General features: G+C 43.6%; 3 protein-coding genes across 4 annotated transcripts; 1 reads left to right on the top strand and 2 right to left on the bottom strand.

The window, feature by feature from the left end:
• Nucleotides 1–22,142: 22,142 nt before the first annotated feature.
• LOC147607323 (pentatricopeptide repeat-containing protein At4g18520, chloroplastic-like) lies at nt 22,143–26,148 on the top strand. The gene is made up of 3 exons (XM_086790267.1): nt 22,143–22,414; nt 22,505–22,569; nt 22,689–26,148. The coding sequence occupies exons 1-3, from the start codon at nt 22,273–22,275 to the stop codon at nt 25,110–25,112; spliced, it is 2,631 nt and encodes an 876-aa protein (XP_086646393.1). The 5' UTR covers nt 22,143–22,272; the 3' UTR covers nt 25,113–26,148.
• Nucleotides 26,149–33,930: 7,782 nt separating this feature from the next.
• Nucleotides 33,931–40,637, bottom strand: LOC147607322 (pyrimidine d). Its single transcript, XM_086790804.1, has 11 exons — nt 40,221–40,637; nt 39,940–40,022; nt 39,256–39,579; nt 37,013–37,271; nt 36,778–36,858; nt 36,588–36,695; nt 36,467–36,496; nt 34,895–35,032; nt 34,708–34,745; nt 34,530–34,629; nt 33,931–34,377 (listed from the first exon to the last, which is right to left on the bottom strand). Exons 1-11 carry the CDS (start codon nt 40,374–40,376, stop codon nt 34,303–34,305), a joined length of 1,392 nt encoding a protein of 463 aa, XP_086646930.1. The 5' UTR covers nt 40,377–40,637; the 3' UTR covers nt 33,931–34,302.
• Nucleotides 40,638–62,524: 21,887 nt separating this feature from the next.
• Nucleotides 62,525–134,676, bottom strand: LOC147607321 (uncharacterized). Of its 2 annotated transcripts, none has more exons than XM_086790413.1 (2): nt 130,867–134,676; nt 62,525–63,035 (listed from the first exon to the last, which is right to left on the bottom strand). In XM_086790413.1, exons 1-2 carry the CDS (start codon nt 134,462–134,464, stop codon nt 62,713–62,715), a joined length of 3,921 nt encoding a protein of 1,306 aa, XP_086646539.1. In that variant the 5' UTR covers nt 134,465–134,676; the 3' UTR covers nt 62,525–62,712. The 2 variants fall into 2 exon arrangements, with proteins under 2 accessions (XP_086646539.1, XP_086646540.1); XM_086790414.1 differs by lacking the exon at nt 62,525–63,035 and adding an exon at nt 117,706–117,811.
• Between the last annotated feature and the right edge of the window lie 9,503 nt (nt 134,677–144,179).

The raw sequence follows: 144,179 nt of genomic DNA, 5'->3' as shown, positions 1-144,179 counted from the left end.
ATCTTAGTTTTGTTGAATTATGTGTCATTGGGTCTTGCCTTTGAGTTGCAATACAACTCAATGTGGGTGTGCTAGCTCTATTGTTGTGTTCTCACTCTGTTGTCACAGTGGAATGCTCCTTTTCTAAGGGAATGAAGGTAAAGTTTCGCTTGCCTAGATGATAAACACATATAGGAGATAGTCTTCGTAGTGGTTCTCTCTCACAAAAAGTGGAAAGGGAAGAAACTATAGAAGAAAAAACCTATCTAGCATGCATCCATCAAGCAAACAAGATTCAATAGCAGACATGCAAGAGTAGAGAGGAGAGCTCACAAATATTCCATTGCAAGGAAATGTATGTGTATTGTTTATTGTTAAAATTGACTTAGTTACAAGTTATTGATGTTGCTTATTGTCAAAATTAACTTATATATAAGTGTTTCTCTTTCATAATAGGCATGCCAAACTTAAAAATAGTATGACGACTATCTTAAGCAAGTATGCACATGATGTTTTTAGGCTTTTTCCTATTTGACATAAGCTTAAGGTCGCTTTAGATGTTTCAGTGGGTGATTTGGGGTTATCGTGAGCACTGGGAATATAGTTTAGTTGAATCAATGGTTGGTGTGGTTGAAGCAAAGGCCATGTAAAGTTCTTGGTAATTTGAGAAGAGTTCTCATGATGGGTCGTACCATGGGCCAACCTTGCGCCTACCATGGTCTCTCCATCCAAAAATGTACTTGGATGGCTATCGAGATGAAGCTTAGTGTAGGTGCTTAAGATAGTAGTGCTTATTCTTTCTAGATGTGTCTAGTAAATGGAGAGTCCATGTGTATATTGGAGGTGTGGTTATGCATGGGATTGGGGCTAAAAGTGTGCTCGTGTAGAAGCTCTTTTCGATGAAAACTCCCACACATTGCTTTCAAAGTTGATTTTTTTTAAATTTTTGCATGTTGATTTGTAGCATCCCTAAACGAGGACTTTGCATGGACTTTGGGTCCATAAACTATTGGAATTTAGTAGATGGGACTTGGCATGGGGGTAAGAGCATGTGACAATGCTAGTGGTAGGTTGACTTCACTCCTCAACGAATGAGGTCTTCATGGCTACTATGGTTGAGGGAAGTAGATCGTCATTGATGGGGTTGTTGAGGTCGAGTGGCACCATGACTTTAAGGAAATGAAGAGTAGAATTAATGAACAAGTGGCACCATGTGGCTAGGTTGGACACAATTGGGTGGGATTCAATGGAGGACAAAAGTGTGGTGTCCAAGAAGGAGATGGCTTGGTCAAAGATTTGATTTCAAATTCCTTCTCTACCTCAGCCTCAACATTATTGAGCTTGCATGTCACCTCAGCATAGTTTGGCTTGCTCGGAGCTCGTGGGCTCTTCACCATTATTGGCCACTGTCTTGGCTTGTTGAGGGGGAATCTTGTTAAGGTTAGGTTCTCAATGTCTAGTGTAGGTCTCATAAGTGAATCCATGGCCACAACATAGCAAAGCCAATGAAGATCCTTCTCCATGGGGAGAAGCTACTTCTTAGGATTTTTATATGCACATTTCTCCTTCTTGGTTGGGTGATTACAAGTAATGCAAAAGTTGACCCTTCCACGAAGGAGTCCTCATTAGATAAATCAATAGCTACTTTTGGTTCAAAGTTATTGTTAGCTCCCAAAAAGGATGCTGCACTAAGCATAAACAGGGAGGTAATTTCTATTGTATCCAGTTTTACAAACCTTGTTCTAAGCTTTTATGCAAGACTATCCATGATTGCTAAGACACGAATCCAATCCTTAAAGTCGTCAGGCTCTGGAAGAGGCTCAAAGTCTTGGTTCTTCCAAGTGCAAGTTAAATTCTCTAAACTAATTAGATGAATAAGAATTGCTTGAAGTAAACCAAGAAATCTAGATCTAAGTGCAAGTGTAATCAAGTTATGACATAGAGTTTATCCTTAAACAATGCATATGAAATCACTATGATAGTCTATTTGAGGTAGATGAGGTCTTGAACTAATTGGATAAGTAACACTTATATCAAGTTGCTAAGTGTCAGTACCATTAAGTTGTAAATTGTAGATTCAAGCAAATGTTTGCCATGATTTCTTAACCTTTGATTTTAATGCAATTGCATTTACCCTTGTAATTACCTCAATCTCATGTTAGTTATGCTTATGGATAATCAATAAATGATTATGTGAAAATCTTTGTGTTATATCTTGATTGGTAAAAGAAGATATATCTTACTTTCTTGATATCTTTGGGAGTAGAATAGTAAATGAACCAAACCTAAACATAAGCACTAGTTCTCAGATTTAGTGATGAACTTTAGTTCCTTGAGACTATCTCATAACTTAATTAAGAATCTATTTTTAGGAGATTAATATGCATGACTTGGAAGGAATCTAAGGATCCAATAAGGAAACCCCCAATTGAAAAATTCACTCAAGTCCCAAGGGATGGAGCCACATAAACAGACATGTAAAGATGTGGGAAAAAACCTAAGATGTGGTTTGTTGGATTTAAATTATATTCAATTTTTTATTTGATTTGTTGGAGTGGGGATGGCCTCCCATCCGAGGGATAGACACTACACTCCGTGCATGGGACAATCCCACTAACGCATTTAGTAAAGGAATTAATGAGGAGTTGTGGGGCCTTTACCCGGCCCCCTCCTCGGGTCTCCCCACTAGGTAACCAGGACGTGAGGTCTAGTGATGTGGTCCTAGCAGAGGCCATGACCCATGACACTCCTAGAAGAGTCTGGAAGTGGAGTTATCATAAATCCAAGGGATCTTTCATGTATTGGACCCACGGACATACCAAGGTCATAGACCAAGGTATCTAGAGTAGAACTCCAGTGTTGGGAAACTAATGAACTTGCACAATTATGAGGATGGGCCTCAAGTGCAAGCAATCTTATCATGAAGAAGTTTGGATTGAAATTGGAAATTGTTTGTTTGTTGACTCGGATTGAAATTGGAAATCGTTTCTTTGTCGACTCTTGAATGGAAATATATTTTAAAGAAAATTAATTTAAATCTATCTCTAAGGACTAAGGGGTAGGGTGGTTGGTAGGATCATAGGGTTTATGACCAAGGTTAGATCCATGCTCAAATCTCCTCTCTCGTTTCCCTGATAGAAGCAGTAAAATGATAAATTAAAATATATATTGTGATGCTTCTTTAGGAAAGTTTTAAAAAGGGTAAAATATATATTGTGCTGCTTCTTTAGAAAAGTTTTAAAAAGGGTCAATGTTTTTTGGATGATGCTTTGAGGAGCCTGTCCAGATATCTGGATCTTAAGTGGAAGGCACCTAGCTACCTAAGAGGGGGAAGCTGGGCAGGGCCTCACACCACTCCAAGATTAAATGGGGAGAGAGTTATGACTAGTCATGAAAATCTAGAGCCTGTCGATCTTGCTGAGGTCACATCTTTTGTAGCTCAATTCAGGATGTTCAAATAGTCAAAATAAGCTTTCATTTTCGTATGGTTTGAAGCTCTTCTAACGATCATAGTAAAAGTTATAGCATTTCATGATCAATTATTTTCAGTCCAAAAATCCCAGTCTCTGCAACCTTTATCAGGAGGGTACTTTGGCTAATTAAAACTGATGGTTGTCATCATCTGATGGACACTAGATTTGATATTCTTAAAGTACATACTATTAACAAGATGCATGCATGGACTCGTTTGGAGCTAAGCTCATCTAGCCCTCTTTTTTACCAAGCGTGGAAAGCATTGAAAAACTTATAAGGGCACTATATTGGCTCAAGGCATGCAATTCTTGTTATATGTGACATTGAATTGTTGGCATTCGTCACATCTTTTAACAAATTCAGTAGCATCGCCAAATAAAGTAGGCCACCATACTTGAAAATGTCCACTAGCTATGCCTTTATGTGCTTTCTCAAGTAGTGCCACATATTCATCCTTAAGGAGACATCTACAAAGGGACTCCATCCTTTCCTTGTCTATAAAGTTATCCAGAGATGAGTTGAAAAGGGATAGCTAGAGTCGAATCAGGTTTCAGACTTTATCCTTAGACATATCAAGATCAGTGTGGTGGGGGACTGACCATTGGTCAAAAAGTATACAATATCCAAGCTCTATTCAAGAATTAAGTCAACTTGAAAAAAAGGAGCATCATGAAGGTCATCATCAACTTCCACTAGAGGTTCACCATTTATAACTCTTGACAAGTGGTTTGCATGCACGTGGGTAACCCCTTCTTGAATTGTAATAGTGAAATCAATTTCCATGAGGATAAGGAGCCACCTGGTGATGTGTCAAGTTGTGCAAGGTTTGTTAACTAGGTAAACAAGAGCTTGGGGATCAACAAAAAATATAAATTTTTTAACCAACAAATATTGTCTTAGCTTTTTACTAGGTACACCATTCCTAGCCCTTCCTTCTCAATTGTTTGCTCTACTATAAAATTTGATAAGAAAATCCCATGTTGTGCTAGTATACATCTTATAATAAATGCTAATGCGAACATGAACAATCACATAACATTTTGGTGCTTTGAGAATTGTAGCTGACATAAGTGCTCTCTTGACTTTCTCGTAAGACTCTTGGAACTCCAGAGTCCACATAAAGACTATCAAAAGTCGATACAGAGGACATGCAATATTAGCATGCATGAAAATGAATCATGGATAGTAATCGACATGTTACATAAATCTCTATACTCCCTTAGCATTAGTTGGGGATAGTAATTCCATAATTACCTTGATTTTACCATCATCAATTGAAATACCATTCTTTGACACTGTGTCCTAGGATCACACCATGCTTCACCAACCATAAGCTAGCATTTTTCATGATTCAAAGAGATCCTATAGAGTCTACACTAAGAAGTACCATTCTAAGAAAACTGAAATAATCTTTCCAAAGAGATGCAACAGCTAGGTCATCCATAAAGAGATCCTATAGAGCCTACATCTAAGAAATACCTTTCTAAGAAAACTCAAACGCTCTTTCCAAAGAGATGCAATAGCTAGGTCATCCATAAAGAGATCCTATAGAGCCAGCATTCAAGAAATACCTTCAACTAAGACAACTCAAATGCTCTTTCCAAAGAGATGCAATAGCTAGGTCAGATCTTGAGAAATTCTCTAAGAAAGTCCCTGAATGATGTATACATTAATCTTTGTAAGATTATGGGGGCATTAGTAGTCAGACCAAAAGGCATAACTTTGTCTACAAAAGTGTCCCATTTTTTAGTAAAAGCTATCTTATGTTGGCCTGCATGGTCAATCTAAACCTGATTATAGCCAAAGAAGCCATCTAATAAGCTGTAAGCTTCTTTTCCTGTAACCCTTTCTAAAACATGTTTTGTAAATGATAAAGGATAATGGTCCTTTATAGTTGCAACCCTTTCTAAGACATGTTTTGTAAATGACAAAGGATAATGGTCCTTTATAGTTGCAACATTTACTTTCTTGACATCTACACACATTTTGAGTTTTCCATTCTTTTTAGGTATAATCGTAATGGGGGATACCCATTCTATGTGTTCACTCTCATAAATAAACTATGCTTTAATCATTTTGTCAATCTTTTCACTTACAAGTTTTCCATAATTGGGATCCATAGGATGAGCTCTTTGTCTTACATGTCACGTATCATCCATGATGTGAATCATATGTTTCCGTAATGGGGGATACCCATTCTATGTGTTCACTCTCATAAATAAACTATGCTTTACTCATTTTGTCAATCTTTTCACGTACAAGTTTTCCATAATTGGGATCCATAGGATGAGCTCTTTGTCTTACATGTCACGTATCATCCATGATGTGAATCATATGTTTGCAAACTTTAGGTGCAACTCCTTTCATGTCTGAATACTACAATGCAAACATATCCTTGACTTCTTTGAAAAGATCAATGAATTATTTTTCTTCCTTATCTATTAGGTCTATGGTAATATACAATGGCTTAGGGTCCTCACCATGCTAAGCAAGATCAACTAGCTTAACCTCAACAAGTCCTTCATAAGATGGTCTAGAACTTTCATCCTTGGTCCTTCCTAAGATGGTCTGGAACTTTCATCCTTGGTCCTTCCTAAGATGGTCTAGAACTTGTCTTGGTCCTTTATCTTTTGCCTTTTTGCTAAAGATATCAAGCTCACCTACGTTGTAATTTTAAACATACTCGCACATCCTAGAAACATCATGTTCTAGTTTTTTTTCTTTCCAAGTTGTCTTTTTGGTCTCTTTTTCGGCCTCTTTCAAAAGTTTGTTTTTCCATTTATGGGCTGATCTAGATAACTTTTCAGAGGTCTATCCCCTTTGGACGCTTAACTTTTTGAAATGATATATTGTTTAGATAAGAGTTATACTATTCCACTCATCACCTTAAGTTTTGGTGAGCTTGTGAAAGGTTTGATTTCCCCCACATATTGCAAGAAATGTTCCTCACTCTCCAATTCAGGGTGGGGAGTTGAAACTTCCATTTTTAATGGCATGTTCCTTGTTTTTTCCAATTCCTTTTTAGCTTTTCTTATCTTGTCAGAAAGAATATCATTAGAATCACTTCCTTCACATGATTTAGATTGGGCACACCTATAAAAGAAGATGCACTCATCATGTAAAGGGAAATCTCATTTTCATTAGCATTCTTGAATTTAGACCCACTTTTGTGTTGAATCACATCCAAGGTAGCCAATAGCTACATCCAATTCTCAAAATAAGATGGGTCTCTAGAATAGGAGCTATTTCTTTTTCTTCACTCTTAATGTTTGCTCCAATCTTTTTAAGATTCACAGTAAGGCCTTCATTTATAAAATGTTCCTTTTTAGCAAGATTTGACTTTCAAGATCTGAGATCTTACCCTTACACATTAAATAGACACTTGTTTTAGTGGACATCTTTGAATGGGGTGTTGTGTCAGTTTCTAGATCTATAGATGTAGTGGGTGAGTAGTGATGAGTACTATGATTATTAGCCAAGTTGACCTTTATCATTTTCTCATTCTTTTTTGTTGGTTCCCTAGTCATGGATAATCAACAATAATGAATGACCTACCTAGGATAACATCATAGTTTGTAGGCCTACAGAAGTCCATAATAACAAAGGTATGTTAACAAGTAGTTCCACATGTTTCCATGCGCATTTTACTAAATTTATTATATGGTCTTTCTAGCAATCCATCAACCATTTTGAACAGAGACTCCTGTGAGTTCAAGGGAAGGTTTTCCCCACTTCAACCAACAATTTTTAGTTATAATATTCACTCCTGCTTCACCATCAAGGATGTCCAAAATTTTGTATCCCTTGTAAGAGATGGGAATGGTAACATTCATATCCTCTCCCCTTCATAGTATTGGGATTCCCCAAGCTTGTTAATTAGAACTTTCGAAATACTCTCCGCACTGTCTATTTTAGAATCTCCTTCTTCACCATCAAAATCTTCATATTTGGCGTTTAGCTTGCCTCCTAACCAATCTTGTACATTGTTCCACATCACAAGCTTTTCTTATAAAAGTTATCCCAAGGGAATGGTCACTCGAGTAGACTAATGGTTAGGGTTAAACATAAGATGGTTGATGGAGAACCATGCTGGGCATATGTGGTGATAGAGAGAGAGGGATACAATAATCAAGAGAGATGTGTTGCATGACTCAATGATATTTACTAATGTGATAAATGAAAGCTTCACCAGGTACAATGCTTTTATAGCCTTAGAGGCTCATCTGTGTGTGGCGTCATTGCTTATGTCAAACAAGTATAATATCTAGATATTATTCTAACCACTCTAAGAGTGAGTTGACACACACTTACTCACTTACACAAGTGAGTGTTCACATACACATACACATACACATACAAGAACAATAACCCTTTTAGGGATTTTTCACATATAGACACAAGCAAGTACACATATGTGAAGACTACAAAACCCAACAAACCCCCCTTTTAGGGGTTGTTCACACATAGACATAAGCGAGTACAATTGGAAGACTCCAAAATTTAATAAACCTAGTGAGTACACACACGTGAAGACTTCAAAACCTAACAAACAGCCCTTCGTAAGCAAAGGTGGACATCGTCTATCTAAAGGAACAAGGTTTATAGCCACTAGGGCATCCTTATACCACCATCTATCTAAAGGAACATGGTTTATAGCCATTGGGGCATCCTTATAAATCCTATTAGGACACTTGGCCCACCACGTGTTCCAAGACAATGGTGCTCTTCTGGTCAAAATGTTAATGTCCTTCCCATGTGTCAAAGAAGCTACAATTTCTTCTATGTGGCGTGGAGATAAGAGTGGAAGATCTTTGATGAAATTTGAGGCAAACATCCTTAAGCTTACATCTTTTAAAGGAATTCATTTCGTAATTTGTTGTTGGGGCACACCTCAGATCCTTCTACATCACTTTCTCTTCCATGCTTCTTGGATGGTCTTGCTCTGTGGTGATGGTCATTATAGGGGCTTGTACCTGCACTACCACAAGAGTTCCTTGCTCTTCCTTATTCCTTACCTCCTTTGGGATTTTTGCCTCTAGCTTCTCTTGCCTTGGTGGAGATGAGAGCTCTATTTTCTTAGGGATGTTAAGAGACCTCTAAATCTTGACGGATGTCTACTTCCTAAGGAATCTCTATTTTTTAATTCTCCTGCATCGTGGCCTCCATTGTTTCTTTGTGGTTTCGATAGTTAATTGTCTTTGATCTATTCTGACCCTATGGATTGCATTGGCATTGGGAACCTATTGGTAGTAGGCATTACTTTGATCACTAACATAAAGTCTATGCCGATGATGGGATCTATACCTATGACCGTCGTTGGCTGTGTTGGAGATGATGGGATCTATACCTGTGTGACTGCCGTTGGTTATGTTGGAGATGGTGGATCTATACCTGTGTGATGGGATCTATACATGTGTGACTGCCGTTGGTTATGTTGGAGATGGTGGATCTCAAGGTGAAGGCCTTACTTGAGTGTTCTTGAAGCGTTGGCTATGTTGGAGATGATGGGATCTATACCTGTGTGACTGTCGTTGGTTATGTTGGAGATGGTGGATCTCAAGGTGAAGGCCTTACTTGAGTGTTCTTGAAGCGTCGGTCTTTCTTCTTATCCTCCTCCATGCTTGCCAATATTCCTTCATTAATTATGACCTATAATCTTGATTAATTTTTTCCTAATCTTTCCTAGATTTGAGCACCATCTCCCTTGAAGTGAGCTCCACTTGGCGTCTTCCCCACCTTCTTTTTAGGTGCCTACTTTTCGGCTCCACATGGGCTGGCCATTCCACATATTCCTTCATATTTGGTCTTCCTTTGAACCTTTGAACCATAATCTATTACTTATGCAACTCATACAAATGTTTACTCAACATTTGGGTCATATACGACTCCCCCTTACTCCTAATATTTACCCACATTGTTATTTCAACACTCCCCCTCACGTGATGAACTGCTACCACCATATATACACTCGATCTACACTCTTAGTCATTTGCTAGAGTGGTCTATCATAAGTGCCTCATGGGCTACAGCCTCATGGGCTACAGCCTACAATTTTGGCTTAGGGCTTGCAGTTTTATAGAAGGATTGGAATACAATTATTAGGTTTAACACAAAGTGAGAGGGGTGCCCTCTTCAATTTTAGTCTTTAGGAGTCTTTGATTGATGGGTTTATTGACTTGTTCTTTAATTCAAACTCAGAGGCTTTGAGCTTGGTATTATCATTTACAAATGACTCAATGGTTTTATCCCTAGACTTTCTTGAGAGTTCGTCTTTTACCCTCGCATACACAAAAAAGCACCTATACATTTGGACACAGCATTTTACAAAGGTTAACTTTTGCAAAGGAAAAATTGAAATGTTTTTGATAAAGTCTGCTTTGATGAACAATCTCCATTTTAGTGCACTTTTACACCACTTTAATATCAACTAGGATGGAAGAAGCAAGGCCATGAGCCTTCAGACCTAGGGCATACTCTCTTAGTTCAATGGTAGATAGAATAGGGGGAAGAAGACTCCCTCCAGATAGAGGAAGAAGGAAAACTAGGTGGTAAGGGTGACCAAGTAGATTTCAAGGGCATAGGTCCCCTAGCAATCCAAACTATTAAAGTGTGAGAAAAATGGAAATATAAGGGTGGACGAGGAGGAATATAAGGGATAAGGCATGGGCTAAAAGATAAGAACTAAGCTAACCAAGATAGTTGGTAGTCAAGGACCCCTCAAATCGAGAGGCCAATAGATAGATCCATCAACTAAGGGAGATTAAACTAGTTAACCACCATCAATTCCATTCATGCTAACCATATTATTTTCCTCACACAAGGAATGTATCTTGTAGAAAACTATCCATGTGGACACACCACATTTGGATAGAGTTAAGATGACAATTTCAATAAACAAAGAAATATGCATCCTTTTGACAATGACTATAAATCCCCAACTAGTTGTTGCCCTAAATAAATATGTATAATAGATGCACCTCATAATAGAATATGCGTTCTCAACCTGAAAGCCCTTTGCTGTTGAGATGTCAAGCTCAACATGAGCTGACACTCACGAGGCGCCCTTGCATGACCGTTCGACATTTATATCACTGGTAAGTTTGGTAGCTAGCACCGGCATATCCTCGCCAGAGATTCTACAGCGGACTACACCAACTAGTCCACACCTACCCACTCCTCTTAGCTTGTTCACATTATGGACCGCTTGTATATACTCTATTATGTGTGTTAGTCACTTTATCTTCTTTGTAGACCTCTTTTGTTGTGTGAAGAAGAAGAAGAATTTTCAGTCTCTCACCTTGTGTGTTCTCTTCTAAGGTTTGTGTGAGTGTGTGTGTGCTTGCGAGAGCTCAAGCTCTCTTCTCCCCTGCATCTTTTCATGGTATCAGAGCTTGGTTCACGCTAAGGGCTGAGCGGCAAGTAAGAGAACCACAGGAAGCGATACAAGGGTAAGAGCTTCATCTACACTCCCCCTTTGTGTTGGCTACTACACCCTTGTCGGGAGCTCTTCGGGAGACACCAGCAAAAACGAACTCCAATTGAGGACCTTTCTTTTTGCGGGAGTAGAGATACAAGGCAACTATAAAGTTCGTTGGATAGTTTTTCAGGGCAAAATTATGTTTTGGATGTGTCTAGACCTCCGTTTTTTAGTTCGCACGCATTCATGGGCATTCTGGGTAAGTTTCGATTCTTTGCAGAACTCTATCATCATTTCAAGGCAAAATTATGTTTTGGATGCGTCTAGACCTCCGTTTTTTAGTTCGCACGCATTCATGGGCATTCTGGGTAAGTTTCGATTCTTTGCAGAACTCTATCATCAAGAAGGGCGATTGGTTGTGTAGACACTGTGTGTACTACAAAGAGGTCTCAAATTTGCCATTGGGTGTATGTATGTAAATTGAGGTCACTGGTTGTGATAGTTTAGGTGCAATATAGTACCGCTTCTACAGAGAGTACAACAGTTTCTACAAGTCAAACGAGAGTGCTATTTTTTGGTAAATTTATGTTGCAGACAAGATGTCGAATGATGGAATAAACCAGATTGTTGCAGACAAGCTTGAAAAGAATAACTTCCATGCTTGGAGATTTAGATTGACAAATTTACTAATGGAAAAAGGTTATTGGGACTACATTGAAGGTGAACATGAGGAGGCACCATAGATATCAAAGATTAATCCAACTGCTATAGATGTAAAAGAATTTAAGGATTAGAATCAAGGAGCAAGGAAAGTCATGTATTGGATTTCTATCAACATACATGACATTATGATTGGGCATATACAGGATGTTAAGTCACCTAAGGAGGCATGGGATACCTTGGTGAAGCTGTATGAAACTAACACCAAGGTACGAAAGATTCACTTGAAGAATGAGCTTCATACTGTGGAGAAGAAAAATATGCTTGTGAATGATTATGCCTTGAAGATCAAGGACATTCTGGAATCCCTTGCATCAATTGGTGTTTATGTTGATGATGATGATAAGGTGTAAGTGTGTCTACATGGTCTTGGGCCACAATACAAGACATTTAAGACGTCTATTCAAACTCGGGAGAACATTCCCAACTTCACAGATTTGGTGTCAATGCTGATCAATTGAAGATAAGAATTTGGGTGAAGATCAACAATCTTCACAAAACAAAAACAGTTTAGAGAGTAGCAGGCCTTCTACACAAGTGCAGGTAGAGGACGAGGTAGAGGTCGTGGACGTGGCCAAGGTAGAGGTCGAGGTCGAGGACGTGGCCAAGGTAGAGGTAGAGGTCGTGGACGTGGCCAAGGTGGTGGCCGAACAAGTAATCAGAATTATGGTCAGTGTAGCACCAGTCCCAAGATTCACAACAACACACAGGTGTGGAAGAGGCCAGTTTAGAGGCAGGGGAGTCAAAGAGGTCGTGGTAATTGGCAAAGGCAGTATAATGATACATGAGGCTGTTTTTACTGTAGTGGTAAGCCTGGATGTGTATAGGCAGAGTGCTATAAGAAGCAGAGTGATGCGAAATGGAAAAGTGTAGCAAAACAACTATGCATCCTCTAGCAAAAATAATGAGAATAATGAGAGGTTGTTTGTTATGCAACATGTACTTAATGCTATGTTTGGAAATGATGTAGCAGCATATAAGGATGATGTATGATATATTGATTCAGGTACTTTGAACCGTATAACAAATCATGGTGAGTGATTCAAGGAAATGAAGAGTCCTTAAAGACTAGGTTTTGTTGAAACATGGGATGACATTGCTCATCCGATTGCCCATGTTGGAGATGTGTCATTGTCTATGCAGGATGGTAAGGTGAAGTACCTTGCAGATGTACTTCAAGTTCTGAAAATTACAAAGAATCTAGTTTCAGTTGGCCAGATGATTGAGCAGGGTTTGCAGGTTCGGTTTAACCCTGATGGCTGTTATGTAGAAGACTTTAAAGATAAGTGCAGATGGGTTGCAAAAGACAACAAAGTGGGCAGAATGTTTACATTGAATGTAAATATGCCTGAAGTGAGTGCCGCAATGTTTGCAAATGGTTCATGAGTTGTTACAGATACAGACATTTGGCATAAGAGAATTGGGCATGAAAACGTGCAAAGAATGAAGTTTATACAGACTAAAGAAATTGTGACAGAGCTGCCTAAGTTTAAGGTTAAAGGTATGAAGAAAGTATGTGAAGCATGTCAATTTGGAAAGAAAACAAAGCATGTATTTCCACATGATAGAAATGTGCGCAGGAATGTACTAGATGTTGTGCATTCATATGTATAGGGTCCTTCGAGCGAAGACTATGTCTATGGGTGGCTGCACAAGTACTACGTAACATTCATTGATGACCACACAAGGAAAGTGTGGGTGTATTTCATGAAGGAGAAGAGTGTTCACTCATTTTGAAAATTTCAGAGTGATGGTGGCTAAAAAACAAACAAAAAAGCATGTGAAGTGCCTAAGGTCGGATGGAGAGGGAGAATACTTCTCCAATGAGTTCTCTGAATTCTTTTGAAAGAATGGCATTTAGAGACAATTTACATGTAGATACACTCCGTAGCAAAATGGAGTTGCTAATCGAAAAAACAAGCACATTGCAGAGATAGTATGAGCATTGATGGGGCAGAGAAGAATATGCCGCATAGCTATTGGGTTGAGGCTGTGTCTACAGCAGTTTATATCATGAACATGACTCCTACTGTAGCCATACATGATGTAACGCTAGAGGAGAAGTTTACTGGCAGGAAACCTGATTCGTGTCACTTGAAAGTTTTTGGATGTATTGCATATGTGCATGTGCCAGATAAGTTGCATACTAAGCTAGATCCAAAGGTAGAAAAATGTGTGTTTATTGGGTATTCCCTTGAGCAAAAGGGATATAGATGCTATTATCCTACTACACGTGAATTGAGGGTAAGCAGGGATGTTATATTTGATGAGATGAGTAGCTGGTATGCTGCTGAAAAAGATGTTGGGGTTGATGTAAGTGGAAATGTGGTTGCACAGAATGCAAGTCAGCAATCACAGTCATTTAATGGACCAAGAGAGTCCTCATTTAGCGGTTCTATCGATACACCATGGAGTGGAAGGATGCGTCATAATACCAGTCCTAGAAATGTAGTTGGTACATCACATAAAGGAAAAGAGAAAGTGGTTGAGCCCCTTGGTATGCCTTATATTTCTACCGGGCATTCTCTTGTTGATGGAGAGTCTAGTGGCTCCTCGGAGAGATGAGCCTTAATAAGAGCTTGGGATTCCAGCAATGAGGACACCTGGTGTGAAGAAGGCTATGGAATCCATGAATGCGAAGTTACAAAGATTTGGAAGAGTCAAAAACCCTTGCAGAGGTTGACTTATGATGGTTATGTGGCACATCACTATGCTTATATGGCAAGAGTTGTGCAGGTTGTAGAACCCACATGTTTTGATGAGGCTGCCCCTTGGTATGCCTTATATTTCTACTGGGCATTCTCTTGTTGATGGAGAGTCTAGTGGCTCGGAGAGATGAGACTTAATAAGAGCTTGGGATTCTAGCAATGAGAACACCTGGTGTGAAGAAGGCTATGGAATCCATGAATGCAAAGTTACCAAGAGTTAAAAACCCTTGCAGAGGTTGACTTATGATGGTTATGTGGCACATCACTATGCTTATATGGCAAGAGTTGTGCACGTTGTAGAACCCACATGTTTTGATGAGGCTATTAGAAATGTGTGTTGGGAGAAAGCTATGGATGAGGAGATGGATGCATTGTATGGATGGGAATGATACTTGGGATTCGGTGCCATTGCATGAAGGCAAGAAAGCTATTAGTTCTAAGTGGGTGTATAAGGTGAAACATAACAATGATGGTAGCATAAGCAGGTACAAGGCTAGATTGGTAGCCAAAGGATAGGTGCAGACACATGGGATTGATTATGAGGAGACATTTTCCCCGGTTGCAAAGATGGCAACTGTGAGGTTGTGGTTGTTGCGGTGGCTACACAACTAAAGGCTGGTTTTTACATTCTACATAGATGTAAAAAATACGTTCTTGCATGGTGACTTGCAAGAAGAAGTGCAAATGGATCAGCCACCTAGTTTTGAGGATACAGGTCACCCACAGTAAGCTTCGTAAGGCTTTATATGGGCTGAAGCAAGCTCCAGGAGCATGGCATGACAAGATTGTTGAGTATCTTGTCACTATTGGTTTTCATATGGCAGATGCAGGTCACTCCTTATATGTGCGCAAGAGTGATAAGGGTATTGTGATCATCACCATCTATGTAGATAATCTTATTATTGGGGGTGAAAACTTGGATGAGATTGAGCATGTGAAAAGTCTTCTTAAAAAAAAGTTTGAGATGAAGAATTTGGGAGATCTGAGCTACTTTTTGGGAATTAAGGTCATTCGCACACCTGAGGGTATTTGGCTGTCTCACAGAGACAGTATGTATTGGACATGTTGTCCAAGTATAGGATGGCTAATTGTAAGTCAATATCTCATTGCCATTAGATCAAAATGGCAAGCTTAGTGCGGATGCAGGTTGTGTTGGAGGATCGTACTATGTACAGGAAGATTGTGGGGAATTTGAACTATGTCAATCAGCTGGCCAGATTTAAGTTACACTATTGGCTTAGAGAGCCAGTTTATGCAGGTTCCGCGCAAACCACATCTTGACAGTGCGCAACGCATACTTCGATATTTGAGGGCCACTGTTTATTATGCATTGTCTTATGCCGCAGGTGTACCATTGGAGCTCTATGGGTACACAGATGCAGATTAGGCAGGTAGCGTCTCAAACAGGAGATCTACCAGTGGATTTATGTTTTCATTAGGGAGTGCTGCTATGACATGGAGCAGCAAGAAGCAACCCACAATTGCCTTGTCGAGTACAGAGGCAGAGTACAGAGGAGCTGCAGTGGCAGCGTGTGAGGTAGCTTAGTTACACAAGCTGCTTCTGATTTCGGGTTGCATGTGGAGAGAAAGGTTGTCATATATTGTGACAATGTTAGTAGTATATAGTTGGCCAGGAACCCATTTTTCCATGCACGAACGAAACACATTGAGGTACATTATCACTTCATCAGGGAGAGAGTCTTGGCAAGAGACATCGACTTGGCCAATGTCAGCAAACAGAATTAGGTCACTGACATCTCACGAAGGCCTTAGAAGCTAAGAAGCTTCGTAGATTTTGAGATATGCTTGGATTCATGAGCTGGAGTTGAGCTTGAGAGGGAGTGTTGAGATGTCAAGCTCAACATGAGCTGACACTCATGAGGCGCCTGCATGAATGTTCGACATTTACATCACTGATGAGTTTGGTAGCTGGCATCGACATATCTTCACAGATTCTACAGGTGGACTACACCGACTAGTCCACACCTACCCACTCCTCTTAGCATGTTCACATTATGGATCGATTGTATAAACTCTATTATGTGTGTTAGTCACTTTATCTTCTTTGTAGCCCTCTTTTGTTGTGTGAAGAAGAAGAAGAATTTGCAACCTCTCACCTTGTGTGTTCTCTTCTAGGGTTTGTGTAAGTGTGTATGTGTAATTCCACAAAAAAAAAGTAAGTGTGTATGTGTGCTTGCAAGAGCTCAAGCTCTCTTCTCCCCTGCATCTTTTCATGCTATGAGGATAAGGTGAATCCCACCTATGAAAGGAGATAAAATAACCCAGTATACTAGATGTTGCCTCTACTACTCTTACTAATATAATTGTTATCCCACCTATGAAAGGAGATAAAACAACCCAGTATACTAGTTGTTGCCTCTACTACTCTTACTAATAGAATTGTTGTTACTAGTAGAGTTAATATCTTATTTGTTGGCTCCCTTTTATTTTGGTATTAGCTTCATGATTTTTGAGTAGTCCAGTTTGGGTGCTAGTCACTATGTATTCAATTTTTTTTGTTTCATCAATTAGATTTACTAACTAGTAATACAATCTTTTTTTTAACAAATATTTTTAAGTTTTTGTATTGTATGGTTTGCTATATGAAGCTCTAACCTATTTGACAAAATATTTTTAAGTTTTTGTAGTGTATAGTTTGCACCATGAAGCTCTAAGCTATTTGCCAAATATAATGTTTCATCGGTTAGATTTACTAACTAGTAATGCATTTTATTTTGCCAAATATAATGTTTCATTGGTTAGATTTACTAACTAGTAATACACTGTATTTTGCCATATAATATTTTATCAATTAGATTTACTAACTAGTAATACAATGCAACTCTTTTTTTTTATAAATATTTTCTAGTTATCTACTATTTTACCCCCCCCCCTCCTCTCCCCATTTTCAATATGCCAAAAAAGAAAATACATAAATTAGGCTAGACCCCTTCTTCAACTTTGAAAAATTACATAAAGAGAAGCTCATCAACAAAACAACAGCAAAGTGATGACTCCTTCATATGGTCTAAGAATCACATTAAGTTAAGCGAGTTCCTTACAACCCTCGTACATTCATTTTAGGCCCTCAAAGAATGAGCTACTAAAGACTACCATGATATTGATGTGTACATTAGAATGGCTTTAAGATATTTATGAGATCTTGTGAGGATTTATGATTTAGATATATTTCTAATGTGACATTATGGTTACAAAATTTAGGTCTAGGTTTTATTTCATTGAGAATTATTATTAAATAAGTTAAAGAATAATGAGAATTGAAAGAGAAACACAATGATCAATGAATTATGATAGTACTTCCAGTCGGCCAGCCCTCCTCACCTATAAATAGGTGGGGCTGGCCTCTCATCATTCATTCAGTCTTGTACATATTTTGCTCCCTCGCCTATGAGACTTGTAGTGTCTCTTGCTTGGGACTGTTTTGCTTCAATATATTCAGCATAGTTTTCTCCATCTCTCTCTCTCTCTCTCTCTCTCTCTCTCTCTCTCTCTCTCTCTCTCTCTCTCTCTCTTGCACTCTCTATTCAGCACATTCTAGTGCCACTCTGCTTCCGCTCTGTGCACTCTTTCATGGTATCATCGTTCCCGGTTTAGCAACCTCTTTGCTGTCCCAGGTTCAGCACTGTTTTCAGCACCTCCTTCTCTGCGTTTTCCTACATATCTGCAACTCTTTCATGCTGCGTTTTCTGGACTGAACCTACTGGTCGTTTCACCTCTGTGTTTTCTCTCAGATCTGCAGCTTCCTTTGTTGTGTTTTCTGGACTGGACCTGCTGGTTGTTGCGCCTTTCAGTTTGGCTTCATCAACACAACCTTCAGGTACTGTTTGACCAGTGTTTTCTCTTCCACGTGGAGTTTGGGACATAGGCGGCCTGTTTTCTTCAGGACAGCAGCTTCCTTTGCTGCATTTTTCCTCTCCCGTGGGTTTGCTCCTTTTGCAGAGGGGGTCTTTGGTGTTGCAGGCTTTGGTGGCACTCTTGGTACATGTGGAGGACACTTCTTCTTCAGAGATTGTGCGTTTTCTTGAGGAGAGCCCAAGCTACTATCCTTGTTGTTGCCTTTCCCTCTTGCACCCTCTTACAGCATATTCTCGAGTGCTGTCCAGCCTCTTAGGGCTACGTTTTGGTGGGAGGAAAGACCCTATATCAGCGTTTTCTAATTTGGACAGTTTTATCTTATGAGGGTTGGTCCTACTAATTGGATCAATGATGACAACTTCAGATTTAGCTCCCGTACCACTCTCTTGTTATTTCCTTGACGAGGCAGACAAGTTGGATGGTGGTAACTTTCAGTCATGGAAGTTGCAGGTTACTTCTATTCTCAGGGAGTATTGTTTGATGGAGTTTCTCTCGTACAAGAATCGGTGCTTGTCGGACCTTGCCTTTACGGAGGATGTGTGTCGGTGGAGGAAGACTGACAGACAGATCTATGGCTTTCTCCTCCTGAATTGTCAGGATTCGGTTCTTCGACACTTAATCTATGCTCCTGATGATGCTTCTACTTTCTATGTGTGTGGTGGAAGTTGCTTTGTGACTTGTATGGTGATGCCAATGATCAGCAGATGCTTTCTACTTTGGGTGCTCTTCAGCCAGTGATTTTGTGGATACTTCTTTTGGAGATGTTCCTGTAGAAGCAAAGGATATTGGGCCAGTTTTGCTCATTGCATCTCTGAGGAGTTTGTTTCTCCTATTGCCCTGCCTTCAGTTTTTGTGCATACTTCTCCTTGCCAAGATGATATATCTGGTAATGTTTTTGAGGAAGACAGTGGGCTATCTTTGCTCACAGCTTCTGAGGGGGATTTTTCTCCTATTGCTTCGCCTTTGATTCTTTCTTCATCAACCAGTGTGACGACCAGGATGTGTTGCTGGTCCCTTTGCCTTCTATGGAGGAGCCTGCTTCTACGTTGTGTGATGCTATTGAGGAGGCTACTACTACTTCAGTTACCACACTACAGTGAATGTTCCTATTTCCCTTACTCTATGTGAGGATTTTGGATCGTGGTTATGTATGTCTGTGACCGTGCCTGGTACTTCCAGCGATTAAAGGATTGGGATTTGGATTTGGTTGGGCCTATGGAGTCCCGACATCAGTTTTTAGAGGGGGGAGTTGAGTTCTTACATCTGGCATCTGCTGACCTTCGAGGAGGATGCTATTGTACAGCATTTGGCTACTCTTGGTACAGAGTTGGAGCAGATCGACTCTATTTCTTTTGAGGGTATTATCTTCTTGGAGCTATAGGCTTCTAGGGATTCCTATGACACTGTGTTTATATTTGGGTTTGGCACCGATATTTGGAGCAGCACGATGCAACCTTCATGGTTGATTTCTTCTAGAAGAACAGTGTACCTGCCTGCTGCTGCTGGCAGCTTGTTCTGTTACTTTTGTAGCTGAGTTGCTGTGGAGCTGGATATGGATCGAACTGTCTCACGACGTTCTGAACCCAGCTCACGTACCTCTTTAATGGGCGAATAGCCCAACGATTGCTTGTGGAGCTTTCCTGGTACCTGTTGTTGCTGCTTTCTTTTGTCTTTGACAGAGGACGACTTCTTCGGCTTCTCGAAGTTATGTTCAGCATCTGGTGCTGAGAGGGGGTGTTAGCACATTCATCCCCAATTTCTGCCCATTTCTGGTGTCCTTTTGGTCCCATTTGTATGGCCCCTTATTGTGGGTTGGCCACCCCTTTTTTCCATATTTTTTTGGAATTTTTCCCAGCCCTTTTGGTATTCTACCAGTCGGCCAGCTCCTCTGCTCCACTCGGCCAACTTATTGAGCTCCAATCGTCCAGCCCTCCTCACCTATAAATAGGTGGGGCTGGCCTCTTATCATTCATTCAGTCTTGTGCATATTTTTCTCCCTCACTTATGAGACTTGTAGTGTCTCTTGCTTGGGACTGTTTTGCTTCAGTATATTCAGCATAGTTTTCTCCATCTCTCTCTCTCTCTCTCTCTCTCTCTCTTGCACTCTATGTTCAACACATTCTAGTACCACTCTGCTTCCGCTCTATGCACTCTTTCATGGTGGCTGTAGTAAATGAAGGGAAAAACATATCTCATGTATCAAAGAATCAAAGAAAAAATGTAGCTTATGTATGATCTTGTGGTGGCTTATGCATGGAGGTATGGGTAGCAAAACACGTGGCTATGTATGGCAGGTAGAGGCAACAACAGTAGTGAGCAGATGGACATGCAAAAACGTAGCCATGTGTGGTGCACATGGCAAGCAGCAAAGGCATCAAAAACCCATAATAGGACATGCAAAACCCTAAAAAAAATAAAATACAAAAAACTCTTAAAAAACATAGAAACCCTAAAATATAAAAACCTTTAAAAATGTAAAAATCCTTGAAAACACAGAAAAGTAGATGAGCATGATGGCGAGGAGAAAAGGGTTAACTAGGTATGAGCATGGTGGGATGCAAAACACAAGTGAGAGGTGGATAGGGTGGCTCTGATACCATGTTGAGATTACATGGTGCTTCAAAGAGTCAAAGAGAGAGAGAGAGAGAGAGAGAGAGAGAGAGAGAGAGAGAGAGAGAGAGAGAGAGAGGATCACAATGGATAGAGATTACACAACATGATGATGAATGAATTATGATAATACTTCCACCATTAGGCATCAAGCCTCACCTTTTGATCTAGACCTTAGTAGGGGTTCTTCACACCAATGGACACACTACTAGACTCCGAGCATAACTGCATGCTTTTCAAGGCCAACTCTACTGACTAAGGTGAAATTCCTTTGAACTCACAAGCTCTCCTTCCTTCGACAATGTGCATTCATCCAAGCTATATAATGTTGATTATATGATTATCCATGTTGAAAGCATGAGCATCAATTATGATTTGGGGAATGTGATGAGAAGTTTTTGACATTGTAGCTCAAAGCCAATCATCCATGGCAAGAAATGAGCACAAAGGAGCCTTCAAATCATTGCTGCAAGAATGATGTGGAAATCCATTACACCACTAGGAAGGCATATGTAACACCTTGATATGAAGGAAGAAATGGACTGAGCTCATATAAAATCATGAGTCAAAGGTGTGATAAGGACCCACATAAATATCTCATTAAAATTCCTTATACTTGAGATTTATCTTAGCATTAGGACAATCTCTCTCTCTCTCTCTCTCTCTCAAAAGCACCACGTAATCTCAACAAGCCGGTGTCTCATAATCTTGTTCAAATGTGTGTTTATGGCTTTGTTTTCACAAAGATCAATGCATTCATAATGGCAACCATAATTGTATCCAATGCTTACAAATGTTTGAAAATAGTGCCTATAATACTTGCTTTTGGTATGTGCTCTTTTATTAGACGGCTACACAATATGAAATGTGTATCATTGACTAAGAGCAATTATTGCTTAAGAAATAATGATTGATTAAGAGCAATGATTGATTAAGAAACAATGCTCTATTCACAACATGTTTGGAAACCACTTTTTAGTTTTTAAAAAAAGGAGCTCTACATGCACTAAAGTGGCAAATGTATGATAACCCACGTACGATTAGCATGCCCGAAAAATTCGAACGTTTTCATACTTGTCATACTGCGAGACATTTAAAGTGTGAAAGGGACGATTGCAACTATACCTCCCTTAAATTTGAGCACGGACCTAGCGGTGTGTGCCCGCCCACGAGCATTATATGATGCGTGCCCTGCCCACTGGAGTTGGTAGATGATGTCTAGGGTGTGAAAGGCCTAGGTAGTTTCATACAAGATTTCAATTGTGCAAAGGCATTGGGCCACGTGTGAGTGTTATGATAGAATGATGTGCATTGCAATGTGATCCTCATTGAGACATTTATATTCTTCTTGAGGAACAAAAGACCCACAAAGTAGTTATCTTCAACACTGTGGATATGGAGTAGTGACTTCACCATGTTATCGAATCAACGCCTTCGATTGCCAACGACGGAGCAGCAGCAGCAGCTCCTGCAGTAGAAAAACAGAGAATGGCAACTCGCTCCGTGCTTCCTGGCTATGGAGAAACTGGAGTCGGAGCTCGCCAACATGGAAGCTTTCCCATTACCACGCAGCCTCTGCAGAATCACCTCGCCCCCTCTCCCCGCAGCACCTTGAGAAGCTCAAGCTCAGGTTTCATGGCGCCATCATCCCCCTGCACTCATCCCTTTTTAAGTTAAACAATGGCCTGCTAAGACATGCTTTTGATGTCTCGTTTTGCAGAGAGCTTAATCACAGAGCGCCCATGGCAGGATCATCTCACTGATCCTTCCCAGTGGTGTCACAAAGTAAGTGCTTAATCATTTAAATCTATGTATATTAGTGTTCAATCTGAACAATGCAGTGCCAATTTTACGCTAAATTTACTAGAGTTTAATTAGGGTTTTTTATTGGGATCTTTTGGCAGAAACATTTAAGGGATGTAGATGTCAATCGTAGAATTAGTGAGCAGTCTGTGTGGATTAATGGCTGGGAGGACCCAGGTTCACTCAAAGGCATGCTTGAAGACATGGATTCTGGAAGCAAGGAATGCATGGACCTTAACCAGAACACATCATGTTCTGATCACGCCTTGCCAAACACCACAGAACCTTCAGTTGTAGAGGATGTACAAGGATCAGACAGCAAGGTATGTCCCAGCTCTGCAAAGCGGATACGCACTGCCAAGCGAGAGTGCAAATCTGGTCATCATCATGCCCTCCGGGTCCAATGGGAGACACAGACCATAGAGGAGACCCTTGTTTCTTTGGAAAGGATGCCTGATGAGCCCCTCCCTACAGAGATTTTCATCCCTGCCCTGAAAAAGTGCAGAAAACAGAAATACTTAGCCCATGCCAAACGCTTGCATTTGCACATGTGCAACCATGGTTTCGAAGCTCATGGAGTTCTGGAGAACTTCCTTGTCACAATTTTCGTGGAGAGTGGCTGTGTGCCTGAAGCCCAACAGCTGGTCAACCGGTTAGTTCATGTGGATGAACATTCTTGGAACACTCTCATAGAGGGATATATCAAGTGTGGAGAGTCCGAGCATGCCTTCAAACTATATAGGAAAATGCAAGAGCAGTTTGTGTCTCCCAGGAGGTACATTCTCATGGCTCTACTGAAAACCTTTGCTTCACTAGAATGCCTCAATGAAGGGCAAGAATTGCATGTCAAGATTGTCAAGGAAGGGCTGGAGAGGGATCGGTTTTTCTGCAACACATTGGTAGATATGTATTTCAAGTGTGGCTCTCTTACTGAAGCACAGGAAGTTTTCAACGAGCAGCCATTTAAGGATGTAGTTTTGTGGAGCACACTAGTCAGCGGTTATACAGAACTTGGGCTCTTTGAGAATGTGCTGAAGTGTTGGGATCAAATGGTATCAGAGGGCGTAGATCCAGATGCTCCCACATATGTTTGTAGCTTGAAAGCTTGTGCCAGTGTAGGAGATTTAGACAGGGGTTGTAAAATACACACTGCAATTGTCAAACAGATGCTTGAAAGAGATCTTGTTGTGGGCAATGCTTTGGTGGATATGTATGCCAAATGTGGCTCACTGGCAGATTCTCAAGAAGTATTTGACAAGCTGCCAATTCGAGATGTAGTGTCGTGGACCTCATTGATTGCCGGATATGCTGATCATGAGCTTGGTGAGGAAGCATTAAGGCAACTGGATCAAATGCAGCAGGCTGGGATAACCCCAAATGACGTCACATTTCTTTGCAGTTTGAAAGCTTGTGGCAGCATAGGAGCCATATGCAAGGGTGAGGAGATTCATGCAGAGATCGCCAAAGAGGAATATGAAAGATACCCCTTTGTTAACAGTGCTTTGGTGGATATGTACAGTAAATGCGGCTCGTTTGTTGAAGCTCGGTTCATATTCGACAAGATGCCAGTTCGAAATGTGATCTCTTGGACTGCACTTATAGCAGGTTATGCTGAGCATGGGCTCAGTAAGAAAGCGTTCCAGTGTTTCAAACGAATGCAACTACAGGGTGTGCTTCCTAATACTGTGACATTTCTTTGCACTTTGAAGGCATGTTGCAGTGTTGAAGCCATTGGCAGGGGCAGAGAATTACACACTGAGATTGCTAAGAAGGGATTTGAAAGGGATTTACTGGTTAGCAGCACTTTGATGGACATGTATGCTAAATGTGGCTCACCTGCAGAAGCCCAGTTTATGTTTGATAGACTGCCAACTCGAAATATAGTCTCATGGACTGCACTTATTGCAGGGTATGCCAAACATGGGCACGGTGAGGAAGTACTTGACTGTGTTAAGCAGATGCAAGTAGAGGGGGTGTCCCCAGAAGCTGTCACATACGTCTACAGCTTAAAAGCCTGTGGTGATATTGGAGCCATAGACAAGGGACAAAGCATACATTCAGAGGTCTTGAGTAAAGGCTTTGAGAAAAGTAACCATGTTAGCACAGCTGTGGTGGATATGTATGCTAAGAATGGCTCACTTACTGAAGCTCAGGTAGTGTTTGACAGCTTGCAGATTCGAGACATGGCCTTGTGGATTGTGCTGATTGCTGCGTTTGCTGACTATGGACTTTGTGAGCAAGTGCTTTGTAGTTTGAAACAGATGCAACTGGAGGGTGTGTCTCCAGATGTCCCCACATGGGTATGCTGCACAAAAGCTTGTCAGGGGACTGGATTCACAGACATGGCTCGTGAATTACATTTACAGATTGTCAAACAGGGTTTTGAAAGAGATCCTTACATTGGCCGTGCACTATTGGATATGTATGCCCTGCATGGCTGCTTTGCAGATGCATGGGATGTGTTTGACAAGCTCCCTGCCCGTGACTCAAAGTCATGGAGTGCAATTATAGCTAGGCTTTGTTGAACGGGGCTTTGAACTTCTCTTCTAGCAGGCGCAGTCAGAGGGAGTGTCTTATTGCAGCTGAAATCTGGTAACAACATGAGACTCGTACTTGGGCTAGTATTGTCCTCTTGATCCTTGCATTGGTAGTGCTATGCTTCATGCCAAATGTGGCTCACCACAGAACTGTCTAGCCTGATGAGAGTGTAAGATGAAATGTGTGGAACTTCAGCAGGCAGAGGATTCTAGCCTGATAGCTTTCAGTAGAAAACCATTAGCTCCAGATCAAGTCAGCTGAAAGCTATGAATCAGGGTATAGCAGGACACACTGAGGTTACTAACATACCCTGTTGTTTTGCAACACTTTCATTGGTATTTGTGCAGAACATGGCTCAGTGCTTGAATCTTTTGACAAGCTGCTGTGTCTTCATGTACTGCACTCAAAACACATAATGCTATACATGAGCTTGCACTTGGAGGCAGGAAAGGGAGAACATGGCCTTGACAGGAGGCAAGCTGTTTGGATCAAATGTAAACTGGAAAAGTAGCTTCCATAAGCAATCACTTTTTGTCAAAGCTTGTACATACAGGGGCCATAGGCGAGGCGCGTGAGTTTGAGGTTCTCAAAAAGCAACGGGCATAAGACCTCAGGGACAGACTTTGAAGCTTTGCACGCCCAATGATGTCTGGCTGATGATGGTGAAAACACAATAGAATGGGGGGGCAGGATTGTGCCTAGGTTCCCTCAAAGCAAAGGAAGGTACTAATGTCAATTAGGGGAGAGCCTAATGATGCCACATAGGAGATGTAATTTTAGTTGGTTATAGATTTGCTCTCTTACTCTCATTTCAATTGATGAGGAAGAGATGCAAAGTAGTGGCTCCACAATGGGGCCTATCCCTAAGAAAAATGGAAGAGGGAAGGTCAACATTTTTACTGAACAATTTGGCAAAAAAAGTAGATAGTCTTCTTCTGATAATTTCTACGAGTCACATCTTTCTCAAAGAAAGAAATGAAACTAGTTGCAACACGGTTATTTTTAACATGAGTTTGCTATCTAAGTAATGCTCTAAGCTTTGGATTTGTTATTAAAGATATGTGACTAAATTTACAACACTCACCAAGAGGTGAGCATGACTCCATGGATCAAAATTATGCATTTCCATTAGAAATCATAGGGATTAGCATGCATTATTTGAGTTTTTAAACAGTGAAAGTGGAAAAATTATGCGTTTCCATTAGAAATCATAGGGATTAGCGATGCATTTCTGGAGTTGTAAACAGTGAAAATGGAAAAATGATGCATTTCCATTAGGAACCATAGGGATTAGCAATGCATTACTTGAGTTTTAATCATATATCTTTTGAATGCTGAGTATATGTAGACTTCAACCTTTTAATCAATACAAAAACTATGTATTCGAATAAATGCACTATGTAAAAATGGTATATCCTTCTGAAGATCATTCTCCTTGTTTTTGCTCTTCTAATTTAATTCTGTGTGTATTCAATTACAGTTGTTGTAGCCCATTCAATCTAGTTTCTCTCTCTCTTGGTGGTTGCAGAAGAAGATAAAGAAAATAATAAAGAAACTTACTCTCATAACACAACAAAATTCCAAATTACAACTCTTCATGACATAATCTAAACTTGCATCCAATTTATATCAATTCAATGAAGAACTCAACCAAATTTCAAGGAACTCAACACCTTGACAAAAATAAAAAAGAAAAGATCAAAATATCTAATAAATAAGGATTCCACACACATAAGACAATCTCTACTTAGATCTCTCCATCTATATCATGTAGCTTCAACTCACACAAGAAAGCAATCAGAAAAGCCTAAACACAACATAGGACTCGAACCAGGCATGAAAAAATGAAGTGTTCTTACTCTCATTGCCAATAAATAGGCTACAAGTTCATCCAAAGAGCCACCTACCACATGTCACCAACTCCATGATCCCATATATTGCACATGTCACTAACTCCATGATCCCATGGATTGCAGAAAATGAGATAAATCTAATGTGGCCTACATAATACGAATAGATGTATATCCAACAACCGGTCAATGGACTAGGTGTAATAAATACAAATGTACAAGGCTCTAGACCTCTTTATCATGTAGACATGGAAATATATTAAGCCTAGGGCATGGAAAAATGTCAATGAAACTCCAATGGCTGCGAATCTGTATGTATAAGAAAGTGTGGCACTCCAATCTCTAAAGCCGGCTAATGGAGTAGTACTCCCCCTTGATCAAAAAGTTAATTTCAATGTAGCCATCTACTCTTTATTAAACACAACTTGTTCCCTCTCCAGGTAGCTAAACCTAAAAGAGAGGGAGAAAAGGGGCCAAGGAGAAAGGATAATTTTTGGATTTTTGAAGTTTGAAATGAAGGTATAATTTTTCACGCTTGGCGTCACGCCGCAGCAACGCGCAGGTCACCTACTTATCATTTATTAAAAGAGATCCTAATACCTATCAACAAGGAAGGATCTCCGTGGAACATGTCGGTGTCCAAGAGCTGTGCAGAAGTGTCAATGTATCCAACAAATGTTGGGGCAAGTGAACTACGTGAACATGCTAACACAAGTGATGTTGATGTTGACATTGACATTGATTCTGTAGAAGTGCAATGGAAATACATGATCATTTTTGGCATGTGAGCCAAGGTAGAGGACCTACTGTGAGTTGATGCTGCAGAAAGCAAGATAAGGCCAGTGTGCAAACATTTTGTGTGTGTGAATCTCCTCTTAGTTTTGGTGCAAATGAAATGAGGAATACATGTGAACAGTTCTTATGGATCGAGCTGCCCAAGTGCTATGAGTGGTGCTATTGATTGTGCCATAGATTCTTGCTGAAGTACACTAGTTTTGCTGCTCTGTTTGTTGTTTTGGTGCAGCATCAAGCTCCAAGCTCTTGAGTGCTGCCAGTAGTTTTGATGGAAAGCTCAAGGTTGAAAGTGCTTAAGCGACTTCCTTTTGTGTGCAACTAATCTTCCTCTAGATCACTTAATCCCCTGGGCCAGCCTTTTTAGTTGTTGCTTTTGTAATGATGAACCCTGCAAATCACTAATGAGCAATGCCAAGCTTGTCCTGCCAGGGGTGGAAGCTAGTCCTGAGGCAACCCTGTGTGATGAATTATTGTATAGCTTTCAACTAATTTTGTTTTCTCCTTCTTTCTCTCACATTCTGTGTTTGAATCTCACTTCTGTCGAATAGATCGTTGTGGTCTCTTGGGACTGTTCCTACGGCGTTAAAAGCTTCCCTCTATAATAAACCTAATAAAACAAGAACAAAGAGAGAGAGGAGCATAATTTCTACCCTAGCCTAGAGAGAAAAAGATAATTCTTAAACCTAGACCTAAGTAATAATTTTTACCCTAGCGTAGAGAGAAAAAGATAAACCCTAAACCTAGACCTGAGTAATAATCAAGTCACTAATCCTTCTAACATGCTCTGCTACCAACTTGAAAGTTAGATCCTTGTAGTTAATCCAGCTCACACAATGAGCAATGGATTACATCAATTTATAGCTCAACAAGGGAGCTTCTAGATTCACTTTCCTCTCCATAGTTTACTTCATAAAAACTCTACAAATCCCTTATCTCCCCTTAATTCTCCTAATCACATGATTCCCTCCTAAGATATCTTGACAATCACCTAAATTCCCTCTTCCTTTTCACCTTTTACAATCTCACCAGCCAAATCAACCTTTAAATATAACCTTTTCTCAACACACCACACAAATAATATTTGTCCAAGGCCCTTTAGACCTGTACTCATGTGCACACAAATAATAAGTCTCATGGTCACACAAATAATAAGTCTCCCTCAAATACACACCATCCATCACTATAATTTTCAACATGCAAAAGGCATATCAAAAACACTCTTAGAATGCCTAGCTTATGCCACCATCCATACAAATTTTTTTCACTTATTCAAGCAGCGACATACCAATACATTGTCCTCTCACAAAAGAGGAAAAGCATTGCTCTATCCACCTTTCTTATAGAGGTACTTCGGAATCAAGAGGCACTTTACTCCTTGTATCTTTCTCATTTCCTCAACATCATATGGAGCCATCTGTTCCATTCTTTGTATGTGCACGGCATGCCATTGTTTGGTTTTCATAGGCCGTATTTGACCTTAGATAGTAACATGGTCTCTCTCTCTCTCTCTCTCTCTCTCTCTCTCTCTCTCAATTTCTCAATTAAGTCTATTAGTACCTTCTTCTTGTTCTTTTGTAAAGAAGGAAAGATAGAGTTACTTGAGGATATTAATGAAGCCCTAAGCCTCTTAAATCTTACAAAACAATGTTTAGTGATAGTCTATAGAGTTGCATCATTTTGAAATTGTGTTTTCTAACTAGACTTGGAATAAGAAAGCATGCATTGAAAGAGTTCTCTTTGAATTTTGTGAGATGTGGAAAAATGCATGCAAGAGGTTTGCTTTTCTTGAGCTTTCTTTTCATTGCTTCTCTTTGTTGAAGATTCCATTATGATGAAGTTGAGTTGAGTTTGGCTTGTATACAAGTTTCTTTTTCTAATAAGGTGAGTGTGCTCTATTGTGCATAATGGGAAATGATATTATAGAAGAGTTATAAGTAATTAAACTTGATACAAATTTAGGAGCCCAAAATTAATCCTATCCTCCATCATCCTTTTTCTTGCACACATGTAAGTCTAATTTGGCAATGCTAGCTAGTTAACTACAATGAACTGAACTAATGAAATAAGTTTGCAAATGCAAAGCGTGTAGAACTAATGTTTTATTGATAAAGTATTAGGATCAACACTTGCTTAGAAGCAAGCATCTAAAAACAAGGTATGGCCCTCTTTTGGGCTGGAGAGAAGAACAACATATTGGGTTATACTTTGTGCAAATATGAAAAAAGAAGAAGAAGCCCTAGGAAACTTTTATGTTGATTACCAAACTAGTGATAAGGCCATAGTGTCCAAGGAGTCAAAACTATATTCTCAACTTAAAATGAAAAATATCCTCCCAACCACTGCTTGAAAAAAATGTTTTTTTCAACCCTTAAAATTAAAGGCAATGCTTAGGCTTAACCAGGATTTAGGCGTAACAATCACTTAAAATTATACAAATGCCGGGATTTATAACTAAAATGTTCAAATTTCATCCCTTAAAATTAAAGGCAATGTGAGATTCCAACCAGGATTACTGAATTTCAACCGCGGGAAAATTATACTACGACACTACGAACAGGGTTATGTGAGCACTGCTCCCAACAACAACAACAACAACAACAACAACAACAACAACAACAACAACAACAACAAAAAACCTTAAAATAAAAATCATAGAGGTGGGAGAGATAGCCTACCACTAAGGCTGTTACGCGACGGCTAGGGTTCAATACCCGCCCCCTTCTCGGGTGTGCCGTTAAGCATGTGGTCTGTCAAATTCTGTCTCTAAAAAATAACCGTGCAATACAAAAAATAACTAAATAATCATTGTATTACTAAAAATGAGGCCTTGTCGTATCTGAAGGGATGCCAGATTGCCCAGTCTATAGAGGAGCTCCTTTGAACCATACTACTTCTGCAATTTTGCACTCTCACCAGATCTGGGATTGCCTTGAGTTTTCCTGTGCACCATGCTCCTACTATAATTTTGCACACTCTAGATCTACCATCGCCTTGCTAGTAGAAGCAGCTACATAGAAAGAAGCTAGTAGAAGCAGCTACATAGAAAGAGGCTCATGCAGCATTGCAATGATCTTGGCTATTGGAGGAACACCTCTACAGAAGTTGCCATTGCAAAGCCTCAGAAAGACCACCTCCCTCTTGTAGAAGAAAACCTAGCTGCTTCAACACATGCACATAGAAACTCACCACAATTTCTTGTGCGCTTGAGGAGCTTAACTTAAAGCTCACAATAGAAAGGAAGGGATTCTGAGGAAAGACATGAAGCTTTATAGAAGTGAGTAAAAATCTACCTTAATGATTAGTCAAGGCATCCTACTAAACCCTAGCTAAACCTAGCTAGGTGTTTGCATTGCTATAACCAGAAGTGAGTAACAATCTGCCTTATACTAAACCCTAGCTTAATCTAGCTAAACACCCTCCTTGATCATCTAATCAAAGGCCAACATGAGGAGGCTCTAATACGATGCAAAAAACCATGGTGGTTATAATCTTAAGATGAACACATCTAGATTAAGAGTAATAGCATGAATTAAGAAAGTACATAAATGGAGATGAGATGAAATTCAAATCATCAACATCATGCTATTGATCATTGTCTCTTGAAATGGTAGCTTGCAAGTACAAAGCTTTATGGTCCTTCAACACACACATGCATTCTATTTAGATCCACAACAATTCATGTGTAACAATAATCCATGTGACCCCACACAAAGCACATGGAGACCCATGTGATCTATGCTTCTCCCCTTTTACATTCACCATCTACAAACAACCTTTGAGTCAAGAAACATACACACTTTATTTGAATGAGCTATGTTTTCGTTTAATTATCAAATTTCCAATAACTTGGCCTTGTTTAGGGAAACTATTACCTAGATGCTTGCATTACAACATGCAAAGAAGAAAATTGAATTTTATTATTTGTTGGGTGTTGGTGAGCACTTAGTTACGGACATATTCAAATTTTGAAGATGAGCAATTTGCTTGTTGTTGAGCCTTTTAGTTCCCTTAGGGTCCAACAACGAGAGGGGGATGAACAACAAGGACCACTATACATGTAGACTCAGTATTATATTTCTTGTGACTCTTTGACATCCACAGCTATCATTATCACTTCACAAGTATTAAGACCTTCCACGCATCATTGTGGACACTCCTCTACTTGTTGAAAATTCAAGAGAAAGGGGTTTCACATGTGGCAAGTGAAAGTATAATATGAGGAAGGGATTTTAAAATACAATTCTTAGGCCTAAATGGAGTTTAATGAATCAATTGCAAAACACAAACAGCATGAAAAACATAATACAATAGTTAGCATGCGTGGGATCTCCAATTGAGGTTAAAGATGTAATTGTTATCCCATTGAAAACTATGCCATGAGAATTTGTTTCTTTGTGTGACCACTTAAAATTCTACTCAAACCAACACAGAATACAATCTTTGCACAGGAAAGAAGATAAGAAACTTAAGGAAAACTCTACATCGACCTCAAAGCAAGCATCTTTTAATAACTGTCACTATTGTCAAAAAAATATGACACTTTGTTAAAGAACGTTGGAAGAAGAGAAAAGAATCTTATGATGCAAATGTCTATCCATGACTGAGAGAATGGACACCTATTTTAAATGTGTTGTAACTAGCATGGATTTACTCTCATGCTATTACATTAGGTATAAGTGCTTCTATTGTGGAGATATCCAGTGATATATTGTGTCCTCATGGGACCACATACATCACTATGTATGAGCTGTAATTTTTGGCTAGCCCTTACTAGTCCATCCTTTAAGGAATGATGTCGTTTGCATTTTCCCAAAATGCACCCCTTATATACATACCTAACGGTCTCAACTTATGGCAGCTCAAACACCGTATCTTGCCTTTTAAGGCGCAACAAAGTGCCAAAATTCAAGTGACCAAAGTGGGCATGCTATAGCTCCACATGCATCATGTGCCAATCTCTCATAATTGTCCAACCTATAAAGCCCATGGTATATAGTGTACTAGAGACAACAACAATGTCACCATGACTATGGTCACGAACTATACATCTATCATCCACAAATCTAACCTCTAGACCTGCTCTGACAATGAGTGACGTGGAGCATTCCACAAGCTTAGACTAGAGAATCAATATTGATTAGCAAACATGTGAATAAACACGTCTTTTGGATAAGAAAGCATATAGATCTAAAATAGGCTAATTGAGAGAGAAGCTTCACTAGCTTAGAAATCAACCAACTTGTAGCCACATATGGTAGTGATGTGTGAACACACTTCGAACCAATCGGTGTACTTTTTTCCTCTTTTAAGAAGTTTTTTCCCATACATGTGAACACGTTACTCATTTATATTCACATGATGAAATACTCTCTCTCTCTCTCTCTCTCTCTCTCTCTCTCTCTCTCACACACACACATCTTTGTGTGGTTGCTTCTGCAAACCCTAGCCCCGACATTTGATGTGAACACATTACTCATTTATATTCACATAATGAAATATTCATCTTCTCTCTCTCTCTCTCTCTCTCATCTCTATGTGGTTGCTTCTGCAAACCCTATCCCCAACATTTGATATCAAAGCAAGTTTTCTTCTTGTTGTCAACCATCATTCATAGCATGTCATTGCCCTCACTCTCTGCAGCATTGGCATCGCAATCCTAATGTCTCGTCTCATTCTATTCACTTTCAATCACGGTTGGTGCTAGTGTCGAGAACCTGCCCAGCCTGGCCAGCTGCACCACTGCAGCCCCATAGCGAAACCCTTGGGGGGGGGGGGGGTGCAGGGGGCAAGAATTTTGGTGGCACCCACGTGGCAGTGCACAGAGCTTTGCCTCCAGGCCTTACCCAGGACCCCGCAACGACACCCATCCCCCCCTTCCCCCATTGCAGACCCATCATCATGCTTTTTATTGTGTACAAGCTGCCCCTAAAACTGGTGGCCTTGCAAATGGCTTCTCGTTTTCAACAAATGGTAGTGTTCCTGTTAGGATAGTTTCACTAAGGGCAGCTTTGTTATGGATATAATATAAATAATGTGCCTGGTTAACAAAGTAATCATGATTCCATTGGATTTAGAGGTGTATCACCAAGTTTATTAGTTTTAAAAGACTCGTTTGGTTGAACTCAAGAGTTTGAAGCAACACCTCACTATCAACATATACTGGGTCCAGACTTGAAATGTTATTGAAATTATAAATATACAATTAGGGTTTTTCTTTCACATTTATGAAGTATTCGAATAGCACAAAGGGGAAATTTTTCACAGTAAACAAAAATAAGTATTCCTTTATAAGTGGCCTCAACCGGCTAAGGGAGCTTTGTACATGCCCTCCAATCATTATGATGCTTCAAACTTTAATAGCAAAAACTATCCTACAAAACTGTGGTCCGAAAAAGCTGTCCAGCAAGTAGCAAGTAATGGTCCCTCTGCAGATGCTGAGCTCCAAAACCCTCGAGTGTGCCAAAAGCATCGTAGTTGCCAAGGTATTAAAAGCCATCTTATTGTCTTCTTGGTAAATCCAAGGATGTCGAGCTCACCGACAGTCAACACCAACAGCCTCTTGGACAGACTTGAAGCCATCTCTTAATAGGCAAGCAGCCAACTCCTCCTTCAAAAAGAACAAAGAATCACCTTTACTGCTGCTCCTACTATCAAAACATGTTTAGCAGAAAATCTAGTTCTAGAAACAGGGACTTCAGTCTTCCAGGTTTTATGAACAACAAAGTCTACATAGACCATAGCCAGGGTTACTGCCAGTACCTTGAGACGAGGAACGACAGCTGGACCTTCATAAGCAAAAGCTGTGTAGAGCTGTACAAAAGTTGCACCCGACCTTATCTTCATGTAGGCATCTTCACCACTGTTACAAAGGCATAATGCCAAATTAGAAAGAGAAAGTTCTGCCACCTTTTAAATAAAAGTGACTCGACTGTAGTACCTGCTTATTCCTCCACATCCAATGAGAGGGATCTTACCCTAAATGCACAGAAAGAAAGACACACGCATCACATTGTGAGTATATCAAACCAGTTCAATGAAAATGCCCTCCAGTACAGACCATTACAAACCAAATAGAATAAGCATCGGAGTACAGAAAAAGCTTGCTCCAGTGGAGACGTTCATACCCTAGTCAGTTGGTACATATCTCGCAACACCTCTGTTGACAGCTTGAAAAGGGGTTTGCCACTTAAACCTCCAATTTCCTCAGCATGTGGAACACCCACAACAGAATCTGGTCTGGATATTGTGGTATTCGAGATGACCTGCAAAATTAGTCCAGATCACTGGCTGATCGACTGCCCAAACTTGCATAAGTTTAAACACTCACTCCTAATGGTCACAGCAGTGGGTAAAGACAGCCCATAAAATTGTAGCGTTTTTCATCTCTGTTTACCACACAATGACACAGCTACTTCTTAAGTAAAGACAGTAACATGCAAGGCCATAATTATTTGCACTTTTCACAAATGCTTTGTTTCGGCAAACCGAGCACTTTAAAACATTCGGCAATAAGCATGTAGGCATGCTGTTGTTCCCATGAATGCATGCATACCTGCGTGCACACAAACACTCTCAGCTTCCTTTGACAGCATTAACGCTGACAATTCTATTCAGTACTCCTTTCCAGATCAGTAAGATCCCACTAGTACAACCTCAGCGAGAAGTTCATTATTATCCTAGATCACATCATATCCAAGATCAGTGATCACAAACCATCATCATCGGCACATTCTTGGGATTGCAGACATGGCTCATGATAATTGTAGGTGGATCGAAGGCCAGCCACATGCAAAACTAGAAGCAAGAGGAGAATCTTATTGAAGTGTTTAGCAGCATACATGCATTTACACACGTGGACATTCAGTGTTCTAATAAAGCGATATTAAAGATATCGTTATTACATCATTAAGTAGCAAGCCTCTTGCTGTATTTCTGGACAAATTGATCTTTATCATGTGCCTCAGAGAGAAGATTATTGCTAAAAAATGCATCCTTTGTATGAGCACAATCAGTATACTGTACATCATCGTCATTGGCACATGATGAGTCCAACATAAACTTGGAAATCTCCCATGAAGACCAAGATAAGATAAACTCAGACAGGCAATCACACTCATGAAACGAAGACAAAGCAAAAATCATAACAATAGGAAAAACAAATAAGACCAGATGAACAAAAGGAAAAACAAATAAGACTAGATGTAGAATGCGCACATTGTCCAATAACATCAGCAAAGTGATCACTGTAACAGCAAGACACAGTGAGGTCGCCATCAGGGATTCAGGATTGACGGCTGGCAACTTTAACTATGTTACTGTGGGCAGCCTGGGCACATTTGAGTGTTTCCAGGCAGAAAGGTCTGTATGATGCACCTCAGAGGGAAGATTATTGCTTGAAAAGCACATCCTTTGTCCATGCTTAATCAGTATTCTTTTTGGTCATCATCACTGGCATATCATAAAGATCGTCCTACTTGGCATATCCCATCATGAGCATGGTCAAAAAAACCGAGCAACATACAACACCACCAAAACTGGGAACACAAAACTTCATGTAGAAAAACAGAAGTTGCCTGCTTGCTTCAGCACAGAGACACCACAAATACACCAGTGAAGGAGGACAAAGCACATATATCTCCTTGATGTTAATTTACACATTATTCCTTGTGCACTTTACAATAGTCTTTCAAACTCACCAGGCCATCCAACCGCAGAGTGAGTGCCACCTACATGCATTAAAAACTTAATCAGCCAAATCAATACCATGTGTGAATAGAACAAGACATATATCATATATGGCATGCAACCTCAGATTACCGCAGCAATGTCAGATAAATCTTGCTTTGATAGATCTGGGGCTATCTTAACCAGCAGCGGTGGAGGACCCTTTTCACCCCACTGCATTTCATCTCGAGCCGCCAGGACCTGCCCAGATCATTGTGGTCAGTATAGGTAACCATCATAAGTCGGAAAAACTTGTCATGAAAATCAACAACCAATAGCATACCTTCTTGATAAGATCTTTTAACTGCTTTCTTCCTTGCAGCTTTCTTAGCCCTGGAGTGTTGGGAGAAGATACATTGATAACCTGTACGAAACCACAACACAAACAAAGACTACTTATAGTTTCAAGATTCAAGAAGCAGCCTAACAACATACATGCAGGACATTCTTCCACGAGTAGAACATGGACCACCAGGAAGGGAAAAAACCAACAGAGGCAGCAACTATCAGCAATTTACCAGATAGTCTGCATACTGAGACAAAGTATGCACACCCTGTACATAATCAGAAGCAGCATCCTCGGTGTTTTTGTTCTTCCCAAGATTCACTCCCAAAAGTCCAGAACTAGCTTTTCCAGCTGGTTTAGTCTGATCTCCTTGAACCCATGATGATGCAGGAACTGATTCCGCCAGTCTGCGCTTTCCATGTTGCGCTCCAAGGCGCTTAGCTATTGCCATAATTCCTTGACTATTGAAGCCATATCGATTGATTATGGCCCTTGTGAAACAAAACTAGGTACAGCAGTTAGAGGAAATCAAGCTTGTAGAAGCCTCAACCCAACAATGAAAATTATATCCTCTAAAAGCACCAAAACCAAGTATAACAGCTTAGAGGATCAAATTTCTGGAACATTTGACTTAAAAAGAGAGGAAGCTATGGCCCCCAGTTCAAGGAAAAGCCAAGAGCATCAGGTGCAAGTTGGGTTCTATGCAGTTGGAGAAAGACTGTAAGCACTATACATGGAGGGAGAAGGATTCAAATCTGCACATATAGTTTGGAGTGTGCTGCACATACTCAGAAGGAAATCTTACTACCTTGGGCACCAATCATTGGCCACAGAAATGATAACGGTCTACAGGCCATTGCTTTGATACAGCTACCAGCTACCATGCTGTGTTTTCTTTGTCAGAGTCTTGTGTATTACCCTCTTTAAATCTAGTACCCCCAGTGGCTGCACCAGTTACCAAATGTCATGAAACATGTAAATGTGCCTCTTTCGGTACAAAAAGTTCAGCACAACACAAACTAAACATGCCTAGTCTAGCAAAATTATCATGACACACAGAAAACTAAATTTCAAGCCAGCAGTAAACAACAAGCACACAGTGTGTAGGAAAGAAAAGATGTCCGCACCAATCCAGTTGCCTGTCCCTTGTTGAGTCATCAATTTACTGATGGGAGTAGTGGGAAGGCTACAAACTATGCACATAGCAGGGGTGGAGACTGAAGCAACTGCTGGTCAAACCTTGTTGTAGACCTGGATCTGCCAATCTGTGAGGTGAAGGCTCTATAAGTCTGCTAGATAACCCATGCTCTGCCTGCTGAAGCTGCTCTACTAAGAAAAAGAGAAGAATGTGAGACCCAAAGAGTCCTTTTGTGTCTTTACAGGAATGGGACTGGTCTACAGCTGCTGGTCCACCAGCCCCAGTCGCTATTTACAGGCGGAGGTGCTAGTATATGTATTATGGCTGCTGCAAAGTTGCTGTTAAAATGTTAACTTCAGTTTCTCATTCCACTATACCGCACTGACAAGCAAACCTGGGAATGAAGAAGGTTAAACTTAAGAATGAGTTGAAATTGGCTACGATAAAGCTCCTTTCTCACATAAAGATTTTAATATCAACTCAATAAATCTTCCCCTAACTTCACATCCAATTTTTTGCATTCCTTTGTGCGGCCAAAGGAATGATACGAGGCAGTACCTTTCCATTTGGAGCACATGTGCTTTCGCTAAAAAGCAGCTCAGGAGCAGGATTTTGCATGGACTACAAAAAGCCCTCAACAAGGTTTTTCAAGGATAAATTTCATCTACTGAAAAGTAATGATATATTGCTCTAGCTGGCAGATATTTGATGCAGTACGGCCGATCTTGGATCATTCCATTCTGATTAATTTTTGCTTGGTTGAATATCTTCTGAATTTGTCCATGATTTCTATCGGTATCCAGAGTTTGCTTGGAATTCCTCTGTCTCTGTGCTTCCACCCAAGATTTGGAAACCCCCAAACTTCAAATCTTGGGGCTTTGAGCCTCTCACATTGAGGTTTTCCTTTATACTGCATAGCCTTTTGAGTCCCTTTTATTTCCCACACAAGCACAGAAATTTAAATAGTAAGTTTAATAGTATGACAGCTCCTCTATTGCTGCATGCATACATGTGTTAGTACAAGAAAATCTACAAGTTCTGCCCTATTAAGAAAGCTCTCCACATTGCAAAGGAAGTAAGCAAAGCAATACCCATGTTCTAATTGGCACGCCCACTTTCAAGTTCTCCACATTGCCTACAAATTTTGTTTCCCATAATCCTAAGACAATTAACTCGATTAAAGGAAATTTACTTGCAAGCACTCAGAAGAAACAAACAAAACATTTAACACAAGCCACATCAAGGCCTAACATTGCACAATGGCATGTTTTGAAACCATGCCAACCCTTCAAGCTTTAGAGCTGGAGAAAGCGTTCAGAGACAACATACATGCTTACCCCTGCTCCGGTAGTCTGAAAACACGGGGCTTTGGATTGCCTTCTTGAGGAAGAGGTGTTACTGATCCCACTTCCACGAATCCAAATCCAATCCCAAGCAAGCCCTCCACTGCTTCCGCATCTTTATCAAAACCAGCTGCAAGGCCAATTGGATTGGAAAATGTCCTTCCCCAAACCTCCAAGTGGAGAACCGGAGGATCAGGACGAGTCTCCCGTGGAACCAAACCATGCGCTGCTGCTTGTATTGCTATTTTATGTGCTTCCTCTGGATCTAGCAATCTAAATAGTGGGTTTATGTACTTCGAAGCTTCAAAAGACCATGCACTGGCAAAATTTCAGTACAACCAAACGTTAGCTTAAAACGGATATACACAAGACAGAAGGGACGAGACTGCCTTACATGCAGATGAAAGTTAGAAGAAGAGGGCAGGTATAAATTAATGTTCTGGAAACGGCTAAGCAAGGTTGCACATTGCCTAGTTTTGCTGCTACTTTCCCTTCTCTTTCTTTACTATTTGAAAGAGGGGGAGGGGGAGGGGGAGGGGGAGGGGGAGAAGGGAGGAGTAGAAGAAGAGAGGGAGGAAGAAGGGGGAGGGGGAGGGGGAGGGGAGTTGAAAGAAGGTTTATTGATGCACTACTGAATTATGATAAATCAAATTATGCGAGGCATAGATTGGAATTGACCTGATAGTGGCCTCATCTGAGGTGCCAACATAGGCTCCTGTTGCGATCAAGGAGCCAAGCACTGTTCCGGTAAGGACACGTCTCTGCAAAGGGGTTAGAGGGGGGAAATGAATCATCGGATGAGCACAGATATGGAGAAAATTAGAGTAAATAAGTGTGAGTATAATGATTGGGCTTATGTGAGTTCTCTCTCTCTCTCTCTCTCTCTCTCTCTCTCTCTCTCTGTGGGGTTGTGGAATGGACAGGGTGTGGTGTGGTAACATGTAGAACAGAAGACATACCCATATAAGGCGGGACTTCGGAGGAGGAGTGGGAGGAGTTGTTGCAGCTGAGGCCTCGCCATGGCTACTGCTGGCATAGGAGCGCGACGGCAGAGACCGCCGCCTTACATTCTGTGGAAGGCGTCTGCTCAGCCGGGCTGTCTGTGCCCAGGCCATACCTTCTCGTTCTCCCCGTATGCAAATAGAAGCACACTGCTACTTCCTAGTAGAAACCCTAAACGCTAATGTAGTAGTGTACTAAATTTAAATTTACTTGAATTTAGCCTTAATCCTATCACACTATTTGCAAGAAAAAAACTAAACTTATTTAATAAAAAATCACCAATCAGTAACCTTTTAAAAAAAAATTTGGTCCCTCTTTCTCATCATGTAATAGCTTCAATTAAAGCTTAGAAGTTAGATCTCTTGAGGAGGAGGAGGGGGAGCGGGGAGTGTGGGGAGGCAATTATAGCTGGGTGGATCAAGGGACACCCTTTCTCCTCTCGGACTTAGGTTTGATTCTAGCCCACCTCTCCCCCTATGAAAGAATAGTGTGCGTGTTGTACGCCTCACAAAAAGAAAAAAAAACTTAGGTCTCTCTACTTGTGCATACAACGTCTATTAAGAAAATGTATGGATCAAGAGAAAAAAAAAACACACACACACACACAGAGCAGTAGCATGTACTTGTGTGAGAAGAAGAAAACACATCAAGAGAGACGTAGCAACATCTACTCATTAGGAACGAAAATACTTCCAACTTACAAAGCATGTACTAGTAGGAGGATCATTGACCTAGACAAAGGTAAAGCAAAGAATAAGAAGCCTAAATCAAAGGGAGGTAAGGCAACATAATGTACAAGCATTAAGACCAAGTACCCAATGTATATAACACTTTCTACAAGTGCTCAAAAGAAAATCCATTCTTGTCATGCATGGAAAAGAACAATCAGAACCTGCTAGTGACCCAAGAAATATTAGTTGAAGAAACGAGGTCTAGCACCTCATCTAGTGTAATTAAAAGTCAAATCAAAGCACTAAGACCCGACCCACCATAGTTGAGCTATTGATTAAGTTACAAGTAGACATTGAGCCACATCTTGTTAAACCTAAAAGAATATTCCAAAACCAATAAGAAGAGGAGTACCAATTTCCTTTTCAAGAGGAAGAGTAACCATCTACCAAAACCAATCTATCAAACCATGGTAAGGATAAATCAAAAGGAGAATCTATGATGAATGATATTGCACGTTAGTATTCAACTAAGAATGAAATTACAAGATCTAGAGTCTATGATGATAGATGTTTGCTACACCTCATTTTTTCAGATCTACATTGGGAGAAGAAATTTTATCTTACGATGATGTAACTTCCATTTTTACACCCTTTCAACCTAAACGTGACTTTTACCTAGATCTAAAAGCCTACATAGAAGGGAATTCTAATGCTATAGGTGAACCACCTCCAATGTCTTCACAAGCTTCTAAATAAGTCTCAATATACACAATAAGTGACCTATAGTGCCATTGTACACATTGAGCACCACATTGGGTACTCTTGAGAATGTTGAGAGCCAAAATGAGGAAAAATTTTCTTTTGGGGAATAATTCGAGAAATGAAGTTTCAATGCTTCCATCTCATAGTGAATGTGAAACTAAAACTGAAGGTGAAACTGAGGCATTTAAGGAGCCTTTCAAAGTTTGGCTAGATTTCCCTATGGGAGAGAATAAACCAAAAAAAAGAAGAAGCAATGGTTAGTCCTAAAGCCAGTCACATCATCGTATTTGAAAAAACTTGGGTATCCTTGGGATAACCTGCAGTCACACTTGACACATTGATGTGATAGGTGCTAGTGGAATACATGGAAATTTGGGGCTATTTCACTATTCTCATTGAGGGGATTAACATATAATGGGAGTTCCAAGTTCAACCTTGACAAAATCACCTTGGTGGCTTTTGGATGAGTAGTTCCCAATCAATGCAAATTGTCACCTTAGAACACCCAGTGATTAAAGTTCACACTACTCTTACAAGAAGAGGAACTGTTGTGCCAGAAATGGAATCTTTACCAAACTAAATCCATGGAGCTTAAAACCCCAATTCTTGAACTTGACCCTACTCTAAACCTTCCAAGATTTAGAGTTGGATTTAAACCATTTGGAAAGATCAACACACTTCAAGCTTAACTTTATCTGGACATAATCTTAAACTATGGAGATTACTAGGTCTTAACCTGCACTACAAGCTCATCTTGAGTGAGTTCTTCATGTATGACATCATGAATATGCCATGTTTGGGGTACTTTAAACATACAATCTACATGTAAATTAACCCCTTGCAAGTTTTTTGTGATTGAGTTTTTTTTTTAAAGAAACAGATTTAGTTCTGGGATGGGAATGGATTATTGCTACCAATGCTAAACCATGCTTACTTCACTAGCACTATAATTATCTTGAAGATCCACAACACGGAGATGGTAATACCATTTTAACGACAAATAAAATTTGATAGTAAAAAATCTGTATGACGATGAGTGTAAAAAGCTATATGCCTTTTCTCCTCCTAGAAACCTCCTAAAATCCTAGGAGTCACTTTTATCTAATTTATTCTCCCCAAGTTAACTTGTTCTAAGATATTATTCGGTTTCATTTTGGAAAGTACCCACAAACTTCCACCACCCATTTTTTAGTGCTTCTATTTAAACCAATCTTATAGATTCAACCTAGCCTTATCCAATTCCATGGGTCTAGCCTTCCACCCGACCATTGGGCCTATATGGAACCGATGTGAACTCGCACACCCATAATTAAAACTGCCATCAACTCATTAATAGAGTTCACACATGCACTTCTCTAAAAACATTTATTTTTTTATGAAAACACATCATCGTCATAACATCTATAAAATTTCATATGTCCAAACAATAATCATAATCATGTATCATTAACACATCACAGTGTCACAACGTCATCATATAATATTCTCCTTACACCACAACCATGATCCTCAAATAAGACGATACACACTATTGAGCTCGATCACTCTTGGATCTCTATGCAGACCAACACATGGAGAAGCTCACATGTCTCACATCCACACTATAGTCTAAAATCCCACTATCTTAGGAGCCGCTTCTACAAGTCAATACCTATCCTATAAGGTAGCAAACTCTAGTACTACCATTACGGGGTCATGTATATCTAGTCCCATACCTAGCCACCAAAAACCACCTTGCCCAAATCACCTAGAGCCGCTTATCCATCACACCAATCATGCCAAGAGCACACTAATCATGCCAGGAGCACACTAATCATGCCAGGAGCACACCCACATTCAATCAAGAGGGGTCGAGGTCTTGGATAATCACCTTCATGGTACGACGTACCTTGTGGATGTATGACATCCACACAACAATCCATGAACCTTGGTTATGGAAGCGGTGTGGACCCTTCAAAATTAAGTAGCTAGTAGAAGCAATCCGCACCCAATGTTTGGCATAATAAGTTCTAGGATCACCATGGAACGATTAGGACAGTCCAGGTCTTTTTAGCATGCCATGATACTATGCTCCAATCTCAAAGCGTAATACTTAGAGATAAGGCTTCTTTGTGGCAAATACATTAGCCATAGTGACAAGGTTGTTTTGGTGGTGAATTGGAGTCAAAGCAAAGGTTGCATGCATTGAAGCTAGTTGGATATGTACTAGGGTTTCCATGTGCAATATTTCACCTGCCATGGTCCCCCCATCCAAAGATGTACCATGAGGGTTGATGATGAGGTTAGTAGGTACATATGTTTGTGTGTGCCATGAGATGTAAGATGTGAAAAACTTATGATGCTCGTAGTAGTGAAATATATAGGTGACATGTATGGGGCAATGGGTAGAAGGTGTACCCTTATGTATGTATGTACTCTACCAACTCAAAGAGTTCTCCAACTCAACAACTTTATTCAAAACTCTTTGTTGCTTTCTTTGACATTTACTCAGTATCACTTTTTAAAAGGAGTCACGATTGATATGCACATGGCAGTTAGCTTTGCCCATAGTTGTAATGAAGCTAGGTGGTGGCCTCAGTGGCTCGAGGGATTAGGGATAAGGGTAAGGGGGACCAAGAGTTTGTGGGGTCAAAGATGTGGCCACAGGAGGCTCTTCCTAATTTGAGGAATAACCAGGGGCTATACCATGGTCCAGGCTTATGCCTACCATGGTCCCCCCATCCAAAAATGTACTTGGATAAATATCAGTCTGATGAGGCTTAAAGAAAAGTTCTTCAAAGAGTGGTGCCTATATGTCTATTACATACAAAGCCCGTGCATATATATTATAGGTGCCATAATGTGTGCCCATGTAAAAGATCCTTCTTATGAAAACTTGAACACACTACTTTCTAATCTTTTAACTATGATTTCTTTGACTCCTACTTCATGTTTCTTGAGTGTGGCTCTGTGGAACAAGGGTTTTGTATCCAATTTGGTCCCATAAGGAAGCTGGAAAATTATTAGAGGAGGCTCGCCACCATGAGGGGAGACTTACCAATCCGCATTGGTTCCAAAGATATCGTTGGTCTCATAAAAAGATGTGATGAAGGGCTTGCGGAGTTTTAATACCACTGGTCTCATAGAAAGATGTGATTAAGGGCTTGTGGGAAAAACTCATCATCCAAATTGGTGCATGATCTCAAAGGGCTTCCAAAACATAGTATCTAGCATGTGTCTTCAAAAGTTATCAATTTGTGGCCATGGAAGTATTTGATCATGTTGTAAAGATACATCTATTAGCAAAAGTTAGGACCTTCATTGAGATCAAAGGCCAACCACTCTTTGCTTGTCAATTGGTTCTTGGGCACCTCCTCAAAGGATGAGGATGATGAGTTGGAAGAATTGGAAGATGGATGGAAGAAAGTAGCCTAGCCTTATTAGCCTAGAAAGCATGGATTAGAAAAGATTGACAAGGATTAGCCTAGATTTAGGGAAGACGAGGATAATTTCTCATTATCAAGTGATTAGAATCTAGTTATGGCCTATGTTGATATATATACATGACCACCCTTTTCACACTATGACTAATAATGTCCATGGGCATTGTCTATTGGCCTTGGGCTCATTACTACATATGAGACTACACTTTATTACAAACCATCCCCACCCAAGAGGTTTCGCCCTTGAAACCATTCATATGTACAACCACAATCCACATAGCTGGAGTATATGTTAATGGACTCATGTCAAACTTCAAGTTCATGCTCATATCATGTATGGGAAACCAAAATTGCATGTATATGGCTGAAAACTACTCCAAATACCTTCAAAACATGCCATAACATCCGCCCCATAATAACACATGGGAAAGCTCCCACACATAATGCAGCCAATACCAAAGGGTAGAGGGCTGTCCCAAGTGAATATACCAGGAATTTCTAGCAAACTAATTAATTTTTCTTGACCCTTCCCAAATGCATCCAACAGCCCTTCAAAGCCTTCAAATGTAGAGGTGGGTTGCCAAGAAGCTTCTTCCTTACGTAGTCCTCGCCATTTGACCAAATGCACAGCTGCAAAAAAGTCTTTCTTTTGTATTGCTTCTAGCACATACTCAATCATGCCCTCCTCATTCACTAGAGGTAGTTCATCTTGCACAAATACCTCCAGCCCAAGGTAAGCTTTGAGATGTGACACATGGAACCATAGTTGTCACGGTACGAAAATACAATACTGTACGGGAATTTTTGGTACGATATGAAATTTTCAGATACCGTATGATAAAATACGGTTTTTTTTTACACTTACAACCTATGGAGCTTCAAGCTTGAATGTGAGGGAAGGTTGGGAGGGGAGGAGTCTACAGTGCTTGAGGAACCAGAACATGGATATGTGTCTCCCAGTTGGATCTCCCAGTTGGATCTGTGTCTCTCCCAGAACATGGATATGTGTGTCTCCTTGTTGGATCTCTCGATTGTCTCCAAAAAAACCTAGATGGTTAATGCAATACCAAAGGTCTCCTAGTATAGCGTTTATGACTAAGGGACCGTCCTTGCACAAATACAAGCAGTGCATCTAGAGTGACAGGTTTAGGGACTCCTCTCTAGATCAAAATGGCCATGTCCAAATCTTCTCCCTCGTATATAACTTGAGAATCTAACTGTCTAGCCTACCTATACCAGGGATCTCCAAGTGATGTAGCAAGATTCTCTCATTCTACCAATTAAGTGTACACTACCACTCTACCTTGCCAGATTTTTTAGGTCTCTCAACAATAACCCCATATGGAATATTGAGTGGACACGAAAGTTGCGAAGTATTGTGGGCAAAGTTGGTGGATGTACTCTTGCAACAATACAAAGCTAATATGAAGCAAGCTCAAAAAAGGATGAGACATTATGTTAATGCTCATAGGAGAACATTGGAGTTCAAGGAGGGTGATTGGGTGTTCTTGAGGATTCCCAAGACAAGATATGGTACTCTTAAGAGCAACATAAACACCAAGTTAACTCATCGATACTTTGGCCTATACAATGTGGTGAGGCGTGTTGGTGAAGTTGCTTATCAATTGGCACTTCCATCAACCTCAAAGATTCATGATGTGTTCCATGCATAGTTGTTTCTCGTACCAGTACGAACCCATTCGTGCCGTACGGTTCGTACGATACGAGTTCCCCCCCCCAAAAAAAAATGGGAAAATTTTTTCCAAATGCTTAAAAAAAATATAGAAACCCTACTTAACAAAGATCCCATTTCCATCTTCTCTTTTGCGTTAGGATTCACTCCCTCTTGCTTTTGAACCATCATTGGCATATTCACTTTGTATCTATAGAGTGCCTCAAAAGGTGACATGCCAATGCTCTCATGATGCGTACTATTATGAGCAAACTTAGCAAGCGGCAACCACTCATCCCAAACACCTTGTGTATCATGGCAATAATGCCTCAAGTAAGTCTTCACTCACTTGTTCACCCTCTCAATTTGTCCATCGATTTTGGAGTGATAGGCGGTGCTAGGTGTCAAAATAGTCCCCATGATCTCAAACAATGTCCTCCAAAATGTACTCATAAACTTCACATCTCGGTCACTAATTATTTGTTATGGCACTCCATATAACTTGAACACATGATCCACAAACTGTTTTGCAACCATAGATGCTGAAAATTCGACCTTGGAGAAGGAATGAAACGTGCTACATTAATCAGACGGTCCATAACCACATATATGTTATCCCATCCCCTCCTTGTGTGAGGTAGCCTCGTGTGATGAAATCCATAGAAATATGCATCCATTTTCCATCGGGAATGGGCAAAGGCTAAATCAAACCACCGGGCTTATGTGTAGGATCTTTGCTTTGTTTGACAAGGTAAGCAACTTATCACAAAAAGCATACACATCTTTCCATATTCCCTTCCAATAAAAAGTCGTTTGCACATTCTCAAATATCTTGAACATCCCCATGTGCCCTAGTAACGGAGAAGAATGCATCTCTCCTAACATCCTCTTCTTATAGCTCGATATAGGCACAAGGTAGACTTTGCCTTTGTAGTAAATGAGTCCATTGTGAAGTTCAAAATGCAGCAAAACATCATGGGACCCTTGTTGTAATTTTTGCCACATTGGCGCCACTTTCTCATCCAATAGGTACTTCTATTGGATATCCAATATCCAATCTTTATGTATCTCCAAAATTGTCATGCATGTACATGCTCATATACATGACAATGCATTTGGTACAACGTTCTCTTTTCCTTTCATTTAAGAGATTTTGAAATCATAGTTTTATAATGTAGCCACCCATCTTCTTTGCTTAGGAGATAGTGTAGGTTAAGCCAAAAAATATTAGAGCACTCTATGATCACTCTCCACAAAGAAGTGACTCCCATACAAGTAGTGATGCCACTTCTTTATTACATGAAGTATTGCTAACATCTCTTGATCACTCTTCACACAAAGTGGTGACCCCCATACAAGTAGTGATGCCACTTCTTTATTGCATAAAATATTGCTAACATCTCTTGATCATAGACATGCATAACCATCTCTTTCTCATCAAGCTTTCGGTTCTTCTCAAATGCTATTACTCCATGATCTTGAAACAAAACAGCCCCAATGCCTCTTCCGCATGCATTAACTTGAACTGTAAATGGCTTTATAAAGTCCAAGCATATAAGTATGGGGGCTGATGTGAGCATTCCCTTGAGCTATTGGAAGCTGTTATCGGCTATGGCATCCCAAATGAACACCACCCAAGAATCCCCTCAATTGAGTGGTATTTGTAGACATGGGCCAATTCTTAACACATTCCACCTTCTTGGGATCCGCCATAATGCCTTCCTTCCTCACTATATGTCCAAGATACTTAACCTTTTGTGCCATAAATGTACATTTTCTCTCCTTTGCATACACATTGTTGGCTCTTAAGGCATCTAAAACAGCCCTTACATGTATCGATTGCTCCTTCTCCCCCTTGCTATATATCAAAATATCATCTAAGAATACGAGCACCCATTATAGAGAAAGGGTCCAAGCACTTTGTTCATTAGGGCTTGAAACGTTGCCGGTGCATTGCACAACCCGAACTGCATAACCAAATAGTGGTAGAGACCCCTCTTGGTCCGAAATGCCATCTTGTACTTATCATCTTCTTTGACTCTTAATTGGTGATACCTTGATCTCAAATCAATCTTGGAGAAAAACATGCACCCTTCAACTCATCAAGCAAGTCATCAATCCTTGGAATAGGGAATCTATTCTTGATTGCATAGTTATTCAAATCCCTATAGTCTACACACATGCAAAAAGTGATGTCCTTCTTATTGACCATGAGTACGGTTTATGCAAAAGGTGATTGGCTAGGAGTAACCCATCCCATGTCCATAAGCTCTTGCACTTGCTTTTCCACTTCGGACAATCTATAGGGTGGTTTGTTGATGGGCTTGGTATGTAGCTCAAGCTCTATCTGATGATCCACCTCTCATTTTGGTAGCAAGCACTTTGTGTTTTGAAACACATCTTCATACTCCTTTAACAATTTTCTTCATACCTTTATGCATAACTTCCCCTTTTTCCTCATTTCTTTCTTTCTTGCAAATTTGTAAAACATATGCATCCCATGTTCTTAAGCTCCCTCTTGAGTTGTGCTGCATTGATCATATTGATACTCGGCACATGAGTTCCGGTTAATGTAACCTCATCATTTCCATGCATGAAACTCATATACCCTTGCTGTAAATTCATGTGAAATAATCCAAGAGTTGCCAACCAATCATAATCCAATATGATGTCAATGGGACCCATATCCAAGACAAGTAAATCAGCCTTGTAAGTATAATCACTTGTGAGAACCAAATCTGCATTCTTGCATACCAATGTGCAATCCATTTTTTTCTCATTAGCCACTTGAACTTCATGCCATGAAGGTAAAGCTATGGGCTATAATTTAAGACTACACATAAACCTCTTGTTGACAAAGCTATGTATAACTCCCACTATCAACCAAAACATGTGCTACTCTTCCATTAATGCATGCCTTGAGCCTCAATATATGTGCACCTTTGCATCCGGCATAGATATCACTAAACAAATTGCACAAAGTAGCCACATGGTCTTTGTCATCATCATGAGTACACATAAGTAGGGAAAATCCATCATCATAATCAAGATTTCCCTTCTTTGACCCATCCAAATAAAAAGGAAACTCACCCTTATCTTCAACTTCATTTGTATCATTGGCATCTTCAAAGCACTCTTCATAGTTGTTTGCTAACTTGGTGAAAATGGTAAATATGACGGACTTAAAATCAGGATGCATTTCCTAACCATTTGCTTTAGCCATAGCAACAATGACTGCTCTCACTGTTCCCATCTTTGCAACTGGACTAAATGTTTCATCATAGTCCAAGCCTTGGGTTTGTGCATAACCCTTACCAATCTTGCTTTATGGCGTTCAATGGAACCATCTGGCTTGCATTTCACCTTGTAAACCCATTTGCAACCAATGACATTTTTGTCTTGTGGTAATGCAACCAAATCCCATGTTATGAACCAATGTGTCCATCTCAACATCCATTGCCTTCTTCCATACATGCTTTCCAATAGCTTCTGTATAGCATGTAGGTTCCACATGCTTCACCAAAGAGGTCATATAAGCGTAATGCATAGCAAAATCACGATATGTCAACCTGTCAACTGGATATCTGACCCTTCGGGATCTCCACAATGCATGCGGATCACTCTGAACACCTGTCACTCTAGCATGTGGAGGCACATATCTATCCTGCCTTGCACCAGGTGTGCGTAAAACTGGTATGCCAAGTTCCTCATCCAAACTCTTTGAACTTGACGACTCATAACCTGTAATTCCAATTCCTTCAACTTTCTTTTTCCAGACATAGAGATAGAACTTGCTTGTGGCAAGTTCACATGCATATCAGCATCAAGTGAATCAATGACACCCTCATCCTTTGCTTTGTACCAACTAGCAAGTTCATCAAACACCACATCTCGTGAGATAACCACTTGCCTAGTTTGTGGATTGTAACATTTATATGCCTTGCGATCCTGTGCATATCCAACAAACACACACTTCTCTGCCTTAGGATCCAACTTCCTCCTTCTCTCGTCAGGCACATGTACATAAGCTATGCAACCAAACACTTTGAGGTGTCCAATGTTTGGCCTAAAACCTGTAAGCCGCATCTCTGGCGTACTTCTATGTATGGCTGCTGTGGGTATCTTATTAAGTATATACACTGCAGTGGCACATGCTTCGGCCCAATAATAGTCTGGCATGCTCTTTTCATTGAGCATCGCCCTGGCCACTTCACAAATAACTCTATTCTTCCTCTCAGCAGCAACACCATTTTGCTGAGGTGTATACCTGCAAGAGTTAATTGCCTTCTTATGCCATGCTTTCTCAAGAAATGCTCAAAAGCAAGTGAGGTGTATTCACCACCTCCATCTGTCCTCAAACATTTTATCCAAGAGCCATATTGCTTCTCTGCAAAAGCTTTGAAATCCATAAAAGCTTTGAAATCCATAAACTTTTCCAACACTTCACTTTTCTCTCTGAGAAAGTAAATCCAAGTCATTCTGCTGAAATCATCAATGAATGTCACATAATATAAGCTGCCTTTAATGGATGGGTTTTGTGCAGGACCCCATACATCACTATGAACTATCTCTAAGTGGCCTGCTACTCATGTTGCCTTCTCTAGGAAACGGCAACCTCGCGTGCTTTCCAAACTGACAAGCATCACAAACATGCATATTCCCATCATACTTGAATCTAGGTAGCCCACTAACAATGCCTCTTGCCTGCATGTTCTTTAACCTTTGTATATTCACATGTCCAATCCTTTTATGCCACATGTCAATGTCCTGTACCACGTTTTGGCTTTTAGAGAACATGGCTGATTTCAACTCAGGAATCCCAGCATCCAACTTAAATAGCCTGCCTTCTTTCTTGCCTTTTGCAATGACTCTACATCCATTTTTGAAATCCTCAACGAAGCAACCATGCTCGTTGAAACGAACCTGTAAACCCTGTTCCACCATTTGACCAACTGAGGCCAAGCTTTTTGTAATAGAAGGCACATACAAGACATCTGCCACCATAGACTTTGTTTCACCATTGTGCATAACCAATGGTACACTTCCAACATGTGTGATAGCATGTTGGGTATCATCTCCTGTCTCCACATAGCCTTTCACATCCATAGGCTTCATATGCTCAAACCATTCGCCATGACAAGTCATATGGTTTGATGCTCTAGAGTCCATATACCAAGTGTCATCACTTTCAACATTTGTCATCATAGATCCCACAACATGTTTCATGGCAAACAAGTGATTTGCGCTGCCATAATTACTACTTGATGCATAATTTCCACCATGTTGTGCATAATGTCCACCATGTTGTGCTCTACCCCCTCTCAAATCATTTTGTTTACAGAAACAATCACGTGCCATATGACCAAATTTCCCACAATAATGGCATTCTAGATTTTGCATAGATGTTTGTTGGCCTTGCCAACGTCCTCTACCACGAGGATTACCTCTGCCTCTCTGAGGTGTATATCCACGACCACTTCTAGCACCATATGTAGGATGAAAATTTTGTTGTGGTGACCTGTCCTACCATCCACGACCATTGCCACGGCCACGTGATGCAAATCTCCCCTTGCCTCTAAATCCTCTTTGTGAATAGAAAGCCTGATTTTTGCCATTATCATCATGGCTAGTAGATGCATCATGAAAGGAGTCACTGAGTTTGATTTCCTCAATAAGCAAGAGTGAAACCAACTCATCAAAATCTGGTAAACCTGTACTCCGAACTGAGATAGATGTATCAAAAGACTTATACTCCTTGCCAAGACCACGCAAGGTAATGTCTACCAAATCATCATTAGGCATGGGGGCATTGATTGTTGCCAATGTATCTGCATACTTCTTTATCTCTTGTACATAATCATGGATGCTCCTTTCTTTTCGTTTCACATTATGAATTGTCGTCTCGTAAACTGAGACTTGCGAGCACTAGTGTCTGTATCAAATAGCTTTACCAATGTATCCCATGCATCCTTGGGATTCTCAGCATCATGTATATGTATGAGTATAGCATCCGAAATACATATAGATAGATAATGCAAAACTTTGTATGCTCTTTCTGACCATTGCTTATCAGCTATAACCTGCTGTGTAGGTTGTCGGGGTAGTTTTGGCTCTGGCTCCGCATCTGTAATAAGATTCCAAAAACCTTTTCCCTTCAGAAAGCTTTTGATCCTGTACTTCCATGCCTGGAAGTTCTTCCTATCCAATTTTTCACCCACAATTTGTACTGGGTTGTTTCACATATTTGCTCAATGCAAATGCACCTTCCGCACACGTCCAAATCGGTAAACGAGCCTTCCTCAGCTCAACCACACTCTAACAAGTGTTCCAGATACTCCAAAGTACTCAACAAACTTCACTTTTGATGTAGAAAATCAAACTAATTGCATCCAAAATGAACTGGCATACGCAGTCCAAGGTACCCTATTTTGGTGCGTTTTTCAAGGCTTCAAATTGCAATGTAGTAGTTCAATCAAGTGTGGATAACTTGCATTGACACCTAAACAAGCTCAATGTTGCATATCAACACCAACCAAGGTGCGTACATACCAATTTTGTCAAACCCCCTTCTCTGTTTTGAGAAAAACTAGAAAAGACCAATAGTAAAATGGTTCTAATTTCTTCAATGCTTGTCCAAATTGAGAGACCAGGCATTCATTAGCTTAGTAATGATGTCCACTAACTCCAAGTAAAAGGAATTAGACCAATTGTTTAAGATGAGAGAGTAATTAGTCGATTAATCACACTATGTTTTACTAATCACAGTAGACAACCTGTTTAATCAGCTCATTTTCAACTCCATAATTCATAATTGCTCCAACCAATCATGTAGCAACCTCCTTGGGTTTGTGTATTACCCAATTGCTAAGCAAAATTTGGAATTAATCAATCACACAAGTGGAATGTGGCCTCCACTTTATCAAAAAATATGAAAAATTGCTCTGTTTTCTCTATAGAATCTGTGCCGCCTGCTGTAGAGGGGATTTGGGATGATTGTTGTGGTAATTGAGACTATGTGTAGTTTCCTAACACTCCAAGGCATGTGTACAACCCATCAATTGTATGATTTTTACAAAGACTTTCTCTAATTTCATCCACCAAGTGACTCTTTTTCTCTGTTTTGTGAGAGCTTCAAAAACAGTAATTTTTCAATCACTCAAATGCATCATACTTGCTCCAAATTCACTATAGGGCTTGCACATGAGTTGCCAATACATTCATCCTTGTCACATACATGTTCCTTTTCCAGATTGCATCTATTTCCACAATACATCACCGCTTTCAAGCTCAAAGCTTGCAAAAAACCAGAATTTTCTTTTGCTTTGGGCAACCCTAATTTGTCTTGTTTGTACTTGAATCACCTGCAATCCGCTCAAGGGTGTTTAGTAGACCTTACCCGGTAGGCCAAGCTCTCAGATCTGATAGAAATCGGTGTGCTCCAAGCTTCACAGCATCAATGGCAAGCTTCACAGCTTTTCTTCATAGCTTCTCCTCCCTCTTCTCTCACTCACTCATAAACCCTAATAGAGAGCACCAGGCTCTGATACCATGATGAAAAACAAGTAGAGGGAGAGGAGACACACACACAAGAGCAAACCTTAATGTATATTGTAAACCCTAACCATAGAGGGAAACCATCTCCCTTCTCACACAATGCGTAAAGCCACAATCCATAATACACAACTCACACTATGTGTTGTGTCCCCTAGCTAATGTCCACACACTATGACCAGCTGGATGCGGTCATTTATGTCTCACACATGCTGCTACCTAACATGCCCACACATAGCACAGCTGGCACACGCTGACATTGAGCTTGAATCTCAACATAATTGCAAACAATGTCCATCTGAGAAAGGATGACGGGCTTCTCCTGCTCCAACTCACACAAAAGAGATGCCAAATGCTGTAAACTAGCATCCTCCACTGAGGTTGACATCGCAAGATCTAGAAACTCCACGTCGCCCTCTGAAAATTGATGGTGAGGGAACACCACATGCCCCTCTGCAAATTGACGACAGGGCTCCGAAAGATCATATAAGTCAACATCTTGCACTGACTCTTGAAAGACCACATCATGACCAAGTCCCCCTCTGACGGATCACACAGACCAAAGGGAGTCCCCTTCCACACAAGGAAGAAACACAGGTGTGGTTGCTTCCCGCAGAAGCAAACTCCAGCATAGGCAAGGAATCTAGGGACATAGCTTGGCTATCAGATGTATGAATAGGAGTCGGAGACGAAGCAACAAGAGAATCCTCCTCAAAAGCTGTGACCAACACTGGTCCACGGTCCTCCACTCCAAGAATGTCACAAAGTTGCTGCCGATCTCAAGCATCACCATACAAGTCACATAACAACTGCCAGACATCAAAAGCAGTGTCATCATCAGGAGCACATATGAAGTGTCGAAGAACCGAGTCCTGACAATTCAGAAGAAGAAAGCCATAGATCTGATCATGAGCCCTCTTCCATCGACGAACATCCTCCTCGGAGGTAGTGTCTGGAACATGCCGGTTCTAGTACGCAAGATACTTCAACAAGCCATACTCCTTGAGAACACACGTGACCCGCAACTTCCACGACTGAAAGTTACCACCATTCATCCAACTTGTCTGTCTCCTCAAAGAAGCAATTAGAGAGTGGTACGGTAGTCATAGCTACAACAACCAAATGTTCCACTGACAAGGAACAAGCCTCACACTTGCCCCAACAATCTAAGCAAAAAGCTCGGGAATCACATAGTCTCCAAAATAACATCCAGCCCGCTCAAGAATCTTGCAACCTTGCAGGGGCAAGAAAGATGACAAAGTTAATCCCACAGTAAAGTACTGCCGCAAGACCCCAAACTTCCTTCTCCAAAAGCGAAAAAATCAGCTCGTCTTCAACAAAGTTTGGCATTCGCCAGAATCAAGTGCTCGGGTTGTCGAGTGAAAGTGAGCGCTAGTGCGCAAAGCGAAGAAGACGGGAGCGCACCCGATGCGCGATGAAGTTGGGTGTGAGAGTGGCACTTGGTTGAAGTCAATGGTTCAACCACTTGTTCGGGGTATACAGGGAATAGGGCTCGGGGGGGTCACTATATGTAAAATATCCCTATCGCGTGCGTTCAAGGCCTATATTTTAAATCCCTTATTTGTGAATTTTTTATTCTATATAATATCCCCTTTTCTTTATGAATCTGTAAATTTTTTTGAAAAAAATTTAAATCATACCCTTATGTAAATATATTTCTGTAAGTTTCATAAATTAAAATTATGCTTCTGTTGAACGCACGTGATATTCACATTTTTTTGTGAGTGACCCCTCCGAGGAATAGGGACGCAAACTAGAAATTAGGTTTTTGGACCCTCTCCTCTGCTCTGCTCAACAGTTCTACAACTACCAAGTGTAGAAAGTGTGCCCAACACAGTATCAACTGGTGCCAATATCAAACCTCAAGTGTAATGCTTGACCAAGACCCCCTCTGAGTGTCTACCACAGCTCGAGGCAACCCACAGCTACTGTCTTGTAAAAACCAGAAAAACACCACCTCCACGAGGATAGGAGTGACCAATAACTACACCAAATCTGCTCAAGATCTAAAAACGTTGATTCTGTAGAGTGTTTTCACCTGCTATGATGCTATCCAAAGCAAAACCAACCTCCAAAGTGCTCTAAAACCTGACCAACCAGAAATAGGGCAAGAAAATGCAAGCCCACAGCCAACCGAGCTGAAAACGCAGGAAGACTAGTCTCTGTAGGAGAAAACACAGCATTGAAGCTGAAAACGCAGGTGAAGAACAGCTCGAGGAAGCAAAATGCAAGCCTCCAATCAGCCAAAAACCTGGAGCTCTGATACCATGAAAGAGATGCACAATACGGAAGCGTGGATGAACAAGAGAGAAAAGGTAATCACTGCATAAAAACAGTCCCAAGCAAGAGGTCTTCAAGCCTCGTAAGTGAGGGACACGTACAACTCCAAATACATGTGTCAATATAGAGAGTGGAATGGGTTGGTCTTATATAAGCCCTGGGAAGATGGCCGACCAGCCCTTCCCCACTTGTCCTCTACATAAAAAACATGAAATGCCTAAAAAGGCCTAAAAATGGTGGCACAAATAGCCATAAAAAATAGGAAAAAAATGGGTGGCCAGCCCTACAACCAAAGGGCCAGGAAAAGGTGATAAAAATGGGCAGTAGACAGGGATGATATGCTAACATAAATTATTATTACAAGTTTGCTAAACTCAAAGTAGATGGAATGCATAGAGTATGTAAAGCATGTCACAATTAGGCTAAGCATGCATTTCTACATGATAAGCATGTTAGTTAAAAACCTTTGGGTGTGGTGCATTCTGATCTTTGGGGACCAGCAGAGACTAAATCATTTAGAGAATGCCGTTATTATGTATCTTTCATTGATGATCCCACTAGGAAAGTGTGGGTATATTTTATGAAAGAGAAAAGTGAAGTGTTTACTCACTTTCAATGCTTCAAAGCTATGGTAGAGAAAGACAGAGGCATGCATATAAAATGCCTAAGGTCACATGATGGGGGAGAATGCTTCTCTAATGAGTTCAATGATTATTTGAGAGAGTATGGGATAAATGGGTAGTTTATAATGCAAGTACAACCACCCCGCATAAAAACAAGGTTGCAGAAAGGAAAAACATGCATATTACACAAGTTTCTCGTGCATTGATGAATGAGAAAGGGATGTCTCACTATATTTGGGCGGAAGTAGTAGCACAACTGTAGTTTATATCATGAACAAGTTTCCCACTGTGACAATTCATGGCATGATGCTTGAATAAAAGTTTACTAGAAGAAAACTAGATTTGGCATACTTAAAAGTTGGGTGCATTACTTATGTACATGTACCACATGAGGTAAAGGTGTGATGAGGATGTACAAAGAGCCAAAATAGTGTTTGAAAACACTTGGTAGTGATCCAAGTGTACGCATGTCTAGTAGAGTTAGATATGATATGATGGGTATACAACCCATCATGCATATAACATGGTCAAAGCTATATAAGAGGTAGAGCCCACATGTTTTAAGGAGGCACTTGGGCATAAGCATTGGCAAGATGCTAATTTGACATGGTATTTGGGGCCTTTGCCTAAGGAAAATAAGACAATTGGATGTAAGTGAGTCTACAAAGTGTGAACCATAATTCAATTGGTTGTGTTAACAAGTATAAGGCAAGGTTCATTTCCAACAAGTAGGATATGCATAGACATATGGCATTGACTATGAGGAGGCATTCAACTAGGATGGCAACCGTGAGAGAAATTCATTGCTATGACTACATCTAAGGGTCTTTACATCAGATGGATATAATGTATTTTTACATGGTGGCTTACAAAAGGAAGTTTACATGGTGTAGCCACAAGGATATGAGGATCGTGCACACCAAGATTAGGTTGTGCAAAGCCTTATATAGCTTTAAGGCACCTATAGCATGGCCAGACAAGATAGGGAGCATCTTCTCACTATTGGATTTTAGATACAATGCTAATTTCTCACTTTATGTGAGAAAGCGAGAAAGCATAACATGGGAATTGTGCTAGTGGTTATCTATGTTGATGACTTGATTGTCAGATGTAACAATGATGATGAAATTTATGAGGTGAAGATGCTTCCTATTAAGAAGAAGTTTGAAATGAAAGATTTGGGTGAGTTGTGATGCTTCCTAGCTATAGAGGTGATTAGATCACGTGATGGATTTGGCTTTTACAGAGGTAGTATGCTTTTGACATGCTATCCAAGTATGAGATAACATGGTGTGAGCCAATATCAGTGCCATTATACAAGCCTCAAGGAAGCCACATTTAGACGTGGTTGGAAGGATACTCAAGTACATGAAGTCCATAGTACATTCTAGACTTCTCTATGAGGCTAGATATAGGTACATGTACATGGACACACATGCAAATTAGTGTCTCAAACAAGAGATCTACTAGCAGCTTTATGTCCTCTTTTGGCGAGTGCGTTGAATGTTAGCTAGAGAGCAGCAAGAAGTAGCCGACGAATGCTTTATCGAGTACAAAGGTTGAGCATAGGGGCACTACTATGGCGACATATGACGTAGCTTGGTTGCAAAAGCTACTTGTTGCAGATGGGTGAGTCCATGGAAGGGTGATTACCATTTATTGTGAAAGCATGAGCATTATATAGTTGGCTAGTAATAACCCATGTATCATGCTAGGACAAAGCACATTGTGGGTACATTATCATTTTGTGAGGGAGAAGTTTTTAGCATGCGATGTAGATTTGGTTTATGTCAACACAGAGGATTAAGTGATTGATATCTTCATGAAGGCATTTGGTATAGAGAAGCTTCGCAGGTCTATAAGCTTACTTGGAGTGCAAAGTATGTAGTTGAGCTCGAGGGGGGGTGCTAAGATATTGAGCTCAACTAGTGCAGATATAGATGACACGCCAAGATGAGATCTCCACACTTATGCCAGTATTAGCATGGTCAATATACGACTCTTTATGTCATTATTCTTTTTATAGCAATCCTTTGCTATATGCCATGGTTCGCTATAGAAATAGCACTCTATGCTATTTTCACTTTGATTTCTTTTCTGTCCACCTCGGCCTCTTTGGCTCCCTCTGCCTCTAGAGTGGCCTCTTCCACTTGTTTGTGAATCGAAATCTTGTTGTTGTTATCCACAATTCATGTTTCCATATCCGCTTGCACCTCGACCTCTAGATGAAGATCTACCTCTACCTCTACTTGTGTCTCTGCAGAAGACATACTCACTTATATAAGGTCATCTCTTCACTGATATAAGGACATATCCTCTCACTGATATAAGATCATCTATCTATGTTTGTGCAAAAGACATGCTCACTTATATAAGATCATCTCTTCACTAATATAAGGACATATCCTCTCACTTATATAAGATCATCTCTTCACTGATATAAGGACATATCCTCTCACTGATATAACATCATCTAATACCAGAATGCAGAGGAGAGGGTGAGCTTGAGCTCCTTGTAAAAGAAACCTTCTTCACACACACACACACACACACACACGAGTAGACAAGTATACAAAAGAGAGATGAGTGACTTAATTTTCTTCTTTCTTCTTACTTCTATACAACCATAACATAAAGATAGGAGTACATACCATAAGGAAAAGTACTGTACTATAACTCTACTACTAAAACATAATGTAAAGATAGTACATACTATAAGGGAAAGTACTCTACTACTAAAACATACAAGGTTCATAGTGTGAACCTGACTACATGAGCTAGCACTATAACTATGACATTACTTTGGTAATACAGCCTGTAAACCACCGGTGGCATATCAACCATACCTCACCAACCATGCCAGTGGGAGTTTGGAGGTCTCATCTTGGCATGTCATCCATATCTCACCAACCATGCCAGTGTCGAGAGTACAAAGGTGTCATCTTTGCATGTCATCCATATCTACACTTGTTAAGCTCAATATCTCAACAAAGTACAACATTTAAGAGACATGATTGACTTGAGTAACCATTATTTTAGCACTCTTGAATAAGCAATCATTGCATGTGGATGTGTGTTTCCTACTAATATTAGTGATTTGTTTAAGGGGGTTTGCACATCTACATCAACATTTTTAGTTTGTCCATGTGAAGTTAGAGTGGGTAGGGGATGGATAGGGGAGATCTCCCCTACCCATGGTCTTGGGCAAGAAAGATCTCCTGGTGTTTTCGAGCTTATACTAAAATAAATGAAAAATGGAGGAAATTAGTGAGTGTCCATGACCCGCTTTTGAGTGTGTGACACTCAGGTTTGGATTTTGAGGAACGATAGAACTTTAATGATGAATTCAAGATTTAATTAAATTGAATATAGAGGTGGAATAAAATAATATTTTAACATTGGGTTGATAAAGTTGATTTAAAAATTTATGAGCTTGTGCATATCATAGGCTATGATCTATACTTACATTTGAGTTCTAGCAATTATGAATTGTATATTTAAATATGAGTTTTAGCAAGTATGTTGCACTCTGGTTTCATTCTTGTAAGGCCTGCATTCAATGGTGCAATCCATAGGAAGAGCTTCCAACTATCTCATGATGTCCATAATCATGCAACTTGGAGGTCACAAGTTGAAATCTCTCATTCCACTAGTAAACACCATGATTTGTTGGTTTTATAGTTTCGATTTGAACATTTTGCAATGTATGCACACCTTTGGCTTTTGGCAATAATTTTAGGCATGCCCATAGATGAAGCTTATTTTGTTATTCTAAATTGCTATGAAATTCGGGTATCAATTTGTTAGTGTCAGTGCAATTTGAATTGCCTCATAAAAAATAGGGCCTTTGTCCATGAGCATTCTTGCTATAGTGTGTTTGGGTCTTGCCACCAAAAATTTTGCTTCATACCCTTGGACACATTCAAGGGTGTGATCTCAACACTTGATTTGGTTTTACTATGACTGTGCTAGATGATAATCCTTGTGAGAGGTTATATGATCTTTGACTGCCTAAAATCTTGTATTCAAAAATGTCTAATCTATTGCTAATCAATCTTAATCATCTCTAGTTGTTGAAGATACCATGTTGCAGGTAATACTTCCAACAAAATCCACATTCCAAAGTCTTTTTTTAGTCAGGATTAACTTTAGCATCCTTAACACGGCCTAAGCATGAGAGTGCCACTTCCAACAAGATGCACATTGCTAAAGCATCAGGTTTAGCTCTAACACCCTTGAAATGGCATGAGGGCACCGCTTTAGTCGAGCACCCTGTAAAAGGTTGGGGCATGACTTTTTGACTTGATTTTTTTTGTGCTGTTGTTGAGTGGACAGTATTGCTAGCACAACCCTATGTGTATGTGGCACAATCTACCGGAGGCAAAAGGGTAGAGAGACTCTTCAAATTTTGGATTGGGAATCTCAGCTTTCATTGAAAATCATCTAAAGAGGACAACTGAAAACTAACCCGGATTCATCCTTGCCTATATGAGTATGGTGGCATATTCACCTCCAGTATCAGCTTAGGAATTAGTTACATAGTTGTTATACCATTTGCTTCCATCCACCAAGTGCTAAAGCCAGTTTTGTGGCCACTTCTATTATGGCCATTGCAGCATCATTTCGATAGTATAGGCATACATCATATACTCTAAAAAAGTGAGTTCCCGTATAAATTCAAATCTGGAAACATAAGGCGCACATAATTTACACTCAGTTCAGTACGATATCCCTTGCAAGAGACAGTGTAGCTGTAAAAGCCTTGCTTTTTGAGTTACCATTTCATCATCTCAAGATCTTAAGAATTTATGCCTTCGGTATCTCAACAGGTGATATACTAGAGATAAAAATGTTATTCATGGTGTTTTTTTTTTGCCAGAGATGGGTACAGAATTCAGCTTGCCCTGTTCCGAGGAGTTTGAACTCGGGCCCTCAATTGGAGGGACCAAGAGCTACACCGACTCAGCCTAGCAAGTGCATCCTAAAAAAAACATGCACTCACGCGCACATGTGCACGTACACACACACACACACACAAGCATGCAAGGAGCTAGACCAAATGTTTAGTTCCCACGTGATGAGAAGATTCTTTACCCAAGTGGAAAATGAATTAACCGTGGACAGCATCTAGTGTAAAATGTCATCTCATAGACCTTTAGACACAGAAAAAGAGAATTTCATATCGAAATTTCTAATAGAGATGAAGTTTGTCACACTAATAATTGAAGCAAGTCAAGCAGCACGTACAAAAACAAAATGTCAATGCACAAACAGATTAATTGCTAAAAACCAAGGGGGAATTCATAGCTATTGGAAGCAATAAATTCATGTCTCTAGAGCTCACGAATTCGGTTAGCAATCAAATAGTTCATCCATAGAGTAAAACCTGCAGTCAAGTGATCAGAATTTTACAACAAGCATTCTAAAGCATGTCTATGCTAAGATTTTTATTCTGGCTCCCCTAATCTCTGAGGCTCACTATTTTGTGTAGCATTTACTGCATGAGAATCACTCTCCCAAGCCATAGACCCAGCCTCTTTACCACCCAGGCCATTATGGTAAGGTGCAAGGAACATAGCCCTTGGTGCTGGGCGTGCACCAATGCCAATTGGTGGATATTGAAATTCAGGCCCAAAGTTGAACTTCACGGTGCAATTGGGTTCCTTTGGCAGGGTGTACATAGAAGCTGCTGGAAAATATCTACCTGCATTAAGATCCTTGAAAGCTGTACCTTGACAAACTCCATTACGGAAGAAGCAAATCTCACTCCCTACACAGTGGACGAACAAATCAGTCTCTCTCTCTCTCTCTGTTTTTTTGGTGGATGGGTTTTTATCTTTTTCTTTCCATCTTTTAGGACATCAGTTTATTCATGGATCACATGTATTGATTTTAATCTCAGACCCTTTGGGTCGTTAGTAGTAGTTTATATGATCTCCTCTCTCTCTCTCTCTCTCTCTCTCTCTCTCTCTCTCTCTCTCTCTAAGCGGGAATTTTGATGAGGACCAAATCTTCCTAAGCGGGAATTCTGACGAGGCTTGGCATAGGACCCAGGAACGACGCTTACCCACCCCATCACAGACGCACACATCTGGCACTCATGCACACTCATTATACCACATACCCCAACAACCCCCCCCTCCCACATCCACCTCATGCACATCCCATCACATCCACCTTCTTCACAAGAGACATGGTGGCGAAGGCTATACGCAGGCTTCAGACGGCCAATCAAAAGATCACGAGGGGCACCTCTTATGCATGTGACACCCTGGCACCCTTCCTAGCCCATATGTTTGATAGGGCCCTCACAGAGGGTTTTTCCCCCATCTGGTCATCAGACACTATTGCGGGAAACCCCATGGATCCTAATAACTACACAACCATCATGATCGGCCATATCTTGGCCAAGCTGTATGGATCTATACTTGAGTCTGAGCTCAACACACTGGCAGAGAGAAAGGGATACAGGGCACCAGAGCAGGCAAGATTCAGGAGGACCTTCTCCACGCTGGATCACATACACGCTTTGGGCTATCATCAAGCGGGTCAAGGTAGATGGCCGCCGACTATATTGCTGCTTTGTGGACTTCCTCTACATAGATGAGATCTCAGACTTCATTGACAGAGCCAGAGGCGGAGGAGCTTCTCTAGGATCTCTAGGAGGGTTTCTTGTTTCCATCCTTTTAGATGCTAATGATATTGTACTCATTGCAGATTCTGAGGAGGGGCTACAGAAGCACATGGATGCTTTACAGGATTTTTGCACACAAAGGGGGCTCTCAGTCAACCTTGGGAAAACCAAGGTTATGGTATTCCACACCTCCTACCTAGTTGCAGGCCGTACAGAGATCACTTACATGGGTAGAAAGTTGAGGTGGTGCACTCATATATCTTGAAGCTACCTTCACTAGTCCACTCTTCTCTATGAGACAGGTAGTGGAGGATAGACTCACTAGAGGATATGCAGCTCTAGCCCTCTTGGAGAGGCAGTGTTTCCACACGCATTTTTAGGAGCCAAGGACGAAGGGTTGGCTTTTTGATACACTGGTCACCCTGGCACTTATGTATGTAGCACTAGATTTATCCCCAGCAGATTGGCAGCGCATAGAGCGTCCTCAGATCATGATGTTATCACGGATGATACACAGCAAACCATCTATCCTCCACCAGATCATCCAGCCTGAGTTTGCTGCGGCTCCTATGTTGATGGAGGCCCTGTTCTAGACACACTTATATACAAAGGATGAGGGAGATGGATCCACTTCGACTCACCCGACATGCACTACAGTGACCAGCCATCACAGCAGATAGCAGCCACACGAGAGCATTCATCCTGGTATGGCACAATACTCACATGGTTTTAAGCACATGGACAACAGATTGACCGGCTCCCTCCATTCAATATGATCCAGATTTCCCCATACATTAGGCTTACACATGAGGACAGGAACTGCATGATATGATACGATCGCTTGGGGCTATACACACGTAACACATGGTAGGCCCATATCCTACCAAGATGCACTACCACAGAGATCATTTCCTGAGATTCACAGCAGATAGTTTCATACGGAGACCCAAGTTATCTCGATGTCTTCATGTCCCATGCTATGAGGATAGCCATTGGCCAGCTTAGGGTATCATCCCATAGACTGAGGATAGTGTCACAAAACCTCTCATTGCTTCAATTTCCTATTGTGCATGTGTGGCATATGGAGCCTGACATGACAGTACATGTGTGGCATATGGAGCCTGACATGACAGTACATGTATGGCATATGGAGTCTGACATGGTGTGTTTTCCTACTGATAGAGGGGTGAAGCAGTCAACCAGTCTCGGCATGCATGCTCCACACATGTTCAACACATGTCCTAGCCCTGGAGTGGCCAACACACTTCTACATGCAGATCTGCTAGGGTTTTTGCCAAAGGAGGAGTTCTCCACTCAAAATAGCTACACGAGTTGATAAAAGGTACGCCCTCCTCCTTGTGTCCGGCCAAACCATAAATCTAGTCCAACCTGGTGTGAAGTGAGTTAATAATATTTTATAACTTGTCCGCCCAACTTCAGTGTGTGTGAATCCTACACCCATAATCCTTGGTAAAATTGCAAAATCCAGCAAAACACTAAATAGGTCCAAACAGAGTATGCACACATGCATCCATAGGGTTTCAAGGCATCCCCGGGCCCCATGAACATGTCACAAATAAAACAAAAGCCAACACACACATGGCTATGCAAAATGTTTAAAAAAAAAATTCCCATCTTCTCATCTATACACATGTATAGTCTTCTGTCGTGCACAACACGAAGACCACAATGTCATGGACACCATCCATTCAAATCTTGGGCACTCACGTGCACTGCCTGTTTTGAGTAAACCCATACATGTCATAGACTCCTCATGAGTACCACCCACGAGTCCCATGTACATGTCCGACCATAAAAATAGGAGATGGTGACATTCCCCTCGGCTTCTAATCAATCGTCAACTGAGAAGCTTCCAAGTATGTTTTAAGGAGCTCTAGATACTCCTTAAAGTAATCTTCGTCGATCCGCTTCGCATCTAGTGTGGGGTAATTTCGGAATTTCACAAGGTATCTACAAACAAGCTTGCCACTAGCACCTTTAGTTCCTTGTTGAAAACAATATGTTCAAGTTGAAGTATCTCTTCTAGTTCATCCACTTCAGGTGGATCTTCCAGGTTGAAGTATCTCTTCTAGTTTATCCACTTCAGGTGGATCTTCAATGACCAGTTCACATCCCACATATTTCTTCAAAAGGCTCACATGAATGGCATTATGTATGCGCCAATGATCTGGCGATACCAATCTAAAAGCCATCTTGTTGATCTTCTGCAAGATTTGGAAGGACCCATAATACTTAGGTGAAAGCTTTGGATACTTGCCTTCCTTGCTAGGTCTCTTGCGTAGACAAGCTTTTTCATATTTCAGTAATACCCAATCGCCCTCTTTGAGATCCAAAGTCTTTCTATGTTTATCTGTAGCTTTCTTATGCATTTCTTGAGATCTTTTTATGGCTCTCCATACCTGCTCAAAAGCCATGTCAAGGTCTCACTTGCTGCTGCAAATATCTCATCCTTTGTGCGAAGGATAGGTGATAGCACCACCTTACCACAAATGATTTCAAAGGGCGCCTTGTCTGTGGAAGTATGGACCGTATTATTGTAAGCAAACTCAGCCAACGGTAAATATTTCTCCTAGTTTGACTTTCTGTTAGCCATGACATTTCAACAAATCAAGATTAGCTGAATTCACAATCTCACTTTGTCCATCTGTCTGTGGATGATAAGCTGAAGAAAAATGCAGCTTTGTGCCCATATTGTCAAACAATTCTCACCAAAACAAACTTGTGGTGTGAGGATCCCCATCACCCACAATTACCTGTGGCAAGCCATGATGCTTAAATATTTGAGCCATGAATATCTTTGCCATATGCTTTGGCTTGATATTCTTATGCACAGGATAAAGTGTGCTTACTTGTTGAACTTGCCAACAATAAATAGTCCATATTGCATCATTCCCTTGTTGCGGTAAAAAATCCATGGTAATAGACTCCCGTGGCTGATTCGGTATGGGCAAGGGCTGAGGCAATCTTGGCGTCTTATAACGATCAAACTTGACCTTCTGACACACAAGACACTATCTCACATATGCATCACTGTCCTTACGCATCTTTGGCCGAAAGAAATCTCTCTCAATGGCTTGCGTAGTAGGAAGAAGCCTCGATGTCTTGCATAAGGAGGTGAATGACATTCATCCATTACCTTTTGCCTTAAATCTTTGCACACACACACATGATAGTTTTGCATCATGAGATAACCATATTGAATGGCATAATTTGGGGCTGTTATACCCTGCTGTAAATCAGCCCATACATGCTGAAAATAATCATCTATTTGATACATCACGCATATCCGATAGATCCTAATGATAAGCTATTGTAATAACATGTATTTGAGGTCTTCCGGAGAGGTCATCTGCCACTACATTCTTTTTTCTAGGAGTGTGCAAAATCTGAAAATGAAACAACAAAGAAAGTGTGCCCGTCACATATGCTTCTCAGTTTACATGAGTAAACACCGCAAACTCTGATGATCTGTTTTCATAGTGAATTTAGCTCCCAAAAGATAATGCTTCCAAACTATAAGAGCGTGAATTACTGCCAATAATTCTTTCTCATAAACCTACAAGTGCAATTCTGCATTTTGGAGACGCCTACTCTCATAAGCAACGGTGTGACCTTCTTGATTCAAAATGTTGTCCCCACATGCATCACACTCAACGAAGAAAGGTTTATGCAAATCCGAAATGATTAAGACCGGTCCTATGATGATTGCTTCTTTAAGCTTTTGAAAAGCTTCTTTTTCCTTTGATGTCCACCAAAAAGTGGTCTTTCAATATGGCTGAAATATGTAGCTCCTTCCAACTTATCCAATATGTCATCAATGTGTGGAATAGAAAACCTATTCTTTATCGTGATCTTGTGAAGAGCACGATAATCCACACACATACGGTAAGTGTCATCTTTCTTTTGCACCAATAACACAAGGGAACAACAAGAAGAAAAACTGGGTTGTACCAATCCTATGCCATAATCTCCTCTTGTTAACTAGCGCTCACTTTGTATGGTGGCCTATTTAGCGAAGAGCTCCCTGGAATGAGATCAATACAATGATCCTCACACCGTTGGGGTGGTAATTCACCTGGCAAAGACTCTTGGAAATAGTCACTATAACCATGTAAGAAATTCAGATCAAAATTAGCATTCACACTTTCATGTTCAGCTTGATCTCTAACAAAAAACAAGAACAAGTAGAGTTTTCATTAATTTGGAAACTTGTACAAGGCTAATAAGTGGATTAGTGCTTCCAAGAGCTCCTACATGCAAAACATGTTCTCGACCTCTATGCATAAAACTAATTTTCTTTGTCTTATAATTTTTCTTGGGCTCCATGTGAGTGTGCCAGGGCATTCCCAACAAAACATCACATCCAAAGAGGGGAGCAACCAAGAAGTTCTCATGATCCAAATATACTTCTATATGAATGTTGGCGTTACATCAACAATGTAGATGAATCCAGGAACATGCCCAAATTCACCTTTTAGGAATGTGCATGTTATATACTCATGATAGTCAACCCACAAGACTATATAACTATCAACTCCATTATGCATAGTATGGACTAGATATGGGAGTGTTCTTTGGCTTGGGTATGGTGGCGTTGAATCCAAGAACATGCCCAAATTCACCTTTTAGGAACATGGATGTTCCTGTGATCTACATTGTTGGATGCTCCTTCCTCTCCCTCCTGGCTTTTAGGAACGTGCATGTTATATACTCATGGTAGTCAAGGCGTTCCTGGCATGTTCTTGTGATCTACAAGAACATAGTGAGGTCCTCCTATCCCTCCTGGCGTTCCTGGCATGTTCCTGTGATCTACATTGCTGGATGCTCCCTCCTCTCCCTCCTGGCTGCGTTTTTCTGTAGATGGACAGATCTGTGTTTTTTTTCTCAGAGTTGCTACTGGTCGCCTGCCTCTTCCAAGTGTCTTCTCCATTGTAGCTATTGGTCATCCTTTACAGGTTTTGATCCTTGAGATTCACCTGTTTTCTACTCCGTTTTCAGGGCAGCAACACCTAGAGTACTGCGTTTTTCTACAGGTTGTTTTCTACAGCAGTTTTGAAGCAGTTTTCAGATTCATCTTCCCCTGTAGTGCAGGCGGCCTGTTCTGTGCACGACACCAGCCACACATGTGCTGCGTTTTCTTCTCCTACAGGTTTTTTGATGCTGTTTGCTGATCTGAGGCTTGGTGGTACCATATCTCTTCTGCTTTTCCAGATTCAGCCTGTTCTACATGGCCCTTTTACTGCTGCGTTTTCAGAATTCCAGCCCTTGTTGCTGCGTTTTTTTCTGAGAAGATCTTGCTGGTAGCTCTACCTTCATCTGGGCTTCATCTGTTGGACCCGAAGGTACCTTCTCTTCAGCGTTTTTCCTCATAGGAGGTGTGGACACTGGTTGGCCTGAATTTTTAGGTTTGTAGCCCTTGTTTGGTTGTGTTTTCTTCTCCAATGGACACAAATCACTTGCAGATGGGTTTTTTTTTGGATTGTGGCTTTGGAAGCAATTTGGTACTTGAGGAGGTTATTGAATTTCTGATTTCACTCAGCGTTTTGCTGATTTTGGAGCATCTATACCTGCGTTTTGTTCCTGGCCTTCACAGTTACCCGGTTTCTTCGTGTTCCTTGCCTTTTGTTGGCGGTGGAGTGCTGTTTTTGCTGGACAACAGTGTTTTGTCTGCGTTTTGCTTCCCAAAGGAGTTTTCTACACTCAGAGGGGGTGTCACTAGCCTGGACATTTCCCAGTATGAAAGGGGTCTGGTGGACTCCAGGATGCCTAAATATTTGGAAAGTACAAGCTTTGGGAATGGGGGATTATCCTAGAATACAAAGAACCACACTCCTAAAATTTGGGAGAGTTGCTATTTTTGGCCCGACTCCGATGGAAATTTTGTTCGCGTCATTACATCTGGAATTGAGCAGATACCAAGAGTTGGCAAAGTGCATATGACAGGATGTCTACCAGTTGGGATATTTTTAGAGATAAGTTTGTGGAAGGACCCATCTCTTAGATTGGGACAGGATCAAAGTGAGACAAGTAGCCTCACACTTGTCAGAAAATGGATCAAACTGAGACAAGTGGCCTCACACTTGTCACTCCAGCTATTGTGTGGCTCTCCACTTGTCATTGTAGCCTTCTCTTGCCATTTTAGCTCCCCGGAGGCCCAAATCTATAAATTGGAGCCCTCTCTCTTCATTAATGGAGGCTCTCTTGCTGCACATTAGCCTCTACCACCGTTACAGGCTACCCTAATGATGGCAGCTCTCTTTCTCTCTCACTTGAAGGCTGCCCATGAAGAATACCGGGGGACTGTTTTGGAGGCTTTCATCGTGAAGAAATACTGAAGGCAAGGGTATTTAATCATTTATTATGATTTCTAGCCATTGTACTTGTTGTACCAGCCATTGTACTGGTTGTACCAGTCCTTGTACTTGTTGTACCACCCATTGTACCGACTCTACCAGCTTCTGTACTCGCTGTACCAGCCACTGTACCTACTGTACTAGTCATTGTACATGCTGTACCAACATTTGTACTTGTTGTACCTACTGTACCAGCCACCATACCGATTGCACCAACCACTGTACCGACTGTACCAGCCATTGTACCTACTGTACCGACTGAATGGAGAGTTGTACTTGCTGTACCAACTCTATTGCATGAAGACCCGTGGTTTTTGGGGAAGAATCAGTACCCACACGGAGGTATATGGATTATATTGTTGGCTCTCGGCATTTCTACAACCTATGTTCCGGCTTGGTTGCCTCGTGTTGGGCAGTGTTATGGCATTTGTATATGATAATCCGGCATCTCCTGTGGGGAGAGTAAGGCCCTCAAAGCTTGTACATGATATTATTCTCCTTGGGTAATAAAATACTCCAAGGGGGGGGTCGGCCCATTCCGGCCTCTATGTGGTGTCACATTTCCATTTTCAGCATTTGTGGATGTTTTGTCCAGATTTTATGTTTTATGCAAAGTGATGATGGATATGTGTTAAGGTTGTGGCCATGTTTTAGTGTTTTGATATGCTTTGATGGTATCAACAAGGGTGTCAAAGGCCCTAATCCCCCGGGCACTCACCGCCGCGAGTTACATTGGTATCAGAGCATAGGCTTTCTTGGAAGCGGAGGCTTCCTTTTATCAATAAGGAAGAGAAAAGATCTCAAGTGGGGACCACACTTACCATCATTGCTGTGAAGCATGGCCAGCCACTTCATAGCTTATGAAGCAAGAGCATGAGCAGTAGACAGCTTGTTGATCTAAGGATTTATGAATTCACAAAATTTATCTTGGAAGTATGGAGTTGGCTTCATGTGCATACGTTTAGCACTCTTTTCATATGGATATTGTGGATTATATTATCAAGCTTACAAGTAAGCTATATGAAGATATATCTCGGGATATCTTAAGGATATGGTGAGGAGATATTTCTTTTGGCTTCATGACCAACCTGGCAAAGAAAAGCTAAGTATACTTTGAGTTTGCAAAGTTGGTGCTTTGGCTATTTACTATGAAGTGTTTTTGATGTTCACTAATCCTTGTATAGCCATGCAAGGAGAAAGTTGGTGTTGTTTGCCTTGAGATGGTTTCAGGGAGACATTGTTTATGCCATATGGCTCCCTTTATTGAGATGGATTATATCTATGGAGATTTCTTTCTTGGACGAGATTTATATAGATATTGGGCTTAACAAGCAATTTCTATGGACGAATTTGTCCCAGTTTATAGAGAAGAAATATTTGGATCTCTCATGGATATGATGCTTTTATGGATAAAGTCCACCTCTACTCGAAGGTGTGTGGTTAGCACAGAGTATGTGGCAAGAGTTATGGTATACAAGGATTATGGTATATAGGTCTATGGATTCCTGGACTTCTTTTCTAGGAATTTGGATTGATCCTTAGGATTATGGATTATGTTTATGACTCCCTTTTACTGGGATGGATTATTCTTTTTGGCTCCCTTTATTTGGGATGCATTGGACTTATGAAACTCATGGTTCACATACCCTGTGTAGTGTTCTCTTGTCCTACGTGCTCTCTTGAAGATTGTTTCTACCATATCTGGGTGGAACAATAGAGAGCAGATGGAAGGGAACATGGGCACTTGAGAGGATAGTGTTAAGCACAACATGCCGTGTGTAGTGTTCTCTTATCCTACGTGCTGTCTTGAAGATTGTTTCTACCATATCTGGGTGGAACAATAGAGAGCAGATGGAAGGGAACATGGGCACTTGAGAGGGTAGTGTGAGTTGGTGGCCGAACTATGTGTAGCAGAAATGCTTATGGAACACCACGTTATCTATGCCTGCGAGTGATTGTTTTATCTTGTTACTTGAGCCCACCTCTCATCCAAGGTGTGTGGTTAGAGTACCAGCACAGAGTGCAAGTGGTAAAGTGGACATGACGCTTGGTTGGCACGGGCCTTATGTCTATGCCAAGGGTCATGTGGACCGATGCCTTGTTGGCAGGAGACTGATTTGTCTCGCCCATTTACTTGGGACATGGATTATGATATTTGGACTTATGGGACTGATTTGTCTCGCCCATTTACTTGGGACATGATTATGATATTTGGACTCATGGGACTGTTTTGTCTCGCCCATTTATTTGGGACATGGATTTATTTATCTTTATGCCATATTAGAATCACTATCTCCCCATACAGAGGCCAAGAGGTTCATTGTTCATCTCACCATGCATGTGGATTCATGTTGGGATTGTGAGAGGGCAATTCAATGAACACTCCACCATACACGTGGATTCGTGTTGCGATTGTGGAGTGAGTGTTTCATTGTTTCCACACCATGCTTGTTGATCAGAGTTGGGATTGTATGGGAGAACATGGGAACTGTTGGGATTGGGAGAAAGGATTACCAGAACTATGGAGAACCAGCTTTTCTGTCACCATGGTTTGTGCTCTTGAATGGCACCAATTTGTGTGCATAGCACATGTTTTTGTGCGAGGCACTAGTTTCTTGTGCATGAAACTTATTTAAGTGTCTTAGCACTTGGTTTGTGATTTGGAATTCTCGTCCATTTATTTTGGGACACGATTTTAATATTGCTATTATGGAGACTTCTCACCCATTTCTTTGGGACATGGATTCTTCAGTTATATTGGATTTTTGAGACTGTCTCGTCTCGCCCACTTGATGGGACATGATTATATCTTGAATATATGGCTTGAAGCTTAAAGTTGCGGACAACTTTTAAGAAGCTGGGGAGGATGTCACTAGTCTGGACATTTCCCAGTATGAAAGGGGTCTGGTGGACTCCAGGATGCCTAAATATTTGGAAAGTACAAGCTTTGGGAATGGGGGTTATCCTAGAATACAAAGGGCCACACTCCTAAAATTTAGGAGAGGTGCTATTTTTGGCCCGACTCCGATGGAAATTCTGTTCGCATCATTACATCTGGAATTGAGCAGATACCAAGAGTTGGCAAAGTGCCTATGACAGAATGTCTACCAATTGGGATATTTTTAGAGATAAAGTTTATGGAAGGACCCATCTCTTAGATTGGGACATGTGGAAAGAAAGTGGATCAAAGTGAGACAAGTAGCCTCACACTTGTCAGAAAATGGATCAAAGTGAGACAAGTGGCCTCACACTTGTCACTCCAGCTATTGTGTGGCTCTCCACTTGTCATTGTAGCCTTCTCTTGCCATTTTAGCTCATGGGAGGCCCAAATCTATAAATTGGAGCCCTCTCTCTTCATTAATGGAGGCTCTCTTGCTGCACACTAGCCTCTACCACCGTTACAGGCTGCCCTAATGATGGCAGCTCTCTTTCTCTCTCACTTGAAGGCTGCCCATGAAGAATACCGGCTGTTGGGGACTGTTTTGGAGGCTTCCATCGCAAAGAAATACTGAAGGCAAGGGTATTTAATCATTTATTATGATTTCTAGCCATTGTACTTGTTGTACCAGCCTTTGTACCTGTTGTACCAGCCATTGTATTGGCTGTACCAATCCTTGTACTTGTTGTACTTGCTATACCACCCATTGTACCGGCTGTACCAACTTTTGCACTTGTTGTACCAGCCACTGTACCTACTATACTAGTCATTGTACATGTTGTACCAACATTTGTACTTGTTGTACCTGTTGTACTAGCCACCGTACCAACTGTACCAGCCACTGTACCTGCTATACCAGCCACTGTACCTGCTGTACCAACCATTGTACCTACTGTACCGACTGAATGGAGAGTTGTACTTGCTATACCAGCTCTATTGCATGAAGACCTATGGCTTTTGGGGAAGAATCAGTACCCACACGGAGGTATATGGATTATATTGTTGGCTCGGCATTTCTACAGCCTATGTTCCGGCTTGGTTGTCTCGTGTTGGGCTGTGTTATGGCATTTGTATATGATAATCCGGCATCTCCCGTGGGGAGAGTAAGGCCCTCAAAGCTTGCACATGATATTATTCTCCTTGGGTAATAAAATACTCCGAGGGGGGGGTCGGCCCATTCCGGCCTCTATGTGGTGTCACATGTGCAAGATCCATTTTCAGCATTTGTGGATGTTTTGTCTAGCTTTTATGTTTTATGCAAAGTGATGATGGATATGTGTTAAGGTTGTGGCCATGTTAAGTGTTTTGATATGCTTTGATGGTATCAACAAGTGTGTCAAAGGCCCTAGTCCCCCGGGCACTCACCGCCGCGAGTTACAGGGGGCCCATCTCCAGCTACTTCACTTGAGGATCAGTTTCAGGAGCTGTTCTGTGGTGACTTTCTTCTGTGACAGGAGTTTACACATTTTGGAGGAGAGTAGTGATCTTTTCAGAGATCCTGAGCAGAGTTTATTTTGCCTGAGCTTGTGTTCTTTGCAGTGTTTGCAGAGAAAGGAGGGTGTTTTGCCTTTGAGGTGTGATCCTTTCACATGGATCATTTGTTTTTTGCTGATTCTTGGGATTTGATTCTACTTATGGAACAGTCTTATGCTATTAGTGATGCTCTTGAAGACTTTGTTACCACTGCAGTTTATATTCCTGCTTCCCTTCCTCATTGTGAGGAGTCTACCTCTGCCTCTCTTTGTGATGCTTCTGAGGATGCCCCTCCCCCTGCCAGTTCTACAGGTTTGTTGTTTTGGAAGATGGTTTTCTGGACCTAGTCGGATGCTTTGGATCTGTAGTTGCTAACCGTGCCTGGGGCACAGTGATACTTCCAGAGTTCTTTGGATTTGGATCAGAATCAGGTTGGGCTTGTACCAGTCCGATGACATCAGCTTTTAGAGGGGGATGTGGAGTCCTTTCATCTGGCAATGCCCACCTCAGTGGAGTGTGCTTATGTACAACATTGGGCAACTCTTGGTATGGAGTTTGAGCAGATGGATCCCATATTTTCTACAGAGTCTTTACATTTTGTGATGCCGACCTTTTCAGAGGATGCTTTTGTACAGCATTTGGCTACTCTTGGTACAGAGTTGGAGCAGATTGACTCTATTTCTTTTGAGGGTTCCAATGAGTAGTAGTTTGCTTCTCCCGATTATCTATAGGATCTGATATTGAGAGCAGGTTCTCACCTGTGTTTCCTCTCCATCTCTCTCTCTCACACTCTCCTGTGTTTCCACTTTCCCTTCTTCCGCTGCACATTCTATCACAATCATAATAGCCAGGGAATAGAGAGAGAGAGAGAGAGAGAGAGAGAGAGAGAGAGAGAGAGATGGATGCATTTCCAGTATATTCATAGAGTACACAAAAGGCACAATGTATGTGGCCTTAGGCCTTCCCAAAAGAGCAAAAAAAGCCTATTCTATGACCTACTCCCTAGGGGAGAGATGATCCACAATGACTCATGGGCTAGCCTTTTATAGGCCCAAGCATACCTTGGCCAACAAAAAAATCCACATAATAAAATATGTTGCCGACTAGCTCCATAAATCCTCACCAATTTGGCTGACAGGGATCCTTGTCCACTGGTCTTCTGTGCTTGTCTGGCCCTCGCATGAGCCCCTAAACTATCTTCCACATCAAGGATTAGCCTTGGATATGAGCCATGTACATGCGTGCACATGGCAATACCTCCTCAAGTTCATCCACTTATGGTGGATCTTCCAAAACTAGTTCCATAGGAGGTGGTCCCACATAAGGCCTTAGCAAACTGACATGAAAGGCATTGTGTATTTTCTAGTGATCGGGCAATACCAATCTATATGCCACTTCATTTATTTTCTACAAAATTTGGAATGGCCCATAATACCTGTTTGAAAGCTTAGGAAACCGGCCTTCCTTACCTGGCCGCTTCCGAAGACGTGCTTTCTCAAACTTTAAGTAATACCCAATCACCTTCCTTGAAAACCACCTCTCGCCTGTGTTTGTCAGCTACCTTTTTCTGCTTGGCTTGAGATCTTTCTATGGCTGTCCGAACCTGTGCAAACGCAGTATGCAAATCACCGACATACTCATCTGCTGCTGCAAAGATTTCATCTTTTGTTCGTAAGATAGGTGGAAGCACCACCTTGCCATAGACTATCTCAAATGGAGCCTTATTAGTTGAAGAATGCACTGTGTTATTATATGCAAACTCAACTAATGGCAAATACTTTTCCCAATATGACTTCTGCTCAAATACATAACACTTGAGCAAGTCAAGCACAGCTGAATTTGCAATTTCACTATGACCATCCGTTTGAGGATGATAGGCTGATGAAAAACTCAACTTTGTGTCCATATTATCAAACAATGCTCGCCAAAATAAACTGGTAGTCCGAGGATCTCTATCCCCCACGATAGACTTGGGCATGCCATGATGTTTGAAAATCTGAGCTAAGAATAACTTTGCCATGTGCTCTGGCTTGATTGTTTTCCTCATAGGAATAAAGTGTGTTTGTTTGCTAAAACGATCTATAATAGTCCATATAGCATCATTTCCATGTGCCGATCTCGGCAAATCCATAATGAAATCCATAGCAATGCTTTCCCATGGTTCATGTGGAATGGGTAAGGGCTGAAGCAAACCAAGTGTCTTGTGTCTGTCAAGCTTGACTTTCTGACACACTATGCACTCTCACACATAAGCTTCAATATCCCTGTGTAGAGCTAGCCAAAAGAAATATCTTTCCAAAGCCTGTGTAGTAGCCAGAATACCACAATGACCAGCATATGGTGGAGCATGACCTTCTTCCATAACCTTTTGGCGTAATTCATGCACTACACAAATACGATTCTGCATCATCAGAAACCTATCTCTAATCGAATAAGATGGGACAGCAGTACCATGATTCAAATCAGTCCAAATAAGCTCAAAATCTGTGTCTCCAACATACATATCTTGCATCCTTGATGAGTCCTGATGGTAGGCGGTAGTTACATCATGCACTTGTGGCTTGCGTGACAAAGCATCCGCCACCAAATTCTTCTTGCCCAGGGTATGCAAAATCTGAAAATGGAACATGGACAAGAAGTTTGCCCACCTTAGATGCTTTTCCGAGAGTTTAGGCTGTGTAAGAAAGTGCCGCAAACTCTAGTGATATGTTTTTACCATAAATTCAACCCCCAAAAGATAATGCTTCCATGTTTGAAGGGCGTGAATAACGGCCAATAACTCTTTCTCATAAACCTGCAAATACAATTCCGCATGTTGCAAGCGGCGGCTTTCAAAAGCCACTGCATGTCCCTCTTGGTTTAAAACAGTCCCCAAACAATCTCCACAAGCATCACACTCGACCACAAAAGGTCTATGCAAATCTGGAATACTCATATGATGGCATCCTTCAACTTCTGAAAATTTGTCTTTTCAGGTTCCGACCAACGGAATGCTACTTTCTTCTTCGTTAGATCATGTAACGGTGAAGCTAAGAAAGCAAAGTGTCGAATAAATCGATGATAATAAGAGCATAAACCAATAAAGCTCCTAACTTGATGCACATTCTGTAATTCTGGCTAATCCTTGATTGCTTGAATCTTTGCGGGATCCATGCATACTCCCTCCTTGGAAACAATATGTCCTAAATAGTGAACTTCTAACAAGAAGAATTCACTCTTTTTCTCATTGATGAAAAGCTTATGTTTCCTGAGCTCTTCAAAAACAATGGCAAGATGCTCTTTATGTTCAGCCTCACTCTTTGAAAAAATGATAATATCATCAAAGAAAGTTTCTGTTAACTTGCAATGAGGTCTAAAAATTATGTCCATCATTCTATTGAAAGTGGCGGGAGCATTCATAAGTCCAAATGGCACAACCAAATACTCATATAATCCAAATGATGTTCAAAAAGCCGTTTTGTGCACATCTTTAGGTACCACTCGAATCTGATGGTAACCACTCTTAAGATCAATGCGACTGAAAAACAAGCAGCTCCCTCAAGTTTATCAAGAATATCATCAATTCGAGGAATTGGAAACTTGTTCTTGATAGTAATCTTATGAAGGGCCCTATAATCAACACACATTCTCTATGTCCCATCCTTTTTCTGCACAAGTAAAACTGGAGAACAATAAGGCGAAGAACTTGGCCTTATCAACTCCTCAAGTAGATCATTTACTTGTGTCATGATTTTCTCTTGTTGGGCAACACTCACCTTATAAGGAGGTCGGTTAGGAGGAGAGCTCCCAGGGATTATATCAATACAATGATCCTCCGGCCTCTCTGGGGGTAACTGTCCTGGTAGTGAATCAGCAAAACAATTAGAATATTCTCTTAAGAAATCAATCTTATCTTGATCTACGGGAGTTATAGCATCATGCTCAACATTATTACGTACAAAGACCAAGTAAGAAAAAGCTGATTTCTTTATTGCCTTTGAAATAGATATATGGCTTACAACGGATATGGTAGTCCCAGTAGTACCCGCATCAATACAAACTTCCCTACCCTTATGAGTAAACATAACTTTCTTTTCTTTGTGTAAAATCTTGGGATCCAAACGATAATGTCAAGGCATCCCAAGTATCACATCACATCCTGTAAGTGGTGCCACGAGGAAGTCTTCATGATCCAAATATCCCAAGTATCACATCACATCCTGTAAATGGTGCCACGAGGAAGTCTTCATGATCCAAATATCCCTGTATTTGTATGTGAAGCTTCCCAATGATGGGAGTGACAACTTCCTTGCCATCAAAGACAGCATCTGCATGAAAATCTGTGCCCATCGGGCTTTAACCAAAGAGCAGCAACCATCTGTATGGATATGAAGTTATCTGTTGAGGAAGGAATAAAGCTGTTTGGTCCTTTAACTTGCCCCAAGCTTTACATAAGATTCTGCTCTTTGGTTCATGTGCAGTGTTACCTTGAACATCGGGTATAACATTCACACTCGGTTTGGCATCCTGCACATTATTCTTTTTGAGATTCTGGGGGCATTGAGCTTTCATGTGATCTTTGCTCCCACATGTGAAGCACTTCCCCTCTCTCATACAATCAAAGATATGTTGTCTGGACAGCTTAGGATCATCCTTTTTACCCCTCGGCTTCTTTTCTGAGCCCCCTTTTGCATCCTTGGACTCATGAGACATAAACTTAGGTGGCTGTCCACCCTTTTTCTGCTCATTTCTAGCTCTGAATTTTCCCTTGTATGAGCTGAATTCTTGTCTTTTTGACGTTCCCTTGCCATGTAACTCCTCAGAAATAGTTGCTAAGTATATGAGCTCCTGTAAGGTGTTGTGGGGATACATTGCAAGGCACTTTTGAATGATTCGTTTGCAGCCCTAACTCAAACTTTCTTTTCTTCTCGTCCTCACTAATCGTCATGAAAGGTGTGACTTTGAGAAGAATCCGCCAAAACTTTGGAACATAAGAGGAAACGGATTCGCCTTCATCCTGTGTTAGCCAATCCCATTCCTTTTGTACATCCTTCTCAAAGTGAGGAGGAAGGAACTGATCGTAAAATTGCTCTTTTAAGGCACTCCATGTACGGGCAGTTGTCCTATCCAAAAGCTTTGCTATCCACAAATCACTTGCAGTCTCTTTAAGATGCATACCCACATGCATGAGCATAGATTTCTCGGTAAATTCCTCAGTGCAAAAGGCTATTTCAAATTGCCTTATGAAAGCAAGTGCCTTGGTAGTATCCAACTTTCCATTATAGCTCTCGAATTCGACGTCCTTGTCTCCTGACTTGAATTCTTTGGCCTTCTTGCTATGACGAGCATCCCGATGCTCTAATACATCATCCTCCTCATCACGTCTACGATGGCGACGATGCCCAGATCTAGGACTGATTTCCCATGTGACACCTTCCACTCTAGATGGAACTTTAGGAGTAGGAACATACCTAGAAGGTGGAGACACCACCGACAATGCATGAAGATCTTCTGCAGCTTTGAAATGGACTGAAAACCCCTCATTATCCCCACGAGTTGCATGTCGAAGTACATCATCTCCTTGGGCTGCATGCCCCCTCATATCTGTTACATGGGCTGCAAGCCCCCTCAATACACTTGCTCGGGCTGCATGCCCACTTACATCACTTGTGCGGTTTGCATGCCCTCTCACATCACTTGTGCGGTTTGCATGCCCTCTCACATCACTAGTGGGGCTGCATGCCCTCTCACAATATCATCGAAATTCCCTTCACGGGATAGCCTGTGAGGCTGCCGTGTGAAGACCCACTTGCCCTCATCATCGAAAACAACATCGCCAAATAAGTAACAGCCAACTCTCGAGGTTTGTTGATTCCCATTTGTTGGGCAATTCCATCAAAAGTGACCACATCAGCCTTGACATGAGACTTTGATTCGGATCTCTTTGCAAAGCATGGAGCTCTTCAAGCTCATTCATCAAGGCATCAATATCTTGCTGATCCTTAGCCTTGGCAGACAACGGTGGATCGCTATCCGCCAAAGCCCCAACATGATCCCTGTCTCTATCTCCTCCCCGCATGCGGCGAGTACAAGTGATAGAGTCCTCCACAAAATGATCTAAATGGCTGGCCATAATGTATCTTCCAGTTTTTCAGAAAGAAAAGAATTTTCCGTGCCCCAGAATCACTCTCTACTAGTTTCCCAAGTATGATACCGAATAGACTGCAAGGGTGCAACAATGCCCCTACACAGACAGGAGGGCCACGAAGTCTTTCCACACGCTCACTGCCGCTTAAACCAAATGTAACCTCTTTCGAGGCATGACAATAAGACAAGGGCTACCTCAGAATCCCAACCTTCTCTCACAGATAATGACTCCTTACAGCCATATCCAGCATCATATTAGGCACAACTGTCTAGAAAGCCAGGCTCTGATACCAATGTAAACGGAAGGGCAACTAAACACGGAAAATCTAATTAATCATGAAATCTGAAAATACACATAAGCATGCTAGATAAAACAAGATGACAAATCTGCACAGTACACCACACTAGGGGCCAGAAGATGGGCTGACCCCCCCTTTATGGTTAGATTACCAAAAAGGAGTCTGCTTCTAATACAACTTTGCGGGTGCCCAGGGTTCTATTAGGAGTCATCTCCTGTCTGTATATTTACACCAAGGCCTCTGTTGTGGGTGTGCCTGCTAGATTTATGTGTTTTCTCATTTTTTCCCACTCTCCATATTTTTCCCTTTTTTTTTTGGTGTGGGAGGCTGTCCAATGCATGTCGGCTACCTCTGTGTGCTGGCCGACTGCTGGATTCTCTCACGACTAAGTGCTCTGACCTGGCCGACTGCACCAGAGCAGGTTGTGGACATTTGTTGCTCCTATTGGCTGTTTTTCAGCAGGCCGACTGGCTTCTTGGGGCCATTGCCCCCCCACACATTTTATTCTTGTATCCGGGATTTTCTTGTGTATATATCAGAGTTATACACATTTGTATCATCATTGGTCTCATGGGCTGTTTTGGCCCCTTACGTCCCTCCCTGCTCGCGCTATGCGTTGGTGGTCTCTCGTTTGTATCCATCCGCTCGGGCTGCGCACCCTGCTCGCGCTACGCACCCTACCCTGTCCGCGCTGTGCTGCACCTATTCATACCCACCCGCCTGAGCGCTGCACACCCCTGTTGTGCTGTGCTGTGCTGCGCCTGCTCACACTGTGCTGTGCTGCTCCGCGCTGCGCCTTTGTTGCCCTACTTCCACCTCCCAGTTTCCAACGCACATGCGCAGGCACCCTTTGTCGTGCTACCCTGTGAGGCTGTGCCTGTTCACACGCTGTGTCCCCGCTTCCCTTTCCCCACCTGCCGTTGCTCAGGCCCCCAAGGCAGCAACTAGGGGGATAGCACAATGAACCTATAGGAGCTGGAGGCACACATCAAGACAGTGGAGGACAACACCAAGAAATTACTGGGCGAACAGAAGAAGGTGCTGGACAGGGTTCTGAACCAACATGAAAAACAGTTGGAAGGCCTCCGCAAGGAGATACAGGGAAAGAACAACAAGATTGAAGAACTGACAGCCCAAGCGAACCACTAGGAAGAGGTGATTCAGATGTTGAAAGAGACCCAGCTGCAACAAACAGGAATGCCAGAAGCTGCCCCAATGATAGGGGAACTCCGGGCAGAAATGGAAGCCCTAAAGGCTACGGTCAAGGACCATACAGTGGAGGAAGGGGAACTGAATATTCAGGAGGGTTTAAGGACGGACTTGGAGCAGTTGAAAGCTGCGAGCGATAAGCTGCGGAAGAACTGCAGACCACTAAGAAAGATTGGGTGGAGGTGGTGAAGAAGCACAAACCCCCGCAGAGCATCATACACGACACTCTCGAGGAGGAGAAACACAGGAAGGATAAGGCCCTCCATGTACGAGTACAGGGACTACAGGTGGGGGCTTCCCCAAAGGAGGATGCCGTGACACTTTGCCAGATGCTAGGAGTGGACAGGATCGCCCCCCCTTTGCAGATACATGGAGGGCAGGAAAGGATATGACACGAGAGCGACCCCTCATCATTAGATTCCCCAGCAGACAAGCCTTCTTAGACAGGCGGGCTGCCCTCAAGGGCACACAGGTGTACATGGGAGATGATCTCACTCCAGCACAGGTGGCACACCGGCGTGAGGCAATGGTGACTGTGCATGAGGCCCGCAAAGCAAGCAAGTGGGCTATCTACAGAGATGGTAGAGTCATTATCACTGAGCGTCGTCCCAAATAGGGACGCAGGGTCTATGAGACCAAACACCTGGGGTTGGCAGTATGGACCTGTAATGGCATGCTGTGGTCGAATCCAGGAGGCTTGAGCGAGATTCTCACAAGCAGGGATGTCATTTTTTATACGGAGACTCATCAGAGCCCTGAGAGGGGCTTACCATACATAGCCGGGTATGAGTGGGAGTCAGCTTTTCGAGGCGAGACCCGCACATCAGGATGAGTACGTGGCTCTGGGGGGGTAGCTGTCCTTTTTAGATCCCATCTCCGACAGATTCTCAGCATTTTCCACCACGCCACTCCCCTTATGCCGCACAGCATGGCCAGTCACCATACTTACCATTATATGAGGATATCATGGAGTTCTCACAGTTGGGGGAAGTCCTCCTGCTCGGGGATTTCAATGCCAAGACGGGAAGTTAGCAAGTCCCACTACTCGATCTAGACGACCCCATCAGACTACAGGAGATGGACATCACTGACACAGGGCTGCAACGATCATCACAGGACCGTGAGGAGGTCACAGTGTACGGGAGAGATTTCTTAGAGCTAGGAGCTGCACATGGTCTCGTTATCTATAACGGGATGTCTCGATGGCCCTCCTCCGGCGCCCTCACCTCCTTCCCTCGCTCAGGAGGTATTAGCACTGTGGACTACCTTATGGGATCTCCGGCTTTGGCACACCTTATCCCCGACTTCTCCATTCCGCCACCCCCTTTCGAAGCTGAGCATGCCTACCTCTCTTTCACTCTTACCTCCACACCACCCGTCCCTCCACCACCCCCCCCCCCATCTCACATTACACTCAGGTCCTCTTTGATCACGAGCTTGACCTTATTTACTCCAACCACATCTACCGCCAACTCCAGGATGTGGAACCTACTGTCCCCCTATCCACCCTCACAACACAACTCACCACCATACTCCACACATCCGCCACAACTTCTTTCATCTGCACGCGGCGGTCTACCGCCAAGCCACCTTGCGGTTCTATGCCCCAGAATTGTTGGTATGATGATGAATGTCGGGCCACACGCTCCCGTCTTAAGCATGAGGTACGGATTGGGCAAATCACGAAGCGCCAAGCGCAACGGATTTCTCAACGGCTCACCCAACGCAAGAAACAGGAGTTCTATGCTCGGAAAGAGGATGAGTTATACCGACTTTTCTTAGGGCCGAACTGCAAAGAGGCATGGAGGAAACTCCGAGAACATCGCCCTCCCACACCTATCACTTGCCCGGACACATGGCACTCCTATGCACGCTCCCTCTATCATATCCCCCATAAGCCACCCCTACCCCCACCACCAGACCCCCGCCCCACCACCTCCACCTTCTTCTCTTCACAAAGGACATGGTCCTCAAGGCCATTCATAGACTACGCAATGGGGGAGCCCAAGATCATGAGGGACTCACTGCCGAGTACATCTCGCATGCCCATGATACCCTAGCACCCCTACTAGCCTACATGTTCAATAGAGCCCTTTGTGAAGGATTTCCACCCTCTTGGTCCACCTACACCATCACCCCCATCCTTAAAGCCGGAGATCCACTTGATCCTAATAACTACAGGACGATCATGATTGGCCACAAATTGGCCAAACTCTTATGGATCAGTGCTCGAGGCGGAGCTCAGTTCGTTTGCAGAGAGCCACAGATGCAAAGCCTCAGGACAGGCTGGCTTCCAGAGGAGCTACTCTACCCTTGACCACATCTTCACCCTTCGTGCCATCATCGAGGAGGGTAGAGCACGACACCAGAGGATTTACTGCTGCTTTGTGGTTTTGATACTGTACCCCGAGCTCGCCTCTTACATCGTCTACGGGAGATCGGATGTCACATGCACTCTGTGAATGGGAGAGATAATTGGGGTTAGAGTTTCATGTGGGAGACATACACAGAGAAGAAGGGAGAGAGAGAGAGAGAGACATATATGTGGGGATAAGTCAACTCATGGGAATCAGTGTGTGACTCCCCTATCACACATGTATATTGCACTAGTACACAAAGTGCACTTAGTACATTAAAAGTACTAAGTGTACCCCACCTGAGAATGCAGACATACATCCACCCTATGTACTATAACTTATGGGCTTGTACACACTATAAGGGTGGACATAATGCCTTTACCCCAACAACCTCCCACTTAAAGGCAAAGTGCCCTTAAGTAAAGGAAAAGAAAAATCAGCATGTACATGATAATATACAAGGCCAAATCAAGGCTGAAACTGGCCTCATCCAATGCCCATCAAGTGTCTGCAATGAGCAAACCGCTCCGGAGGCAAACTCTTTGTCAACAGATCAGCCGGGTTGTCATCCGTATGAATCTTAACAAGCTGAATTTGCTTGTTCTCTATCACCTCTCTGATGAAGTGATACTTCACATCCACATGCTTCGTCTTTGCATGAAAGACAGGGTTCTTTGCCAACTGGATGGCACTCTGACTGTCACAATGCAACAATGGAATATCCCCGGTATAGCCCAAATCAACCACTAACCGAGATAGCCATAATGCCTCCTTGCAAGCCTCTGTGGCTGCAATATACTCGGCCTCTGTAGTAGATAAGGCAGTGCACTTCTGCATCCTGGATATCCATGACACAGCACCTCCTGTGAATGTAAACACATAACCGGTAGTAGACTTCCGGTTATCTGGATGACCGGCATAATCCGAATCCGTGTAACCATGCACCAATGCATCCTGTTTGCCAAAACAAATGCACATATCCTGTGTGCCCTTCAGGTATCTCATGACACCTTTCACTGCTTCCCAATGCTTCTTGCCAGGGTTGGCCATGTATCTAGAAACCACTCCCACTGCAAATGCAATGTCCGGCCTAGTAGCAACCATGGCATACATGAGACTGCCACAAGCTGAAGCATACGGAATCTTGGCCATATCAGCCCTGCCACTATCTGACTGTGGGCTGTCCATAGCACTGAGTTTCACATATGGAGGCAAAGGAGTACTAGTCTTCTTCCCCCCATCCATATTGAACCTCTGCAAAACTTTGCCAATGTATTCCTTCTGAGACAAATACAACACATGCTGATTTCTGTCCCGAAGTATCCGCATACCCAAAATGTGATTTGCATCACCCAAATCCTTCATATTAAAGATTTGATGCAGCCTCTTCTTCAAGTCATCCATCTCTTTACGAGATTTCCCGGCAATCAACATATCATCAACATACAAGATGAGGATCAATAGACTGCCATCCAAAGCTTTCTTGGTGTATAAGCAGTGATCTATGTCACTTCTCCTGAAATTCTGGGATTTCATGAATGTATCAAATTTATGATACCATTCCCTTGGTGCCTGTTTGAGCCCATAAAGACTCTTTTTCAGCTTGCATACAAGCTTCTCCTTTCCATTCACTGCATAACCCTCTGGCTGCTGCATATATATCTCCTCATGGAGATCACCGTGAAGAAAAGCAATCTTCACATCCATCTGAATCAAGTCCAAATCATCATGAGCAACCAAAGCTAATACAGCTCTAAGTGTGGTCATTTTGACCACTGGAGAGAAGATCTCCTCAAAGTCCACACCATATTCCTGCTTGAAGCCCTTAGCCACTAACCTGGCTTTGTACCTTGGCTTTGCATCAGGTGCAACTTTGAGCCTGTAAACCCACTTGCATGGCAAAACCTTCTTGCCTGCAGGCAAATGCACCAACTTCCATGTTCCATTTTTGTGCAGAGAATCCATCTCTGACTTCATGGCACGCTCCCAAAGAGCCTTGTCTGCCCTCTGTAAAGCCTCCTTATAACATGAGGGCTCCCCACAGTCAGTAAGCATCAAGTAGTCAACCCCTGGAACAAACCTGTCAGGGACCCTGGAGGGTCTTGTGGACCTCCGTACCCAATGACCATCATTTGTGCTGTCCAGCCTGCATATCACCTATTGGTGGCTCCTGTTCCATGCCATAAGGCTGAAAAATCATGCCCGGTATCTCCTCTAACTGTGGTATATCCATAGGGATATCTTCTGCCATCTCTGGCTGTCCATTTGGACCATTTTCAGCACCATTTAAGGGCTGGTTTTCCTGCTGTAATGGCTGATTTACAGCCCTTGGTTGTTGTCCATGATGTCCATCATCATCAAAGATGACTCTGCTAGGCTCCTGTTGCCTTGCAGGCTCCTTATACATGCATGTTTCATCAAAAATGACATCATTGCTGCGTATAATCTTTCTATTCACGGGATCCCAAAGTCTATACCCCATTTCACCTCTGTCACCATATCCTAGGAATATGCATTTGTGAGACTCAGGATCAAGTTTGGTGCGCATTTCCTTGCGTATGTGCACGTACACAACGCAACCAAACACTCTCAAGTGCTTGTATGACGGAGGCTTCCCTGTCCATACTTCTTCTGGCACTTTCCCACCAAGCCTCGTGTTAGGTGACCTGTTTATAAGATGAACGGCTGTCATAACAGCTTCAGCCCAAAAACCATGAGGTAATGCAGCATGTGACAACATAGAACGGACCTTCTCCTTAATGGTCCTATTCATCCTCTCTGCTGTCCCGTTTTGTGGAGGATCATAAGGAGTAGAGAGCTTCCTCTTGATGCCTTTAGCATCACAAAAGTCCTGAAACTGTTTGGACATATACTCTCCACCATTGTCGGAACGCAAAGCCTTCAGTGTTTTGCCAGTTTGATTCTCAACAAGAGCAACAAACTTCTGAAACACTGAGAATGTATCACTCTTCAAACGAAGAGGATAAACCCACACCTTGCGTGTGGCATCATCAATAAAAGACACAAAATATTTTGCCCCTCCCAAAGAAAGCTGAGGCATCTCACATACATCTGTATGCACAAGCTCTAACTGAGCATCTTTCTGTCCAAGAGCTTTCTTGTGGGGGCACTGTAGTTGCCTACCATATATACAATGCTCACAAAACTGAAAACTTGAAAACTTTAGAGAAGGCAAGTAACCCAAACGAGACAATTGCTCCATTCCCTTGACACTCATGTGTCCCAACCGGCTATGCCACATAGAGATTTCCGGCAGCTCGGTTGCATTTACATTAGCATGGTGACAAACACCTGTATGCATGAAGTAAAGAGTGTCCACCTTAGAGCCTCTGGCAACAACCAGTGAGCCCTTACTAATTTTCCACTTTCCACGACCAAATGTGGTAACATAATCAGCATCATCAAGCTGTCCAGTAGAAAGCAGGTTCTTCTTGATCTCAGGCACATGCCTGACATCATGGAGCATAAGCTGTGAGCCATCTGAAAACACAAGCCTCACATCACCTCTGCCAAGAATCTTGCATGCATGCTTATCACCCAAATAAACCACTCCTTCATTGCTAGCAGTATACCTGACAAACAAGTCTCTGCAACCTGTGACATGAAAGGAGGCACCTGAATCAATGATCCATGAGTGCATACCATGACCATCTCCTGTAAGAAGTGAATGGGCATCAAGTGAAGACGTGAATAGGACCTCATCCTCACTGTCACCTGCATGTGACACATTGATTTCTTCAATCTTGACTCCACTTTTGCCTTTTGGCTTTACATCTTTGGCTTCATCTTTGTCTTTGTCTTTGCCTTTTCCCTTTTTCTTTTGATCATTTTTCCATTTGTAGCATTGCTTTTTGATGTGTCCCTTCTTGCCACAATAATGGCATTCCAAGTCCTTTTTGGAGCGGGACTTGCTCCTTCCCCGTTCTTGGCTTTTACCCCTTTGCTGGGATCTCCCACGTGCATTCATTGCATTTGACTTTCCAACAGAATTGTTCTTCCTGTTCATCTCTTCTTGAAGAAGAGCACCCTCAACATCTGCATATGACAGCATAGCATTCGAATTGCTAGTGGCTGTCCTGAATGTGTCCCAACTCTCTGGCAAAGTGCATAACAGAAAAGTGGCTTTGAACTCATCGTCCATTGCCAACTTTTGATTAATGACTTGGCTGACAATACCATTAAACTCATTTAGATGGGCTGCCATAGACGCTCCTTCCTTCATCTGAAGACCTATGAGTTTCTTCAACCAATACACTTTGCTTGAGGCACTTTGCTGGGCATACAAGTCCTGCAATCTTTGCCACATTCCCCAAGCTGTCTTCTCTTCACGAATGCTGAAAAGTAAAGAGTCTGACACAGACAACATGATAGTAGATCTTGCCAGCTCATCCATATCTTCCCACTCTTCAGCAGTAAGAGAAGCGGGCTTTACACCCCTTTCTTTGATAGGCTTGTGCTGCTTCTTTTGGAGCAACACATAATAGCACTGGGTTTGCCAAATATCATAATTATGTGAGCCTTCAAGCTTCTTGATGTGAAGCAATGAAGAGCTCTCACCTGTGGTTGCCATAGCAATATGCAACCTGTAAATGCCTTACTCCCTGCAAAATGTGCAAACACTGCACCAAAAGCACACAAAGTGCTCACAGTTGTTCTCCCAAGCTTTATCTCCCACTGCGGAAGCACAAATGCAACTTTTCTCCCACTGTATGTGATGAAATCACCAAAATCTGGTTGCTGCAGATTTAGGACAGCACCTTAAATGTGCTCTGTTCCCCTTCCAAAGTACTGTACAGCAGTACTAAGTGCTCACCAATGATGTACCAAACCAGTACCGACAAGTACAGCAGCTGAAATTGAACCTTTTGCTCACTCAAATCAATGTGCAGCCATGCCAAAACTTGTACAAAGCTGTACCAAATCTGTACCAGCAGGTACAATAGCAATAAATGCTCTCCTGGCTGTCCAAAAGAGTGAAAATCAGACTTTTACAGTCCCGAACACTGCATACAACAGTCCCGAACAGAAATTGGGCAAAAGCCCCTTGACTGCAAGCTGATTTCTGAGGATTCAAGGCATAAAAGTCTTGCCTGCTGCTTTGCCAAGCTCAACAAGCATAGAATCTTGAAAAGCCCCTTGATTTAAGATCAATTTTTGATCATACATGGTACATTAACGCACATGAAGGCATCCAGAGTCTTCACAGTGCTTCCCCCTGGCCACATATACATCCAATACATGAAAGCCCCTTGATTTACAGGCACATTGAGTGCTTGTCAGGCATCAACACATTGCCCAAAGCATCAAATGCGAGTGCCTGCATGCAAATCAACCAAATCGGCACAAAAGCCCCTTGATTTGCACTGCAATTTGCTGCAATTTTGCCCGAATGTGCGATTTCTCACATCATACAGCATGTATGAATGCCCAATTGCACAAATACATCAAAAGCCCCAAATTTCGACATCCAATTTCCTGCAAATTGATCCTGATTGTGACCAATGTCACCCAATTTTGCCAATTTTGCTCAAAAATTGAGCAATTCGGCACCTAACCTGCTCAATTGGTGATTGTACCTGCTCAATTGCAAATTGGACATGCAAATTCCAAAAATTGAAGCAAATACCTCAGGTTATTTTCTGATTTTTTTGTTGCAGGAAAGGGGGGTTTGCTGATGCTGCTGCAGAAAGAATTTTGCTGATGAAGGACTCCTCACGCTTACCAGTTGTACGATGCTGCTGCTGCTTTTGTAGTCGGGCTCGGGCTGGTCGCAAGCGTGGCCCTGTTTGGGCAGGCGAAAGACCAAACGGCACTAATAAAAACCAACGCCTGGCTGCTGTGCAGGTACGGATGGCTGGGCAGCCCTCTGTGCTGCCTGGCTGGGCAGCAGCTGAGCAGCCTACGCTGCTGGCTGGGCAGCCCTCGTTGTGTTCGTGCAGGTGTACTTTGCTACGCCTTGGGGCCACCAACGCTACACGCGACGTGCGACTGATGTCGCCGATGTAAAGTTGCCGCCTTCGCCTAGCCTGCCGTCTAGCGCTCAACGATAACACGCCTCCTGCTTCACCCGTCCGCGATTCCAACTGCCCAGCCACGGGCTGCTCCCGCTTCACCTCCTCGAGCTGCTCTCCTGCACCTTCCGCGCCATCGCTCCCAGCTGCCCAGTCACGGGCTGCTCTCTTTGGCTGACTGAAGGTGAGCTCCCTCGCTCACGCCTCTCTGTACCTGCCGTTTTGCTTCATCACCATCGGCTGTCGCCCGTCAACGCCCTCTGCCTACACTCTTCGCCTTGTGTGGGCTGACCCGATTTCGCCCAGCCACTCGTCGTGTCCACACGTCTCCCTATCAGGTACTCACAGCAGGTACGGCCAGACCAGATCAGGGTACGACCAGCATGGAAATCAGCAGGCGACTACCTTCAGAATTCAGCATGGAAATTAGCAGGCGACTACCTTCAGAATTCAGCAGATTAATGTCTGTGTGAAGAGCAGGGTGCAGCCATCGAGGAGAAGAGGGAGGGGAGGGAATGACCATAGCTCTGATACCAGTTGAATGGGAGATTTAATTAGGGTTAGAGTTCATGTGGGAGACATACACAGAGAAGAAGGGAGAGAGAGAGAGAGAGAGAGTTGTGGGGATAAGTCAACTCATGGGAATCAGTGTGTGACTCCCCTATCACACATGTATATTGCACTAGTACACATAGTGCACTTAGTACATTAAAAGTACTAAGTGTACTATGTACTATAACTTTATGGGCTTGTACACACTATAAGGGTGGGCATAATGCCTTTACCCCAACACTCTGCACTCAGTGCATGGTGACAAGATGGCTCATCATCAGAAGTGCAGCAGTTGTACAGTTTTAGAACCCAATAGGATGATAATTGTCGTACGCCGTGACCCCATTGTACATCCTCAGTCCAGGATAAGTCAGGCACGAGCTACATAGGTCATTCCTCAGCCTTAGCGTGTCAGTCAGTCAGTCAAGTCCCTTAACCCACTTGGAGAGAATCATTCATGCATGTAGAGTCAGTAGAAGCCTTAGGGTTTGCATCAGAAAGCACTCTGCATCCTGCATAATATGCATTCATATGCTTGTGCATCATTTAGAACATCCCATAAGCCTTAGGGAATTTACTAGGATTTATCTGGTATTTTTCCCATATTTAATAGTATTTATTTAGCATTACTTGCATTATTGGGCATTTATAAATATAAACTTTATTAAATGACCAACCTCCAGTTAGTATAAATAGGCTTGCATAGGGCTTAGTTATTCATTCAGTCTTCATTGTGCTAAGAGCTCTCCTCCTCAGCCCTAGGAGCATCCTTGCCTTCAGCCCTAGAGTAATCCAGCCCTTGGAGCTTATAAGCTTGCTTCTCCAGCCCCTTGAGAACCCCTTGCTTCAGTCAGCCCTAGGCGCCTGCTATCAGCATCCAATCAGCCTGCATTCAGCATCACTTCAGGCCTTGATTCAGCATATAGATCAGTCCCAGTTCAACGCCAGGTTTCAGCCAGTGTTTTCTGCATCTGTCCAGCATCAGATCACCTGCGTTTCTGTCCAGCAGCATCAGATCTTCTGCGTTTCTGTCCAGCCGTACAGCAGCCATCTGCAGCCTCAGATTACTCATGCGTTTCAGTTCAGCAGCTTCCCTACAGGCCTGCGTTTCTGTCCACAGCAGTTTCCAGCCTAGAATCCACAATTTGCAGCAGTGTCCAGCCTTCTGTGCATCATCCATACATGCAGCAGTCATCTGGTGAAGGTAACACAGCATTCATAAGTGTTTTCAGCATTCTAACATAGTGTAGAACAGTCCACCTTCTTCTTTCTCAGCCTCAGGTGTGCAGCCCTTCCTCATGCCCTTGGGAAGAGTGCATAGGCTCGAGATCAGGTCATCGAGGTGTTTCTACAGCCGTGTACAGATCAGCCAATCTCCGATCCTCCGAGATCTTGTGTTTGGCTTATCTACAGTCCATAGTCATTCTCTCTAAAGAAATAAAGCAAATACTATCTCGTTATCGGGATAGGGAGGCTTTCAGTGGGTAATTCCGGACCCAATCTGGTGTACAGTTCTCATCTCTCTCTCTCTCATATCTCTTTAAAGTTTGAAGTATTGAAATGGATTGCTAAACTCACGAAACTCAGGATACAGAAGACGGTGTGAGCATTTGTGTGACAGGATCTCCCAATACAAAGACTTCCGCTGCATATCACATTGGTATCAGATTCAGATTGTCCACACACACCGTATCCTAGCATGGGAGCATCCTTGGATGGTTAGATTGCGTTCCGGCACGCCCACCGACTTCAGCATCATGTCTACAGGAGAGAGTACTCATCAGCCGGAAGACTTCTCCCCCGAAGGAGACCTTGTTCTTCCGCCTACAGCAGACACCATAGCTCTTCTTCGAGCTCAGAACCAGCTGCTCATGGAGCGTCTCCAACTCTTGGAGGCAGCAGCAGCACGTCCTTCTACACCTCCAGCAGCACCACTTAGCGGCTCCCCATCTCACTGGTGAGGCAGTCACTTGGTGGCAACATTGGTCTAGTATTCATACAGACCAGGCCACAGGTATCACAGCCTTTGACTGGGACATCTTTGTCCATGACCTGAAGACCAGATTTCTCTCGCCCCAGTACATGACCGGTCTGAAAGACGAGTTCTATGGACTCCGACAGAACGGATCCCCAGTGATTCAGTTTTCCGGTAAGGTTATTACTTTAGCATAGCAGTTAGGGTTATCTGAGCAGGCCAAGATGGAGCAATTCATTCGTGGATTGGACTCTAACATTCGGTTCACAGTTCGTAACTTTGAACCAAGTACATATGACCGGGCTCTGACTCTCGCTCAGAATGAAGAAATGAAGCTTAACGGGGGCAAGCCCAAGCAGGCATCTCAGTCCAGTACCAAACCCCAGCAGCAGCAATCAGCTGCACAGACAGGGAAAGGTAACGCATCTTCTAAAGATGCTAAGAAGGACAGCAGTAATAGCTCCAGTTCAGGGGGTAAGAAGGATAAAGAACCTAAGAAAACCCCTGATGAAAAGGCTAAAGCAGGCATTACTAGAGGTTATCTTCCTCCAGAGGAGCAAAGGAAGTACCAGTCAGAAAATAGATGTTTTTTCTGTCATATTATAGGGCATGGTAAGAAGGATTGCCACAAATGGCAAGTGGCACAAGCCGCCAAAGCTCCTTCTGCCACAGTTGCCAAAGTCTCCCCAGCTCCTCCAGCCCCGCCTACTACCTCAAATGCAGTTCAACTTTTACCTTCCATGCATCCTATGCCATCTGTGGTATTTGATGCTAAGCAGGAGGGTGAGAGCGATGCTGCTCAGAAGAGCCTCATCCGAGCTTATGGCTCTGCCTAGGGCCGACAGTTTGTAGTCCTTTTCGATATGGGTAGTTCTGAAGACGCCATCTCTCCCCAGTTGGCTAATAAATTGAACTGCACATTAGTCCCATATCATCGGGATGTTCGGTCCACTCTCCAGGATCACTGACTTCCAGGACCAGCGTTGTCTGGGACTCTTCCTGCTTGAGCTCCGCAGACACAGGGACACCTTCTTGAGACATAGGCCCCAGCCACCCCGCCCCCTCCCTCGGCAGCCAACCATCACTAGTTTCTTCTGGACCCAGGAGGTGGAGGATACCGACATAGTGGATCTTGTGGACCCTCCACAAGCTGCTCTGGACCTACCTCGCCCGAGAGGAGTTACCTCGGTCCGAGCCTCTACACTCCAGCGTGCCTGACGCCCTCAACCCCCCCGTCAGCCACGATCACCTCATCAGCTCCAGATCCAGGACATGCTCCGCCGCCATCGAGCTACCTTTCCACGTGGCATAGTTGAGGGAGACCTTTCGGCCATACTCGTCAGCCCCATGCTTGACATTTTGGAGAGTGGTATACCATCTACTTAGAGCTGATGTTACTCCCATGTTTTTATGTTCTTAGTATTCCATGACGAGTTTCCATGGACAGGTTTGTATCACCCCAATGAGATAGCTATATTTATGTTTTCTTTCTGTTTTATTTTCCATTCTATGATGAGATATGCCATGGACATCATTGTATCACTTTGGTCTCATAGGCCCATTGGGTCTTTAGTAGACACTTAATATATCTTTCTTTCTTTCTCTCTCTCCCTTCTCTGCGTTTTTCTACTGTGCACTTGCTCTAGTTTTTTCAGATCTTGTCTTCATCTCCGCTGCATATTCTGACATGGTATAAGAGCTCTAGGCTCTTGGAAGATCTTGGGAACTGTGTGAGCAAGAGGGGGGCTGTTTGTGTTGCTGATTGGAGGACTGTTTTGGGCCATACGGGAAGAGGAGAAGCAAAAGGAAGCCAGGCTGATTTGCTGGACAGCCACTTGCAGGTTTAGTTCTTCATTTTTCCCACCCACCCTCCCTTTTCAGTTACACCCCTGCAATGGCAGATTTACTTAAGATGGCAAAGAAGCACGTGAAGATCTCGACACTCCCCACGTTCCCAGTGGACCGTCAGTTGGACGGGAACAACTACGGCATATGGAAGGTAATGATGGAATCTGTTTTAGAGTCTTACGACCTTGCTAATTTCATTGTTGTTGGGGTTCCACGGCCGGAGTTAGAGGAAGGGGAGTTACCCTCTGTTCGGAAGGAACGTGAGGCACATGCACAGTTATGGGATTGTGTCAATGCCAGAGTCCGTTCTTTCATTTTCCTCAATTGCACACCACAGGTAATCAATCATATCAAGCATATGACGCTGGCCATAGGTATTTTGGCAACATTTGGCTTCTCTCTACAACAGGGTATCGCCTATGAAGAGGATCTCCTTGGAAGTTCAGATGCGGGTGATGAATCCTACAAAGTCGTTGACGATGTGGGAGCACATCAACAAGCTGCACGCTCTTCAGTAGGAAGTTCTCCAGTTGGGAAAGAGATATCGTCGGAGGATATGGCCATAACGTTGCTGTCACATTTGCCCTCTCAGTACTCAGCATTTTACTCTTCGTTGATTACTAGTGGCAGGCTCAGCACCATCACATGGGAGGAGCTTGTGCCTATGGTCTTGGACAAGAAGGAAAGATTCACGAATCCTCCATAGGGCGGAGGTTCTTGAGGCCTTAATTGGCCAACAGTCGAAAGGCCGTAATAACAAGGGCAAAGGGAAGGCTTCATCGGAGAAGTCTTTTGAGAAGAAGCCCACCTTAGACCGCGAGAAACTGAAGGCAAAGAGAACTTGCAATGATTGTGGCGAGAAAGGCCACTATTGGAGGCAGTGCCCTAAGCGGAGCACCGAGAGAAGGGTGCAGAATCCTCACCAGCAAAACCGTGAAGACTCCAGCTTTTGGGCACTTGGAGGTTATGGACACCGGTGTTTCATCTTCTTCGTACAGGGAGGAGGTTGGAGGACTCTCCGCTATGGATACACGGGAGTGGATTCTAGACAGTGGTGCTTCCAGGCACACGACTCCTTCCCGTTCGGCTTTACAGGATCTTTGTAGGTATTCTGGTCACATCCTTACTGGGGATACATCCACTATCCCAGTTCATAGAGTGAGGGCAGGTTGGAGATAGTTCCCGATGGCAGAGGGGGGAAGCATTCCTCCCAAGTGTTGTATGTTCCATCCGTTGGTTTTCATCTGTTGTCAGTGCATCAGGTTTGCAAGATTGGCAAACGGGTGGAGTTTGATGAGCAGTTTGTTGCTCTCCAGGACAAAGCAACATGCCAGGTAGTATGGGAAGGCGGAGTGGAGAATGGAGTTTACAAACTTTCAACACTCTCTCTCCCAAGTCCTCAGTTTTGTGAAGAGTGGCAATCTCGTAATGGCCACTTAAGTGTGGATACGCTGCAGGTGCAGGCTTTCCCGGACCAGATGGTGGATGGCTTGCTAGATGATGGCAGTAGTTGGGAGGAACTTTCCAGTACAGATGTTGGTAGTTCTTGTGTTCGTCAGTCAGAGGAAACTTTACAGGTAACCTATGCTCTGATGTCTCATAGCATTCGGGACAAAGAAATTCTTGTAGTTGAGGAAGCTCTTCTGTGGGGTGTTGAGCTCATTCATGCAGACACCGTTGAAGTCTCATTGGGACGCAGGATTGCGGATCTTGCGGTATCAGTAGGGTACGAAGGATCTCGAACTCTTTTACACAGGAGGGGGATTGATGGATGGAGTCAGACTCCACGGTTGGAGTGACTCAAATTGGGGAGGAGATCCAGACATGAGGAGATCCACATCAAGCTACAGTTTTTCCCTCAGCTCGGGAGCAGTTTCATGGAGCGGTAAGAGGCAGCCAATTATTGCCTTGTCATCGACAGAGGCAGAGTACTGGGCTTCTTGTGGTACTGCTTGCGAGGTTGTGTGGCTGCAGAGGTTGCTTGGTGAGATTGGGTTTCCACAGAAGGAACCCACAGTCATCCAGTGCTATAACCAGAGCTGTATAGCTATTGCTCGGAATCCGGTCTTCCATGCTCAGACCAAGCACATAGAGATACAATATCACTTTGTTCGTGAGAAGATCTTGGCTGGTGACATCTTGCTTCTTCATTGTTTGACGGAGGACGGTGGACCTCTTCACATAGTCTCTACCTTAGGCTATGCTCCGGCGGCACTCCAGCTCACTAGGGTTGGTTCCACATCCAAGAGCTGAGAGGGGGTGTTAGCAGTCATCTCCTATCTGTATATTTACACCAGGGCCTCTATTGTGGGCGTGCCCACTGGATTTAGGTGTTTTCTCATTTTTCCCCACTCTCCATATTTTTCCCTATTTTTTCTGGTGTGGGAGGTTGTCCTGTGCATGTCGGCTACCTCTGTGACCTGGCCGACTGCTGGATTCTCTCACGATTGAGTGCTTTGACCTGGCCGACTGCTTCTATGCTGGCCAACTGCACCAACGTAGGTCGTGGACATTTGTTGCTCCTGTCGGTTGTTTTTCAGCAGGCCGACTGGCTTCTTGGGGCCATATAAAATGGCCCCTTGCCCCCCCACACATTTTTTTATATAGTGAAGATGTATTTTTATTAATAATAAGAAAAGAGTACATATAAACTGTGGGATAGTCTTCTCAAACAATCAAGAGAAGAACTACCCACAGAAACTGCTCAATCCAAAATCCTCTTAGTGAGTAGTTTCATTGTATCTCACTCCGGTCTATTTATACTCACCAGACTAGGAACATGTAGAAATCGGGAAACTGCGTAGGCTAGGAACAAAACACAGGTACAGATGCTCCAAAATCAGCAAAACGCTGACTGAAAACTGAAATTCAGAATCCTCCTCAAGTACCAAATTGAAAGAGTGCGCAGAGCGGAAGCAGAGTGGCACTAGAATGTGCTGAACAGAGAGTGCAAGAGTTAGAAATGAAATGAAATGAAATGATATATTAACGTCTTCAAAAGGCCAAAATGACCTATGAGACCAAAAAGGTTACAACAATTGGTGGATCTGATACAATGTCTGTGTAAGAAAAGCTAAAAACAACTAACTGAAACTGAAATAACTGTGAGGAAAAGTACGGTACTAGGAGCTCCTAATGGATAACATCTGGCAGGAAAACTCTAGCAACAAAGGTAAGCATCATACACATCACTATCCAAAGATGTCTCTCATCGGTCGATGGCCGATATCCTCAATGTCCTCCATGGTGAGTACTCTGACTGGACGTCTCCCATGCCATGCTAGTATGGTCCTGATCCTCTGTTGTAGTCTCCGCCGGTGAGAGAGAGAGAGAGAGAGAGAGAGAGAGAGAGAGAGAGAGAGAGAGATATGGAGAGAACTATGCTGAATATACTGAAGCAAAACAGTCCCAAGCAAGAGACACTACAAGTCTCATAAGTGAGGGAGCAAAATATGTACAAGACTGAATGAGAAAAGAGAGGCCAGCACCCACTATTTATAGTAGGGGAAGGCTGGCCGACTGGAGCTGCAAAACAGGCAGACTGGAGCTACTGGACATGGCCGACTTGCAAATGCCAGAAAGGCTGGGAAAAATCCCAAAAAAATACTAGAAAAAGGGGTGGCCAGCCCACAAGCAAGGGCCATGCAAAAGGGACCAAATGGGCACCATAAAAGAGCAGAATCTGGGGATGAATGTGCTAACACCCCCTCTCAGCACCAGATGCTAAACAAACTCCGAGAATCCGAAGATGAGGAGCCAAGGAAGCCTGAGAAACCGGCTTGGTGAACAAATCTGCAGCATTCTCCGCGGAAGGACAATACTCCAAACGCAAATCTCCAGCAAGAACCCATTCACGAACATAGTGATACTGAATCTCAATGTGTTTCGTACGAGCATGAAACACAGGGTTCTTGGCGATGGCGATGCAACTCTGATTGTCACACCAAAGAAGAGTAGATCCGGTAGGAGGACAGCCGAGCTCCTCCAATAATCTCCACAACCATATCGCCTCACATGCAGCATAACAAACTACACGGTACTCTGCCTCGGTGGAGGAAAGCGCCACAGTAGGCTGCTTTTTACTGCTCCAAGAAATGGCTCCAGACCCAAGTGAGAAAACACAACCAGTGGTTGAACGTCGTGTATCTGGATCTCCAGCCTAGTCTGAGTCAGACCATCCAACAAGAGTGCGTCCTTGGCCATAAAAGATGCCAAAATTAAGAGTGCCATGCAAGTACCGAAGAACTCTGAGAGCACACCACCAATGCTGCTGACGGGGCTTGGATGAGAAGGAACTCAATAAACTGACTGCGAAGCATATGTCCAATCAGGAGTAGGTCAACCATACCAAACAACCGACGAAAACCCGATATTGTCCCTGATCACTCCCTGGAGAAGCATCAAGTGAAGAAAGCTTCTCACCAATATCCATAGGAGAAGATACTGGTTTGCACCCAGTCATCTGAAATCTGTCAAGAATCTCCCAAGTGTACTTCTACTGAGAGAAGAAAATGCCCTTCGAGGTCTGCCAAATCTCAAAGCCAAGAAAATAATGCGAGAGGCCAAGATCCGTCATCTCAAACTCAATCTCCAAAGCATCCATAACAGAACGGATCCGCACAGAATAAGAACCTGTAAAGATGAGGTCATCAACATAGACCACAATGATAACAATCAACCCTCTCTCAAGGAGGATATAAAGGTTCGAATCTGCGTGAGAACGGTGCAGGCTGAGCTTCTGAAAGAACTCATCAATCCACTAGTACCAAGCCCACGAAGCCTGCTTTAGACCATATAAAGCCTTCTTCAGCCGGTACACATGATCCTGTTTGCCCGGAACAACAAATCCTGGCACCTGTGTCTTGCAATATTGTTGAAACTCCTGGGATGTGAACTCACCCCCTCCATCAGTCCTGAGAGCCTTGACCGAGTGACCGGTCTCTTTTTCCACCTCAGCTTTCCAATCACAGAAGTGCTGAAAAGTCTCATCCTTGGTCTTCAGAAAGAAAACCCAAGTATATCTGGTAAAATCATCCACCATCACGAGCATGTACAACGCCTTACTCAAAGACGCGGTACTCATAGGACCACATAAGTCCTACATGAATGAGAGCAAGTGATGTCGAAGATCTGTGTGTCGCCTCCTTCGGAAAGGCGGCTCGGTGTTGCTTCCCCTGTAAACAAGAGGAACAAGCAGTAGACGGAGCCTTGATGGTCGGTAATCCCTCAACCAACCCATCCTTCGAAGCTTGCTACAGAAGCTGATAGCTCAAATGGCCAAACCTAGCATGCCAAAGAGCAGCAGAAGCACCAAAAGAAAGCAGAGCGGTCAACTTGTAGAGACCACTATCTTGGACTCCCTGAGCCAAGATGCTACCAGTCGCCTTATCATCACGAATGGTAATCTCACCTCTGCACCCTGAGCTGTAAGAGCACTCACTGACAAAAGGTTAAAAGCCAAATCTGGAATATACAGAACGTCAGAGAAGTACCTCTTGTCCGCGTCAAAACGGAAGATGGGGATAGTGCCATGACCATGAACTGGCACAAAAGAAGAATCCCCCAGAGTGATCTCTCGCCTGATCTGGCAGTGAAGTCCTCGAACCAATCTCGATGGGGTGTCATATGAGCAGGCACCGCTATCAACAATCCAAGACCGTGGCTGAGAAGTCACAAGAGCAAGTGTTACATTCCCGTAACGCCGCTACGGGCATTACCACAGGAGGGGACGGCCTCTGGCTCACCACCCAGCCATAGAGGAAGAATGAGGATTGCCCCTCATCCCCCAGGCTATATAGTGTGTGGCCTGCCGTCCACACTAGCCTCGCCGCCCATGACTCCGCATGGGCGTCCTCTCACACTGAACCCCGGACATGGCCATCCGGTCTGCCGTCGGTCACAGGCATTACAGCCTACGTGACAGCAAGTATACGCCGAGTACCTGCTAAGAGAAGAATGCCATCATCCTTCTTGGGTTGAGACACTGCCGTTGAGGAAGAGTTCTTTGCTGCTTCATCACGCTTCTTCTTGTGACATTGGGGTGACTTGTGACCCTTCTTGCCACAATAATGACATTCAACGTCCTTATTCTTTGAAGATTTGTTGTCTTGTCGAAATCCTTAGAGTTCTTGTCAGAACCCCCTTTTCCTTTCTTTTGTTGATTCTTCCCTTTATCTCATGCTGCCAAAGCTCCATCAGGGCCACCAGAGGTGCCACTCCGGTCCTCAAAGCGAGACTCAATCTGCATAACGGAGGGGAGGACTTCCAAGTAACTAGAACAGGACGAGGAGAAGAAACAAGAGACTGAAAGTATGCATCAAACCTCTCTGGAAGTTTGGAGAGCAGCCGAATAGCCATGTCCTCTGTGGAGATGTCCTTGCCACAAACAGCAAGCTCGTTCCGGAGATCTTTCTGTTAGAAGTCATCTCCTGTCTATATTTATACACCAGGGCCTCTGTTGTGGGTGTGCCCGCCCTGTATAAGGTGTTTTATCATTTTTCCTCACTCCCCGTATTTTTCCCTATTTTTTTCCATTTTTTCCAGTGGTGTGGAGGGATGCCAAAGGTTGGCAGGAGCACTTCAGGGCTGGCCGACTGTCCCAACTGCAGTCCTGTGGCTGGCCGACTGCTCACAGATCATTCGTGGGCTACTGGACTGTTGGCCGACTGGATACATGCAGTCGTGGACATTTTCTCTGCTGGCCGACTGCACATGCAGTCGTGGAGGCCTTTCAGTGCTGGCCGACTGCTCTCATAGGGGCATATAAATAGGCCCCTTGCCCCCACCACTTCCTCATTCAGTTTTCTGCGGGATCTCGTGTATAGAGAAGAGTTTACACACCTATCTCTCTCTGTTTCTTGTGCTGTTTATTTTCTGCAGTCTACTTGCTCTTGTCTACCCAAGTTTGGTTATCATTTCCGCTGCATATTCTGACATGATATCAGAGCCCTAGGCTCGAGATAGATCTTGGGAGTTTTTCTGAGCAAGAGGGGGAGCATTAGGCTGCTGATTGGTGGACTGTTTTGGACTGTTTGGGAAGAGAAGGTGCAAGAGGAAGGCGGGCTAAGGTGCTGGACAGCCACTTGCAGGTTTTCAGTTTTTTTTCCCCACCTACCCACCCTTTTCAGGTTACTCCCAACGATGGCAGATTTACTAGAGATGGCTGAGAAGCACGTGAAGATTCCGACTCTCCCCACGTTCCCAGTGGATCGTCAGTTGGATGGGTCCAATTACGGCATCTGGAAGGTCATGATGGAGTCGGTGTTGGAGTCATATGACCTTGCTGATTTTATCATCATCGGGGTTCCATGGCCGGAAGCTGAGGAAGGGGAGTTACTGTCGACGAGGAAGGACCGAGAGGCACAGGCACACACGTGGGATCGTGCCAACGCCAGGGTCCGGTCGTTTATTTTCCTCAATTGCACACCACAAGTGATCAATCATGTGAAGCACATGACACTGGCGAGAGGCATATGGGAGCACTTGGCTTCTTTGTATAACAGGGTATCACCCATGAAACGGATCTCCTTGGAAGTGTAGATGCGGGTTATGAAAACCCTGCAAAGTCCTTGACGATGCGGGAACACATTAACAAGCTGCAGGCCCTTCAGCAGGAAGTCCTACAAGCTGGGAAAGAGATATCATCTGAAGACATGGCCATCACTTTGCTTTCCCACTTGCCTGCTCAGTATTCGGCTTTCTATTCCTCGTTGATTACGAGTGGCAGGCTCAGCACCATAACCTGGGAGGAGCTTGTGCCAATGGTCTTGGACCAGGAGGAACGTTTCACGAACCCTCCTCACAGCGGAGGTTCGGAGGCCTTAACTGGCCAACGGTCGCCAGGCCGGAATAACAATAAGGGCAAAGGGAAGGCTTCACCGGAGAAGTCTTTTGAGAAGAAGCCTGATTCAGAACGAGAGAAGCTGAAGGCCGAAAGATCCTGTAATGATTGTGGAGGCGAGAAAGGCCACTACTGGAGGAAGTGCCCTAAGCGGACAGGGAAGAGTGCTGATTCCTCAGCCTCAGCTACAAAGACTCCGGCATTTGTGCACTTAGAGATGGTGGACTCCGATGCTTCATCATCTTCGAGCGAGGAGGCAGTTGGCTTCACCGCGAAGGATACCCGGGAATGGATTCTTGACAGTGGTGCTTCCAGGCACATGACTCCACCCCATGATTTTTTTCTAGATCTGAAACGGCAGTCAGGTCACATCTTTATTGGCGACAACTCCACTATTCCGATACATAGTGAGGGCCCGATGGAGATTATTCCCGACGGCAAGGGGGGCAAGCATGCTTCCCGTGTTCTTTATGTCCCTGCTCTGGGTTTTCATCTTCTGTCAGTGCATGAGGTATGCAAGAGTGGCTTTCGGGTGGAATTTGAGGAGCATTCAGTTGCTCTAAGGGACCGTGAGACTGGCCAGGTTGTTTGGGAAGGCGGTGTGGAGAATGGTATCTACAAGCTCTCTGCACTCTCCTCATTGACAGGTTCTCAGGTCGGAGTTTTGTGGCACTTTCGTTTTGGCCACTTAAATGTGGATGCATTGAGGCGAGCTTTCCGGGACCAGATGGTGGTTGGCTTGCCAGATGTTGGTAGCAGGCAAGGGCGTTGCAGTTCTTGTATACGTGGTAAGCAGCACAGGGAATCCTTTCCGAAGCAGGCTTCCAGGCGGGCTTCGAAACCATTGGAGTTGATTCACACTGACTTGTGTGGACCTCAGCAGATACCATCTTTGGGAGGACCTCTCTACTTTATGCTACTTGTTGATGATTGTACCAGATTCACGTGGGTCTACTTTCTTTCCCAGAAGGACCAAGCTTTTGCATGGTTCAAGGATTGGCACGTGATGGTGGAAAAAGAGTCTGGATTTCAGGTTAAGACTCTTAGGGCTGATAAAGGAGGTGAATTCTCCTCGACTGTATTTCTCAGATTTTGTGCAGATCATGGCATCAAAAGGGAACTGGCCAATACTAGATCGCCTTCGGAGAATGGAGTTGTTGAACGTAAGAACAGGACTGTGGTGGAGATGGCGAGGACCATGCTGGAGCATCGTGATCTTCCTCGTCCACTTTGGGGAGAGGCTGTGGCAACGGCTGTCCATACCCTCAACCGATCTCCAACGACTTCAGTACCCCATATGACTCCATTTGAGGCATACTTTGGCAGGAAACCTGATGTCTCGCACTTCCGTGTCTTTGGGAGTGAGCGTATGTACATATTCCGAAGAAGCAGAGGGGGAAGCTTGACTCCAAGTCCCGCAAGCTTGTATTTGTGGGGTATAACTCTCTTTCCAAGGGATACAAGTTGTATGATCCAGACAGGAACGAGATTGTTGTCAGCCGGGATGTGGTCTTTGACGAGCATGTTCCAGTTTCCACTGTCGAGGAGCCGCCACTTCTTGGAGATCCAGAGGAGTCTGATGATGATTCCCAGACTATCATTCCAGTTGATCCACCTCAGTCATCACAGGAGGTTGAGCCCGCAGCTGGAATAGAGCCCCCGCCATCACACGAGGCTCCACGATCTGTTCGAGTACCTAGGTGGTTGTTGGACACCCTTCGGGAGTCAGGTGTGTGGCGGAGCTACCCTCCGAGTGGACCACAGAGGACGGCCCTCAAAGATCACATAGAGTCCGAGATAAAAGCAACACAGCGGAGCTTCTTCAAGTGAACTATGCTTTGATGTCTCGTATCATGCGGGACAAAGAGCCCACTTCCGTAAAGAAAGCCCTTTCACAGGATACTTGGAGGAAAGCCATGCAGGTGGAACTTGATGCCATCGAGAAGAACCACACTTGGGAGTTGGTACCGAGGCCGTCGAAGCGGTCAGTCATTGGTATCAAATGGCTCTTTAAGACCAAATATGCGTCTGATGGGTCGGTGGACAAACACAAAGCCAGACTTGTGGCTAAAGGTTATGCTCAGCAGCCAGGCATCGACTACGAGGATACCTTTGCACCGACAATGCGGATGTCCACGATTCGGACCGTTCTTGCCCTTGCTTCTTCTCAGAGGTGGCCCGTGTATCAAATGGATGTAAAATCTACGTTCCTTAATGGTGACCTGCAGGAGGAGGTGTATGTTGAGCAGCCTCCAGGCTTTATTGTTCCAGGATCTGAAGGGATGGTTTACAGGCTACGTAAGGCCTTGTATGGTCTTAAGCAGGCTCCTAGGGCTTGGAATCAGAAGATTGATTCCTTCTTTATTCGGACTGGATTTCAGAGATCGGTTGTAGATCCGAACCTGTATCTCTTTCGGGAACGCGGCATGGTCACGCTTATCATCCTTTATGTGGATGATCTCATTCTTACTGGCGGTCATGTGGAGCACATTGGAGTGACGAAGGCTGCCTTGTCAAAGGAGTTTGAGATGACCGACTTAGGCTTACTCCACTTCCTTTTGGGACTGGAGATCTGGCAGACCCAGAGGGGGTTTTTCGTCTCTCAGCAGCGGTATGTTCATGAGTTGCTTGAGGTCTTTGGGATGGAGAACTGCAAGCCTATTACTTCGCCGATAGACCCGAACACAAAGTTAACCGTTACTGATCCTTGTGAGCCAGTTGATGCCTTGCAGTACAGGAAGTTGGTTGGTTCATTGATCTGGTTGCTGAACACCAGATTGGACTTGAGCTTCTCCGTGGGGCTGTTGAGCTCTTTTATGCAGACGCCATTGAAGTCTCATTGGGACGCAGGATTGCGGATCTTGCAGTATTTGCAGAGTACGAAGGATCTGGGACTCTTTTACACAGGAGGGAATGGAGTCAGGCTCCAAGGTTGGAGTGACTTAGATTGGGGAGGAGATCCAGACATGAGGAGATCTACTTCAGGATACAGTTTTACCCTCGGCTTAGGAGCAATTTCTTGAAGCAGCAAGAGGCAGCCAACTATTGCCCTTTCTTCGACAGAGGCAGAGTACCGGGCTACTTGTGGTGCTGCTTGTGAGGTTGTATGGCTGTGGAGGCTGCTTGGCGAGATTGGGTTTCAACAGAGAGAGCCCACAGTCATCCAGTGCGATAACCAGAGTTGTATAGCTATTGCTCGGAACCCGGTTTTCCATGCCCGGACCAAGCATATAGAGATACAGTATCACTTTGTACGTGAGAAGATCTTGGCTGGTGACATCTTGCTACTTTATTGTTCGACGGAGGACAATGCGGCGGACCTCTTCACGAAGTCTCTACCTCAGGCTACGCTCAGGCGGCACTCCAGCTCCCTTGGGTTGGTTTCACAGCCAAGAGCTGAGAGGGGGTGTTAGAAGTCATCTCTTGTCTATATTTATACACCAGGGCCTCTGTTGTGGGTGTGCCCGCCCTGTATAAGGTGTTTTATCATTTTTCATCACTCCCCGTATTTTTCCCTATCCTTTTCCATTTTTTCCAGTGGTGGGGAGGGATGCCAGAGGTTGGCAGGAGCACTTCAGGGCTGGCCGACTGTCCCAAATGCAGTCCTGTGGCTGGCCGACTGCTCACAGATCATTCGTGGGCTACTGGACTGCTGACCGACTGCATACATGCAGTCGTGGACATTTTCTTTGCTGGCCAACTGCACATGCAGTTGTGGAGGCCTTTCAGTGCTGGCCGACTGCTCTCATAGGGGCATATAAATAGGCCCCTTGCCCCCACCGCTTCCTCATTCAGTTTTCTGCGGGATCTTGTGTATAGAGAAGAGTTTACACACCTATCTCTCTGTGTTTCTTGTGCTGTTTATTTTCTGCAGTCTACTTGCTCTTGTCTACCCAAGTTTGGTTATCATTTCCGCTGCATATTCTGACACTTTCATCTTCGAGATGAAAGCAGATAAAGATGGAAAGGCAGAAACAAATAAGTTCATAAGTTGATTTTCCAACGCCAAAATCCGACCCGGAGACTTAATCTCATAGAGATCTGCAAAAGCCTTGCAAACTTCATGTGCAGCATCTGCTGCACGCACATGAGAGAGAACAGAATCCTGACAGTTCAACATCAGAAAGGAGAAAACCTGTCGATCATTCGACTGCCAAATATCAATATGTGCCTGAGTCGCACCACTAGAAGCAAGGGTGGGAGGGGTGACATTGGCCGGTGTAACAAGCCAATCCCAAAGATCCACGCCACGCAAGGCCGATTTCACCTTCACCTTCCATAGGGTGTAGTTGGAACCATCCAACTTTGCAGACTCAGCAAACATATGAAGAGAAGTCCGTGCAGCCATCACAAAAGCTTGGGCTCAATCTCAAAAAAATGCACAAACTCTGAAGAAGAAGTGTCCTCCATAGGTACCAAGAGTGCCACCAAAGCCTACAACACCAGAGACCCCCGCTGCAAAGGGGAGAGCACACTGGAGAGGAAAACGCAGCACAGAAGGCTGCTAACCTGAAGAAAAACAGGCCGCCTATGTCCAATCTCCACGTGGAAAGAAAACGCTGATCAGAAAATACCTGATGGCTGCAATTGGTGAAGCCAATCTGGAAGAGAAGTGACCAGCAGGTGCTGTCCAGAAAACGCAGCAGCAAAGGGCTGCAGATCTGAGAGAAAAACGCAAAGGAGAGGGTGCTGAAAACAGGGCTGAATCTGGGGCAGCAAAGAGGTTGCTAAACCGGGAGCGATGATACCATGAAAGAGTGCACAGAGTGTAAGCAGAGTGGCACTAGAATGTGCTGAACAGAGAGTGCAAGAGAGAGAGAGATATGGAGAGAACTATGCTGAATATACTGAAGCAAAACAGACCCAAGCAAGAGACATTACAAGTCTCATAAGTGAGGGAGAAAAATATGTACAAGACTGAATGAGAAAAGAGAGGCCAGCACCCACTATTTATAGTAGGGGAAGGCTGGCCCACGCTGCAAAACAAGCCGACTGGAGCTACTGGACATGGCCGACTGGAAAATGCCAGAAAGGCTGGGAAAAATCCCAAAAAAATACCCACTGAAGGGCCCCCTCCTATTGCTAGGAGTATTTGCTTTATTACTTTGAAGAGAATGACTGTATGACTAACTTGGGACTCTAGATAAGCCAAACACAAGACCTTCGAAAGACCAAGAGTTGAGCTGAACTGTACACGATTGTAGAAGCACCAATGATGTCTGATCTCAAGGCCAATGCACTCTTCCAAGGGGCTATAGGAAGGCTACAAACTGTGGCTGAGAGATGGGCTGCTTTGGGACTGTTCTAGTTGTGAATATGCAATATAAATGTGTATATATGATGCGTTTACCTTCACCTTGATGGCCGGAGCAAATGATGAAGTGGATGAATGCTGAAATCTGTTGTAGGCTGAGAAACGCAAGGGCCGAAGCGCTTCTTCCTTGAGCTGAATGCTGATGATGCGTTTTATGAGATGATGAATGCTTGTATGCTCCAAGCGATGATGCTCCCAAAGGCTGAGGGCTGAATCGCTTTTTCTTGAATGATGAGATGAGAAACGCGAGGGCTGAAGCGCTTCTTCCTTGAGCTGAATGCTGATGATGCGTTTTATGAGATGATGAATGCTTATATGCTCCAAGTGATGATGCTCCCAAAGACTGAGGGCTGAATCGCTTTTTCTTGAATGATGAGATGGAATCGATGCTATTTATATGATGTTATGATGCTGGTCGGCTGGCTACAAAGCTGGTCGACCGTAGCATTAATTGCTACACGACTTGCTCATGTGATAGTTGCTGAAATAGCTTCAATGCTCAGAATTCAGCAATCTTTCACACCGAAAATAATGCACAAAATTGAAGTAGATGTGCAAAAAATAGAGAGAAAGAAAGAAAGAAAGAAAGAAAGATATATTAACGTCTATGAGAGGCCAAAGTCGGCCTATGAGACAAAAAAAATAATAATACAACTGTGTTCTTCCGGTCATCGGAAGAAAAGAAACAAAAGAAAAAGTGTGCATGTGTCTGGATACAACTGTGAATCATCATGGATCGGTGGAGCCCATATACAAACAATATAAGGGGGGTGGGGATGTGGATGGAGTGCTAAGGCAAGATGCATCTCTATATGCTGAAGGGGTAGTTCAAGCATGCTATGCAGATCTATGTCTAACTCCATCCAGTGCCATAAGAGGGATATAAGATATCATACATCACCGATGCTGAGGCTGTGAATGGCATGAACATGTACCCTGAGTCTGAATGAAAGCGAGCTAGCCTCTCCTGTGTCTCCATCTGGTGTCTCATTCGGATAGCTGCTATCTCTCGGTGACGGAGTCGGGGTGCTCTATGTCCAATCTGTCTAGGTCTCCTCCTGGCTCTCAATTCCTCTGCTCTCTGTGCGGTCACCCCACGTGGTACATCAGCTGGCACTGGCATAGCTCTCTGGAAGAAATCTGTGAGCTGGGACTGTCTCCCACCCCTAGTGGGAGCGGGTGTCTGGAGGAGTCTCTCTCTCGAACTATGAAGCTCTAGTAGTAGTCCGCCAAGCTGTCGCTGGTCCGAGGCCTCCATCAACTGATGTAGTGAAGAGTGCTCCTCAAACAATCCTGCATATCTATCTCTAACCCCCTGGTGGGCTCTACATCTACATACAAAGTGATCCTCAGTCTCCACCTCCTCGCAGCACAATCTGCATATCCGCTCAGCTCTAGGAACCCGTGCCGCTCTCCCAGCCTCTATCTCTAGCTGATGTGATGAGACTCGTAGCTGTCCAATAGCAACGCAAGAGCTGTGTGGCATGTATATATCCATGTACCGCGGTCGATGTATAAACCCACCCCCTGAGGTGCTCATAAAGTGGTCTATGTAATACAGCATCTTCAGTGGTAGTGGGCTCTTTGGTGCTGTCCATGTCTCCTATATGTAGTGCTGCCATATGTCCTGTCTCATCACTCTGTTCCTCTCATTGAGAGAGAGGTAACCCCGTGGAGCAGATTGATCATACTGAAAAGGTGGCAACCGCTCAATGTCTATACCATGATGTGAGAACCACTGTAGCATCTGTGCATACCAAGGTCCAGTGTGTCCAGCCTCGGCCAGCTGTCTGGATGCCTCAAAAGCTCGGCGGGATAATCTCTCCATGGGCATCTCCCTCATCCTGTATATAAAGGAGATCGTCTGGAACAATGCCTCCACTGCCATAGGTGGTGCAGCAAACTCAGCTCGAACAATGTCGTGCGGGACGGATGGTTTGCTGCGTATCATCCTCGAGAGCATCAAGATCCGTGGTCTCTCCAGCTGTACCCATGTGGAGGCTGCAAGCCCTGGTGCCCAAACCGCTGCTGCATACATCAAGGCTGGTGTCACTAATGTATCAAAGAGCCACCCCTTCGTGCGGGGTTCCTGAAAATGTGCCTGATGACACTGATGCTCAAGGCCAGCAAGAGCTGCATATCCCCGGGTCACTCTGTCTCGGACTGCCTGAGCCATGGAGAAGCGTCCAGCTGAGCTAGTAAATGTGATGCCAAGGTAAACATAAGAGCTCACCACCTCGACCCGCCCTCCTGCTAATGTGAGAGTAGTGTGGCTCCTGACTGTGGGTGAAGTGTGGAAGATCATAACCTTGGTTTTCCCAAGGTTCACTGTGAGCCCCTGCTGTGCGCAAAAGTCATCAAGAGCCACAAGGTGTCTTTGAAGCCCAACCTGCGTGTCGGATACCAAGACGATGTCATCAGCATAAAGCATAACATGGACAGTAATACCTGATAGCTCAACCCCAGAGCCTCCTCCCTGTGTGATGTAATCGACCACCTCATCAATATAGAGCCCAAAGAGCGTGGGGGAGAGCGGGCACCCCTGCTTCACACCAATGGTGCTAGCAACTGTGTCGGACAAGCCTCCTCGGCATCGGACTCTCCCAAAGACCTGCTCATATAGCCTGTATATGCCCCACATCATGTCTGAAGGTATGCCTAGTGTCTGTAGTCGCCGAAAGAGGCGCTCTCTGGGCACAGTATCAAATGCCTTGCGGAAATCCACAAAGCAACAATAGAGCCGTTGCCTCCGTGCCTTGGCCTGATCAATCAGGCACCTCAATGTAAAAATGTGGTCGATGGTCGAGAAGGCTCGACGGAAGCCTGCCTGGCCTGCTGCTCTCAATCCCCCAACCTCTGCATGAGTGCTCAGCTCTCCCTCCAAAACTGCCCCGTATAGTTTGGCCAATATATGGCCAATCATGATGCTCCTGTAGTTCCCGGGGTCTAGTACATCTCCCGCTTTATGGATCGGCACAATAGTGTGCATCGTCCACTCAGCCGGAAACCCCTCTGACAGAGCTCTGTTGAAGAGATGAGCAAGAAATGGTGCCAATGTATCAATAGCATAGATGAAATGAAATGAAATGAAATGTTATATTAACGTCTTCAAAAGGCCAAAGTGACCTATGAGACCAAAGTTACAACCATGTGACATCTGATACACTGTCTGGAAAAGAAAAGAAAGAACTGAAGGTAAGTATCCAGCCCTACAATACATCAGTAGGGAGCATCCGGAAGCAGCAACTATAGAGAGAGAGAGAGAGTAGAAGAAAGAAAGAAAGATATATTATGTGTCTACTAAAGACCCAATGGGCCTATGAGACCAAAGTGATACAATAATGTCCATGGCATATCTCATCATGGAATGGAAAATAAAATAGAAAGAAAACATACACACAGCTATCTCACTAGGGTGATACAAAACCGTCCATGGAAACTCATCATGGAATACTAAGAACATAGAAACATGAGAGCAGCATCAACTCCGAGTAGATAGTATACCACTCTCCAAAATATCAAGCATGGGGCTAATGAGTATGGTCGAGAGGCCTCCCTTAGCTATGTCATGTGGAAAGGTAGCTCGATGGCAGTGGAGCATGTCCTAGATCTCGATCTGATAAGGTGATCGTGGCCGACGGCTTGGGGGCCGGGGGCGTCGGGCACGCTGGAGTGCGGAGGCTCGGTCCGAGGTAACTCCTCTTGGGCGAGGTAGGGCCGGAGCAGCTCGTGGAGGGTCCACAAGATCTGTCAGAATGCATAGCAAAAATGAAGACAACTGCTATAGAGAGCAAAACGCAGATGAAAGAGAGAGAGAGAAGTTGTGTAACTCAGCTATATACACCAAAGAAAATCCCTGAATACAATATGAGAAGTGTGGGGGAAAGGGGGCGATTTTATATGGCCCTAAGTCGGCCAGCCTAAAACAGGCCGACTTAAGCCAATGCTCACGACCAGCCTATGGGCAGCCCCCGACCAGAAAACAAGCAAGTCGGCCAAGTGTCTAAAGTCGGCCAGGACACCTGGACAGGTCGGGTACCTGAGCATGCAGTCGGCCAGCTTCTGGGGACAGCCGACAACCCTCCACACCTCAGGGAACAATAGAAAAATGCATGGAGAGTGAGGAAAAATGGGAAAACACTAAAACGGGCAGGCACAACCACAACAGAGGCCCTGTATAGTGTACAAACAAGAGATGACTGCTAACACCCCCTCTCAGGTCCTGGATGTGGAACCAACTCTAGTGAGTTGGAGTGCCGCCGGAGCATAGCTTGAGGTAGAGACTTCGTGAAGAGGTCCGCCGCATTGTTCTCCGTCAAACAATAAAGAAGCAAGATGTCACCAGCCAAGATCTTCTCATGAACAAAGTGATATTGTATCTCTACGTGCTTGGTCCGGGCATAGAAGACCGGGTTCTGAGCAATAGCGATACAGCTCTGGTTATCGCACTGGATGACCGTGGGCTCCTTCTGTGGAAACCCAATCTCGCCAAGCAACCTCCGCGCAGCCACACAACCTTGCAAGCAGCACCACAAGTAGTCCGGTACTCTGCCTCTGTAGACGACAAGGCAATAGTTGGCTGCCTCTTGCTGCTCCATGAAACAGCTCTTGAGCCGAGGGTAAAACTGTAGCCTGATGTAGATCTCCTCGTGTCTAGATCTCCTCCCCAATCTGAGTCACTCCAACCTTGGAGTCGAACTCGGTCCTTCGTTTCACCTCCAGTGTTGTAGAAGAGTCCAAGATCCTTCATACCCTGCAGATACTGCAAGATCCGCAATCTTGCATCCCAATGAGACTTCAACGGCGTCTGCATAAACGAGCTCAACAGCCCCACAAGAAAGCTCAAGTCCAATCTGGTGTTCAACAACCAGATCAATGAACCAACCAGCTTCCGGTACAGAGAGGCATCAACTGGCTCACAAGGATCATTCACTGTAAGCTTCATGTTCGGGTCCATCGGTGATGTGATAGGCTTGCAGTTCTCCATCCCAAAGGCCTCAAGCAACTCATGGACATACCGCTGCTGAGAGATAAAGAACCCCCTCTCGGTCTGCCAGATCTCCAATCCCAAAAAGAAGTGAAGTAAGCCTAAATCGGTCATCTCAATCTCCTTTGGCAAGGTAGCCTTCGTCACTGCAATGTGCTCCACATGACCGCCAGTGAGAATGAGGTCATCCACATAAAGGATGATCAACGTGACCATGCTACGTTCCTGAAAGAGATACAAGTTAGGATCTGCAAACTGATCTCTAAAATCCAGTCCGTAGAAAGAAGGAATCAATCTTCTGATTCCAAGCCTTGGGAGTCTGCTTAAGACCATAGGACGAGGAAGATCACAATGCTCCAACATCGTCCTTGCCATCTCCACCACGGTCCTGTTCTTACGCTCAACTACTCCATTCTCTAAAGGCGAACCTGTAATGGCTAGCTCCCGCTTGATACCATGTTCCACACAAAATCGCACAAATGCATTGGAAGAAAACTCTTCTCCTTTGTCAGCCCTAAGAGTCTTTATCTGCAAGCCAGACTCTTTCTCCACCATCACATGCCACTCCTTGAACTGAGCAAAAGCTTGGTCCTTCTGGGAAAGGAAATAAACCCAAGTGAATCTGCTACAATCATCAACAAGCAGCATAAAATACAAAGAACCTCCCAAAGATGGCATCTACATAGGTCCACACAAGTTAGTGTGTACTAACTCCAAAGGTTTCAAAGCCCGCCTGGAAGCCTACTTCGGAAAAGCTTCCCTATGCTGCTTACCACGAATGCAAGAACTACAACGTCCCTGCCTGCTGCCAACATTTGGTAAGCCAAACACCATCGGGTCCCGAAAAGCTCGACGCAGTGGCCAAACCAAAAGTGCCATCGTTTAAGATTCTATAAGAAATCACGAGAAGGAGTCATGCGCTTGGAAGCACCATTATCAAGAATCCACTCCCAAGTATTCCTAGCGGTGAAGCCAACTGCCTCCTCGCTCGAAGAAGATGAAGCATCTGTGTCCAAAATCTCCAAGTGCACAAAGGCTAGTGTCTTTGCAGCTAAAGCCGAAGAATCAGCACTCTTCCCGTTATTTCGCTTGGGACACTTTCTCCCGTTCCTTCCATATAGAGGGTAACTCCCCGTCTACCAACTCCGGCCGTAGTTGTTCCCGTCCAACTGTCGGTCCACCGGGAACGTGGGGAGTGTTGGGATCTTCACGTGCTTCTCAACCATCTCAAGCAAGTCTGCCATCTCAAGGGTTCACAAGGTCTTGTGAAGGGAGAGTGGGTGGGAAAAAAGAAGAAGAGGCTGCAAATAATATGCAAGGTGGCTGTCCAACGGTGATGGCCGCCGATAATGTATCCAAGGTAGTAAATCTCGAACAATAAAATTCCGACTTCTTCTCATTGACATAGAGCTCGTTGCTTTCCAGCAACTTCAGGACTTTCTCCACATCAATGTCATGCTGCTCAACGCTAGCTAAAAATACTAGTATGTCGTCCCAAAAAATGAGCACACACTTTCCTATTAAGTCCCTAAACACACGCATCATCATGCGGTTGAATGGGACTAGGTAAAAGGCAAAAGGCATGACCACAAACTCATAGTAGGCCTGTTTCGTACAAAAGGTTGTCTTGGGGATGTCTCCCTCAACAATCCTCACCTGGTGGTACCCGCTCTTCAAGTCGAGTTTCGAGAACACCTTGGACCCATTTAGCCTCTCGAGAATGTAATCTATTCGAGGCATCGGAAACCAACTCTTGATAGTCAACTTATTGAGTGCACGATAATCGACACACAATCGAGAAGACCCATCCTTCTTCTTGACAAACAGGATCGGAGATGCAAATGGCAACACATTGGGACGTATGAAGCCAAATTGCAACAGTTCTTGGAGTTGGCAGTCTAACCCGATTCCATTGCCTTGGAAAGGCGGTATGGAAACTTGCTTGGGGGATCCGAGCCTAGGAGGACGTCTATTCTGTGGTCCTCCGATCTGGACGGGGCGAAGAAAAATATTATGGAACTTGTCATGGAGGACCTGGTACTTCTCTGAAGCCCTGGCCATTGTCTGCGCAGTCTGGATGTAAATCATCGCACACTGTGTGCCTTTCTTGATTTCTCTTTTAGCCTGTAAATGGCTTATGAGAGGAAAGTTCAGGATTCCTGGCTCACACGTTATGGTCACTGGGACTTTGGACACATTCTGATCAATCACGAAAGTGTGCTTGTCCCACTTGATATCTGACTGGAACTTGTGAAACCACTGAATGCCCAAAATTATATCTGCTCCTACAAGAGGGGCAACCATAAAATCGCGGACAAACTCTACGCCCTGAATGACTAACCTAGCACTCTAAGCTTCAAACTTGATGCTTATCGTCATGTTTGTGCTAAATCCCTCAACTTTCTTGTCCACCAAAGTCAAGATGAAACAGGCTCGCCGAACAGCCACTTCCGTGACCACATCCTCCATACTGCCGCTGTTAAACAAGACGACGACTCTCTGGCCATCTATGTAGCCAAAGGTCTTGAGCAATTCGTTGCGCTCATACTCCTGGTCATGGGCGCCCTTCTGCTTATCTTCGAGCTCCCGTTTAATGATTGCTCCAACCGAAGCACTAGGATCCGAAGAACTAGAGGCAGTCGCCGCTGGGGTCCGTGTGGAAGCTGGGCTCACCACTGAAGCCGTGGAGGCTGGGGTGGTTGTTTGTGGAGTGGTAGTCTTCTTAGGGCACTCCCTAGAAGTGCCCTTTTGTTTGACAAAAGAAGCACCTACCTTCCCTCTTGTACTAAGCTGTCTCCTCAGCCCTCAATTTACCACCTCTCTTGCCTGCTTGAGTTTTCTGGTCTGGAGTAAGCTTGAGCGCATTCGTCGAGTTCTTCGAGCTAGAGGATCTCGTGCTCTATCCTGGGGAAGACCCCGTCGGGTTTTGGCCTTTCCCCCCCGAGACATTAGCCTTGGGAGTAGCAGGTTGGGAAATCTTGGACTTTCCGCCATTGTGCTTCATTTCAGCACTCTGTGCAAGCAAGAGTGCGTCTTCGAAGGTGGCTGGCCTAAACATACGCACCTCCAATTGGATTTGCGTGTCCAAGCCATAAAGGAACTGCCCTTGCTGCAAACATAAGTTTGAAATTTTATTGGCAAACTGAAGGACTGTTTGCGCATTTTAACGCACTCCACTAAACTCGTCTTCGAGTCGCTCAAGGTAATGGGGTAGTAGAAACCGCCGCTTAAGGTCGAGAACAAACTTGTCCCAAACATAAGCTGCCATACGTAATCTGGTGTGGGCATGAGCCCACTGGGTCCACCAAGGAATGGCCTCACCTTCCAATTACCAACTAGCCAAGATCACTCTGTCACTATCACTTTTTCTAGTTGTGGTAAAATAAGCTTCAAATTGATGCAACCAGGAATACAAAGTTGTGGGGTCGAGTTTACCATTATACTTACTGAAGTTCATTTTCTCGGGAAAAGTCATCTTGTGCAGCAGCACGGGCTACTACCACACGGTCTTCCATCTGTCAAATCTCCAATGCATGCATATGTGCCTCGAGCATAGTACTTGGCTATGGTCGTGACCTCGCAAAAGGGTCATTTTGTAGAGGATCTCGAATCTGGGAAACGGAAGGAGAGAGAGAGGAGACAAAAAACGAGGAGCTAGAGAATGGGTGCGCTCTTCTAGGGCCAAGATCTGCGCCTTCTCCTCTTCAAATTTGGTATCCTATTCTGCGATTGCTCGCATCATCTCTCGAAACATCTCTAAGACACTCATGCCTGAAGCCCTAGATGGACTGCCTGGTACACTTTGGTCCCAAGGTTGTCGTTCTCTCTCTTCGTCGTAGCTCGCCATAGCAAGAAAAAGCACTTCCTTTCCGAAGCGCAATCTAACCATCCACTATATGTGTGGGAGACTTCTAGAGGCTTCCAGAGGCTGAAAACCAACCATCCTTCGAGGGATAGGAGCATAGTTGTCACATGCACTCTGCACTGTAGTGTATGGTGACAAACTGGCTCATCATCAGCAATGTAACATCTGTACATTATTAGAACCCAGTAGGATGATATTTGTCGTATGCCATGACCCCATTGTATATCCTCAGTCCAGGATAAGTCAGGCACGAGCTACGTAGGTCATTCTCAACCACAGTCACTCTAAGTCCCTTAACCCACTTAAAGAGACGCATTCATGCATATACAGTCAGTAGAAACCTTAGGGTTTGCATCAGAAAGCATCCTGCATATTGCACATCATTCATGCATAGCATCTAGACCATTGCAGGAACCTCGGATAGCATCTAGGAATTATCCAAGATTTTTCTGGTATTTTTCCTATCATTTTCAGCATTTATACTCACATCATTAAGCATTTAATGTTTATGGAGCAGTCGGCCAACAGCTAGTGCCAACCGACTGGCTATATAGCTAGTATAAATAGGAGGGCTTGACCCATTCCCTCATTCATCTCATAATTCAGTCAAGGAGCATTCAGGCGCATACCATTCAGCCTTGCATCCACCTCAGATCCATGTGTTTTGGAGAAGCGTAGCATCCTTCAACAAGAGGAGCATCAACGCTTGTGCATTCAGCCCTCCTACAGCAAACGCATCAGTTCTCAGCATTCAGCCATCAGTTCACAGCATTCAGCCATCAGTAATCCTTGCGTTTTCTGCATCCATGCAGTTTTCAGCATTCATTCATTCATTCATTCATTCATGGTTTTGCTATAGCCACTTGGTGAAGGTAAAACGCAGCATTCTCATTCATTTACAACATTCATATATAGTCTAGAACAGTCCCAAACAGCCCCTCTCTCAGCCCTAGCTTTGCATCCCTCCCTCATACCATTGGGAAGAGTGCATAGGCTCGAGATTGGACATCTTTGGTGCTTCTACAGCAGTGTACAGTTCAGCCCAACACTTGGTCTTCAAAGGTCTCGCATTTGGCTTATCGTCAATCACACCGTCAATCTCTTTAAAGATAATAAAGCAAATACTATCTCAGTAACGGGATAGGGGGCCCTTCAGTGGGTAATTCGGGAACCCATACAGTGTTTAGTTCTCATCTCTCTCTCTCATATCTCTCTAAAGTTTGAAGTATTAAAGTGGATTTGTCATGACCCTGTGTTTTTCTCTGGACAAGATGAAGATGTGCACGGGGACATGGTGGACAGTGTGAAATGGCATCAGGTGGGAGTGAAGATGGAAGCCCATGTGTGGATAACCCCATGTGTGAAAGGGGGCAAAGGAATTTTAGCTTTGAAGGTTTAAAAACCTTTAAAATCATTTATTAAGCCCTTTATTAAAGAAAACGTGGCCCTTATGCTATATTTGGGGCCACGTGTGCTTTTTGGGTAAAAGGAGGGCTAGCAGGCAAAAGAGGCGCCCATCCCTACAGCAGGCGCTTGTGCTTTTTCGCTGAGGAGGGCTGCTCATCAATCTGAAGAGGAAGCGTGTGCTTTTCTGGGGAGAGGGGGACTGCATGCTGGCTGCGTATGGATGGGCCTGTGCAGGTAGTGTACAGCTGCTGTCTGCAGGTACAGCCCACGTGGCAGGACAGGCTGCAGGTGCAGATTCAGGTGGTGCAGGTACTGGCGGTGCAGGGCAGGCTGCTGCAAGTATAGACGGCGCAGTCAGGTACACCTGCAGGTACAGTCCACGTGGCAGCTGTACGGACAGCTGTACGGGCAGGACAGAACCAGGCGCCTACTGAATCCCTCCTTCCCCTTTTGCTTTTTGGAGACTAAAGGGCTGGCTGCTGTGCTGTACTTCAGAACAGAGACACAGGCCTCCTTTCTCTCTCTCTCTCTCTCTCTCTCTCTCCCTCTGCTGAAGAGTAGACAAGAGTTGGTTTTCTCTTGACACAAAGGTGGACAAGGGCTGTTTTTCCATGAACATAGACATCATGTCGATGGCGTTCAACTGATGGAACTTTCAGCCTTTCTATGCTTTGATTCAGGACTGTTTTGGGACAGTTTATGGGCTGTTTTTGCTTGGATGCAAATTCAGCTATGTGCTTGGGTTTTTGGCTACAGGCACAGGTCTTTTGGTTATGTTTCTTGGCATGGGAGTGATGCAAGCTCGCATGGCTGCGTGCTCATGGAGCAGATTGTTTTCTTCCTGCTAGAAAGGAACAGAGGGACCTACAGCTATGGGCATCTTTATGTTGCCAGATGTTTCATGAGGGAACAGGCAACTTGATGTATGGAAACAGGACATAAGCTTCAAAGGGAAACAGGCCTAAGGGTTTTCATGTGGAAACAGGTCGTAGGTTTTCTCGAGGAAACATGTTTTTGGGTTTCTCCAGGAGATAGGTCACATGCAGGCAAAGGGTACAGGAATGGACACATGTTTGGTACAGCCTTGCTACTGACAAGACAGGGGACAGGGAATCCATGACAGAGATGGATAGTACCCTTGGAAGGTAGAGAGGGTTGGTACAGGTGTGTCGACTGTATGGTATGCTGTGCTGTGATACTCTTTTGAGAGACAGTTTGGGAGTCTGTGTTGTGATACAGGAGCACTGGTTGGTCAGGGTGTGATGCTGTTCATAGTGTGAGAGGCTATGGATGGTTGTGGCAGCCTTGATCTTGGGAGAAAGCTTCTGTATGCAGACTCAATGTGAGAAGAGTCTTTCGATGTGAACAATGGCTGGACTTGTTTGTGGATGCCGTGTGGATTAGAAGCCAGATGCAGGTTCTTTGCAGGCTTCAGGAGTTCTACTGGGACGGCTGAGTTGCCAGCCTTATATTGTAATCAAAGCTCTTATAATCAATTAAAGAAATACCGCAAGGGGCGCCACTGCGATTTGGGGCCAATCGGTGTCCGTGTACTTTTTGCAGGAGCACTCTAGCTCCCCCTGTTTGTTTTCCTTTTCTAGGTCCTCCATGGTGTTGAAGTGTTTTCTGTGCAAATGTTTATTCCACCGCCCTTTGGTTTCTGAAGGCCGGTTTACAAGGTTCCGTTGCCGGGACACATCGTCGACTTTCTCAAGGAGGCGAGTCCGTGGTTGCTTTGGTCGGGACAATCGCCAACTTTCCTAAGGGGGTGAGCTCGTGGTTGTCTCATGAGAGTCACATCAAAAGCTTCAACATGAGGAAAGTGAAAAGGAAGTGCAGGACACAGTGCAGGATTGTGTCTTTGCCTATATGAGGTAAAGAGCAAGAGCAAAAGATGAAGTTCAGGAGAAAAGACACCAAGGACAAGAAGTAGTCGGCCAGGAACAAGAAGCAGTTGAAGTGTTATGGTGCATGCGTTGAAGGCTATGGTTTTCGACAGTTTGTCACCGGTGGTATCTTCATAGAGGCTTCATGGGTTCGGAAGACAGTTTCTTTCTATGTTAGTGGTGATCTACTATGCTTCATCGAGGACTCGTGCTTACCACTTGGGTGGAGTGCAAGCAGGTTTTGGGTGCTTGAGGATGTATCAGATGAGGCTCAGATGGAAGTGGAGGAACTTGACGAGGTTCTTATTCCTGAGCATATACTGGCACATAAGGAAAGAAAGGTACAGAGTAAGGTTTCCCGTCGCTATCCTGTGAAGTTCAAGAGCTGTTCACTGATGGATACGAAGTGGATGGAGGAGGTTCACTGATGGATGCGAAGTGGATGGAGGAGGGTGACTTAGCAGATTCACCTCAGGAGTTGCAGCTTTATCTTGATGCCTATGAGTTGGAGTCCACTCTTGTTACGGCTCATTCAGGTTCAGCAGAGCATAGGTCTGGAGCATTGCCTGATGCTCAAGAGGGGGGTAGCACCTCCGCTCCCTTGTTACAGACAGGCTCAGTTGTTATCTAGGAGTCGCTTGGTGACATCTTTGTATTCACCCGAAGGTACTGAGGCTGACAGTACATCTGCTTATGGGACTTCTATGATATTGTGTACTAGTCACAGGAGATGGTGGTTGAGTAAGGTTCACAGTCGCGCGCACCTGGAACTCTAACTGCAACTATGGATAACTCTATGGAGGGCATAAGTCTTGCGAGCAGTCCTAGAGTTGGTTTGGTTCATGGAAATATGGATCAAACTTTATTTGTGCATGTATGCATACACTTTTTGAGGTAGAGGTATTTTTGTATTCTGGTGCCATTGGATCCTGGTACCATTGAGAATACATTGGGAAATACTCTGCATTGTGTCATGTGCTGCATGTATGTTGGTATGATACATCAAGTGCTTTATTATGTTCATGGGTGTAACTCCTGCGGGATGGCCATGAGACATATGTGGAAAGTACTTAGTGGATGTAGTGTTTGGATGCATTGAATGCTTTCATATGCTCATGTTTTACCATCAGTCGTGGGTCCTGCGGGATGCCCATGGGTGTAAGGCTTGCGAGCAGCCCTTAGACTGTTACTTTGGAGTAGGTAGAGCATTTTGAGGAGCATATTGTTTGCGAATGCATGTGTGTGTCATGCATATGTTTGCCATATGTAGAATGATGCATGGTTTTGTTTTTGGCTAACACAGTTAACGTGTTTCCATTTGGTTTTAGACTTTTGCTGTAGGTTCTGAAGGAACAAGCAAGAGGACAGTGTGGCTTATTGTGCAGGATGATTGTTCTATCATCCAGATGCATTGGAAGGCCATTGTTTTTGCCATACGGGGTGTCTTTGCTCATGAGATGCTTTACTGTGCCATTGAGTGCAATCGAGGACGCTTGCCATTTTTCAAGAGGGGGGTATGTCATGACCCTGTGTTTTTCTCTGGACAAGATGAAGATGTGCACGGGGACATGGTGGACAGTGTGAAATGGCATCAGGTGGGAGTGAAGATGGAAGCCCATGTGTGGATAACCCCATGTGTGAAAGGGGGCAAAGGAATTTTAGCTTTGAAGGTTTAAAAACCTTTAAAATCATTTATTAAGCCCTTTATTAAAGAAAACGTGGCCCTTATGTTGGGTATAAAGTCCCAGTTTCGCCTCCGGACCTTGATCATCGCGTAGCTCTTTTCGAGAGCTTCGCGGCCATATATTTACTTGTACATTTGGCCCCCATTTGGGCCTTGTAACGGCATTCTTTGTATTTGGTCCGCCGGGCGCCCCATAATTTGGGCGCCCGCCCATACCCTTGTATCACTATAAATACGAGGTCTCCCTTGAGCCTCAATAAGACATTCAAGATATTCTTGAGCATTGTGTGAGTTCTCTCTCTCTCTCTCACTCTCACTCTTCTCTATCTCCTCTGCACTTCCTTGGCTAAGGCTCTTGTGTTTGAGACATTCTCCTCCAACAACTGGTATCAGAGCTATGGAGGGAAGCTGTATGCAGAAGCTATGGAGTTAGAGGTGTCTTCCACCACTTGACTACGGGATCGTCAAACACCTCCCTTCTATCATCAAGATGGTGCGTTTTTTTTTCTAGAGTGCTGCTCTTTTCTTTTTAACGCAGGAGCCTCTTTTGTGGTTTTTCCTTGCTTTCCCTTTCTCCTGCGTTTTCTGCTCCACCCCTGCTGCCCTTCTGCTGCGTTTTTCCTCTCCCTTGCTGCCCCCTTTGCTGCGTTTTTCCTCTCCATTGCTGCCCCTGTGCTGCGTTTCTGGTGCTGCGCTGCTGCAATCAGCAGCGTTTTTGTTGCTTTGTTCTCTGCCTGCTGTACGGCTGCCATCAGCAGCAGCCAACGCTGCTGCCAGCAGCCCCACGACTACCAGCAGCAGCTAGGGCTGCAGCCAGCAGCCCCACGACCACCAGCAGCAGCCAACGCTGCAGCCAGCAGCCCCAAGGCCACCAGCAAGCAGTCCGGGCTGCAGCCAGCAGTCCCACGGCCACTAGCAGCAGCCGACTTTGCCTCCAGCAGACAGGATCTACGAGCAACACCAAAGACAGCAAGCATTCTGCCCCTCGGCGGGTTTACATCGACATCCGGTGATTCTCTTCCGCCGTCACCTTCACTTGAAGTTGTTTCATCAATCTACGAGCATCCTACAAGTCAACCCATATCTGGTACATAACATCTTGCTATTACTTACTTTCTGAAGTGTCAGTTTGATAAGTCATGGCGTCTACAAGTGATCTTAAGGGTCTACTAGAGATTAAGAAGTTTGCAGGCACTGGGTTTGATCTTTGGAAGGTGAGGATTCAGAATATCCTCTATCTGCGGGAATGTGATACTGCACTTGAGCAGTTCAAACCCGCTGCTATGACAGATGATGAATGGGGAATCCTGAACAGAAAGGCCGTTGCCTATCTCCAGATGGCTGTTGCTGATGAGGTTCTTGTAGACCTCAAAGGGCTGACAACAGCCTATGCCGTTTGGGAGAAGCTGAGAAGCACCTATGAGATCACCACGCCAGTGAACCAGGTACATCTCATCAGGAAACTCATGAATATGCAACTTGATGATTCTAAGAATGCAGTAGAGCATATTACTACTTTCACAGGGGTGCTTAATCAGATGCAGGATTCTGGATTGCCTGCTTTTGATGATAAGTTGAAAGCTATCTTTTTGCTCACTACTTTGCCTGACTCTTGGGAAACACTTGTGGTGTCACTTGGGACAAATCCCAACCTAACTTTTGATGGAGTCAGGGGTGCTATTCTCAATGAAGATATCCGGAGGAAGACCTCAGAGACTAGCGGTTCTGCAAATGTCTCACGAGGGAGGACGACCAAGCGGGGAAATACTACTACCAATTCAAAGGGTAGAAGCAAGAGCAAGGGCCAGCAATCTGATGTTACATGCTACCAGTGTGGTCGTAAAGGCCACAAGAAGCCAGATTGCAAGTTTTACAAGATGGAGCAAGACCGGAAGAAGAAATCCAGTCATTCAAATGACAAAAAGAAGGAAAAAGAGAGTAATTCCAGCAAAGCAGAAGAGTTCGAAAAGGACAAGAGCAAGGCCAATGTGGCCTCTGGTGTTGTCATAGAGGAACTGTCTGACTCAGATGATGTGCTATGTGTTTTTTCTGCTAATGCACTTGATGTTCATAACTTGCATGTCACAGAACCAGATGTTATTCATGCCTTGATGTATGAATCTGATGTGCTTTCACAGACTTGGATTATTGACACGGGTGCCTCTTTTCATGTAACTCCTATCAAGGAGTGTTTTGCAACTTTCACTGCAGGCTCCCGAGGAAAGGTGTTCTTGGGGAATGATCATGCTTGCAATATTGAAGGTATGGGCACCGTGAATTTGACTTTGCAGGATGGTAGTGAGTTTGTGCTGCCAAATGTGAGGTATGTGCCTGGTTTGAAAACCAGTCTCCTGTCTGTGGGCCAGCTTGATGCCTTGGGATACACGGCCATATTTGGAAATGGCACATGGAAATTGACCAAAGGCACAAGGCTGATTTCAAAAGGATGCAAGAAAGGAACATTATATAGCCTTCATGGTCAGGCTTTGTCTGGTAAGTTTATTGCTTTTGCAGAGGTACGCTCCCACATGGAGCTTTGGCATAAGAGACTTGGCCACATGAGCCAAAAGGGTCTCTCCATTTTGTCCTCTTTGAACAAATTTGATGCAAAAGGAAGCAAGCTTGATTTTTGTAATGATTGCTTGTATGGGAAACAGAATAGGAGTTCTTACTCCTCTCGTGCCTCTCGCAAGGCTGAAAAGTTGGACTTGGTCCACTCTGATGTGTGCAGCATGCCCATTAAATCTAAAGGTGGTTCAAAGTACTTTGTGTCTTTTGTGGATGATCACTCACGAAAAGTATGGATCACTTTGTTGAAATCTAAGGATGATGCTTTTGCTGCATTTCAAAAGTTTTATGCATTTGTTCATACTCAAACAGGAGTGAAGATTAAATGCTTACGCACTGACAATGGGGGTGAGTTTGTTAGTACTAAATTTCAGAAATTTTGTGATGATAATGGCATTAAGAGGGAACTTACACCCCCCTATAGCCCCTCTTCAAATGGTGTGGCTGAAAGGTATAATCGTACACTGTGTGAAAGAATTCGATGCATGCTGTCCACAGCTAATCTCTCTCAGGATTTTTGGGGAGAAGCCTTGAAAACTGCAGTTCATGTTTGCAATCGATCTCCACACACAGCTTTGAAAGGTGGAATCCCTGAGGAGGTTTGGTCTGGCAAACCGTCCTCATATGCCCACTTACGCATCTTTGGTTGTGATGCATATGTGCATATCCGCAAGGAAGACCGGAACAAGCTTGATGCTAAGTCCGAGAAGGGCACCTTCGTTGGCTACGGTGATGAAGGTGAGATGGGCTACCGTGTGTGGTTGCCATCAACCAACAAAGTGGTTCGCAGCCGGGATGTTGTATTTTATGAGGCAAAGCTGCTCCGTAATGTTTGTGCCTCTCATGGTGATCAGAAAAAGGTCAAATTTCAGCAAGGGCAGCCACCCATTGATGCTGAAAATGAGCCCCAGGATGCTTCACAAAGGGCTGAAGATAATGAGTCCGTGATATTTGAGCCAGAAGAGGTTGGACAGCCGCTTCATGCTCCTGGAGGTGTAGGGCAGCAACCCCTATATGCTGAAAATCAGGCTGTTCGTGAAAACCCGCAGCCTTTTGATGCTGAAATTATGATTCCTCCCAATATTGACCCCCAACCAGCCAATGATCATTGGGTACGGAGGTCTACTCGCTTTCGGAGGGAACCTCAGCGTTTTGATCCCTCTTTGCAACATGTTTTGCTTACAGATGAGGGTGAGCCTCTTACTTTCAAAGAGGCTAAGTCTTGTGAACTCCGAAACAAGTGGGAGCATGCTATGCAGGAGGAGATTAAGTCTCTACATGCAAATGACACTTGGGACTTGGTTGAGTTGCCCAAAGGAAGGAAGGCTATTCCTAACAAGTGGGTGTACAAAGTCAAGACAGTTGACGGCCAGCCTAAGTATAAAGCCCGCCTTGTTGCTAAGGGCTATGCTCAGAAGGAAGGGATTGATTTTCAGGAGGTCTTCTCTCCTGTGGTCAAAATGACCACCCTTCGTGTTTTGTTTGCTCTCACTGCTGTTTTGGATTTAGAACTGTATCAGATGGATGTAAAGACAGCTTTCTTACATGGTGATTTAGATGAAGAGCTGTATATGAAGCAGCCTGAAGGCTTTGTCATTCCTGGCAAAGAACATCTGGTTTGTAAGCTGAAGCGTAGTCTCTATGGGCTGAAACAAGCCCCGAGGCAGTGGTACAAAAAGTTTGATGCTTTCATGCTTAACCAAAAGTTTAATCGTAGCCATGCAGATCATTGCTTGTATACTAAAACTGATGCAGATGGCAGCCCAGTGATACTTGTGCTGTATGTTGATGACATGCTTCTTGCAGGGAAGAATAAGAGCATTTTGGAAGCTCTTAAGGACCAGCTGAAGTCAGCTTTTGCTATGAAGGACTTGGGTTCAGCTGAACATATTTTGGGTCTTCGGATTAGACGGGACAGAGCACAGAAGTTGCTTTTCCTCTCACAGGAGAAGTATATCCAGAAAGTCCTTGATAGATTTAACATGGCTGATTCTAAGCCTTTGGGTGCTCCATTGCAGCCCTATGTTAAACTATCCAAGGATGATTGCCCAAAAGATGATGATGCAGCCAGTACTATGCGTGGGATCCCTTATGCTTCTGCTTGTGGATCTCTTATGTATGCTATGGTTGCTACACGGCCAGACATTGCTCATTCAGTGGGAGTAGTCAGTCGTTTTATGTCCAACCCTGGCAAAGCACATTGGGATGCTATAAAGTCTATTTTGAGGTACTTGAAGGGGACACAGAAGAAATGCCTTATGTATGGTAAAGGTCCACTTGAGGTGCAGGGTTATTGTGATTCAGACATCTGATACCCGCAAGTCTACTAGTGGGTACATCTATACTCTTGCAGGTGGTGCTGTTTCTTGGTGCTCTAGACTCCAGAGGATAGTAGCACTTTCTACTACTGAGGCCGAGTACATCTCCGTCACAGAGGCTTCTAAGGAGGCCATTTGGTTAGCACGCCTTGTCACAGAGTTTGGATTGCCAGAGAGGGCTCCGGTCCTTGGTTGTGATAGCCAGAGTGCCATATACCTGGCTAAGAATGCCATGTTTCATGCTCGTACCAAACACATTGATGTACGGTACCACTTCATCAGACAGGTGCTAGATGATGGTTTGGTCAGTTTGGTCAAGATTGGCACTCATGAGAACCCTGCAGATGCTCTCACCAAAAGTTTGCCAAAAGCACAGCTTGATATATGTCTACAGCGGGTGGGAGTTACATAGCTTAGAGGAGCTTCACTGGCCCTTTAACTGGGAGGTTGTTGGGTATAAAGTCCCAGTTTCGCCTCCGGACCTTGATCATCGCGTAGCTCTTTTCGAGAGCTTCGCGGCCATATATTTACTTGTACATTTGGCCCCCATTTGGGCCTTGTAACGGCATTCTTTGTATTTGGTCCGCCGGGCGCCCCATAAGTTGGGCGCCCGCCCATACCCTTGTATCACTATAAATACGAGGTCTCCCTTGAGCCTCAATAAGACATTCAAGATATTCTTGAGCATTGTGTGAGTTCTCTCTCTCTCTCTCACTCTCACTCTTCTCTATCTCCTCTGCACTTCCTTGGCTAAGGCTCTTGTGTTTGAGACATTCTCCTCCAACACCTTATGCTATATTTGGGGCCACGTGTGCTTTTTGGGTAAAAGGAGGGCTAGCAGGCAAAAGAGGCGCCCATCCCTACAGCAGGCGCTTGTGCTTTTTCGCTGAGGAGGGCTGCTCATCAATCTGAAGAGGAAGCGTGTGCTTTTCTGGGGAGAGGGGGACTGCATGCTGGCTGCGTATGGATGGACCTGTGCAGGTAGTGTACGGCTGCTGTCTGCAGGTACAGCCCACGTGGCAGGACAGGCTGCAGGTGCAGATTCAGGTGGTGCAGGTACTGGCGGTGCAGGGCAGGCTGCTGCAAGTATAGACGGCGCAGTCAGGTACACCTGCAGGTACAGTCCACGTGGCAGCTGTACGGACAGCTGTACGGGCAGGACAGAACCAGGCGCCTACTGAATCCCTCCTTCCCCTTTTGCTTTTTGGAGACTAAAGGGCTGGCTGCTGTGCTGTACTTCAGAACAGAGACACAGGCCTCCTTTCTCTCTCTCTCTCTCTCTCTCTCTCCCTCTGCTGAAGAGTAGACAAGAGTTGGTTTTCTCTTGACACAAAGGTGGACAAGGGCTGTTTTTCCATGAACATAGACATCATGTCGATGGCGTTCAACTGATGGAACTTTCAGCCTTTCTATGCTTTGATTCAGGACTGTTTTGGGACAGTTTATGGGCTGTTTTTGCTTGGATGCAAATTCAGCTATGTGCTTGGGTTTTTGGCTACAGGCACAGGTCTTTTGGTTATGTTTCTTGGCATGGGAGTGATGCAAGCTCGCATGGCTGCGTGCTCATGGAGCAGATTGTTTTCTTCCTGCTAGAAAGGAACAGAGGGACCTACAGCTATGGGCATCTTTATGTTGCCAGATGTTTCATGAGGGAACAGGCAACTTGATGTATGGAAACAGGACATAAGCTTCAAAGGGAAACAGGCCTAAGGGTTTTCATGTGGAAACAGGTCGTAGGTTTTCTCGAGGAAACATGTTTTTGGGTTTCTCCAGGAGATAGGTCACATGCAGGCAAAGGGTACAGGAATGGACACATGTTTGGTACAGCCTTGCTACTGACAAGACAGGGGACAGGGAATCCATGACAGAGATGGATAGTACCCTTGGAAGGTAGAGAGGGTTGGTACAGGTGTGTCGACTGTATGGTATGCTGTGCTGTGATACTCTTTTGAGAGACAGTTTGGGAGTCTGTGTTGTGATACAGGAGCACTGGTTGGTCAGGGTGTGATGCTGTTCATAGTGTGAGAGGCTATGGATGGTTGTGGCAGCCTTGATCTTGGGAGAAAGCTTCTGTATGCAGACTCAATGTGAGAAGAGTCTTTCGATGTGAACAATGGCTGGACTTGTTTGTGGATGCCGTGTGGATTAGAAGCCAGATGCAGGTTCTTTGCAGGCTTCAGGAGTTCTACTGGGACGGCTGAGTTGCCAGCCTTATATTGTAATCAAAGCTCTTATAATCAATTAAAGAAATACCGCAAGGGGCGCCACTGCGATTTGGGGCCAATCGGTGTCCGTGTACTTTTTGCAGGAGCACTCTAGCTCCCCCTGTTTGTTTTCCTTTTCTAGGTCCTCCATGGTGTTGAAGTGTTTTCTGTGCAAATGTTTATTCCACCGCCCTTTGGTTTCTGAAGGCCGGTTTACAGGATTGCTAAACTCGCGAAACTCAAGATACAGAAGACAGTGTGAGCATTTGTGTGACAGGATCCTCCAATACAAAGACTTCCGCTGCATGTTACATTGTATCAGATTCAGCTTGTCCACACACACTGTATCCTAGCGTGAGGGCATCCTTGGATAGTCAGATTGCATTTCGGCACGACCACCGACTTCAGCATCATGTCTACAGAAGAGAGTACTCATCAGCCGGAAGACATCTCCCCCGAAGGAGACCTTGCTCTTCCGTCTACCGCAGACACCATAGCTTTTCTTAGAGCTCAGAACCAGCTGCTCATGGAACGTCTCCAACTCTTGGAGGTAGTAGCAGCACGTCCTCCTCCACCTCCAGCAACACCTGACTACATCTCCCTCTTCTTTCATATGGAACAACAAAGGAGAGAGGATAAGGCCCGAAGGAGAGAAGAAAAAGCAGAAAGACGGGACTATGAGGAAGCCCAACGCAGGATTGACAAAGACCGGCGTCAGGCTGAACTCACTGCTCGGGAGCACCAACGAGAGCTCCATCAAGAACATATGTTACTCAAGCACCAAAGGGAAAAGGAGGCCATCCATCTTAGATACCAGCACCTCTCTTCAGCATCCCCAACCTCAGGTGCCACCAGCCAGCAGTCCGCAGCATCAACTACCATCATTCGCAGTCAACCAAATTTCAGTAAGTATGATGGTAAGTGTGATCATTTAGCAGTTAATCAGTTTATTCATCAATTTACTGCTCATTTTCCATTAGCTAGGATCACAGATCCTCAAGATAAGAGTCCACGTAGTGGCTCCCCATCTCACTGGTGAGGTAGTCACTTGGTGGTAGCATTGGTCTAATCTCTATACAGACCAGACCACAGGTGTCGCAGCATTCAGCTGGGATACCTTTGTCCATGACCTGAAGACCAGATTCCTCCCGCCCCAATACATGACCAGTCTGGCAAATTAGTTCTATGGACTCAGACAAAATGGATCCCCAGTGCTTCAGTTTTCCGGAAAGGTTATTACTTTAGCACAGCAGTTAGGGTTATCTGCGCAGGCCAAGATGGAGCAATTCATTCGTGGATTGGATCCTAACATTCGGTTCACAGTTCATAACTTTGAGCCCAGTACATATGACCGGGCTCTAACATTCGCTCAGAATGAAGAAATAAAGATGAACGGAGGCAAGCCCAGGCAGTCATCTCAGTCCAATACCGAATAGCTTAGTGTCCGGCCTTAGGGCCTTGCACTTGTTGGTAAAGTATGTCTACATGGCATCCAAGTGCCCTGATGCACATGACAGCCTTCCCACCATAGCCATCATAGCCATCAAAGCCCACCACAAGGCCACAATATGCTGCCAACCATAGAAAGAAGGTGGACTCGTGGAAACAAAAATTGCTCTATAGGCATCTCGTGTAAGGTTTTCATACTAAACGCTCCTTTGTAATGGTTGAACTCCAAACACTGAAGCAAGTAAAAGGCAGTGTGGCATACCTGGTACTTTCTTTGGATGTTCCTCTTTTGTGTCGGGAAGGTATGGCCGTCCCCGAAAAGAAACTAGTGGTGCTTGCCTTGGAGCATAGTCAGCACCGTGAGGCAGGTGTATGTAGAATCCAATTACATCACCCTCTAAGTAGGAATCACCATAAGGTTCTCGTAAGGCCACATGTATCTTTGAGCCATCTACATCTCTGTATCCATAGCTGTTGCTGTCAAAACCCACAGGAGCTTGCACATCCCCCTTCTGAGTGGACCATCCAAGCCTTGTGTGTCCTGTTGGTCCTAGCTGTTCCACAAGGATTTCAAAGTACCAGGTTCCCTCCTGGACACCACGAGTTGCCCTGACCATCCTGTAACCTTTGGTGCTACTTGCACTGAGTCTGTTCTCACTTAACTCAATCTTCTCCGCCTTGTCATATTTTGAAAGAGCAATTGGTTGATCTGGTCCATCCTCAAGCTTGTCTTGATTGACATACACAGGAGTAAGAAGAACAGAATCCTCCTTGGCAGGGTTCTGCTGCACTCCATTCTTGCTGTTTCTCTTGCCTCCTTTTCTGGAGGATGTTTTAGCCCATACATTAACAGGCTTCTTTTTGGCTTTCTTGACCACAATGTCAGCCTGACCATGTCCATTTGTGGTACCACTATCTGAAGCAAGGCTGACAGATAGCTTCCTTTTCTGACTGACTTTTATGGTTGTTCCTCCCTGCTCAAGCCCAACTCTAGCATATTTTTCTTCTTCTGAGGTTCCCGTATTTGCCTCATCAGACATCCCTGTCTTCTCTTCCTCTGAAACACCTGCTCTCTCAGCCCTTGAAATGCCAGGTGTATCATTCTCATCACCAGTCCCTTGAAAGGCCCACTCTTGATCTTCTTCAAGCCCTACTTCTTCCATCATTGACTCCTTGTGGCCTTCCATAGAACCTGCTCTCACACCACCTTCGTCAGCAGGCGCTGCAACATCTTTAGCTTTAACCTGCATTACAATATCCACACACAAATGTTCACCAAATGACCCACCCAGTTCTTCCTCCTTTACTTTTTCGCTTTTTGCAAGTGGCAACTCTTTGTGCATTCTCATTCCTGAATCCAACTCCATTATCTCATGACCTGTAATCAATCCCGCGTTGACATCTTTCTCCAACAATGACTTATCTGCGTGCACTCTTACCCCCATTTCAGTATGGGCCAGCCAATTTGGTTGCCTCTGGAGTGTTCCCCCCTCCCCTTCCATGGAATCTTCTTTCACAGCTGTGCCCTGGATTGCAGGGGCAGCCTGCAAATCCTGGCCAGACAACTGGTGTGCTTCTTCCTCCCTCCGTTCTGCTTTTACAAGATCCGCCTCTCCACTCATTTCCTTGGCTGAACCTTGTTTGATGCCGTGATGGCACTCCACATAATCTGCTAACGACAAGGTGCCCACTTCCCCTTTAACTTGTATTTCAGCACCAGCTTTCATTTTATGTAACTGACTAGGTTCTTCCTGCCTTCTCTCTTTTTCTTCCTCCATTTCCTCTCCTAAATCTCTGTCCGTGTCCTGGTGGCAGCCTTCTTTGACATCTCCTTTCTTGAGTGATAAGCTGCCTACTTCTGCCTCAAACTGTGTTTCTTCCCTTCTCTCCTCTTCTGTTTCCACTGCCAAACCTCTTCCCATATCCTGATGACTGTTGGAAGGGTCTGCATTGACACCACCTTGTCCCTCAAGCACAATGGTATCAGTATCCCCTTCTACCTGCATTGCGGTACAAGCATCCAGATCTAACTCATTCCACTGACCAGGATCTTCCTGCCTTCTATCTTCCTTCGTTTTTTCTTCCTCCATTGTCTTTGTTGAACCAAAGTTTTCCTCCCCTCTTTCTTTCCCCTTTCTTTCTTCATCCATTTCTTCTGAGTCCTGCAGAAAGTCTGCTTGGACGCCTCCTTTCTCTAACGATGCTTTGCCTTCTCCTAGTTCCATTTGCAGTTCAATGCTCGAATGATAGACTGGTTCTTGCCACCTTCTTTTGTATTCCATTTCCTCTGTTAAGCCTCCTTCTATGGCCTGACAGTCTTCTACAGAGTTCATTTTGTCCCCTTTCACAGATAATAAGGCTTCAGCCTGTATTTTAGAACCAGCAAGCTGATCTAGTTCAACTGGTTGACCAGGTTCCTCCTCTCTTCTTTCTTCCCCCTTTCTTTCTCCATCGATTACCTTTGTTAAAACTTCATCCATGTGCTGATGGTCTTCTGCAAAATTTTCTTTGGCACCCCTGTTCTCAAACAAAACAGTGCCTGCTTCTGCTTCTGCTTCTGCTTCTGCTTCAATTAGCATATCAGTACCAGCATTATGAACTTGTTCGTCTGATTTACCAGGTTCTTCCTGCCTCCTTTCTTCACCTTTTCTTGCTCCCTCCAATTCTTCTAATGAGCTTCCTGCCATGTCCGGATGGCTCAAAGGATCTTCTTCAACTCCTGCTTTCTCAAACAATAAAGTGCCTGCATCTCCTCTAATCTGCATTTTGTTATCAGCATGCTGAGCTTGACCATGTCCTTCTTCCCCTATATTTCTCCCCTTCCTTTTATCATCTATTTCCTCTGCTGAGCACCCTTCTATGTCTGCTTTGACACCTCCTTTCCCAAGATGTAAAGTAAAAATTTCTGCTTCGACCTGTATTTCAGTAGCAGCACATCCATCTTGTTGACTTGGTTGACCAGACTTTCTTTCTTCCCGCATTCTTTCTCCAACAACATTCTCCCTTATGCCTATTTCAATGTCGTGATGGACTTCCACATGATCCACTTTGGCACCCCCTTGATCAGATAGCAAGGCACCCGCTTGCACTTCAAACTGCATTTCAGTACAAGCATGCCTACTTTGTTCAACTGAAGTACCTGGTTCTTCCTGCCCATTTTCTTTTCCCTCTCTACTGCTGCTTTCTGGCAATTCAGCATTTGTGTTTATTTCTACCGCTAATGTTATCTCCATGTTCTCAAGGTCTTTCAAAGGCTTTGTTTGAGAACATATCTCCATGTCTTCATGGCCTTTCACAGGGTCTGTTAGTGAGCCTACTTTCATGTCCTCGACGTCTTTCACAGGGTCTGTTAGAGGACCTACCTCCATGTCATCAAGCTGTTTCACCTTCGTGTCGTCAGGGTCTGTTCGAGGATCAACCTCCATGTCATCAAGCTCTTTCACAGGGTCCTCAGGGTCTTTTGCAGGGTCTGTTAGAGGACCTACTACCTCCATGACATCGAGCTCTTTCACAGGGTCAGCTTTCTCTAAAAGTGAAGCAACTGCTTTATCTGATTCCCCTTCGACCTTCATTTCAGCACCAACAAGCCGACCTTGTGCATGTTCTTTCTCTCTTCTTCCCTCTCCATCTCCTTCTATGCCTTTGGCCATGTCTGCCTCTGCACAAGTTTCCTCTGCTAGCCCTAAATCAATTGTCATGTCTGCGGGGCATTTCGCTGAGTTTGCTTCCATCTCCGACAACAAGATGTTTGCTTGCCCTACGGTTTGTGCAGATAATCCGCCTGGTACTTCCTCTATCCTGTATTCTCCTGCGCCTTGTTGCTCATGAGCATCCATTTGAGCTACAGAAACCCTTTCCATGTTTTCATGTTTGACGTCAGAATTCCACCGAAGCTACGATCGGCAAGCTCGATCGAGAGCTTCAATGGACGTTACAGGATTTGGGCGGACAGTTGAGACGGCCAAGCAGGTAGTAAATCGCCTGCAACGGACACCCCGACTCTGCGGCAAGCTCGACGGGGAGGTGCAGGTTCGATAACAAAATGCTCAAAAAACAAAAGTAAATAATGTACCTTACACCTTGATAAATCCCAATTTAAATTGGGAGATCCCAAGACCATGTTTATGTGTTTATTAAGTCAAGATGATGTGGCTTAGCCTAGTTGATGAAATCACATATTTAAGGCTTTTGTGCTTAATAATATTACGTTTGAAAATCATACAAGCCTTTGTTAATCTATCAGTATTCACACGATACTAACACGTTGACATTTCTTTATTAACTGCCGTTATGCAGAAACATAGATGACTTTATAGAACAACGAAAGATTATAGTTAGAAAATTTGGTTTCGATTGCCCATCAACATGAAAACATGAATGCTATTAGTTGTGCACTTGTTAGATTTTGAGACTAGCTGTCAAGAAAAGGAAGATACTTAGACTTTTGAATATAGAAGATGTCTCTCACACGATCCTTGCATAACATGTTAACCAACATCACTTCTTGAGTAAAATTTTGATTACAACAACACTTGTTATGTGCATGTATGTGTGAGCGGTTGGTTTGATGAAATTCATGGAACCCTAATCAATGGCTATGGGATCTAACCCTAATCACACTAATTAAGTTAATCTAATTCTATGGAGGATGAAGCCTAATTAACAGCATAATGATAATCCTAATGACTTAATCAAGCTTGACTCAAGTCAATTAGGTTACAAGATGGAAACTTGTACTCATAGAGAGGCTTGAGAGCTTCTTGTGTTCATTGCTTTAAAAATGAGGAGGGTACACCTCTTACAAATATGCTCATGTGGGATAATGTCCAAGGGTGATGTGGCTACATGCTCTTAATCTTGGTCCTCTACTCATACCTTGCTCTCAATGGCATCACAAATTTCAACACCCCCCCTTGGTGCCAGGATGTATAGGCTACTACAAGGTGGTTGGATGTGAATTACAAAAGATGTATAGGCTACTGCAAGGTGGTTGGATGTGAAATACAAAAGATCCATCACTTCCCCTTAATGCAACATGTTACTCAAGGTGGTCAAGTGTGGTAATGCAAGATGTGATCACTCCCCCTGGGCGCATAAATTGCTACTCTCGGGTGGTCAGGTGTGATAAGAAAACACAATATAAAGAACTAGGTCTACTCGTCGATGACCTTTTACAATCATGGGCTAAATTGGTGAGGCTTGTCAATTTAGCTTTGGTTTAGAAGAGATGCTTGTCAGAGATCTTCTCTTTGCTTAAATAAGCCTCCACGTAGTTTGCCTCCTGGTTCTTTAATTTGCATTCTTCTTCCTTGTGTCTGAGCTTCTTGCAATGTCCACATTTAGGCTTGCATAGATAGCGTATGGTTCAGAAAATCGGTTGTTCTCCTAAAATCTCAATGAAAATGGTTGCGTGTGTGAGGAGAACAAGCTCTTGCAAATCTTGGCTATAAAGGGGAAAGAGTGGATAAGATATGATTAGTGACTATTGGATTGATGTGCGAAGATTAAGCTAAAGTGAGTTGAGAGAATGATTTGGAGAAGTCAAAGAGGAGAGGAGGCTCTGATACCATGATGAAATTTATGGAACCTTAATCAATGGCTATGGGATCTAACCCTAATCACACTAATTATGTTAATATAATCCTACAAAGGATGAAGCCTAATTAACAACATAATGATAATCCTAACGACTTAATCAAGCTTGACTCAAGCACAATTACATAAAAAGATGAAAACTTGTACTCATAGAGAGGCTTGAGAGTTACTTGTGTTTATTGCTTATTTAAAAATGCCCCTTTTTATATGAGGAGGATACACCTCTTACAAATATGCTCATGCGGGATCATGTCTAAGTGTGATTTGGCTGCATGCTCCTAATCCTAGTCCTCTACTTATACCTTGCCCTCAATGGCACCACAAATTTCAACATGGTTTGGGGGATAGGAGGAGGGGGGGGGAGGATAGAAAAAGACCATACACAAGGTATGACAGAGACATGGCACATAGTTCTCTCCTCAAATTTATGAACACAGGAGAACATGCTCTTTTCCGATTTATGAAATCACTTTCAATGTTGGAAGGATAGAGAGGATGGATTCTTTTACACATTGATGCATGCATAAAATGAAATATTGTTCATACGTTATTCTAAGCTCGAGCTCATTGTTCTTACATTATTGGAAAATGAAACATTGTTCTTACACTATTGTAAAGTCAAACTTATTGTTTTCCATGTCTTTCACTAGCCTCATAGTTCCTTTTTTCTATCTCAAAAGCCCAAAGATGTTGAAATACAAAAGATCATTAAAATTTAAAAGAGAGATGAGGAAGAGGGAGAGGGAGAGGGAGATGTTGGATGAGGGAGTAGTTGCTTTGCACACGTGCACGTGCACGTAGTCACACAGTTATATCGAGCTCAGAGAGCAAGAGAGGAGAGATTTGATAGCTGGAAGTACTCGATACAATGATAAGAAATAAATGGAGTACAAGATACTTGTAGTCTTAGGGCTAACATGCCCAACACACTAGAGTGTGCTCACATGGGGAAAAAACCCCTACCACCATAGGGAAAAAAGTGCCCATGAGTAAGACTGTTCACACTAGGACTTCTCGAAGGCTAGAGGCTAACAAACCCCCTTGAAGTGAATGGTGTGAACATATACAGGGTGTAATAGCCTACCCTGGTAGAGGTAATAAGTTTAAAGCTTTGTGGAAAGCTTCAAACCTTTCTCTCATTGAAAGGGACTTGGTAAACCCATCTGCCACATTGACTTGTGTAGGCATGTAAGAAGGAAACAGTTACCACTGGCTAACACCCTAGTGTCATAACATCCTGCCTAGTCACTTTCAGTGTAGGAGGTTAAGCATAAAGAAGACGCATTGCTGTAAAACAATGCAAAGTCCTGAGTGCCTTTAAGGTAACGAAAGACACGCCTCATTGCTTGCCATTGCCAAGTGTTAGGGCAATGCATAAATCTACTCAACTATGACATTGCATATTGAATATCAAGATGGGTAGTGATAGATATATAAGGCATTTGACAGGCTGCTAATAAGTGGCAACATCAAAAGTCTTAGAAGAGTCCTCAAGTGATAGCATGATGACGTTCTGAATTGGTATAAACTGGATACCCAAATAATAACGCAAAAGCTCCATGTTCGTAACATCAAATGCATGATGTAATTCAATAATGAAAGCTGAAATTTGCCCCTCATCAGGGCCAGTCAACGAGCAAATCATCCACCAAAAGGTTTAGGATGATGAAATTATCTCCCTATTTGTAAACATAGAGGGTACTGTCAGTAGGGACAACTAATGCACATTCCAACCTTTATGCATAGCCAATGCAATTTTTTCAATGGAGGTCTCCGAACGCATGGTTGTAACCCAACAAGGGCTATATGAACAAAATGAGATGCATGTCAAGAGGCAGCACGTGTTCAACCTGGCATAAGTGTAGGCACCTTACTATCACGCAAGGTGGCACAAAGCCAGTGGGGAATCACAAATGGCTGCATTCTCTTCAATTAATGCATCACCCATGGCATCATGATCAAAGTGTGGCTGATCCGGAGTAATAAGGGGAATGTTGGGCTGCTGAATATGTTGATTGTCAGTAGTAGCAAACGGAAGGCTGATTTGGAGCCAAAGGAGGCTCAATAGATTCAAGAATAAGTATGAAGATGTAAGCATTGTGGACAATGTGCTATAGTCACAATTTCCAACAGCAATGCATGAGTTGTCAAGGTCCACTGAATGCTAATACATCACCAAAGGAACCTTAGTTAATGGTTAAGCCGACAAGGTGATAATCAACAATGGAAATGGGTTAATATAACAAATTTTCAACATTGTAAATGGGCTGAAAATAAAGGGAGAAAGAAATCCCAAATAAAAGTTTCTGTCAACTGGGGGCTCAAAGGTATACATCCAGCCATTCCTATGAGAGTATAAGGCAATCTCTCAAGTAACAGCATGCCTGGTGGTGTGTATGGAAAATATGGTGGATTTGGAAAATATGTTGATCCCACACAGGTTGATGTGAAGAAACCCTGAATTATGCATAGTGACAAGGCAACAAAGCTAAAGACAATGTGACAGTTTGACACTATTAGCATCCATGTAAATGAGATGCAAAGAGGAGGCAACTCGAACAAGAAGCTAGGAAAGAGAGTAATACATCTCACTAAGAAGTAAACATCACTGCATAAAGGAATGTCTCCAAGACATAGCACAATTGAGAGATCAAACGCATAAGTGACCACAAGGACAAGAGAGTAATACATCTCACTAAGAAGTAAACATCACTGCATAAAGGAATGTCTCCAAGACATAGCACAATTGAGAGATCAAACGCATAAGTGACCACAAGGACATCACCAATAGCAATACACAACATGTGCCTCCCCACCACAAATGCAACAGCCATAGAGACAACTGAGGTGACAAGTGCTATAAAGCATAATCTCACTAGAGTATGGATCATCACCAAAATCTATGACTGGCAGAGCAACATCATGCAATGAAGATGTAGTGACTAAGGCAGCCAAATTAGCCTCTTCCTTTGCATCAAATGAACCAACACTAGCAGATAATTCTGCATCTATCAAAGTACCAATCAACATCAAACAATAATAAATAAGAACCAAGAAAATCATTGCATGTGACTACTAAGGCATAGCCAGCATGTACAAAATTTGCTTCCTTAGCATTGTCAGTTGTAGTAGTTGCAGCAAGACCTTGCTGCTTCTTCTTTTTCTCACTCTTTGTCCACTTCCAGCATTCCTCAATAAAATGATCATGTTTCTGACAATAGATGCATCTCTTGTTCTTCTCAGTCTTGTGCTCTTCGGACTTAGGAGGATCCAAATGGGCTTGTGCTTTGCCCTTAGGCTTAGCTCGAGAAGCAGCCCCAGATTTTCCTTTGCCATAGTGGAAGGTAGCAAAATACTGATCTATAAAGCAATCATATATGCCCAAAGTGGGTAGTTGCTGTCTCCATCCAATTTGTCATCAACAGAAAACATGCGAAATACATCATTGCTGTTATCAGCCATGGCCACCACTGACTGAAACTAATGCAAAATCTACCTGTAATGAAGCAAAGACTGAACAGAGAACAACTCGTGCTATGTAGCACAGTCCACAATAGAATACGTATGCCTATTTTGCAAAAAACTGCACTGTCGAAAGTTCTGCAGAAAATGACGAAAACACCTGTGCAGAACTTGCAATGCAAAAACGGAGCCCGAAACGACCTCAGATGCGATTTCTGAGAACGCAAAGCCCTACGGGTCTATTTGCAGAGTATAGGAACCTGCAAAAGTGCTCGTGAAATCTCTTCAATCGGAGAACGTGAGTCGGAGGGTGCCGGCGGCGTAGCCCTAGGAGCCGATGCCTGCTCTGATACCAATTGTTGGAATTAGGGTTACAGGAAAGCACACAAAGCTTGGAGAAGAAGAAGCAAGAATGCACACAACATAAAGTGTTAGATTGTGTCAATGTACAAAAAGATAAGTTAGCCCTAGAAGGATGGGCGTATATACAAGCCGAGGGAAAAACCCTCCTAAAGAGGGAAAAAGTGCCCCGGCGGTCCTAAGTGTGTTCACACACATCACTGCCTATATATATAGCAGCAATGAACAGATATGAGATATCACTTGTTGTTTACACGAGAGATCAATCAAGGCATGAGCCTACACATCTTTAGCATCCCAGCAGAGTTATTCTTGTTGGGTAGAAGGAACATGTGCACTTTCACTAGAACCAAGATCACTCGTTCCAACAGTGGATCCGCCTAACGTGCTAGCTGTAGATGCTAACTAGTAGCCCTTAAATCAACACTAGTGGAACCAGCAGACCTTAATTCAACACCAGATACATACACCCACAAATTCTTTATCACCACTACATGCTTCATCATATATGCCCACATGGGATAGTTGGTTCCATCTAATTTGTGTCAATGGACAACATGCCAAACAAATCGTGGGGTGTTTCTAGACATTTTACACAACCGATTAATGTGCAAACTAAAGTATATCTGACACAGGAAGTTGGCTACATGTGACTCGGAGTACCTCAAATGTCTACTCAATGTATGTGCAAACTCACCAAACCAACAATCTACAGAATGGAATCTACATACGAAATCGATGGTGGACATGGTGCGGAATCAGTAGGTCAAAATCAGCTGACATGGAATCAGTAAGTCAGAAGCTGACGTGGAATTAGTAGGTCGCAAGCCAACGTGGAATCAACAAGTCAAAAGCTAACATGGAATCAGCAGGTCAAAAGCTAACATGGAATCAGCAGGTCAAAAGTTGACGTGGAATCCATAGGTCGAAAGCTGACGTGGAGTCAACACATCGAAATCTATTGACGTGGAAGTAACAAGTCAGAATCTACTGATTTTGAATGGGCAGATTAGATTCTATAGGTAGAAGCAGCTGTCGTTGAATCTACACCCAGGTAGAAGCGATGACGTTGAATCTACAACCCAAATGCCGAACGTCGAAGGCCATAGGCAAAATGCCAAATGCCAAATGTCAAATGTGAAAGGCCGAATGCTGAAAGCCGACTGTTAAATAAAAAATGTTGGTCTTTAAAAGCCAACTGCTGAATGCGAAAAGTCGAAGGCAAAAAGCTAACTGCTGAATGTGGAAAGCTGAAGGCTGAAAGTTGACTGCTGTTGAATGCAAAAAGCTGACACCAAGCTGAATTTTTAAATGCTTAAGCCGGATGCTGAATGCAGAAAGCCAAACGCTGAATGATTGATTGGGCAAAGCCGACAGACACACTGATCGGTTTTTGATAGGGACGTAGAAGTCTAATGCGTTGAGTGGTTGACTGGGCAAAACCAACAAACATAGAAGTCTAGTGCCGAAAGTTGAAAGCCAGTACTAAAATAGCAGCAGCATCAAAACTAGCAAAAATTATCATTGAACACAGAAGTTTGATGCCGAAATCTTCATACTTGAGCTGAGTGTAGTATGAGGGCATGCCTAGAATGTGCGGCAGCATAAATGAATTGACACCAATGTACATAAGGAGGCAGAAACCCTAAAACTATGTAAAGTGCGGCAGTATAAATGAATTGACACCAATGTACATAAGGAGGCAGAAACCCTAAAACTATGTAAAGTGCAATATGCGAGAGCATACCCGGGATGTACGACGGTGACAACTAATATCACAACAGCAATGTACAAAAGGAGATAGAAACCCTCGATCTGTGAGAAATGCGAGAGCTTACCCAGGATGTACAGTGGCATAAAATAATGATACTACTGTATCACTTGCTTTTTCGCTTCAGAGAATAATGACGTGGAGCTATTGGCTCTGAAACTAGGCTCTGATACCAATGTTGGATAAGGGAGTAGATGCTCTACACACACACACACGCACGCACGCATACGCACACACACACACAGTCGTATCGAGATCAACGAGCGAGAGAGACGAGATGTGATAGCTGAAAGTACTCGACACAATGATAAGAAATGAGAGGAGTACAAGATACTTGTAGTCCTAGGGATAACACACTAGAGTGTGTTCACATGGGAAAAAACCTACTTCAAGAAGCAAGAGGGAATCTCGGGGTTCAAAAATAATTTGGACCAAGAAAAGGAGTGCCAAGAGCTAGAAGCTGTGCACAGTCTAGGTCTAGGAAGCCCAAGAAGGGTGGAGTAACAAAATCCGGAAGAACAACCACAACAATAAAACCCTCGGAAAAGGTTCAAGGGAGCCATGGCATAATTGGCCAAAAATTTCTCAGTGTTCTCAGGAGAGAAAGGGGAAGATGCAGATTTGCATGTAAGGAGGTTTGAGCAATACTCGAAAGTAGCCAGGCCTCGGGATGTGGAAGAGCTAGAGCTAAGTGAAATCCGCAGAGATGTTTTCATGAACACCTTCAAAGATAGAGCCAAGTGGGTATCAAGATACCAAGATAACCATTTCCAGACTTATGAAGAGGTCATGACTGATTTTTTTGGGGAGATTTTGCAAGATAAAGTCTGTAACTCAACTTCGTGATATCAAATGAGAGAACTCCAACAAGAAGACATGGATGTGGAAGCCTATGCAAAAAAACTGCTAAGCTTGAGGTAGAGAGTGGCGTAACAAACCCAACCCTTGATGTAAATTGTTCCAGATTGGTTTGTCCAAGGGCTTAAGCCGGGCATCCATGCAGTGGTCAGAGCACAAAGCAGGTTGAGACTGACGAGGAGTTTGAGGAACTGGTTGAGCTGGCCAAAATGGCAAAAAAAAGAAGCCAAGAAAGAAAGCAAAAGAGGAAGCCTAGGAAAAGTGTCATAACTAAGGAGGATGATTCAAGCGACACCACCTCACAGGACACCCCAGGACACCCCAGTGGGCAGCAGTGAAGAAAAGGAAGGACAAACATAAGAAATCCACGAAGGCAAAAATGAGCCTCGGAGAACTTGTGCTGTAGGTGTAGCTGATGTAAGAAATGAAAAAGAGAAAAATCTCAGAATTTCGTAAAAATGTGTTCTTCTCTCAATGCAAACAAGAAGGCCACCTCAAGGAGGAATGCACAGTGCCACTGATGTGTACCATTTGTAATCATAGTACATGGAACTGCAAGTACAACATGAAAAATAGAGCCCCCAAGGTGAACAACATGGAAGGAGTGGAAAGAAGACCCCGAGAATGAGACGGTATGGGATCAAAGGCCGCACAAATTACTCAGGCAGGAGAAGCCAAGGACATGCTGGTGGATCTACCACCTTCACATGCTATTATTGCCAACAGCCTAGGCACACGAAGGCGAAATGTGCCATGAAGAAAAAGCATAATGAGGAAAGATAGGTGGAATTGATGTAGCTCAAAAAAAAATCTGCCAAGCACCAACATGATGCAGTTGGATGACATGCTGAACAGAGGTTCAAGACATCCTGGCAGTCACAAGGGCTAAAGCTAATGAATCGGGTATAGTGATAGCTTTGGTGGATAATCATGACTCACCCAAAAGCCCGCAAGAAGGCAGCTGTGGACTAGGATCAACAAGAGAAGGTGAAGATTCAAGCCACAAAGGAAATAGAAAGAAGACAAGGTAAGCAGAAGGAGGATAACTTATATGAAGTCATCGTAGATCTACCAGAGGCAAGCGAAAATTTACACAAGATGCGAGCAAAGCTCAATAATGAAAGAAGCTTGGAAGAAAGCAAGAAGGATATTGATTGGTTGTTTGCAAACTAATGTGGTATCAATGCTGTTGGAGAGAAAGGTCCTATTGAGACAAATGCTGGATTTATGTCCAAGATTCAAGGCTAAAATCTTGATGGGGCAGGCATTGAAGGACTAAGTAAAGAATTGAAAAACTTTGAAGAAGAAGAAACTCCGAAATGCAGCACAATGTAAGCTGAGGAACCCCCAGTTTCCAGAGATGATGAAGTGGCCAAAGTCACAATTCAACTCAACAATGTACTCATCAGTGATGCAGTATTGGATGGTGGATCCGGAGAGTAAATGTCATTACAGAGGAAATTGCAATAGGATTGGGTCTCAAATGGGAGCCCATTCCATTCAACATAAGATTGGTAGATAATAGAATG

Source organism: Cibotium barometz, chromosome 55 (assembly GCF_041138505.1).
Source record: "Cibotium barometz isolate CiBa-2024 chromosome 55, ASM4113850v1, whole genome shotgun sequence".
In the NCBI taxonomy this organism is placed as follows: Eukaryota; Viridiplantae; Streptophyta; class Polypodiopsida; order Cyatheales; family Cibotiaceae; genus Cibotium; species Cibotium barometz.
The sequence above is the reverse complement of the archived record's forward strand: the minus strand, read 5'-3'. Positions and strand labels throughout refer to the sequence as shown.

Bases quoted from the DNA above. Each gene is read 5' to 3' on its own strand.
- LOC147607321 (XM_086790413.1), bottom strand. From the start codon at position 134,464: ATGGAAAGGGTTTCTGTAGCTCAAATGGATGCTCATGAGCAACAAGGC. The intron at 63,036-130,866 runs GTATGCCACACT...TCCACTGTGTAG, and splicing joins ACATCCAAAGAAAGTACCAG to GGAGTGAGATTTGCTTCTTC.
- LOC147607323 (XM_086790267.1), top strand. From the start codon at position 22,273: ATGGCAACTCGCTCCGTGCTTCCTGGCTATGGAGAAACTGGAGTCGGA. The intron at 22,415-22,504 runs GTTTCATGGCGC...CTCGTTTTGCAG, and splicing joins CTTGAGAAGCTCAAGCTCAG to AGAGCTTAATCACAGAGCGC. The intron at 22,570-22,688 runs GTAAGTGCTTAA...ATCTTTTGGCAG, and splicing joins CTTCCCAGTGGTGTCACAAA to AAACATTTAAGGGATGTAGA.
- LOC147607322 (XM_086790804.1), bottom strand. From the start codon at position 40,376: ATGGCCTGGGCACAGACAGCCCGGCTGAGCAGACGCCTTCCACAGAAT. The intron at 39,580-39,939 runs GTCAATTCCAAT...AAATTTTGCCAG, and splicing joins TCAGATGAGGCCACTATCAG to TGCATGGTCTTTTGAAGCTT. The intron at 34,746-34,894 runs GTATGAACGTCT...CTGTGCATTTAG, and splicing joins ATATGTACCAACTGACTAGG to GGTAAGATCCCTCTCATTGG.